Raw genomic sequence first — 144,179 nt, 5'->3', positions numbered from 1 at the left:
TTCAATAAATAAATCACAGTATTTCACTGTTGAAAATGTAATAAAAAGTTATATTCTATTCAATAAGAAAAATCGCTTTGAAACAATATTTGATCCGCCGCTTACCAAACATAAAGTGTGGCAAACGTTATCACATTGTCACATTGACTAGTACATGACAGTCATAGACTTGTTTTTATTTTGCTGGCTGGTATTTTAACTAACGACAAAATTGAATGAAGTGCTAAGTTTTGATGTAGATAATACACTTATACGGTTTAAATTCGTAATTTATTACATTTTTTTTTTTTTTTTTTTGCATTTTAAGAAATTTTCGTTTTTTCTTGATGTCAAAGAAAACATTTCTAGTATAAATCAACCCCCTAACTCTTTTCCATAATAACAATGATGCGCTTTAAACCATCAGAAAGAAACAACTTTTTTAACCTAACGAGGAAGGCTTAAGAAATAATGTCTTTTATGGACCAAGATATTGACAAGAAGGAAAAATTTGAAAAAAATATTACTAAATGACTTTTTTGGCAATGAAATCCATGTAATGTATTCCCTTTTCAGCATACAAAATGCACAGCGTAATTTTTTTTATGTTTAAGGACACTTAGAGAAATTATTTAATTGTATCCAAATATAGATTATGTTAAAATACCTTTAGTGACTGTTTTGTAGTGCATATACTATATATCAACCATATTGCATAACAAGGGTCGAAAATCTGAGAGGTTTTGCTACACAATAGTTTTAAAAGTGCTTTTACATTAAAAAAAAAATTACAATTGAATAATTCTTCATATCTATTATTAAAACCGGCCGGATGGGCAATATCGTAATTTTCAAAAATGATTTTACTTCATTATAACGTTTACATTCACCTGCATCGCGAACAAAAATGAGTCATCAGAAATCTTTTCTGTGCATCTTTCTTGACATAGACCAGCTGAAGGAATATTCAGAGTAAAGTTATGCGTCCGTTTGAAAGATAGATCCTGATCCAAGAAACATCCTGCAATAATTAAAGATTCATAAATATCATTAATATCTTTTTGAATCCGGATGACAAAATGATTGCAAATTTAAGTGTTTTTATTTTTATTTATTTATTTATTTATTTATTTTTTTTTGTGTGTAAAATATTCGCTGAACATTTTTGAATTCCTTAGTGAATCATTACTAATAATCTGAATGAGTAATGTAACCTTTCAATAGTATTAGAAGTCAATATATTGTACAATATATATATTTCATAATATATCATTTTCATTTGAAGGGATTTTACCACATTGAATTAAATATGGTATGAAAACTTGATTAAAAAAATAAATAAACAATATTTTATTAGGATGGATATATATATATATATATATATATATATATATATATATATATATATATATATATATATATATATATATATATATATATATATATTGGACAAAGTGCGATGGTCACTCCAAAGTCCCATGGTCTTCGCCAAACCCCGATGGATTGACACGCCAATTTTGTGTCGTCATGGTACTACGGCGCCAAATTGCGATGCCGCGCCATGCCAAGATATTAAATAAATACAAATAAATATTATAACCCTTATCTCTTGGATAGGTGCAGCACTAACCCTAATCGGTCGAAAAGTGTGTAAGAACTATATTCTATATATTTTTGGTTGATACGAGACTAACCCTAATCAGTCGAATGGTGTTAGATGACTAACCCTAAATCTCTCGGGTTGGTGCAAAGCTATCCAATAATCAGTCTATCAGTGTGCAAGGACTAACCCTGATCCGTCGAGTGGTGTGCAAGGATTAACCCTGATATCTCTGGTGAGTACAAGAAATAAACAAAATCAGCAAAATTGTATGAGGATGATTATTAATTATTAATTATTATTAATGATTATTGAATTGATGGCTTTTGAATGCAGGACAACGGCGTCAAGGATTGACGTTGGAATATTGTGACATCAAAAACGTTGGTTGTTTCTCTGCCCCATCGAACTTTGGCGTATCAGACCTCATAGGAAACAAGCCATCGGACTTTGGCGTGACCATCAGACTTTGGCGCCAGTACCGACCTCAAACCATCGGGGTTTGGCGCAGACCATTAGACTTTGGCGAGGCCATCGGACTTTGGCGTGACCATCGGACTTTGGAGTCTTACAAATATATATATATATATATATATATATATATATATATATATATATATATATATATATATATATGTGTGTGTGTGTGTGTGTGTGTGTGTGTGTGTGTGTGTGGGTGTGGGTGTGCGTGCGTGAAAGGTGTCAAACGGGGACGTCCCCGGTTGTCTTGGATTTAAAATAGCGCCAAATTCGAAATCAGGGATGTCTAATTACTCCAAAAAGTCGAAAAGATCCGTTTTTCAACATGTTGACAAAATGTCCCCGGTTAGTTAGGATTAAAACATGTGTGTGAGTGTGAACTTTTCACAATTACCGAAGATTGTATTTGGGGGTTACACACGTGTCCCCGTTTGTATAGTGAAAAACAAGTCACGTGACTTTTCTAAAACAAACTTTACATTGCGATCTCATTATTGCTTTTTAACCGGTATTTTTTCTGAGAGAGAGAATTTAGATATATTATTTATCCTTACTCTTGTATGAACATCAGTCCGTCCGACAAACGTTCATGTCAATGGACCACCTGGGTTACAGATGTATGATCGACTTAGCATTTATGCTTGTGACGTACACTTTTGTTACTGAATGTTTTCAGATCATACTCATTTATATACTCATTTTGCGGTTTACAGTTTGGCAATTCTGTATTCGATTGTCTTCCCTTTTTTATCTGGATTTTTTAAAATTATTTCTTTTTCGGAGAAAAGGTTAAAGATTTTGGTTGCAATTAACACACATAAGAGCGCAAAATTTGCTTTGAATTGATACATAATATAATGTTTTTACTAAAATATATTAATAAGAGTAGTCTTAATATTTACGAATAAGACACATGCACCTTTAATTTAAATACTTTAAACATTAAAGATGAATTATAGGAAATTGCTCTTTGTGAAGGTTTTCTATATAAAGGAGATGGGGGAACAAGGCGTGCAGAATGCCTATAGCGTTAGAAATTTAAAAATCATGTCAAATTTGTGAATTAAGTATAAAGGGTAAAGTTCTCATAATTGAAAGTTATGAAATTATGACAAACAAAACGTTTTTGATTACAGAAAACTATTCTATTACCAGTACTAAAAAAAGTCGTATTCCTGGGGTTCAAACCCCGGCAATAAAAATCCCGAGTATTAATATCTAATAAGACTAACACGCTAAACGCTAGGCTTTACAACTCTGGATGAATAGTTACATTTAAATCATGTTTGTGATATGAGCATTGACTAAATGGACTTGAAGTATTTCTCGGAGAGATACCAACGTTTTGTCATAAAAGTGTTTTTTCAGGTATAGCGGATCCTTGCTCCGTGTTTTCGTCAACCATAAATATATATATATATATATATATATATATATATATATATATATATATACGCAAGGTCAATGGGCAATGAGGGATCTTTTTTGTCCCAGCACCTACTGCGACACAGGACCTCTGTTAATACGGATTCATCCAAAGGATCGGTCCCAACGTCCCTCAGCGGGATTCGAACCTACGACGTAAGGAAGAATTTCTTACCTCCCCCCTCGACTCTAAAGCAAACACTCTAAAACTCTCTAACCACCATTGCGCCACGTCAGAAATTCGGAGTGAATAAGCATTATGGGATCGGAACTTTGATGTGATTGCAGGCGCAGTAAATGAAATATACTAGGTAACTTATTCTAAAGTCACCCGAATGGCCTTACGTCGCGGGTTCAAATCCCACTGCAGGACATGGAGACCAGTCCTTAGGATGAGACCACATAAACCGAGGTCCCGTGTCGCAGTATATGCTGGCACCAAAAAGATCCCTCACTGCTCAATGGCCGTGAGTGCTTAGAATAGGTCCAAATTTGCACCCCTACTCCAGTAAATGGTGGCGTCTCAATATGAATGAATTTTTTTTTCGAAAGGGACGTTATATAAACAAACAAACAGGCAAGAAAAACTATCCCCTAAAATTGATACCGATACCTTTTGGACCATCAATATGTCCATTTTATATGCTTCCGATGTCAGGAAAAAATGTTTAATTCAATTGACGCACTGATAAAAATTTGATGCCAGAAAAAGAATTGATACGTATTTCCCAATCATTCATTTTTGAAAGAATCTATGCAATGTTTAAGTGTTTAAAAGTGGAATATGCATAAAGCACTCTACCGAGAATGTTAAATTCAGGGGTTCACTCTTGGGCAAAGACTGTCATACAGTGAAAATTTAATTAATCTCAGAAAATCTTCATCACTTCTTCTGCCCATCTTGAAGAAACATGTAAACTGAACGTATGACTAGAAGGCGCTGTTTTGTATACTTTGTAATCTGACACCTGTGTAATCTGTTACACTGTTAATTTCGACCTTGAATTTCATTGCTAAGTTACTATTTTCCCTGTTCTTTACACAGTGATGTCTCCGATACCTTGTCTTGTGCAGCAAAAATTTGTGTCCGATTCCATTCAAATACAGAATCTGACTAATGTTATCTGTCCAAAGTTGTTACCGGCCTTAAATTATCATTCAGAAATCACTCGTTGTTTTCACTTGTTCCTTCATAAAAGAAAGTTTGTACATGGTTTTAATTAGTCTACTTTTCATGCCCTATCATTTTAAAGCAACCCGTAGCAATGGTTTCAAAAGGGGGCACCTCCCAAAAATTTCGACAAAGAAAAACACTAAACCGTCTAAACTCGAAAAGGGGAAGGGTGAGTGGGGATGATTGACATTTCCCTTACGTTTTGGTACAAAATTTTAAAAAGTCTTGGAATTTGCTCGATCTTACAGCAACAAAAAAGAGGGGGGTGGGCAACCTGCATCTAAATGGAGATTACTCTAGAAAAAAAATAATACTCAGAATAAAGTGAGGGAACGGGCCCCCTGCCCCCCCCCCCCCCGTTCTATGGGGTTGTTTCCAACACAGGAATGGGCTAATCTGAAAACGGAGAATACAGGTGTCCTTGTGTAGCACGCATCTTATTATATAATCACTGTTTAACATTTGTCTACCTGTCTATCTATCTGCATGCAATTATTTCCATTAGAACAACTATGTTGATCCACACGTTTCCTATTGTTCATTTGTGTTTAGTAATACCACGTCTTTACAGAGTAGTTTCTCTTTTTTGTATTTATTATATTTTGAGTGATGGACATATGGTTTGAAAGCTTACAGTCATGACCGTCTTGAAGTCTTCTGATAAATCCCTTGGCTTTTCCATAAAAATACATCGTGTTTCCGAATATTTAACACCCTAAGGTTCAGAAGAACTGTATTCCAAATTATATTTTTCTTTATATTTATTCATCAACATTAGGTCTTTGAGTCTTCATATCATAACAATACATAAGAAAGTGCTCCACCTGACAACTTCAGGACGGTTATCGTTATACTAAGCCAGTTGCACACTGCACGAATCATATACGCCTAATAGTTTATCAAAACGCTACATGGTTTGAACGCGAAGCTTACACGGATTGCACAAAGCAGTTCAACTAGAATGTTACTCGGTTTACATGAAGGTTTACATGAAGGGCTGTACTTTGTACAGAATTCTCACATGCTTTGACTTCATTCTTAATTTTTCTGTTAGGATTCTCTCGGAATTTATTGAAATTATTACAGTATAATGATTGAAGAATGAGCAGTCATTAAATCTTGCTTCACCAGTACTATATAAAGAAAGAAGAACATTAAATGTCCAGTTTTGATTACGACTTTTTTTTAAAAAAAAAGAAAAAATTCTTGAATGTAAAGATCTCATCCAAAAGTACATTTTTTATTACTATAGCCTAATTTCCGCACTAAAAATTTTCATTGTCATTCATAATTTTATCTATCGTATAGTAGTCCTTTAAGCTAAAAATTGTTTTATTCTTGAAATATAAAATGAGGTATCAATTCGAAATTATTAGTCAGCCCGCGGGCTGACTAGTTATCATACCAAGAACTTCAATTGCGCTTGCGTGTCCTGGAATTCTGGGAGGTAGACTGGTACCCTGACATTGGTTAATCTAAGTAGCGCAAGCGATTCTGGGAGATTGTCATCATTGACGTAGAGTAAGTCACTCCTGTTGATTTCGCTTAATTCGGTAAAATCAACATGGATTAAACAACGAAATCCCTATTTTAACACCATATACCAATAAAATGTAAATACAGGTTAAAACAGTAAAGGCGTTTGGTGCTGATTTCTTTGGAAAAACGTCCTATATTGGGGTTTTGTAGTTTGCATTTTCAACAGTAACTCAGGTTCGCATCTATTCATAAAACGTGTGTTCTACGCAAGAAAGCATAAAATTGTATAAATTCATTTTACTCAGAGTTTCGCGTCAGTTAAAACTCTTTTGAAAAGTATCTTAAATCTATTTTACATGTGTATTCAATTGTGCAGCATAAATATTGATTATTTCAGATTTTGAAGCTTTTCAGTTTTATTGGTTTAATTTTCGTTTTCATTTAAAGCATTTCGATCCCGATGTTAAGTATCAATTTGACCAAATATAATTTGTAAAGGCATGCAATGGATAGATCGGGAGAGACACACTGGCTTCGCCTGCTACATTCTTTTTTTAGCTCACCAGAGCTGAAAGCTCAAGTGAGCTTTTCTGATCACCCGTTATCCGTCCGTCTGTCTACCTGTCGGTCCGTCTATAAAATTTTTCACATTTTCAACTTCTTCTCAAGAACCACTGGGCCAATTTTAACCAAAGTTGGTACAAAGCATCCTTGGCTGAAGGGGAGTTGAAATTATTAAAGTGAAATGCCAAGCCCTCTTACAAGGGGAGATAATCAAGAAAAGACAAAAATAGGGTTGGGTCAATAAAAAAAATCTTCTCAAGAACCACTGGGCCAGAAAACCTGAAACTTATGTGGAAGCATTCTGGGGCAGTGTAGGTTTCTACATTGTTCAAATCATGACCCCCGGGGATAGGGTGGGCCAACAAAAGGGAATCCAAATTTGACATTGAAATATATATAAAAATAAATCTTAAAAAATCTTCTGAAGAAGAACCACTGGGCCAGAAAAGCTGAAACTTATGTGGACGCATTCTGGGGTGGTGTAAATTCTACGTTGTTAAAAACATGACCCCGGGGGCAGGGTGGGGCCACAATAGGGAATCCAAAATTTACATTGAAATATAAAGAAATAAATCTTTAAAAATCTTCTTCTGAAGAACCACTGGGCCAGAAAAGCTGCAACTTATGTGAAAGCATTCTGGGGCAGTGTAGATTCTACATTGTTCAAATCATGACCCCCGGGGGTAGGGTGGGGCCACAATAGGGAATCCAAATTTTACTTTGAAATATATAGAAATAAATCTTTAAAAACCTTCTTCTCAAGAACCACTGGGCCAGAAAAGTTGAAACTTATGTGGAAGCACTCTGGGGAAGTGTAGAATCTAATATGTTCAAATCATGACCCCCAGAGATCGGGTGGGGCCACAATAGGGAATCCAAGTTTTACATTGAAATATATAGAAAAAATCATTAAAATTCTTCTTCTCAACAACCACTTGACCAGAAAAACTTAAACTTGTGTCGAAGCATCGTGGGGTAGTGTAGAATTTTATTCAAATCATGACCCCCCAGGAGAGAGGATGGGGCCACAATAGGTATGACAAAGAGGAAAACCTGGTGAAGAATTGGAGGGCTAAAGTTACTCAGGTGAGCGTTGTGACCCATGGGTCTCTTCGTCTTTCTATCATTAAATTAAACTGTGGAAATTCAGGTTGGCAAGCATGAAAAAATTGGTAATAAATTTGTAAAAGTGTTTTATTTCATTTTCAAAATTCTACATTATTTCAAATGTCAAGTAAAACATTTAATTAGGTAAAACAAGAAAAGTCGATAGACTAAAATATAAAATAAAACGCAAAGTACAGGCTCTAAAAGCTTACATGTTTATGACGTTTATGATGTTTCATGCATGATGCCTGTGTTGTTCAGTAAATATTTATTTTTTATATTCTAAAAGTTCCAACAATATTTTGCAATTGTCATTAATTTATAATCTTAATAAGGGGGTTCCGTATGTCCTTTAACTGGGTGAAGTTTACCGAGACAATCTCTACCAGAGAGCACTTTGCAAGTTTCACTAACACCCGTTAGTGAAGTTTGCAAAGCTCCTTCTAGAAGAAAATGACAAAGGGAATAATTCAACGCTCTTTTTCCCTAAATATTAATGTAATAATAAAGTTTGAGTAAACAATTTTGTCGAGATAAGAGGGCGGATCCAGAGGGTTGGTGGTACCAGGGGGTTCAGACTTATGAAAGTCTTAAAATTAATGAAAGTTGTCAAAAAAAATTAAATAGAAAATTAATTGTAAAACTGGCTACAGAATGTTACGTATTATAGCAAAAGTAATGTAAATGGGGTCCGAGGTTAGTGTGTGGGGTTTTGGAAGCTGCCTAAAAGTCTTTGTGGCGAACCCCCTCCCCCCCCCCCCCACCCCTTTTCATAAAATTCTAGATCAGCCTGATGTGAGCGGCTACTGACTTTTAATGAAGTAATGCGTAATGCAATGTATATTTGAAAATAAATAATTAAACTTTTCTATTTTTGTATTTAATTCACAAAATAATACGAGAACCTGCATGCATGGGGTCGTTTTAACCCCAAACTCTCCGCTCCCATGCGTAAAAACTATCAAGACTTAAGGATCAACTGGCTAAATCGGCTAAAGATAATGCTGAAATCATTTTTTCTTATTCAAAATTTCGGTTTCCTAAAGCTTTAAACATTATCACTAAAAAGAAAAATCCACTGACTGACTCTCTAAGCTTTTTTTAAAAGCTAATCTTGTATTGTTTATATTGCGTTTGAATTCTGCAGTCGGGTCGGTTTTCTGAAACTTATTCTTGATTTCGTGGCAAATTAATACTCAATTGAATTAATATGAGTTTTATGTATAGTTTGCAGAGTTAATTTAATAATAATTTGTAAGTATACACTTCACCCGATCTGAACTTAATCCTGCATTTTTTTTTTTTTTTTTTTTTTTTTTTTTTTTTTTTTGAAAAGTGTGGAGTTGGGATGGGGGAGTTAACGGAGTTACAATGTTATTTGTAATCTGTTATTTTCCTGGCTAATGACGGTAAACATATCCAATCTATGCATGGGACTAGATTGAAATTCTTAAAACGTGCCTCATTAGTAGAATGTCAAATGCATGGTATATGATTTAACTTTAAATTAAAGTTGCATATCATTTCGACAGTCTGCGCCTTTCTTGGATTAGAAACAGGAAACAGAGGCACATAATCATGTCTTAGGATTATCTTATAAAAGATAATCTAGTATATGAAACTGATAATTTTCTTTTCACAAGTAAATTACTTTTTATCAAAAGCGGTAATAAATGACTCTTTTCTTTAAAATTTCTCTCTTTCTTTCTTTTTCTCGCCTTTGCTATCTTTAATTGATGCAGTTTAATTTCAAACGTTTCCTCCTTTTGGGCTAATAAGATATGTACACAACAAATGACATCTCATTTCTTAAAAGGGCCGCTAATGTTATTTCAAAAAGAAAACATTCGGGAGATTGGTTTCTGTAATAAATGATTCCTTATTGTGTCGAATATTGATTTAGCAATGTGCGATCATATTGCCAGATATAAATTCTCAAATGTCGGACATGGAAATATAGTTGACAGTCACGCATCATGTTTAGCTAATAAAAGCTGAAATTGTTTTTATTATTTTTTTTCTTACCTGTACAGTCATTTATTAACAAAAAAATCGTTCTTACATAATTCAGAGTTTTTTAAAGTTGTTAGAAGAAGTAGTAAAATTATTATACCTCATTATAACTGTTCTATACAACGCGTTAACTGATTGGTCCAATACAGTCACTTGACAGGGTCATAAAACATCATATTTCCCTGTCGCCGTTATGCTAAACCACATCGAAAACATCGTACATTTTTCCCCTTTGCAATACGTATCGTTCGTTAAACTAAAAATTCCGAGAGTTGCAAAATTAATAATATTAGAAAGGGTTCATCTGCCAAACAGTGACGAAATTAGCAATTATCTTCTTTCCAATAAAGGTGTTTTGAAAAAGGGGAAAAAAGATACGGAAGACAATTGACTTTTTTAAAAGTGAATTAGAAAGTGGAGCCTAAATTGAATGTTATTTACAAAGGGAAATACGAAAATTTATCCAGCCAACAAAATCCATTTCCCCCGGGGAAACCATCGGGGAATGATTTAATCTTCATATTTCGCAGACGATCATGCACTAAAAATATAATGCATGTTAAAACTTCATGGTTTGTAATTTTTTGAGATAGCAGCTTAAATATACAGAGAAATAAATCAAGAAACTCTTTTGTGCGCAATTGATATGTACTTTTTTTTTGTCAATTTTGGTCAAGTGGGGGGGGGGGGGGGGGGACTATACTTCTCTATTCCAATTTCCTCTGGCAGATCAACGAGCTACAAATCAGCAACTGCAAAGTTGTACGTAAATTCTCGACTCTTTTTTTTTCGCTTAACAGGTGCGCTTATTTTTCATCTTTTCAGTAAAGCCGATTTATTTATTGTCTTTGTTGAGCTTGCGATTGATGTTCATTTGGTTGATGATTTTGAAAATTCTTATAACGTTTTAAGTGAAACCCCACCCCTGACCATATGTTAGTTACAACTAATACTTTTTCTATCAAAAGACGTCGTCATTTAACGGAAGTAAATAATTTCTTTCCAGTCTAATCTATATATTTTTCTTTTGTTTCATACATATATTTTTAAGAATAAGTATACTATTGTCGATGTATTTATTGTTTTTCTTTAATATTGAGATATGCTCTTGGAGGTAAAGTCGGTTGGGTGGGGGTTCCTGTATCCCTGTATCAGTAACTGTATTTTATTCCTAAACAAAATTCAAGCTCAATTTCAAGCTTTCATTGGAACAAATTAAACAAAATAGAATCAAAAGTAATTGGTATCAGAGAAAAAAACGTTCATTATTTTTTCATTTTTTTAAAAAAAGTACTTCGTATTTTGAAATTCACCAGCACTTTCGCGCAGTTGCTTTATGATTTCCAAGATCAAGAAATTGCAATTTTATTATTCATACTCACAATGTCCCCTATTGTATTGTGTTTATTTATACACAAATGTCCCCTACTGTTTTTTGATAATTTTTACTCAAATTTCCTCCACTGGTTTCAGAATAATTTATAAACACGTCCCTTCTTGAATTATGATCAGGTACACGTACATGTCCGTTATGATTCGCAATGATTTATAAAAAAAAAAATTCTATTGTATTGTAATGATTTATGCAGGAATGTCCCCTTTTGTATTGTGATTTTTAATACCCACAATGTCCCCTATTGTATTGTGATTTTTTATATACAAATGTCCCCTATTGTATTGCGATTTTTTATACACATATATTTGTCCCCTATTGTATTGTGATTTTTTATACACAAATGTCCCCTATTGTATTGTGATTTTTTATACACATATATATGTCCCCTATTGTATTGTGATTTTTTATACACATATGTCCCCTATTGTATTGTGATTTTTTATACACATATATATGTCCCCTATTGTATTGTGGTTTTTATACCCAAATGCCCCCCCCCCCCCATTGTATTGTGATAATTCAAACACACAGTTCCCCGATTGTATTGTTTTGATTAAGGCATTTTTTTTTTATTGTTTTCTAAGATTAATACACAAATGTTTTCTGTTGTTTTGTTATAAATTACAAAGATCTCCCTACAGAATCGGGATAATTTATCCACAAATGTCCCTATAGCTTACTTATCTGCTTTATCCATTTGTTCTCTAGTTTACTGCTATACTTACATGTAATACAAAATATTCCCTACTGTTTTGCGATAATTCTTAACAATAATTCCTCTACAGTAACTGTATTGTACAAATGTAATACAAATGTATACATGTGTATAATCCCTTATTGTATTGTAATAACACACAAAATGTCCCCCGTAAATGTATCCTGATAATTCAAATATACATTTCCCCGATTGTATTATGATAAACGTTCCACTCTTGGTTATATTTAGGGCACGAGTTTCCTACTGTATGGGAGATACAGGGTGGGTCTCAAGACGAGGGCGAGAGCTCGAGCCGCACCCCGCCATTTGTCTCCAATACAGTAGGAAACGTATTCCAAATGATTTGTGTCATGACCTTTCTTATGAACTCACTTATTTACATGCGTATTTTGGTCTCAACCAATCAAATGATTTTGCAGAAAATTGGTTTAGTACCCCATTTTCAGCAGTCGCAACTGAAATGCCGAGTGAACGGGAAGTGCAGGAATCTTCAATTTAAATAATTATAATTATTAGATGTGTCATCCTCGCAAGCCAGGGGTCCTGAGTCAACACGTTGCCGTTGGTCCCCTGGCATATTTCATTCAATATTCATCAGGTCGAGACCACTAGATTTTCTGACGTCAGCATAAATTGGCATGTAAATTAGCTATCTGTTTACTTTACCCACTGATGAATGAGTCGCAGTGCATTATGGGCTACTACAAGTACTCAGCTGTGTTGAAAATAAATGGCAATTTGAGTTGGCCCTTGGAAATTCATTTTCAATTCTTTTTTGAGATTTATGAAAGAAATGTTGAAAATGATGTATAATCTTTCATTCCTATGCTCACATTTACAAAAATTGCTTTGTGAAGCCTTATATCAACTTGTAATACATCGGCCTAAACCATTGTTCAGAGACGTATAGGTGCTATCGTGTCGATAATGCATTGAGTTTGTTTGTTTTTTCACGTGATATACATGTACATAGTTTTAACCAGCAGTACAAGTGCGCAATTATTATTTAACCCCTCTATATCATCAAAATGTTCTTTTGTACATGCAAGCGTCAAAGCGTTTGAACGGTAATTGAAGTAACTATTAATCATCTAAAACAACTCCAATATTAAATGTGAGCACGGAGCAATATCTTTGGAATATAATCTTTCAATTTCGGTCTTCTAAATTAAAAAAGAAGCTCTGTGGTTTTTCCGGTGACGAAGTAAACATTATGCAGTAAACCGACGAAAACCACGTGTCGCTATTGAATCGTAAACACGTAGTAGACTGTCATGCTTTGGAACTCTTTCAATTGATTGGAGAACGGCTGTGACGTAAACATCGTCATGTGTTGAAAAATTGCCTTCCATATAAGGTAGTGTACCCGACCTGTTCGTGGGCTTGCTTCTCTCATTGAGAAGCACCAATCAAATTAAAGCTTTCATAAATAGTTAGATAAGGCTTCAGTTGACACCTCAAATGCACGTGTTTCAAGTTGTTTATCATAGATTGGCTTAATGTGATTGGTTGAGAGATAAGAAAAACAATCAAGATCTGTAATTTTTCCGAAGGATGTCGCTACAGTCAGTCCACAAATATTGAATGAAATATGCCAGGGGTCCAACGGCAACGTGTTGACTCAGGACCCCTGGTTTGGGAGGATGTAAATATGTATGATAAAAAAAAAAGAAGAAAAAAAGCAAAACTAAAAAAAGAAAACAAACTGAGAACAACTAGTTTTAATGCTACAGTAAAGAACCCTGTCCATAATTTGTGCTTTCTAACAGTAAAATATATGAAATACCACTGAATACAGGGGACGGACCTTTTATTTTACTGCGTTTTTCTTTTATTTTTATGCTATACGAAAATAAACCTTGTACAAAATTTTCGCTTTGTAATAGTAAGATATCTGAAATACAGAGGGCGGACCTTTTATTATACTGCGTTTTAAGGTCTGCCTTGCCTCTTTCTCTTATTTTTATGCTACGAAAATAAACCCTGTACAAAATTTTTGCTTTGTAATAGTAAGATATCTGAAATATAGAGGGAGGACCTTTCTTTATGCTGCGTTTTAAGGTCCGCCCTGCCACTTTCTAAAGCTTTTATGCTACTGTCGTAAATAAACCATGTCTGAAATTTTTGCTTTGTAAAATGTAGATAGTTGAAATACAGAGGACGAAACTTTTATATGGGATGGTTTAAGGTCCGCTTGCCACTTTCTATAATTTGTATGCTACGAAAATAAACCCTGTTCAACATTTGTAAGATATCTGAAAGACAGAGGGCGGACCTTTTATTATTGCTGCGTTTTAAGGTCGGCCCTGCCATTTTGACTAGTTATGTTAAGAAATCAAACCCTGTCCAAAATTATCGCTTTGTAATAGTAAGATATATGAAATAAAAAGGGCGGACCTTTTATTATACTGCGTTAAAGGTCCGCATTGCCCCTTTCTCTAGTTTTTATGCTAAAGAAAAGAACACTGTCCAAAATTTTCGCTTTCTTATCATTTATAAATATTGCCAGATAAATATTTGGCGGCAGCCAGATAAATATTTGGCGGTCGCCATATAATTTTCAGGTGGCCGCCAGATAAGTTATCTGGCGGCCGCCAGAAAAATATTTTTCTACCTGGCACCTACCGGCTTCCGTATGTTTCGAATATTACCGAATAAAATTTTGAATAATGATTATATGGATATTTTCAGTATTGGCTGGAGAAATTTCCGGAAGTACAAAGCATCTCAGGCGAGGAAAAGGGGGAGGGGGCTAAATGAGTTTAATAAGTGGAAAAACCTATGAATTAAACTTTTTTCCTCCGGATAACCGTGACTTGCCAATGTCCATAAATGACTAAAATAAATTATCAGCGCTTATTGAGAGATAAATAGTTTTCTTTCAATTGATCTGAAATTAGACTGAAACGTTATAAGAAAGAATTAAATCCAAACCATTATGGTCTTCGACAATGTATTACATGGAAAACTCCTAACATAACGCGAAATCGAATTTTATTTAAAAATACAGTTGCGTTGTTGTGACAATGTGTGAGGTGTAATTTCTTTTAAATATAAAAATGTACGTCACACCTGAAGGAGGGGTGCACAAAATGTATGCTTAAAAGAGAAAGTATCAGACCCCCCCCCCCCCCCATAATTGGTCTCTTAATTTTATGTTTGATCATGAACACATTTATCCTCTGCGGAAATCGTCATCCTGATAAATTGTATGTATTTATTCATTTAAAAATATGGACCCTAACCACACTGCAAATTCCGAATTCACTTCTTGTGGTAATACACTATTATCTGCGTAGCGGGAAAAAATATGTGTAATCAAATTTTAATTTTGTCTTAACTTAAGCAAAACTGTCAGCTATAATCAAGCAGGAATAAACACACTGGTATTATTTTTTTTTTCAAAAAATTAATCCTTCTTTTCCTAAGAATAGGTACTTATTTATCATAGAGAATATAATGACTGGCTAACGGTCAAAAACTTTTCTTCATTTGCAAGTCATGTACCATGATAAAAGTTTGTGGATTCTGGGATTGCTTTAATAAGGAAACAGTAAAGACGGAGTAAAGATGATTGCTCTGTGAGCTTGCTTTCCATTGAAGGAAGAGCGGTTTGTCTAAGAAAGTCGCATTTTCAGCAGATACATGAAGGAAGGGGGTGGGGGCTTCCTTTCGTTTATGAGAAAAGGAGTTCAGTGCCGAAATGTTCACTGGATTAAAATCATATTACAGCGATAAGTTTTATTTGCGTTATTGATGCAGTGTTTGTTCAGCAAATCTTGTGTATCTGTTTCCTGTGATAATTGTAGTGGCGGCTGGAGAGGACGATTTCTATATTAAGTTCTTCGGGTCATGTGTGCGAGGAAAGGTGCAATTGAAACTGCTCCTCCAAACTGTTCCAAAAAGGAATAAATTCCGGAACATAATTATCATTTGGGAAAAATCATCAGGACTGAAAGTATTTTAGACGAACGGCTTGATTTAATTTTTATGTGGTTTATTATATTGATTAACCCCCCCCCCTCTCTCTCTCTCTCTGGAATAGGGTTAGTATCATTTATTGTAAATATTTAAGTTTTCTCTGAAATTGTTCAATTACCGATCATAAAATCGTAGAATAAAACTTTTGAAACAGAGAAAAAAAAAACATACAAACAAACAATTAAATCTGAACTGTGTAACTTTTTTAAAGGGGATGGGGGGAGGGGACATAAAAGCCTCTAGTATTAGATGAATCTGAGTTTTCCGCCGAGATTTTATAACTATACATCGTAAAAAGGCACAATAAAATGTGACCAACAAGAAAAATATATTTAGAAATAAGCTTAAAAAAGATTAAAAAAAATAAATAAATTTTCAGAAAGACACAAAACAAAATAATTAATATCTCTCGTCTGGGTTCTCTTTTTGGGGGGTGAGGGTGGGGGGTAGTGCTAATATGTAAACCTGGATTTTCTTCTGAAATGTTAAAATCATCGATCATAAAAATATGAAGGTAATTAAAAAAAACTACATTTGTAATGCCATCTGTAGTCCAAGGAGATTTTTGTATGCAGTTTTTACACCACAAGCATGGAAATGTTAAAACAAAATAAACGGCACTGCTAAAAGCAAATAAATAAGGAGTAGAATTCCTGCTCTAGAGATATATTGTACAAACTTTCTTTAATTTTTATGTGTTTAAATCAAGATTAAAACCCTTTGCACTACCCGGACCTTTAAACATAGGCAGACCTTTTCTTATACGGGCCGGACTTTTTTTTTTTTTTTATAAAAGGCGGACCTTATATGTTATCGTATTAGCCCCCCCCCCCCCCCCCGACCTTTAAACGAGGCGGACCAATTATCCTCCATGGTACAGTAAACTCGAGTGTTTTTAACGTCCCTGTATGCCCTGCTCACGATTTGTACGGTTTCAACATAGGAACTCCCCAGCTTAATTGTTAAAAAAATATATCTACTATACTATAAACATAACATGTTTATACATGTAGTATAGTAGATATATATTTTTTAACAATTAAGCTGGGGAGTGCCTATGGGTTTCAATGGACTTTTGAGGCTTATTACTGTTCGTTATCTCAATATTTGATTTAAAATATAAAACATTCAAATACCTATAAAGACAAGAATCCTAATCAGTGATGAGAACGGTGGTAATTAATGAATAAAAGGCACAAAAGGGAGTATTTTGCATTCTTTTTTGAAAATGTCCCCGATTAGATACAATGAATCAAGTACTGGTGTGTGAATATTAATGAGTGTGAAATAGGTCCCCGTTTGTGCTGTAAAAAGTGCTTGGCTTAAAATTAAAGATATTGACATATTCTCATTATATTCGCCATCAGAGTTATAGGAGGACTAATATTTTTGGTCAAAAGTCAATGAAATAATAAAAATAAAGAAGTCCCCACTTTGACAGTCTTTAACCCCTGTCCCCGTTTGACACCTTTCACATGTATGTGTGTGGGTGTGGGTGTGTGGGTGTGCGTGTGAGGAAGGGTGTGTGTGTATGTGTGTATCAAGTACTACACTGACAATACAACTAATAAATACGTATACTTAATATTTGTATAATATTGAGGTTACCTAAAGTTCCTATCCAGTTGGAGGGTCGTCTAAAATACTTTGTCCAGTATGACTCGTTTGACTGAGTAGCTGTTATTATGGTTTCATTAATTGCTTGACATTCCTTTTGGGCTTCAAACCAAGTAAAACCATAGCCACCGAAAAAAATAGCTAGACAAGTTAAATAACAAATTATATAATTATGTATATCATAAAAATGTTAGTAATGCATTTATTTAGAAAGCGGAACTTTCTTAGATATCTGAACTTCCCCAAACACTTATCTTTTTAATTTCATTTTTAAAAAATGTAATATGAGAGAGAGAGAGAGAGAGAGATATTTTCAAACCTGTAAAAATTAACACTAAGAATGTTTGTTTATCCCATGGCTTTTCAACTGGAAACATGGTGGGATCTCGTATTTATAAAGGCTGAAATATTATTCAGTTTCACCATATATCAGGTGATGTGGCGAAAGAGTTCTGTAAGAAACATGTATGGTGTATTAACATTATTAATATGTATGAAAGCGCATTTTGTCTTTCTTTACACAGGATGAAATTTCACCATTCAGTCGACGGAATGGTAACTGAATGGCCACTGAATGGCCACTGAAAGGTCATTGAAAAGTTCCTTTCCCGTGACTTTTTCGTGGTCTTTCAGCTACCATTCAGTCGACTGAATGGCCGATACATTTCAGTGGCCTTTCAGTTATCTTTCAGTTGTATCTTTTTATTGAATAATCGGCTTATTTTTTAACTTAGAAATTTTATTTCACATTTTCTTATTATAATGGTATTAAATTAATCTATTTTTCGAATAATTTTTTTTTTAAGTGAATATAAGAAAAAAAATTCATGCCGAAAGCCGGTATCGAACCGTGAGCTCCCGTTTGATAGTCCGTGACGTTATCCATTACGCCACGGCGTCTTGTTTGTAATCATGATTTAAAATCAATAAATTTGTGGAAATCGAATTGGGACACCCAATTCACCTGTTGTATCGAGGAGCTGGGCAATGTGTATATATCTTGTATACATTTTGTATATTCTATGTTAATTGCGCGGATTTTTTGGGCTGACTTATTAATTACACATCTCCTATCGGGATGATGACAATTATCGGCGACGGGCACCTTTTTTTTCTCTTTTTTTTTCTCCAAAGAAATGATTCAAGATGGATCCTCATCTCGGAAAACGTTGTAAATTCTTAAAATGATATCCTTTAACATGTTAAATTATCGAGCTATTTTATAAATCAAGAAACAAAATTTACAATATAAAGGCTCTTCCACAAGAGGCATAAGAATTAAGAAACAAAATTTACAGCATCAAAGTTTCTTCCAGAAAAGGCATGAATAATTAATTCTGTCTAGTTCTTTCATAATCAGATATTTCCATGAAAACTAACCTACACTTTGAAAGGTAGATATAAAAATAATAAAAAACTATTTTAGAGTACAAAAAAATAAACTTTTTTCTTGTTTATTACAAGAGCATTTGGACAGAAATCTTAGATTTTTTTTTCAGAATGACTGTCTGTTTATTCATTTAACAACTTATCAAATTGAATAAGCTTGTGAAAATATAACAGATCTAGAGATTTTACAGAGAGGAAAAAAATAGGACAATTCTATTCCTTTAATTAAATTCTGATACAAATATTATTTTTCATCATTTGAATAATTTTCTTTTTGTACATCAATTTTCATGAAACAAATTAGAAATTCGAAAATAACTTTGAATTTTATGAGTCCAAAGTTGAATTGTAAACTTTAATGTTTATAAAATTATATTAAGACATAAATGTTATAGTTAATAATCACAATTTAACATTCTAGTAAGACGACTGAACATCTAATCATTACCAGTTCTACTTATCTGAATTTTTTATTCAATAAGAAAACACATTTAAAAATGTGAATAATTTTATCTTTAAAAAATCAAGGATTAACTACTGAACTAATTACTTAACTAATGAAAAGCCGATGAAAAAGTAGTTGAATTACGACTGAAAGGTCACTGAAAGACGACGGAAAGGTCACTGAAAGGCGGTTGAAACGTCACTGAAGGGCGACGGAAAGGTCACTGAAAAATGACTGAAATATGTCCGCTGAATAGTGACTGAAAGGTACCTGAATTGTGGCTGAAAGGTAACTGAAAGATTACTGAAATGTACCTGCCATTCAGTGACTGAATGGCCACTGAAAAGTCACTGAAAGTCAAATTTCAGGTTTAACTGAAAGGTCTTGTTTCTTCCTATCTTATTTAAACCACTTAGAATTTATTAAAAATAATTATATTATTAGATTTACCACGTTTGTGACAATCCATATATTAAAGTATACAGTGAAATCAATAGATTTTGTAAGGTTTAAATTTTTGTTGGATTATGGTTCGTACATACCTTTGAATTTATGTCCCTCACGAAATGTTTCAAATTTCAGTATTATATCTGTTCTCAACTACATAATAAATCTCTATAATCCAATATTTTTCCTCAACCGACAATATTTTACTCTTAAAGAAATTGATTTCTACAAAAGTGAGTAAAATGAAGATAACAAACAGTTTTCCATAGCTGAAAACTCTGCAAACAATACCAATTTGTCAACAGGAAATAAAATACGGACACCTAGAAACTCACCAGGTGGGACCAGGTGCCTAGGTTGAGATAGCATCCTTGTCGACCGATCAAACCCACAGTGGGCTGACTTTTGTTTATACCTATGCTACTTCCGTTTCTTTATCCTGAATAGATAATCCGACAAGATGATAGAGATGCAAAGTGATTCATCCCTCTTGAAATATTTTAGAGATTATGAAAACAATTTACATTAGTGTTCTGTGGCAATCTACCAGAAATTTGGCCAATTTAACGTCTTTCCAGGACTCAGAACACAAAATGCTTGCTGAAATACATCGCGAAACATGAGCAGTAAGCCTAATGTATATAAATATGTAACTATTAAGAAAGTAAGAAGACTTCTTTGTTTCTCATTAGGAATTTGGTAGAACAGTTTATTTTGCACACATTCTGTTCCTCTCACAAAACTGCATTATTTGAATAAGTTGTTAGGTAAAATTGGAGGATTTAAAAAATACATATATTGTCTATAACAAAAGCTGTAATATTGCCAGGGTTACCTGTGCATGTGCTATACTTTGATATATCAAAATTTCAAGAGAAAGGTGGTAGAAAATCTTAATTTCCTTAAAATAATTTACATGTTACTTTGAAATTCACGCAATTTTATGAAACTTGCTATTATCTATTTTATAAAGAATTTCAAATAATTTTCTGAAAACCATGCAATAACTTATTATCTTTTTTATCAGTACATTTTATTAAGAAAGTTCAACAGTGCATACATAAAATCATAATATTAAATACTAGACGTAGAGCGCTCGAAACGTGGTCATAAGGTCGTGTGTTCAAACCCCGGCCGTGACTGATCTAAGTCGAAAAAAAAAAAAAAACAATAAGCAACTGTCCCTTTGCCAAGTGCTTCGCACCTTGAAAGTTGCGGGTCTTTCAGAGGAGAGCTTAAAAACCGAGACCCCGTATGAAGGTAGACGTCGACACGATAAAAATCCCAAACTAACTGCTCAGTGGCTTTAAGTTCCGAGTAAAAGGTCTAAATTTGAAGCCCTTCACCGATATCTATATCTATATCTATATATATATATATATATATATATGGTGTCTGTCTTTATATTAGTGAAAATTCTCGAACGGGTCTAAACTCAACATGCATGTACAATCGGTCAATCAATGAGTCGTGTTATCAAACACGAATGTGTTGTGTTCGCATGTATGAGTAAATTGTACTACATTTCAGTCACCAGGAAATAAATAGTGCTAGCAAGGAAAAAAGAGTGCTGCTGTTATGTTATTGTTATAATTAAAACTATCATAACATTTCGAGTGAGCATTTCTATATTTTTAATGAAATTTGATTTTAACAAAGGATAATCAAAATTAAATGTCTATAGAAATTGTGAGTAGGGCAAACATGGACCGTTAGAAAAATCAGAGAGGGGATCAAGTACCATGGAGGAGTATGCATCCCCTGTCGACCGGTCACATCCGCCGTATGTTTTTTGTCATGGTGGAGTAAACGGAAATTGACATAGTAAATTCAGTATGAAAATAAAAACCTACCGATTTGTATGAAAAAGTTAATCAACATTCGACCTAACGACAGATTGTTTTGCAAACAAGAAAAATGGTATAGACAATAGAATTACAAAATGTTGACACGAGAAGACAGATAACTTGTATTGCAACTCGTTAGTCGGTTGCCTAAACCTTTTAAAAAAATTGCACGAAAAACATGTTTTTGCGTATAATATGAATTGTGAGACATAAACTTTAAAAAACATCATTATTGAACTTACTGTTTATATGTATGTTCTTAAGCCATTAAAGAAATATTTGATACGAAAAGCTTGAAAAAAAGAACACAAATACAATTTGTTATTGTAAAATACTGCAGGGTACTCCAAGTTCACACACCGAGAGTTAAAAAAGAATGAAATTCTATTTTGTTTTTGTTTGTTTTTTTGTTTGTTTTTGTTTGTTTGTTTGTTTGTTTTTTTATTTGTTTGTTTTTTTTTTTTGTTGTTGTTTTTTTCTTGTATTTGTATATTTGCCGATTGATCATAAAAATGAAACAAGAACAATAAAAAGTACGAAAAACATACACATGATTTTTTCCTCCAAGTTTACTACATGTAAATACCTTATTTTTTACGAGTATAAAAAGCATAAAATACATACAGTTTTCTAATATATGAAAAAGCATGGATTTGTATGAGACATCACACAGAAAGATACATTATTCGAAGAAATTATTAAGGAAAAGGCAAATAACTTGTTATTAATTTAAATTCAAGAATAAAATTTACAAAGAAAAATAGCCTTTCCTTGTTAATGGTGTGTCCTCATATTGCCACTGACTTCCACGTTTATTCGGAAAATTAAATCAGGTTTCCACGAGCAGGAAACGTTTTTAAGCACCAGTCAAGGACTTTTAATTTTGTTTATTGATTCAAGATTTAGCGATTGCAAACCTACTCATTAATAATAATCAAATTTTGATAGAAAGTTCCGTTCTTTCAGAACATTTGCAAAATATAAAAATTAAAGAGAAATACAAGATTTTTTTTATATTTGTTTGTAAAAGAGCTGTAATCGTTTGATTAAAAATGAATAAAAATAATATTGATCATTTTGAATTAATGGAAATATTTCTTGAAAATATTCAAATATTGAGAATTTACGAAGCTGCCGCTAAAGATCTATAAATAATGAAGTTTAACCTTAGATTTTAATATTTGCGTTCATTGTCAAACCGTGACTTCAGTCAATCTTAATATACTAGTTACATGTATATCATTTATTAAGAAAAACAGCATCCAATATTTCGTGTTTATCAACTTCAGACAATTTTAAAGATATATATGTGCATAGTTAATGTATCTTATAAACTGCAACATCATTAAGTTTTTTCCTGCTTTTTTTCAATATTTGTCTTGTTATTAATTATACATTTAATAATATTGTTTTACCACTTTTATTTCAGAAATGCACTAAAATATGCAATATTTGAAAAAAAAAAATGGTACATGAAAGATGAGTTACATTAAGTTCCTTCATTTATTAAAGTTCTGTTTCCCTTTTCAAGAGTCGAGGGGCAAGTTGTACATTGATGAATCATACATCATAATGTGTTTTTATGTACTGAGACAATATTTCTACTCATTCTTGATCAGAAAATGTAGTGATTTATCTTTTCATCATTAAAAATATCTATTATATAAAATTTGAGATATGTTACAATTAAATGATAAAATTACATTTGCATACACCACTTCCAAAAATCATTTTGCAACTAAGGAAGTAAAGTTGCTCTGCTTAAAGATATATCTACAGAATATGTTAGTACAATTACCAGGAAAAAGATAAAGATTATGTTTTAATATTCATTTAATATACATTGAAAATTGAAACTTGATTTTGTTCTTGTTAGAATTATAAGAATAGATTTCTTGTTTAAGTATTTACTTCCAAGAAATGTTACTTAATATGCAGTCTTAAATAGAAAAAGAAATAATAATTATAAAAAAAAATATTCTAAAAGCTTGGATTTCTTCTTGAAACAGTTCAGGCGTATTTAAGAAGAAGGAAAAGAGGATTTAAGATATAAATATATATCGTTTTAATTAATTGAAACAAATAAAACCAGCTCTATAGACAAACCTTTAGAAACGGATGAAATTTTAGAAGGAATATGTACATTGAGCAAATTATGTAAATAATTTTAATCAGTATCTGCTTAAATTAATGTCATTGTCAGCCTCTAATGGTAATACCCTGAAAAATTAAAATTGCAAATGTGAGCGTTAACTGATTTCAAAGAATTTCTTTGGTGAAGTATCTCAGTTTTCTTTCTTTATAGATTTTTTTTCTATCAAAATATGCTTATAGCAAATATGATAAAGCTGATTGTTCCAAGTACTATTTTTCTTCATTTCCATAAGAAAGGATCATGTATTCAAGCCATTAAAATTTTCTTAAATTCTTCCTTTTTGGGTACTTGCTGCAATTTATTACCTTGATAAATGATCTTATAGGCTGAAAGTGAAAAAAGTAAGTGACTATCTTTTATCTCTAAGTGTGGCAATTTGGCAGGTCACTGTGATCAGCTGTAAGTGATCATTGAAAAATAATCAAACCAAGAGAAAAGAAATAAATCAAATTGGATTTCTTCTCTTGAATTTTACTTCAAAACTCAAGGGGCCATGCTTATGTAGGTTAAGAAGATCTTATTTAAGACGTGAAGAGAGAAACGCAGCGCATGTAATATACCCTGATGGTTTGACACGCCAAAGTCCGATGGTGCGTAAAAAACAATTGACGTTTATTAATTTATAGTTCTACTGATCCAAATTGCGATGCCGCACCATGCGAAGGTCCCATGGTTTTAAATTAATACATACATGTATAAAATCATAAATAAATATATGCGAGGACCTGCCCTAATCTCTCACACAGGTTCGAGACTCTCAAAATTGTGTAACAACTATAACCTAATTGTCTTGGGTTGGTGCGAGACTAACCCTAATAAGTCGAATAATTTGCGAGGACTAATGCTCAACATCTCGGGTTGGTGCGAAGCTATCCCATTATCAGTCCAATAGTGTGAACTGACTTTCCCTTTCTCAGTCGAGTGGTGTACGAGGACTAACTCTAATATCTCTTGTAGGTGCAAAGCAATAAGCAAAATCAGTAAAAATTGTATGCAAGGACAAATACTGAATTGATGGCTTTTTGAATGCAACGGCGTCAGGGATTGACGTCGGAATATTGTGACGTCACAAACATTGATTGTTTCTCCGCACCATTGGACTTTTGCGTAGCACACCATTGCATTTCAGCCTAGCGTGTGTCATAGGAAACGAGCAATCGACCTTTGGCGTCCTTACCTTACTTGAAAGACTTATCGCATGTTTCTCCTTTAATTGAAATTAAAAGCGCTATGTTCCTTATGATCACAGTTTAAAAATGTTGTGTTTTTACTGCGGAAATACCGCTGTAAATTAAACACTATTTTAATAAAATAAAAACCCCTGAATTAAAAATCCAAGTTAATAAGATATCGATCACGTGACTGTGTGATGTCAAAGAGACAACGGTTTTATCAGGTCTTCATGTTAATCTTACTAAAATACAGTTTAGGTTTTCTGTGTGTTATGGACGACCAAATCACTGATTTTGTCCATATGAATTTGGATATCCGACCTTATATTTTATTTAAATTTAAGCAAGAGAAAAATCCCCTTTTATTTTATTTAACTTTAAGCAAGAGAAAAATCCACAAAATCTTTCAACATCTGTAAAATAGCAGCGAAGATATTAACTAATTTTATTTACAAAATTCAAATTAAAGATTATTTTATTGTTCATTTTTATTATAATATTAATTTATGCAAGTATAACTTCTTATATTTTGTAAAGGCTGACGGACTGAAAAAATAGTTTCCCCATCACAAAACATTACAAAAACCATATACCTTATAACTAGTTCATACATGTTTTTCTATAGTTATTGAAATACGTTTTGGGAATTCAAAATTTCAGCATTTGACAGCATTTATATCTCCGTTAACAATGTGCAATTCCTCATCTGTCTATCACTAAATTGCCGCCTATGACGTCAGAGCAGTATTTCGTCGAAATCCGCTTGAAATATGCATATCGCCGTATTTGCATGTCAACTCTCAAAATCGCTTTAGTATGCTTTAATATGTTTTAATATAAACAACGTTTATTAAATTCAGCATTTAAATAAACAAGGTTGTAAATAATATTTTTCATAAAATTTCGATTTGTTAAGACCATGCGATAAGTCCTTTTAATGTTCACTCAATGTAATGCAAATGAATTGATGATTATAGACAATTAATATATTAACTGCCCGAGAGGTTTAATGCTATTTGAAATTACAAATTTCAGCATGGAAAATAAAAATAATACATGCGCATAAAGAACTTACGTAACATTTCTTCTGGAACACTTTAAACTAATATGACATGTATGGATCTATGTGATTTAAATATTATGGGATTATACCCCAGGGCAATTCTTTTAACGAAATATTTGAATTATAATCTATTAAAAAGTACTATTCAATTTGTTGATGATTAACAAAAATTATATTCATAGTCAAACCGTAAGTGTATCTCTCTTTTTTTTTTAATTCCTCCTGTACGTTTGCTATACTGTGTTAGGAGCAGAAGACATTTCATCGTTTCCGACAGTACACAGACGAAAACGATAAACACAATGCTGGATTTTAATGCATTATGTTATTAATTTGTTTTAAATCGTTTATTCTTCACCTTTGAGAATTCTTATGCTATTTATGTAGATACTTCCAAGAAATCTAGCTAAAAAGTTGAATTAAAACAAAAAATAATCTATAAATATAATTTTTTTTCCGTGTTAAATCTTATCATTACAAAGCACAGATGATAGCTACATAAAAGGTCAATTTGAAATTTAAAAAAAAAAAAAAAGAAAGATTAAAACATCCTAGATTTTCAACAATAATTTTTTTTTTGGTTCAGTTGGAAAAAAACTAGAATAGGATAAAGAATATGAGTCATAAAAAGAGCTTTTTTTCCCAATTTCTTTACTTTTCAGGTCATAAATTGATAGGTTTTTTGAGGAAAAAGTTTTTTCTTAACTTATACGCAGGTGTGTTATTTTGTTTGTTTGTTTGTATGTTGTTTAACGTCCCTCTCGAGAATTTTTCACTCATATGGAGACGCCACCACTTGCCGGTGGAGAGCTGCAAATTTTGTCCTATACTCGGCACTTACGGCCATTGAGCAGTGAAAGATCTTTTTCGTGCCAGCACCTATTGCGACACGGGACCTCGGTTTATACGGTCTCATCCGAAGGACCGGTCTCCACGTCCCACAGTGGGATTCGAACCCGCGACGTAAGGATCAACTCCTTACTCCGCGACTCTAGAGCAGACGCTCTAACCACTGCGCCACGCGGGCGACTGCAGGTGTGCTAAGGAAACATTCAAATTCTGACTTTTCTTAATTAGTTATATAATGTCATGGTCATAGTAGGCGAGATGACGTCAATTTTAGAACACAAGTTTTCCTAATACTGGTATTTAGAGATGAAATTAAACTCCTGAAAATGAATAGAAACATGCAAATATTGAAAAAAAATGTTTTTATTTTGTTAGACTGTACCTGTTACTTGGATTAGAAACTCCGATCGATGACGTCATAACTGTTCAACATATAACTTGAGAATTAATTATGATCTGTAACGAGAATTTGGCAAAGACGACATGCCAAAAGATACATGGAAGGGGTTTTAGAAGCAAATACCGTGAATGTTGTGTGTGATTCATAATTCAAGACAGTCAGCTATTTACGTATTTCCCCTGTCATGGGAGACAAAATAATGCGAAAGAACAACACTAAGCCGGATACTTCAAAGCATTATATTTGTATAGATCAAAAGCTTGCAATCTATAGTACTTGGAAAGTGCTGCTAGAATCGTGAGGTAAACATGGTTTGAAGATATATCTCTGATTATATGCATATAATGCAAAACATCGGTTAAGGTAAAGTGCGAATGTGTAGAATAGTCATTTTCTCGACCGCACAGAGAGGATTCTAACAGCACTTTTTAGGCAAAACAAATGTTTTGTAGTTATATTACTCAAAGAAATTATTAAATCATGGGGTAGTCTTGTTCCGTTTACTTTTTTATTGAGGAATATTCTATAAATAACATTCACGTGATGACGTCATGGTGGTGCACTTCTTGGCCTTAGAACTCTGTTGTCTTGATGCAATAGTTAATAATAGTTTGTTTTATAGAGGGCTTTGATAATTTACCAAACTTAGATTTCTTTAAAAAGTCTAGATTTCTCGAGAATTATTTGTATGCTTCCTTAACATACCTGCGTAGTGACTATTCCATTTATACTACTGCATCTGTAGATGAAACCAATGCACTCCATAGAATATGTTAGAAACTGTGTTTCAGGACTAAGAATAATCTTAACTTTTGAAATAATTCTGAATACTCTTTTATTTGGAAATGTAAGGATGTCTAGAGACATTTGTTGTGATCAACTTTGGCCGATCAAAGTTGATTTCACCTAAGAACCCTGCAATTGTAACCATTTGGAGGCACAGTGCCCGATGGAATACTTTGTTTATACAGCACGGACAGCTTAATACATTTATCATTAAACAATATTTATACGGAGGAGATTTTTTTAAGGCAATGATTATACATTTACATTTTAGGTCACGTTTTCTCCATATGTTCAAGAGTTCAGTTCCATTCACCTACAAAACGGAAGCACAGAAATTCCTGTAAGAGAAGAGTTCACTCGTTCATCGCTGTTTTGAGTAAAATTTGCACCATAAATTACACTACAATTTTAATATTTGGAAATTACACTCTCCGATCATAATTATACAGAAATATTTGTTTCCAGTTAACCCAGAATTATCATGAGACTTCATAGGCAAGATTTAAGATAGCTGGTTCAAAATTCAGATAAAGACGATCGTGAAATCATTTACATTTTTGTTATTTAAACTAAAGGGTTTGCTTATGATTAAAACTTCTATTTCTGTCTTCTAATCCAGATTTTAAATGGATAGCATACTTTGTGTTATCAAGAATGTGACAAGTACCATCACTCGCTTGAGTGTCCCTTGACTTTTTACTTCAGTCGAAAGGGAGCCATCTGTTTCCCATGTTTTTGTACAACATTTCTACCCTTTTGTTATATTTATCTACATTGTTTAGAAAATGAAATTCTGTAGTAATTTTACAATAATATTAAATACTGAATTGAAGTCACATTAAAAAAAAATACGTGTAATTAGATTAATTAATTGCTTTTAGGAAAATATCGAGGAAACTGATTTTGGAACGAGGAAGTTAAGATTGTACTTAATGCACGTATAGTTATTTCAATCAAAAGGAAAATAATGCCATTGTCATAGTCCATGTTTTACTATTAATCAATTAATTGTAAGCAGCAATTTCTAATGCTACACATGTACCTCTCTAAAGATATCTTTATGATAGGAGAAAAAACAATCAGGATTTTTTTTCTGTTTTGAATTATATAGGTATCCAACAAAATAAACAAAATTGTATAAGTTCGATTGGTCGCACTGTCGAAAACCATTTTATAAATTTCAAAACAACTGTTTAGTTTCATATTATTTTCCTCAGTTCCCTGGTTTTAACAAAGTCAGACCTAGACAAGGTCATGAAAACAATAAAAAAAATAATAACCAAACCATTAATTAATATTAAATCCGTCAGGATTTTTTTCTGAGTAGTTAAGTCCTTCACTTATTTCATAGGTGTAAGAAAAAAATTACTCGAGTGCAACTGGTTAATATATAAAGTAAAACATCAGATTAAAGTAAAACATTAAAAACCATGCATATAGAATGCATGTATATAACATAGACGAATTTCACATTTACGAAAGTTATTTTTCTTTGCGAGGTCAATCTGGGGTCAACCGGCGTAAGACACTGTTTTCCCTCTATAACATTACCAACTTTTGGGGGATATGTCTCGCAAATTAAATCCGTTTGAATATGTTCATTATGTTTTTCATGCTGCCCCACACTGAGGCAATTCAGGAACAGCTCAAAATTGTCCGATTCCGTTTGGAGATTGAAAATATTTACAGATAAGTTACAAAGGATATAGTGACAAATAAGATTGTTATGCCGACAACGGGAGATAACTCTAAAAAATGTGAAATTCGTCTATTCTTGTAAACTGAAGAAAATAAATCTCGAACTTAATTTAAATTGAACAACCATTGTGAACGTATTGCATTAATAATACTAGTCCCCGACAAGTAAAATTTGGTTCCCATCAAAAATTGAAAATACCATAATTCTGTCAAAAAATCACTGAAGCGGAAAAAAAGACTTACTTCCTCTATGACTCATCATGGTAGACTCACATACTAAAAATCGTATATCTGCAAGCAGTTCGTAAAAAAAAAAAAGGCAGAAGCACTTAAACATTGAATCGGAACGAAATTCTAACTTGATCTGTATCCCATCAAGATACACTCACACAACAAAAGTCAGTTAAATATCTGCAAAACTTTTTTTAAAAAAAAAGTACAGAAAACCATGTGGGTCTGCTGATAGACATACAGAGGGTCAGCAAGACAGACAGACGAAGACTTAACTTGTATTCCCCTCAAATTTCACCTTTAAGGACAAAAGAAAATACAGGAGAAAATACACCTTTGCTTCCAAATTGCAATTGATTCACATGTTGGCAATGAGTTCCTTGCTTAACATGGAAATTTGATTGTGCAGAAATTGTAGTCAGGTTTCCACGAACAAGAAAATACCACTGATGAATAATTTGATTCCAAATAGTAATGGTTTCACATGTTGGCAGTGACTTCCTTGCTTAACAGGGAAATTTGATTGTGCAAAAATTTTAGTTAGGTTTCCACGAACAGGAAAATACTACTGATTACTGATGAATATTTTGATACAGATATATATATATATATATAATTTAAAGATGCGCCGATCTAATTTGGCAAAGATTGTCCAAGTTCTCTGATGTTTAGATAAACAAAGAACACTGTCGTATTCTGTAAGGAGATTACATATATCATAAGCGAGTGGCGGGCTTAATAAATATCAATGAAGTAACACTAAAACTTACTGATTGATATTGGCAAGTAAATGAATCCCTATGGTTCAGCTTTGCTTAGAAAAGATGTGTGCACTGGATACGAATAGTTTTAATCATCTTAGCTCCCAGACGTTTGTACATGTGATGCATAATAAAACTTAAAAAAAAAACAACTTTTAAATGTCCTGTTTATCCGAACACATCGTGTTAAATAAATATAGAATAACTGTTATGTAGAAAATTGATTTTAAAAGTTGGATTTCCTGTGTACTTTTTTCCAATTATTTGCTCTTGAACCGTCAAATCTACATGCATATACCACACTGTAAATATCACGTTTTGGAAGTAAGCACTTTCAATATATGATAGGTTTAAAAGCGATATTGATTTGATCGACTAAATGCGTTTGTTTAGACATAGATATATAACGTATTTAGAAAGTGAAGGGTCGTTTTGTTACAAAAATTCTTTGAATTACAATCATCCTCCCCGAAGTGGCATATTTGAACACCAATATTTTCTCGAACGGAAACAATGAAGATCATAAAACATACAGCGAAAGATAGTTCACAAGAAATAACAAACTAAGATAATCGAAATGTTGTCCTTCGTCTTGGATGGGTAATCAATTTTCTAAATGAAATGCATCCACAATACAAAGTAACCAGATACAATGATAATTTATGACTTAGTGCTCAAATTATACAGTCCTGTAGTATAATTTAGGGTACCCATTCAAGACTCTAGAATGATTAAACAGTACTAAAAATTACGTACTGATTATCACAAAGATGAAATGATATTATATTTATGTCCGAAAGATCCCGTGTTCTAATTTTTTTTTTTAAATTATATTTATATTACATTCTATTTGAAAAAATAACCGTACGTATTATCAATAACACAAATGTTTTAGATCGAAAACTATAAATAAGTATTATATCAGCAAAAAAAAAAAAATACAAACCAACGTTGGACACATTAAACGTTTTCACAAATGGGTATGATGACAAGGAAAGAATAATACAACTGGTTAAGTAATTGGCGAAATAAATAATTCCCGACGAAAGGAATTATTGGATATTCTATAATCATATTCTTCTAAAGTTATTTCTCTTATCAAAGACTCATTAGATTTTTAATCAATTTTTCAATGAATGAAAATCCGCTGCATGCATTAATCACAATCAGAAAGCTGCAAGTTTTATTTAGAAATAAATGTCGACAGTGCCACATTTAATATTTAATCATAATGTAGAAAAGAACAATAAAAAAGTCAACCTATACTCGTTTTGGTAATTTATTTTAAGATTTTTCATTTAAGATGAAGGGCCAAATTATCAGAATTTTTCCTTGCACAAACGCGTATTGTGATGGAATTCCTTTTTTTTATTGTCAAAGTAATATATGTAATAAATTGTTTTAAGAGTAAGTATTTTTCTTGAGGCATTAAAAGGCATTAAAAATTGTGTTTCCAGATTTTTTATTAAAAAAAGAAAGAAAAAAGAAAAAAAAAGAAAGAAAAAAAAAAACACGCTTCACAGTCTCTTTCGTTCGTTGTCAATTTTAACGCTATGATTTATTTCTAAAATACTTTTAGTATTTTTCTATTAATGCTTAATTTTTCAGACTTCTATTTAAATCGACAAAAGAGAAACTAAGTAAGGTTTGTTTTTGTTTATTAAATTATCTGACAGATTAGCTATGATTCAGTCTTTCTTTTGTCATTATTGAAGGAAGGGGACTAGGTTTTAGATTAAGTTCTTATGTCTCAAGAATTGGAAAACGGACAGTAATTTGTTTTCAAAAATTATAAATTGATCCAACCAAAAAGTAAATCTTATTTTCAAGAAAAATAATTCTGTTTATTAATGCTTTTCTTTATCAAGTTATTCCTTACTCTAGAAGAAAAAAAAATGAAATATCTGAATGGTATAGTTAATATAAAGCTATACAATTTACGAAAAGGAGATAGAAAGGGTAATTAGGGTTTATGTTCTCTGAATACATGTAGGATAAGTTAAAATGATTAATGTATTTCCATTATAAATGCTTTTTCATACATTTATATTAGTTTGAGATATATTAATTCTTTACAAAGAAAAAAAAAACGGTAAGTCGTAATTTTTTAAATGAATACATTACGTCAAAATAACATCTCAATAACGTGACTACATCTTTTAGTCTTGTTCAAGTATGAAATATGTATGATCTTCATTGAGTTTCTCAGAAAATTTGTTGCTAGTTTCCTGACCTGTGATATTTTCATTTAGAATGATTTGCACACGGTTATAGAGACTATCGAGTAAATATTGTTTTCTTATCTCTGTTACATCATACTCGGACCTTTCCTTTGTAATTGTACTTGCATGATGATATGTATCATCCGTGCTTGTTATTTATTCTTCATTATTTCCAAGTCGATCAACTCTGATTATATTGTTCTATATTTGATACAGCATTCTTTGTAGTATCATAGGGATGCTCATTATCATTTGTCTTTTGGATCGATTCCTTATCTCCAAGCCTATTATACGTCTCCTCCTCGGATTCATTGTAGGGATCTTCTAATTTGTCTTCCGGATTAGATGACCTGATACCCTGTTCCTGGAGTTCAATAGTAAAGTAATTGTGATTCATAATTCCTGTGGATCCTGAGAAAGCGACAGGTCCTACATGCTGTTCTTGGCTTGGATTCTGTTTATGTAAGCTGGATTGGTTTTTCCTCCTACAATAACTAAAGGCACAAGGCAAATGATCAAACCAGGATTACAAATAAGAAAGTATCGAAGTGACATTTAGTAGAAAATGCAAATAATACTGAAAGAAAATAAAATAGAAAGGAAGAAATTGGAAGTCATGATGGTTATGAGCATTTAACACATAATGATTTTTTTTTTTTTTTTTTTTTTTTTGCTGAATATTGAGAATATATAACTAAATGGAATAATGATCAATTGCTAAGTCTTCGATTAAGATCTAAGCATACTTACCGAAGATATGTGAAAACTACAGCAAGAATAACTCAACCAAGAGCAGCAGCAATTGCTATCGGTATAATTATTTGGAATGCTTCTTCATTTTTTTCTTCAATCAAAAATATCTTTTTATAGGAATTACACTTGTATAACGTTTATTATTTTCTCAATAAAATAAGGAAAAAATAAGACATTTTCTGCATATAATGTACATCTTAACCAAAATTAACCTTTTAAATCTTTTGTAGAAAAAGTTACTATTTCTGATGTTGGTGTTAACGTCGTCGTTGTTGTTGATACCCTTGCTACTGTTGCCTTTTTATGACCGTGAAAAGGAACAAGAGTAGACGTAGATAATATATCTCTTGTTTGAGATGTTTGTAATAGATCTTCAATAACATCCCCTTCACTCTGTTTAAATGCATGATAATTTTACAATATAAAATTAGTAGGTAAAGAACATAATATTGATTTATTGATCATAATTGAATCTTTTATATTACTTTACATAATCAATTATCTGTATAAAACTTCGAAATTTACGTTCTCCACGTTAAAAAAAAAAAAATTGAAAAAAATTACCTGCATACAAATTAAAGAAATGTTCTGTTTGATATTGCAATCTTTGAACGAACACCCCTTGAACATTTTATTCTCATAAGTGCACACCTGACATCCAATAAACATATTCCATTCATCTTTTCTAATTGTGGTACCTGAAAGACGAATGCATTAATGAAAATAATGTGACAAATTTATTGTTTATTATTATTTTTTATGTCCTTCTATAGGCTCAAATGGTTATCAATTCTCAACACTGGATAAACATCGACTTGTTCTAAAGCCTTCGAATGCATTGAATCGTCTAGTAAGGAAGATCAATAAAATGATTTTATAGATAAAAAAAATGTAATAGAATAATGCTTTCTATCCGTCATAGTTGTCATAGTTTTCTAACGGTTGTACGTTCTCTTCGTGATCAGGAGGCCGGGGTTCAAACCTAAGGCGTAAACAAGTACCCCTACTTATGTGTTTGGAACCTTTTAATTTTTGGTGTTCTGCAAATTTTAATATTCGAGGAGTTCGAAATAGCTCTGGAGAATTTTGTAAGACTACAGTAAGACTGTAAACGGATAAGGTAAATGATTCACGAAAGTGTTGCTAGGAAGTAACTAGCACGTGGAAGAATGGTAAACAGAAAAGTTATGTTACGTTTCATCACTGTATAATATCAGTGGAAATGTACTTTGATATCTATAGATTTCAATCAAACTTCTTCAATAAGTATTCTCTATGACATTGTTCTCTGCAAATATGTATAAAATTTCTTTTTGGACAAACATAATTTCGCAGGAACTACATTTTCTGGCGTCAGACGTTTCAATGCAAATGAGCTTATAAAAAAGCATAGTAGGTATATGTATTATTCAGAGGCAGTTCTGACTTATTTTCTCACAAATACTTAGTGCCCAAGGTATGTTATAGCCAGTACACATTATGACGTCATATGACGTCATTATGCTTACCCACTGAAGGGAATAAAACACATTAACAAAACAGCTTCGGCGCAAGGGATTATCCTATTTAATTTTACAAAAAAATGTATAATGCTAAATATAAGAGGAATATTCTATAGATTAATAAAACTGCTGCAAAAATCTTAGGCATTTTCTCATTTGATCTGAATTTGAGGAAACTTATAACGGACTGCACATTTTTACCCTGTTTCATCTTAAAACTTTACAAATAGTAATTAAACAAATGAGCTGTTGATATTTGTGCAGTAATACCAGCAATTCTTGGAATATTTTACTTCTAAATATACCTTGTTTCAGTTAAATAGAATAGAGCATACCCTTGCGCCGAAGAACTTTTGTTGATGTCCTTTAGAATCTTGTGTAGTAAAGAACAATGACGTCATAGTATGACGTCATAATGTGCACTGGCTATATCATGTCGTGGGTACCAAATATTTATTAGAAATAAGTTTTAACTTTCCCTGTTTAAGTAAGCGTCTCAGAGAAAACCATGCAAAACAGTCCACAAGCAGGGTTTATGTATTGATATCAATTTTTGTGTGCAATATAGTATTGATATACCATTAAATTTGCCACATATATTTTTGTCATTGTTGCCTTAGTTCATGACATAGAGGTATGTTACTAAAAATAGATTATATAGTCAAACTAGGAGCTTAAAATCATGGAATCTAGACATATTTGAGGAAGCCTCAACAAATTATGACTTGCATACATTTAAGTTAATTGATAGGCAAAAAATATGTTGCATAGAGTATCAGTCAGGATAGTAAACTTTATTCAGTACGTATCCAATTTAAGTACAAAAAGGTCACAAATCTTCCAAAGTTCATATTTACAAAAAAAATCAAATATTTATGATCTTTCAAAGTATTTTTAAAGAGTCTATAAACACTGCAATTTGTTTTATTGTAATAACACCTGTAAGTACAGACCATAATTAGGAAAATATAAAAAATCTATCTTTGGACTCTTTCAAATAGGGCAGATATGAGGTCACGAACAATGCTATGTTTTGACGTATTGCAAATCATAATAAAAATAGCTCATATGTAGTATATGATATTTTAACTGGAAATGTTTCAGCATGTCACTTTATAATATTTCAAAACAAACAGGACAACTTTAACACAATTTGACATAAAAGGAACTTAAATACATTTTAATGCAGAACATATATGTTGTCACGGAGAACGATATTATCTTGGTATTTTTTTTTTCTTTAAAAATTTCAAATGGCTGTTATTCATTGAATTTATTTTTACAGGAAAAAGTTTTATTTTGTAGTATTAATAAATATTCTATACAAAAAGGCAAAGTGTTTAAGAATGTTAAGAAATTTATTTTTGTCATTTAAATATAAAGAACATGTTGCCATAGAAATACCATATTCTTGGAGTTTTATCATTTTCTTTGAAAAGGACGATAATTACTTTAATCAATTCATTACTCTTCGATCAGAAAAGCATAAAAACAAGTCCAATATTTACAAATATTTAAAAGAAAACATTGGTGAAATAAAAAAATATGTAAATGTTGCCATGGAAACATCATACAATTTACTTTTTTTTTTTCAATTTTTCTGAAACAACCCTAGGCAAACTAGGCATTGAATACTCTGAGAATACTTCAAATCTTTACTTTTGCTAATACATATATAATCTGACTGAAAGGACTATTATTTGTGTTATGAAATAGAAACAAAAGAACATGTTATACTAACATAGCATGTAAGCTACCATAGAAATGTTTACCATGGTTACCAAACAAAGCAAAATATCCAGTTTTTAAATTAGAAATACATGTACATATACGCTAATATATTCATATGCTAAGTGCATTTCATGAAATGCTGGAATTGTAACCTGTATCTTTAGAAATATCTTTAACTATTAGAATAAAATTGCAGAAAATAAACTTTTCACACCTACATTTTTATCAAATAGGTTGCTATGAATACACAAAATTACGTATTTACAACATTTAACACATTTTCATAAATAGCTGATACAGTCTGGTGATGTTCTTCTGCCTTGAGATTCATGACAATTTCTTGGAGATGTTCATTATTTCTGCTTTCTGTATCTGCTAATTCAACTGAAAGACTTCTTCCCTCTCTGCCTTCGCACTTTTTCTTCTTGCTATTAATGTAAGAAGCAAACAAGTTTCTTAGCTGATTTGCTGTCAGCCACTCATGTGGCCTAAAGAGGCGACATCCATTTTCATCGGAAGCTTTTTTTAGTTCTCCACCTAAGGCTGCGTAGTTTAGGCGTTTCTCTGTCTTTTCACAGTTTTCAAAAATCTGCTTTACATACTCTTTTACATTTAGCGAGAACCTGCAGCATTTAAAAACAGATTTCAATGCCCACCCTCCTGAACTTTGGGAAGAGATATCATGACTGTGAGAGGTCTCTGTCTCACTGATGTGAGTATATTTGTCTCGAATGGCAGAACACTTCTTAACCCAGATTTTAATGTCATAATCAATCACAGTTTCCTCTGCTTTCCTGTAAAGGTGGTTTCCCAGAGCGAGATGTTTCTCGAGATTGGCAGACCTTACATACTGTTTCTGACAAGAGGGATCCGGACATGAATACAATGCATCAAACAGTTGTCTCTAATCCTGGTCCTTCTCACTGACAGCTTCATTTGTGTTGTTAGAGTTTCTTTTTCTCATACGAACTTGTCCAGTATCAACTGCATGGGACGGAAATTCTTCTAAAACCTATACCAGAAAAATCCGTAATGCATTAGTGATATTTAACTAAAAGAATAGGAATTATATTGTATATCGTAGAATTAAAAAAACAACAACGATTAAAATAATTTTTGTACATGTATATCCATACAAAAAAGTGACTATATATTTATTATATAGATTTGTAATTATAACAAATACCTGGAAACCCTTCATTTCTCACACATCAAGATGTTGATTTTTCAAGGGATTTGTCTCAATGACCCTTCCACAACCAACCTGGTATGCCTTTCTCATAATTATTGAATCCACATTAAATATGGAGTTGTTCAGAAGGCTAATCTGAGGGATTTTGGATTTTATTTTTGGTTCCTCTGCATTGTAAATGGAGACAACACAAGCTTTAGTTCCTTTCATTCCATGATTGCTTTCTAAGGCAGACAGAACATCATTTCCTTTATCCAGAAATCCGGCCACATGCATTCGACAGGAACCGGTTTTGCTGTCACAAAGATCTTTTCCATATTGTGCTTCACTGAAGTTGAACTCTTTGATGGTAATAGGAAAATAGCTGTAATTCTGACTGTTAAATGAGATGAGTGGTGTACAGTGGTAGCATCCAGCATCCAGCATTATTCGTCTTTATGAAGATCTTTTGAAGGTTTGGAAATTGCTCTGAAAAAGTTGGAAGAAGGTGTCTAATGATATGAGTAACAGAAAACCAGCCTTGATTTCCATTCTCAAGGATATGGATATAGCTGTTCAAGTCAAGATGGTCTGGCAAGGTGCTAGCTGCTGTTTCAGGGTCACTTTTCTGAGTAATTAAACAGGATATATGCCAACTAATTCCCTTTTTTCCAAAGAAATCTGTCTGTTTCTCTGTACTGGAAAGGAAGGAATTTCATGGCCCAATCCATTATCAGAAGTCCTTGGTTTAAGTCAAGGTGTTGTAAGACATTTGATCTTGCAAAGTCTTGATGGACAGTTCTGAGAAGATGAGCATTCCAGTCAATGACACAGAAAACACAATTAGAGCAAGTTTCTGAATGGTCATGGTCACAGTTACTTGAAAAGCATTTGTCTGCTGGATCACACAGGGCAAATATTGTCAATGATCACTGCATGAAGAACGTCACATGGCTCTTCGCATCAGATTTCAAATGCTGATTACAGATGTTGATCATGTCAATCAGATTCTCTTTTTTCTCTGCCTCCATTCCATATTCACCAAGTCTTGTCACAACCTTCTGTAATGACTCCATGGCATCCATTCCAAGGGCTGTGGTGTTGTCAAGTCCATGCATTGCTTTCCTTTTTGATGCTCGACAGGCTTTGAGGATTCTGTTCAATAAAGCACGGCTGAAAGTTTGGAAATCTGATTCCTTGCAATACTCTTGACAGTTTGCAATGATTCTGGTACTCACAGCATTTCTGACGACCTTTGGAATCTGTACCTTTTCTCCACGACAAATGTAATTGCATGGCACCAAAACCAAGTACCTGGGAAATGGAGGGCATAGATACATATTCAATAAAGTGTAGCAATTTTGGTCTGATCAGACGTATTCTGTATATTTTTGGTGGATTCAGCATTTGTCCTGGTCCTATCACTGAGGCATTTTTTCTAGCTGCATCAATTTTGGACTGTGTAAGAGATGGTATAAGTTGAAGAAGCTTTTGTTTTGTAAAGTTGTTTACAAACAAAGACAGGATCTGCTGTTGGGTTTTTTGTCTGCTGTGGCATGATAGGCCTCTATCAACTGTTGTGTGGCTTTGTCTATTTCTTTGCTTTCATTTTCAGATGTTTGACAGATATGGCAAGAATGCATGGTGTCTTCTTGTTCCGGGGCTATGATGGACAGAATTATCATTACAGCTTCTTTGGCCTTGCTGAAGTAATACTTCGCAGACTTTGCTGATTCAGACCAAGGTCTTGTAAGCTGGGACTTTAGAGGCTGAAACTGATTTCCTGACAACAAAATTGTCATTGTTTGAACATAGAATGTAATGTGAAAAATGAGGGGAGTAACCCTCTAGTGGAATTCACAAACAAGAGGCCCATGGGCCACATCACTCACCTGAATCAATATGGCCCCACTGTTCGTCAGCAGATTTTATTCTCCTACATATTCATATGTAAAGCTTTGATCGCCTGTTTTAGCCACACACATTTGCATTGACTGACTTATCATGGCTTTGTTGTTAATGAGAAGATTTTTAAAGATTTTTCCAATATACATTCCTATGTAAAACTTTGATCCCCCCATTGTGGCCCCACCCTACCCCCAGGGGTCATGATTTGAAAAACTTGAATCTACACTATCTAAGAATGCTTCCATATCAATGTGAGTAATTGTGGCTTTGTTATTCTTGAGAGGAAGATTTTAAAGATAACACTCCATCTATTCATATGAAAAACTTTTATTCCCCATTGTAGTGATTTTTCCTTAGATTCCAATTGTCACAGGTGGTGAAAAATCAAGTCTCAACCGGGACTCGAACCCAGGGCCTCTGGCATACCGTGCCAGCACTCTAACTAACTGAGCTATTGAAACCCGATAGATTGACTGACTTTCACACACCTGTGAACCTGGTGACACAATTTAAAACTTTCGTCCCCTATTGTGGCCCAGCCCTAGCCCCAGGGGTATTTATTTGAAGAAACTTGAATCTACACTATCTGAGGATGCTTCCATATCAATATGACGAATTATGGCTTTGTTGTTCTTGAGAAGAAGAATTTGAAAAGTATTTTTCCTATATATTCCTATGTAAAACTTTGATCCCAATTCTGGCCTCACCCTACCCCGGGGGTCATAAATTGAACAAACTTGATCCCCAAAGATGCTTTGTGACAAGTTTAGTCAAAACTGGCCCAGTGGTTCTTGAGAAGAAGTTAAAAATGTAAAAAAAAATTACAGACGGAGAGGTAGACAGATCCAGAGAAAATGTGATCTGAGAAAAGCTCACTGGAGCTTTCAGTAATCATGAATTTCTACCTTGAATTGGAACTCTGTGATAAAAAAGCTTCAGAGTTTGTTGATATAACTCAATAATAATCATCAAATTCATGTATATTTGATTTTAATATTTGATGATCTTAGTCCAACCCATGGGTTTTATCCCTGAAGCCACTGCGTGGACATGAATTTTACATTTATTTTATAGAAAGCTAGCAGTTCATAGTAAACATACAAACAATTTGCCTGCTAGATGTCCATGATAAGAAAATGTAATGATTATTTTCAATATATAACCTAGTTTAAGACCCACCCTGGAGCATGAACCCTTAACCCGTGGGAAGGGTGGGTGGGCATTAAGTTAACAATTATGGTTTCATGGATTATTATAATTTGTACCTGCACAATAGTACCTGCTAGATGTCCAAGAGTTATAAAAATTCGTAGATTGCATGCATTAAATTGCAATTAGGTGGATTTTGCTCCATCCCATAGGCCCTAAGGGGTAGGGACCTTGAAATTCACAATTTTTGTTTCCCTCATAAGAAGCATTTAGATATCTTAATTGGTTGAAATACACATTTTTCAACGAATGATGTCTGGGTTTAAACTGTTAGATACTACATACATGCATAACTCTTCTTACCTGAAAGTCTCTGCATAACTTCATTTAGTTTTTCTTTTGGTGTTTTGTTCTGTTCATACCAGTCCTGAGAAGACGGTAGGGAAAGGACACAGGAACCTGTTGCTGGAAAGCAAAATAATTACTTCCTCACCAGAGAGCAAACTGAAAGCATATAATACACAAAAAATGTGTAAATGCTACAAGAGGATGCTTCGAAATCCAACTTGATATCATTGATATGGTGGCCATTTCAAAGGGCTTCGCTTTTTGCAACGAACAAGAAAATGTAAGGTAGCTGAAAAGGGTTTATTTTGAAGAGGAACATTTGCGTACTATTAAGGGATGTGTTTTTGAGTCTAAAGTTGTCAAAACGTAGTCCCTTGACCTAGAAACTTCGTTCAAGGTCACTGCACATCCATGGACCAGTGGCATTGACCAGTGGTACTCTGTGAGTGAAGTATGAGCCACATTCGACCAAGGGGAGAGAAGATATGCTCCGGACAAGGATTTTTCATATAATTCTGCTATGACCTTAACCTTAGATCTAGAAACATGGTTCAAGGTCACTGCACACCCTTTACCCAAAGACACTCTGTGGGTGAAGTATGAGCCAAATTGGGCCAAGGAGAGAGAAGATATGCTCCGGACAAGAGATCTCAGACGGACGGACAGACTGATCACTATAGGGCGCCCGCAGATCGGGGCCCTAATTATGAATAATCATTGCTTTGCTATTCTTGTCAAGATTTTAAGATGTGGCCCCATCCTACCCCTGGGGGTCATGATGTGAACAAATTTGAATCTTTTCTACCTGAGGATGCTTCCATATCAATACAACTAATAATGGCTTTGCTGTTCTTGAAACGAAAATTTTGGAAGATCTTTCCCTACATATTCCTTATGTAGAATAATCCATTTCAGTATACCAATTCCAATGTATTTGTATTATAGTATTTAAAATTCACTTAGAGTATGTGGTATCTGTATAACCTTCAGTTAAAAGTATTGTGCAATGAGCACAAAACATGATCAAAGGGCTATTTCTCAATATTCAGAATTGGAAACATAAGATACATTATAACCATTGAATTAACAATTTAATACAATCTGACTTATTGAGGCATTATAGAGTTAAGTAACCACTATGATCATGTTGATGGCTCTTTTTTTTTACATTTGTAAGAAATTATTCTATTTTGATTTAAGTGTACATACAGTCTTTATTGTGAATTCAAATGCCATTTCTTCTTTTTCAACAACTGGCTTATTGACCAAGAAGGACTGTAGACATTCACCTAATAATATGAAGCAAATTCATTCAGTTTCATGACATTTATGCTATAATTTTACTTCATAAGTGGTTTTATTTCAAAGAGATAGAATGATAAATGGATCAGTGGACCGATTACTGTGTAATATCAGCTTCTAAATTTGCTAGAAATATTTTCCTATATGATTTAAACAAAGGATCTTCAATATTTAAAAGTAAATTTTCATTGGAATACAATTGGATGTTCAAAATAAAGTCATGTACTTAGAAAATAATTTCAGGTAAAAATGGCAAGAATGATGATAACACAATAGTCACATACATTATCAAAGTTAAAAAAAAATCAAAAATATTATACTTTGAATTTTTTATTGTGTGCATTTGCCTCTATGGAGAGTCCTACAAATTTGTTCACACCAATCTGAAAGTAAAATAATGTGATCTTCTAAACAAATACTTCCTTTTTTAATAAAAAAAGTTAAATTTGTCAGGGATGACACAAGTTGCATGTGCAATAATGTACTACACTGAAATGGACTATTGCATAACATATAACATGCAGCACTGGAGTTTCAGAATTTCATGAATTTTACAACAAATGTACAAGTACTTTTCACCTAAGAAAGGATTTTGTCTTATATGTAATAAAATTATTAAGCAAGTTGCAATGTCCTTGCTTATTCTCATTTTTTTTCTCAAAATTTCAACATTTTGAATCTGAAAATTGCTTACATGTATCCTTTTGCATACTAGCTAGCTAATGTATACTTAACAAATATTATAATTACCAAGTTCTTCCACAAACTGTACATTGTAAGAGGGAGAAACATTCTTCTTATGCTCCATTAAACACCTCTTGCAAATTGCTACAAGACAAGTAATTGAAATAAATAATGCACATTTTGTCAAAGTACAAGTACATTGTAATGGAACTTATTTATGGCATATACACATCATTATCGAATTCATTTTCTTTAAATTTCCTATGATTAATAATATATTGAGTAAATACACAAATTATAAATAATAGTGATCACCTGTTGTACTTAAACTGTTTTGAGATATAATATATTTTTTTCTATAGCTTTCTGTGAATGCCTTAATTTAGGTTACACACAAAAATTAAATGCAGATTTTCAATAATAGGCCTAAATGACCTCCTCTTTTTCATTTTTTTAAATTATGATAGTTTGTGTAAGTTTCAAATAGGATCCTAACAGACCATGTAAGTTTTTCTACTTGCATGCAGTGACCTGTTTGCATTTCTCAAATTACTCCATGCATACATATGCTCTTTAAACTTAACTTGAATTAATATTTAAATCTATTCTACTGGAATAAATGTTTCTTTCATACACATAACTCAATGCAACTTTTTTAAATATCATTTTATTGAAAATTTGATAACTGCTAACTAGGTTCATAATAATTACAACCAACCCGACCCTACTGGTAATATTTGCCTTGTATTTAACCAGAGCTCTTTACACATTGTTGGACTGGTCCCTCTGTCTGCTTTCATCTTTCCCTGATGACCAGGATAGGAACGGGTTCTCTCGGGTCTTTTCCATCGTGCCCCCAACTCTTCACGGTGCTTTATACATATTCTCATTGAAAGAACGGTTTTATCAACCGAGAAATTCACACTTCGATATACTATTAATATATACTCAGGACATACGTGAGCATCATTGAAGATAATTATCTAACAAGTATATATGACCAGAAAATATATTTTAAAATTAAGTTAAAATTTCAGAAGCATTTTAAGGTCTCGATGTCTAAAATATGAATAGATTCAAGAAAAACCTAGAATATGATTATTTCATATATGTATAGATCAATGTTTTATCAATTGTGCAGTAAACTTTGAGACTCCAAAGATGGATTTTCTTTCAGTTTCCATTTAGGTCTTCTACTTCTATAATCATGTGAAATAGAAAAGATGGAAGAGTTTACAGGTATATTTATACCTTACTCAATGTTAGCATTTTCTTTAATATCTGGCAGTGGTATCGATATGCCAGTTTTCTAAATTCTGCCTGATCTTTATAAAAGCAATACTATCAATTCAACTTTGTTTTACTGAAAATATAAGGCATAGATAACTTTTATATAAATAAAAAGTTTGTGTGAACTGTTCTCTTATTTTTGTATTTTGGTACCCAAAATGTATCGTTTTTGGTATCTTTTTTTTACAATTTTCAAAAGATATTTGGGTCAATATTTAAAGTAAGTCGAAGCTAAAAATAGAACAACATTGAGGGGCAATTGAATTCAAAATTTGGACTTTCATGGGAGGTTCTTCCAGTTTTACACCAGTTTTAAAATATCTGAGATGTAAGCTCGTGGACCATTTTTGCCATTTTGCATGGTTTTCTCTGAGACGCTCACTTAATAGGTATTATCCTTAGGCATTATAATTAGTTTGTTTTTTTTTTTTTGCATAGAGATGCCTATACCTAGCCGTAACTCAGTTGCGAAACTAACAAATCAGATGAATGGGTCGAATTACTTTAGGGATTACTACGAATACTATAGGAATTTTACGTTTGAAAAGACCAACTATACTCGCAATCCCCCCCCCCCCAAAAAAAAAAAAAAAAAAAAACAAACAAACAAACAAACAAACAAACCAAAAAAAAAACAACAAACAAACAAACAAGCAAAAAAAAAACAAAAAAGAAAACAAAAAAAAAAACCTATGATCTTTTTCATGCATGTCACAGATAAAAAAACAACATGTCTATCATTATCTATTATTTCCATGCACACAAGTACTCTGAAATTGATATTAAAGATGCTGGAGTTCCCCATTGACAACAGTTATGTAGTCTTCGAAGACCAAGTATCCCAACAAACTGTTGGAATTTCGATGGGAGTTAATTGTGGTCCTTTATTAGCCGACCTGTTTTTATATTCCTATGAAAAGAATTTATTCAAAAACTTCTACAAGTGAAGAAGAAAACACTTGCCATGGTCTTCAACTCGACATTCAGATATTTCGACGGCATACTTAACAGTAGTTATTTCCATTTATATGTCGACTCGATTTATCCCAGTGAACACGAAATAAAAGAAACCATAGAGTCTGACACATCTGCTTCATATTTGGATGTTTTACTGACTATATACGACAAAAAAACCTATCAACTAAATTGTATGACAAAGAAATGACATTTTCCCATCGTCAATTTTCTTTATTTTTGTAGTAACTGTAATATTCCGCTATCACCTGCATATGGTGTTTATGTCTCCAAACTTATTCGCTACTCAAGAACATGCTCTGAGTACAATCAGTTTTGAAACCGAGGCAGGCTACTCACACAGATGTTGATGTTACAGGGATTTCAAACAACTCGTTTAAAGTCAGCATTGGTCGTTATAATGACCTTATTAGCTAATATAACCTATCACTGACTCGTATTTTGGCTCAGTTGTTTCATACCAATGGTTAAATCTTTGTTTTGTAATACTAAATTCGACTATGGATTCTTTCGTCTACTTGTTCAATACATAGGGCTCACAGCGGGTGTGAACGGTCAACAGAGGGTGCCTTGGCACCTGATTCCATCTCTCGAATTTCCAGGGGTCCATATCTATTCCTTGTTCACAGATTTGTATAGTTTAAAGTTTTGAGAGATTGATCACTGTTCGTTATCTCCATCATTTTTCATTACAAACAATTGTTTGGGTTTTTTTTTGTTCGTTGTTTAAAACCCTTCTCAAGAATTTTTCACTCATATGGAGATGAAACCACTTGCCGGTGGAGGGCTACAAATTTAGACTTATACTCAGCACTCAATGCCATTCAGCAGTGAGGGATATTTTTCGTGCTAAACCTACTGCGACACGGTACCTCGGTTTATACGGTCTCATGCAAAGGACCGGTCTGCACGTCCCGCAGTTGGATTCGAACCTGCGACGTAAGGATCAACTCCTTACTCTGCGACTTTAGAGCAGAGACTCTAACCACTGCGCCACGCGGGAGGCACAAACAATTGTTAAAGAAAGTTAACATAGAATTCTAGATTTCTCAAACCATTTCGTACGGGGATTTACGTCTGTATATCGGTGAATATAAATGTCTGGTGAATTCACTGGGCAAAGTCAAAAGACACACAAGTGCACACGCATCATAATGTTTAAAGAAACCTAGCCATTCAATAAATGCTTATGCTACTTCTTCTTCTTATTCCAAAGCGTCGGTTCTTTTTCCAAAATATTCTGAACGTGGCACAGGATATCTTTTATGTACAATTTAAAACTGAATTTCTAGTCAACAATTAGTGACAACAAATACTAAATACAAACACACTGACTTCTTATTGAGAGCAAGTTCAGTCTTAGTCCAGTCTGATCAAAGTCTTACTTTTACAAAAGGAATATATAGTGGAAAAGTGAGACTGAGATCAAAAGTGAGTTCGTCTAAGTTTTATGGCCCTAGGCCTGGAGCCTGGACATCTTTTTTTTTTAGTTTCTAATCCTTGTACTTAAAAAAAAGCAATAAAATTGTTTTCATTTTTTGGAAAATTTCATTTAATATCGCATCGTGGATTGACCTGATCCACATGTTCGAAGTAAAAATGTAAACATGTAGTAGGTCATTATACTTGGCTATTCATTCAAAGATTGGACTTTTGTTCGTGGTAAAATCCCCTGTGCGCAATAATAACAATAGACATAAGGTAAGCAAGAATTTGTCATTGTAGGAGTTATTACACATTTAATAAGGCGACTTTGGAAAAATAGTCCTACTGAGCTCCAATTCTTGCCGTAAATTATCATAAAGGAAATATTGAATAGCATGTGATTTTTAGAACCCCTTTCCTTTTTAAAAATGATGAAATTCTACCAGAAAGGTCTTTAAGCAAATATTGTTATGATATTAGAGAAAACAGACTATAGCAATTGCCATTTTACTGCCATGTTTTTTAAATAAAACGTTTGAATGGATCAACCAAACTATTTCTTTAAATTACTAGTTACATGTATTTATATACATTTAAAAGTAGAATGCTTCTGATAGAATTTTTCCACCAGTACAATTGTGCGAAAGCCGGATAGGCTCATTTTTGACAAGATAAAAAAAATAATTAACTCGTTATAACGAGATAGTTATCTCGTTATAACGAGTTAGTTATCTCGTTATAACGAGTTAATATCTCGTTATAACGAGTTAGTTATCTCGTTATAACGAGTTAGTATCTCGTTATAACGAGTTAGTTATCTCGTTATAACGAGTTAGTATCTCGTTATAACGAGATAATTATCTCGTTATAACGAGTTAGTATCTTGTTATAACGAGTTAGTTATCTCGTTATAACGAGATAATTATCTCGTTAAAACGAGATAATTATCTCGTTATAACGATATAATTATCTCGTTATAACGAGTTAGTTATGTCGTTATAACGAAACAGTTTTCTTGTTATTTTGAGACTTAAAAGCAATATAGGAATAAAAATGGCTGCAGTTTTAAATGCCATTGAATTTTTAGCAAGTAATTATCAGTCAAATTTAACTTGAACAATTGATAAATGGTTGAAAATTCAATTTGCTCTGGGGTTTACTTATGATTAAATCTTGAACTATCTCGCTGTCAATAATCATAGCAACTCTAAGGCGAACACATTTACAAATTTTTGTGAACTCCTCCTCAAATTGTTGCATTAGGACGCGAAATAATATTGCCAAACATACTTGCTTCAAACTTTGGCAATTTATTTATGATGATTATTTCTGATGAATGACACTATTTCGATATGTTTTGGACGACTTATACACTTTCATATATCAATTTCTATACCTCTAAATTAAATATCAGAGACAATTTAAGTGCAACATATCGTTTATGCAACATATAATATATAGATTACAGTGTTATACATATGTTACTTCTGAGATTCAGAAATGTTTTGAAGACGGGGGATGGTGAGGCATCAGCAGTTAGATCATAGGCGTAGTAATAGAGGGGCTAATGTCCACATCACCACTTTTTAAAAGGGGGCGGTCAAGAGTATCTTTGTGCCCCTTCCTCCATATTTTTTTTTACCTGAGTAAATATCTCCCGAAAATAATGGCGAATACTCGTAGTTGGAATATCAAATCTATTTTTTTTCTTGTCAAATATTTTACTTGGTTTACCCCCCCCCCCCTTGAACTTTGGGACTTAGCTTATGCATATTGTCCACGATAATGAGGAATGGTGAAGCAAAAATGATATTACATCCTTTTAAGTAATAAGACGTTAAATCTGATCTGCTGATATTGACATTTTATTTAATATTCTGTCATGATTCAGTGTTTATATTTTTTGCGGGGGGGGGGGGGGGGTCCAAGTTGTGGAGATTCACGGAGACCTATTTGAGATTCACGTCTATTTGGCGGATCCTATATGTTTACCACATAGTGTCAGAACGTCAAACCAGAGTTTACAAAACAAAAAAAAAGTTTACAGAGTTTACAAAGCCAGTTCACTTTTATAATCTTTTTACTTAGGATTGATCAACGAATAGGCCTAATACTACATATGTACATTTATATTATTAATACAACATTGAAGCAACGTCGTTAATTATTTTCCTCATCACAATATTTATTATGTATACTTTACAAGCATATAATTTTTATTTCAAAAAGAGATTGATGATTTTTTTTTTTTGGGGGGGGGGGGGAGGGGGTAATAAATAGAGGATATTCAATGTTTTATAGTTGATATTGAATTTATTTCACGAGTGGGACAGGAATTTTTTTTTATATTTTCTTGAGTGCGAAGCACGAGTGAAAATATAAAAAATCCTGTCTCAACATACAATATACATCTTCGCAAAATTTATGCTTGAAATACACCTTAAGTATTGCTTATCATATTGTAAACTTTAGATATTAAACTTTCATTCTATACCCTAAAAGGATCACATGTCAACTGTTTTTACTAATGCTGGCCTTCACCTTTTATCGTGGCTTCCGTAGAATAAAGAGCTCCAAAAGTTTTTTTTAATTCTACCACATTGATAAGAACGCAAAAATTACATATTGTAATTTAAGATTCCATGCCAAATTGGTAAATTAAAATGTTTCTTTCTTTTAATAAACAGAAGAAATATATAAATCATTAAGTGATAAGTACAGTATTAGTTCTTGATATTCATCATATTTATTATTGAGGGGAAGGAGGGATTGATGATAAAAACAACGTGAATTTAGTTTTTTGTCAGACATTGAATTTTGATCTTGCCCCTTTAAGACGATAAAATTGAACTGGTATTCCTTGTTAACAGGCAAGGGATTATCAAAATATGATCGTTAAAGCCTAACAAATGGTTTCATATCCACATGATTTATTCGGAATATTTAAAATAATGGGATTATTTCTATGCATTTTTTATTGCGACAAATATTACGCAAACATTATTATAATTTTAACAAATTGAAGAAAGCTTGAACAGGGCAGTTAAATCAGCCAGAGTATATCATTTTTTTTCTGATCTCCTTGTACAAGTTGACAAAATTTTGATGTTATATACATTCCATTTGAAGATGACACTAATTCTATTTTGCACTTTTAAGGTATAACACAACAACATGAGGCGGTCACAAGTTTCCGTATATTTGTCTTCGGTCTTTCCAATAAACAATACTAATCAAAGGCATAACACAAAAAACTAGTATGCTGTTCCATAAAATCTTTATCACGCACACTTCAAACAAATTTGATCGACTTGCTTCTGTATATTTCCTATAAATAATGGTCTATTCTTATTTAGATATCAATTTTTATCTCGTTATAACGAGATAATTAACTCGTTATAACGAGATACTAACTCGTTATAACGAGATAACTAACTCGTTATAACGAGATAACTAACTCGTTATAACGAGATAACTAACTCGTTATAACGAGATAACTAACTCGTTATAACGAGATAACTAACTCGTTATAACGAGATAACTAACTCGTTATAACCAGATACTAACTCGTTATAACCAGATACTAACTCGTTATAACGAGATAACTAACTCGTTATAACGAGATAACTAACTCGTTATAACGAGATAACTATCTCGTTATAACGAGATAATTTTCTCGTTATAACGAGATAACTAACTCGTTATAAAGAGATAACTAACTCGTTATAACGAGATACTAACTCGTTATAACGAGACAATTAACTCGTTGTAACGAGATAACTAATTCGTTATAACGAGATATTAACTCGTTATAACGAGATACTAACGCGTTATTACGAGATATTAACTCGTTATTACGAGATAATTATCTCGTTATAACGAGTTAAATAATTTTTTTGTCTTGTCAAAAATGAGCCTATCCGGCTTTCGTACAATTGCAATGTAGGTGTAAGATAAAAAAAAAAAGATGTACGGAAATTCATACAAAATAAAGAAAATAAAATTAGATCACGACTTAACACAAGCCACCCTCAAATAAGAATATTCCCCTTCAACACGTTCTATTGCCGTGATAATGTTGAAACCAGGCTAATGTTATCAACTACTTTTTTATACATTTTTTGGGAATTTCCTTTCAACCATTAAAACCGTAGCTGTTTATCTATATATGTATTCAACATGCAGTTGGTAGAGATTGTTTAAGGAAGGGTTGAAGCTCTTCTGTATATTATGTTATTCTTATACTCTGCAAGGAAAATTCATTCGAAACTCGGAACGCAAAAAGGACGACTCAGAGTTAAATATTAAGATAAAAACAAAGACAGCATTGTTGTTTCGAAAGCAATCCATACAGAAAATCATATCTTTTGTCACCATAAGTGAAGAATTGCTTCAATACATCTGTTGTGAGCAACAATAAAACTGCCTTATTGTACAATCTAATATTACATAATGATTGTTTAAACTCGCATAGACAGGAAACAAATCATTTCCAGTGCTTATTAAACGCCTATTGCAAGATAATGTATTTTTCCATTTGCAAAGGATAATTTCATACAGAGGTAAATAAAACGTGTCTGTGAGGAGAATCTCACTCATTGCAAATTTCTTCCATCAATGGCAAATTCAACCCCTCATCAGAAAAAAAAAAACTCCAATGTATACTTCATTTGCGATACAAAGCCAGCCTCTTTCCGTAACATCTGTTCCTGTCATATAGCAGGTTCTGTTACTGTCGTTTAGAAATACACCCCTTTTAAATAAGACGAGGAAGGCATCGACTTGCAAATCTGCATTGACATTGACCAATTTCCAAAAGTGTTTGACCCTTTTAGTAACTACTATAGTGAACGTATAATAACTGGAGTCCCTTGAGTTCAGAGGAAAAACTAATAATGAAGAAAAAAAATTATATATAACATCATTATTTGGTTTATTTTTGTCGCTTTCATAATTCACCAAAAACAATTGGCATACTGGCTGATAGGTTTGAGAACAATTTTCCTGAAAGTGAAATTCATAATTTCCTGCTGCTGAGCACTGAATTGCAACACAAAAATTACCAAGTGAAGTCGGTTTTCTTTCATCCCTGGCTCCTATAAAATGTGAAAGCAAAGACTTGAGTTTGAATAGTGTGTAAAAATTGAGATATTCCTAACAGTATTTATTCTAAATTATTGATTAAATCTAAGCTCATGTACCTGATACCGGTATGTACAAAGAGTAGGTTCCGTTGTCTCCACGCTCGTCAAAATAAGGTTTTTCAATCCGTTCACAGGGGATATAACACAGAGCATTACACAAAAAGATACTGAGCTTCCTTTGGGACGTTGCTGTAAACATCTACACATGTTGCCCTTAATGTTTTGTATTACTTGCATTATGAAAAATACTGTGCCATTAACAAAGAAAAAAAAAGAAGAAGAAATAATTAAGATTAATTTAGAAGAAATTATTCCGAATTGATATTTTTTCTGTTTTTCTTCCCAACTTTTTCCTTATATAATGTATTGAACAGAAATCTGCCATATTAAATACAATATGGCCGCTATGCAAATTAGCAAAATGTACACCATTTCTCCATGTGATGTTTCCTTGAATTGGTTCTGTATAAAAAAAAATAATTACAATGGACAGCTAGCTAATAACAAGGAAGTTTGTTCTATAATAGCATATATTAATTTATAGAACAGATGCGCTTATTTTATGAGGAAAACTTGTTTCTGCTATGTGAGTGTGGTTAGCTATTAAATATATTAGACTGGGGTCGGGATATCTCAAATTTTTCCTGTTACACATGTAGTATGGCCTTTTATCTCTGTTCTTTAATAATATATAAACTTGAATCATTTCTTTTCATATGCCCTAGATGTCGTGGGGATGATATCATGATATTTTACTGTCTATATGTTAGCTTGTATTTATCATTTACTAAACTTTTGTAATACAATTCTGAATTTCCTCGATGAAACAAACCCATTTACAATCATCCGTACTATAAACTTAGGAGATCCTGAAGCAGACTCACCTAAATGTTACCTAGGCATCATTCTTTGACTTTATTTTAAAATATGGTATATGCACAACCTCATAATTACTCCTTAACACCACTTCATGTGCTAGTGTAAACTTTATGCACTGCCTCTCGAAAACGGCGCAAATCCGTGCGGTACGGTATGTTTTGCTCGTGGTATTATTCGCATCTATCAACTGAGTAGTATAAAACAGACGCATAAACGGACAAGCAAGTACTAGTGTTTTACTGTTCAACCAGATATGGAGCCATCAGAGCCCGTCAGAATGGTAATCTACCCTCAGCGAAATCACGTGATAAGCGCAGCACTAATTATCATTCAAGAACAGGGGCGAGATTAAGCAGACGCGTTTACCGAGACAAGGAAGGTAAATATGGTTTTTTTTTCTTCTTTTTATATTAGAACCCGTGGTGGCCTAGGGAATTTGCCTTGGTGGCTTATAGTATTGCCAGGTGGCAAAAAAAAAAAAAAAAAAAAAAAAAAAAAAAAGGTAATATGTTAAAATTTTGTTGGATACATTGTCACGGCCAGGAACACGTTAAGTTCCCAGACAGTACCGTTGTCAGAAACCTTTAAAGTTAAGCACTGAAACTGGTTCGTTGTCATGAACATACAGGTGAGATTATGATAAAATCCGTCCGGTGTCATGACTTGAGAAGACAGGCTGTAAGAAGTTTTTCATTTTTCCAAGTTAAATTATCTATAATTATGTCTGAAATTTCAATGGGAAACAGGGCTGACACCCTGTGTGGTGCTGTATGAATTTCAGCCGTTAAAAGCAAGTAATAAAAGAAGAGTTTGCGTTGGCGACATTAACTCTGTTGAAATCACTTATGGATTTGATTCGTTTTCCTACTGAGATGTTATAGTTTTCGTAAACAGAATATAATATACACACCAATTGGTGCAGACAGTGTCAAGACACGTTGTAAGCCCTTACAGAAAAAATGAGAACAAATCAAAACTGAAAATTTTGATTTATTTCAATTTTTGTCCGTTGTCATGACAAGATACGAAAATTCAGTCCGTTGTCATCGGTCCGTTGTCGCTACTACATTGTATACATTACGATCTTATATTGTTTTAGGTATCGTTAAGCATGCCATTAAAAAGAGGGGTGTGACGGTACATATTGTCGTTTTGTGCATATTGTCGTCGGCGACAAAATGTACCTACCATGACTGCACATATCGTAGTCCATCGATAAATATTGTCGACGGCGACAATGTGTACCGAGACGAGCCTTTTTTTCCTCCTGCGTAATGGAAGACAAACTGTACAGTCAAGCATCGGCGCGTTTTGTCGTCGGTGACAATATGTACTGTGACCATTGGCACATTTTGTCGCCGATATATTGTGTTGAATATTTACTAAGGTCGTGAAAAGAGAGAGGGAGAGAGATTGACACACATACACAGAGAGAATACTGAGGGAGAAATGGTGTTGCTGAGAAAATTGTGTCCAGCATTGATTTCCATGACTATTATATGTCAGAATACCGTAATTCTTGAGATATCTGAAAAAAAAAATCAGTCTATTCTTTTTTTCTCGTTATACATACATGGATATGAGATTGAAAGTTATTTGTTCAGTAGAAATGTTATCTGGAATTCATTTTTTTTGCTTAATTCTCATACGAGTGCCGATATAATTGGTGTAGGAGTTTACATATTTTAGCTCACCTGAACTGATAGCTCTAGTGAGCTTTTCTGATCACATTTCTTGTGTCGTCCGTTTGTCTGTCAGTAAACTTTTCACATTTTCAGCTTTTTTTCAGGAACTACTGACCAATTTCAATTTCAACCAAACTTACCAGAAAGCAAACGTGGATAAAGGGAGTCAAGTTTGTTCAAATTAATAGTCATGACCTCTTTCAAGAAAGTACATGTATAGTTAAGAATTAGTGAAAATTTAGATGTTACTAATTATTAGTTAATTAGTGAAAATTTAGTAACATCTTTATATAATTTTCTCAAGAACCATTGTGTCAGAAAAGTTGAAACGTATGTAAAAGCTTTATTATAAAGTGTAGATTCATTTTTATTCAGATCATGTCTGGGAAAGGGTGAGGCTATAATAGGTGATCAAAGTTTTAATAGAATATTTAAGAATAATTCTTTCAAAATTTTCTTCTCAAGAACTTCTGGATCAGAAGAGATGATACTTTTGTGAAAGTACACACATGAAGTGTACTTTTAATTTTTTTAGATTCTGACACGAAAAAGATCCCACACTTTTTAATGGCCCTGAGTTCCGAAAATAGGTCTAAATTTATGGCCCTCCACCGGCAAGTGGGATATTAAAACAACAAACAAACAAACAAAAACAAAATCAATTTTGTTCAGATCATGACCCCCATAGGTAGGGTGGGGCCACAATTGGTGATAAAAGTTTTCCGTTGGAACATAGGGTATACAAAAACTTTTAAAATCTTCTCAAGAATCAAAGGCGGATCTAGCACCGGCGCACCCCACCCCCTCCCCGATCCCACCCTGCCCCCTCCGTTTGATTTTTCATTTTCTTTGCTTTTGTAAATTCTGGTTTTTTTAACCTGTATATACTCTCAATTTTGTCCACAGGTAAAATTTCATGATTAAATAATATACTTTACTTATACAGTAACACTTCTTCAAACACAAACGATTTTTTTTTTGGCTTGTCAAAAAAAAACTGAACCGCACCCCCCCCCCCCTTTCCCCGTTTTGAAATTTTTGGATCAAATATTGAGAACAGCAGTAGGCCCGTGATTAACGATGTTTATATGGAAGCATCCTCAAGTAGTGTAGATTCAAATTTCTTTTATTCATGAGCCCCGGGCCTAGGTTGGGGTCACAAAGGGCGATCAAAGTTTTACACAGGAATAAATAGGAAAATTCTTTAAACTTTTTCGTCTCAACAACAGCAAAGCAATGATTAGTCATATCTACATTATCATGCATTGTCGACATGTACTAATGGACGACAATATGCTCAGTGAGTGTATGTACACATTGTCGCCGGCGACAATCTGAACAGGACGACAAAACGTACCGTCAGAATCACGTTGCATGAATAGCATACGAGATACGTCAATGTGATTTACACACCAATTACATTTTCAAATCCACCAAAAACAAGAGGCCCATGGGCCACATCGCTCACCTGAGCACTTTGGATCGGAAAGAGAAGAAATCAGTTCGGTATTCAAAAGTTTAAATATTAAAGTGCGGGAGGGAGGGGGGGTATGATTTGCATGAACAAACTTGAATCTACACCAACAAAAGATGCTTTTGAACTAATATGACTTATAATGGCTTTGTTTTCTAAAGAAGAAATTTTTATTAATATATCCTTTCTAGCCCTTTGTTTAACTATGATCCCTTGTTTGGCCCCTCTGTGGGATAATGATTTGAACAAATTTGAATCTACATTACCTGAGGATGCTTTTATTTTATGATGACCAATCACGTTTCTGCTGTTCTTGAGAATAAGATTTTTAATGATTTCCCCTATGTATTCCTATGTTAAACTTTGATTTGAATAAATTTGAATCTAAACTACCTGAGGACGCTTCCATAAATATGACCAATAATGGCTTTGCTGTTCTTGAGAAGAAGATTTTTAATGATTTCCCCTATGTATTCCTATGTTAAACTTTGATTTGAATAAATTTGAATCTACACTACCTGAGGATGCTTCCATAAATATGACCAATAATGGCTTTGCTGTTCTTGAGAAGAAGATTTTTAAAGATTTTTCCTATATTATCCTACGTAAAATTTTGATAGCCCACTGTGGCCCCATCCTACCCCCAGAGTCATGATTTGAACAAACATTACCTGAGGATGCTTCCACATAAGTTTCATATTATCGGCCGTTGTCTTGTCCGATTTTTTTTTCGTCGGCCGACCAATTTTATGCATGTCAGTCGGGTCAAGTTATTTTTTTTATTTATTATTATTATTTTTTTTTTTGCGTCTGTGGCCGATTCAATTGAAGCACTCATTGAATAGTCCGTCCACCAACTTTCGATCATAGGCCGACCATCGGCATACAGTTTTTAAAGTCGGTCGTCAGTCGGTCGACATTTAGGAATTGAGTTTTCGTACAACTGCCGGCCGAAGATGAAAATCAAACTGCGGCCTGGCGAACGATGATCGGGCGACGTTTGGCCAACATATAAATATTTTTACTTTTAAAGATATCGGTGTTCCTAGGAATTAATGTGACTACTCTGCGTCGCCCGATACTAGTGTCGGCCGATCATGTTTTTTCAGCCGAGGATACGAAAATAATTTGGTCGCCCGACTATCGGCATGTGACCGAAGCATAACATTTTAATTTTGTTATACTGATGATATACAAGGAATTGTATATGTTTGCATAGTAGCTAGGATGCAGGTTCCTAAGAGAAAGTAATAAGCTAATTAGGATAATAATACTTATTTAATGGTAATAACATGAATAAATATTAATGTATATATGTATAAATATATATATATATATATATGGTTGTGCCATTTAGGAGACCGCTCATATTTATATATTGGCATTAAGTAGCCTCGTAGAATAAGTGGACCAAAACCGGTCGCCTTAACATTTTGACCCTCTCTGAACAGAAAATTAATGACTTTTTAATATTAAATTGACAATAGTTAATTTTAGTTTAGTATATTTTTGTCCCTTAAATACAAAAAATATGCCAAAATTTTATGATTATAGAAATTTTTAAATTTAAATTTCAAGCAACGTATATATTGGTATTATTATATATCGTCATTATGTAGACCAGCTAAAACTTGCAAAATTAAATAAGATCTGCTATATATGTCTTATTTCTCCTAGTATTTAGTTTTAGATATTGTTCTCCCACTAATTTTGGGTATGTATAATTTGCTAAATAGAATAAAATTTTTTACGAGAAAATGAGCTTTAGAGTTTCGTGTTCATCAACTTCAAGGTTTTCGTGCGCAATGCCTTCCGAAAATTTTCGGAAATCCTCGGTATCCTTTACGACCTTCGGAGAAATAGGAGTCAGACAAAATTTTGGTAAGTAATAACAAATTATGATTTTTTAAAAATACTTATTCATGATACATTGACTATATATTATGCACCCAATATCTTGCGGTTAACGTCTGGTATTCATTCATTGATAAAGACTTACGTATACTTATTAGCATGGAGGAAATTCGAATTGTAGTTTCAACAGATCGTTTGTTTGTTTTGAACATATTTTATTGACATAAGCAAATGGATCGGAAACAAGTTCTTACAACTTACTTGTTCCTAACAATTGATTACATGTACTTGAACAAAATAATTGTAATCTCTGCTTATTCATAGATATATACTGAATAGCATAATATTAGGCTGGTGGTATCGTTCTTGCGGAGATAAATTAAATATTCGATAATTTACCTGAAATACTAACTCTAATTTCCTATTATATGTGGGGTAGGGTTGGGTTGGAAATGGGAGTAAGGTGTTTCTAGGTTCAAACTTTTTTCACAGCCTAATCCAACCAGCCTTTCCTGAACAATTTTAATAGTAAAAGATTAATTGGGGGAGGGGAGGACCCCCCCCCCCCTCCAACCACGATATCACATCTCTGATGTCTATGGCAGCGGATACATACATGCATATATGTACATACAAATTTATGTATCTGACAGCATCCCCCTTAGATTTCTTGTACATAAAACATAAAGTTGATTTGGACAAGCCCAATATAGCAACAATTTTGAAATATCTTCAAAAATAAAGAGGAATTAAGGGCTACAAACTGCTAAAAAATTCAAAGGGACCAGATTAATATTTTTGATCGGGTTAGAAGTGGGGTTTGGGTGCAGGATGTGTGGAAATATTTTGTGGTGTATATTCCATATAGGCAAAAAGGCTGTAGGCTACACATAATTTTTTTAAGGATAGAAATTTGGTTGAAAAGGGGGGAGAAAAGTTGATGATAAATGTTATCTATTAATTTCATTTTGTTGCAAATGCCAAAAAAAGAAGCATTTTTGACAATGCGCATTTTTGTACCCATACTTACAGTCTAACTTTCTGTTTAATGACAAAAATATTCCTATAACTGGAAATAAAAATTAAGCCAAAATTCAAGTATTATATTAGGTCTGCATCAGCCTCCTTGCTTACCCATTATTTGCGCATCAAGTTAACTCTGTGACATCACACTAGCCGACACATTACATGTAGTAGAAAGTAATAATATTATTATACACCAATGATATTCTAAACAATCTATTACACTGTACCTTTTGGCATGAATGGAGGATTAATTAACAGGTTATATCAGAGATGAGCATATCAGTTAATAGTTATATGTATTACACTTTCCATGATTGAGTAACAAAAGATATACTGTATAATTCTTGCAATATTTTTTCTATAATAGTAGACTCAGTTAACATCACCACGGTTAAAGAGTTTCGATCTACAGCACTGCTGATTTAATTTCTCAGATTTTATTAGAGATCTGCAAGTACCTTTACATGTCACTTAATTAGTACATGTATCTCAAATATAATTGGGCAAATGAGAATTTTGTCTTTAACAACTTAAATGACTCAAAAATGTATTGCATGTTCAAGATGTTCAGGGTAAATTATTTCCTTTTTCATGAATTTATTCTAATTTTATGGGAGAATATATTTATAATTATGAAAGTACTAGTAAATCAGTCTACACATAAGTAAAAATTACCTCAACTATTTGAATTACTTTGCAGAATTTATTGCATTGTCTTTATTACTTAGCAATCATGTAAAACTTTATTTCATGGCCGTAGGAACGGGGGGGGGGGGTTGCCCCCAATAATTTTGCCGAAATATAGAATACTAAAGAAAACATAGCTACTATATGCTTGTGCCCCCTCAATAAAAACGCCTGATGACCTTTTTTTTTTTAAGCTTGTCAAGGAATTTTTTGTTGTTAGTGCCCCCCAAAGAAAATGCATGGCTGTCCCCCCTCCCCCAAACTGAAATTGCTTCTTAGTTCTTACGGGCCTGTATTTATTGATTTTTTTTAATGTTTCATTTATTTATAAACCTATTGAGTGTTTCATTTTGAAAAGAAATATTAGAAGATGATCATAATTTCAGAAAGAAGTTGAAATTAAATAATAAAAGAGACCCTAAAAAAAATTGCTTGCTGTCATTGTCAAGCTTGAACAAGTCCTGATTCATATGAAACAGATCCTGATCAATTTAAGCATTTTTTTTTTAACATATAATGAAAAAAAAATACTGTTTATCTTATGCAGTTGCCATGGAGAAATTAACTTGCTTATACTCTCAATTTAGTTATAAAACCATATAACAAGCAATAATTTTTTTTTATTTTAATAAAATTGTTATGCAGAGTCTACATATATTACTTGTATATCTACATATGTAGATTAGAAACTTTCGGTCGGGTTCAGTTTAATTTTGATCGGGTTAGTTAATACATTGTTGAGTCTTTTGATCAGCATGGACATGGTTTACCGTTTCAGGCGTTTGATGGTATGATAATATTTTTACAGTTTCAATTTCTAAACTTTCCAGGAAAGTTTAATTCCTGCATTTTGTACAATGGCTATATATATGCCGTATATTTTCCCATGAATTTTTTTTTTGAAATTATATTTTTAAAATTCTGACAAGATTTCTGAGGAAATTTTTAACTGCCTAGGGTGAGATTTATGACAGTCTGAGACATTTTAAACCAAGTCTCTGAATAAATTAGATTTTGTTGACTTGTTTGCATTTATGCATTTATTTTTATTATAGTGTGTTCGGTATCACATAACATGCGAGAATACCTTCTCCGGTATGTTGGAGAGAAGATTAGCAAGAAAAATCGCGTGAGAAAATGAGAAGTTGACAGAAAAAGATTTTTTTCATTATCGAAAGGGACATGTACAACATCCATAATGGTAAGAAAAGATAATTATTTATAGTCATATTTATTTGTTTCTATAATGTTTCTTTCGATAACTTTTCACTCATATTGAAAAGCCAGCACTTGTGAACCTCTGTACTCAGGACCCTTGAGCAATGAGTAATTTTGTTCATGCCAGCACCTACTACAACATGGGACCTCAGTTTCATTTGAACACCGGTCTCCACATCCTGCAGTGGGATTCGAACCTGTGATGTTAGGATCAACTCCTTTATCTGTGACTCTAAAGCAAACACTTAAACCACTGCGCCATGCAAGCAGCTAGTCATACATGTACATGTATTCCTTATGATGTGAGCTAGCATTATGAAAATTACATGTGCTGTAGATCATAGGTTGCTACATAGTTCTTTGTATGTTGCGCTAAAAAAATATGGTGTTCATCAATGATTCATTTTGGTGTGCATCCTGCGTAAATTATGCACAAATTTTGCTCAGGACGCATTATTTTAGTAAATGTGCATCCCAATGGACGCAATAAATTTATAGAAGAACGTGTATTATTTGGTATAATCTGATTTTAAACTTGACCGATTGCATCATATCCATGTACTACTAAGCGATATGCATGAACAATTTTAACAGGTATATATAAGGTTGCCAACAACAGGTCAGATTTCACAATTGCAGCCAATTAACCAGCAATTATCAGAAAATATTTGAAAGTTAGATAACATAGTTCGATTATCACTGATTATGTCTATACTGTGGAACATTTCTGAAGCGAATATTTTACCTTTGTAAAAGCTATACATGTAACCTGTATCATTTTTTTTGTTTTTTTTTTTCCTTACAAGCTAAGAAGTTTAAAATTTAATCATTTTTATTTCTGACTGTTTTTTCATTTCTTCTTAAAATTTCTTTGCTTCATTCTGCTTCTGTGCATTTTATGACTGATACATTACAATGTGTGAGATCGTATGTACGATCTAAAAATAGAACCGAAGTGCACAGTTGACAATATATTATATTTATGACACAAAATCATGTAGTCTTACTTGGACAATTGATAGTAAAATTATAAAACTACTCACAGCAACAATAAAGCATTTGCTCTTTCGTGAAATAACTTTTTATATTTCACCAGAATTTCCTCTGTAATCAGTCAGGGGTGAGACTGAAATCCGTCATTTTTGAAAAATGATGGATAATCGTCATATTTACTAAGTACGTATTTTCGTCATTTTTGTCAATATGACTTACTATCGTCATATTTTCTTTTTCAACTTAATTCTTCTATCCTGGTTACATAAAAGCGAAATTTGAATTCACCGCTGAAAGAAGAGTGTTTACACAAGTTTCATTTCATCCGGGTCACTAATTACTGCCGACCACGTGCGTTAGAACATCAACATGGAAGGTGAAAGTTATTATTTAGCGGTAAAATGTCGAATTTTGGTAGAACTAATTCGCCATTTTTACATGGCTTTTAGCCCTATAAAAACATATAGTACACCGTCTGGAAGAATACGTACTTGTAGAGAAAAGTCTCGACAAAAAGTTAAAGCCATAAAAAAGTAGTGCGCCCCGTAAAACAAGCGAGATATTTCAGTGCGACCAGACCCTCCATTTTGAAAAAAGACGGAATATCGTCATTTTCGTCTTCTTTCCTATTTAATGCAAATAAATTGACAAATAACTCTTCCACTCTTATTTTTGCTTGGGAAATTTATACTGTCAACATAACCAGTATTGTAGTCAACTGTATTAGAGAAATGAAGTTCGTTTACGATGTTTTTTGTCCTTTTTTCGGTTGGTGGATCTAACATTTTTCAAAGAGAGGTAACTCGGTATTCTATAAACACTCTAAATTTTTATGACTTTTTTCGTCATTTTCTTAAATATGACGAGTTTAAGTCATAATAAAAATTTTATTTTATGGCTTAAAATCGTCATTTTAAAAATGACGGATTTCAGTCTCACCCCTGACTGGTAATATCTAATATATGACCCTTGGATTTGGATGCTCTGATTTTGTCATGGGACTCATTGTTGTCATTAAGGGGGGTCCTTTGGACCCATGATAACCATTTTCAAAATGAATCACTGGTTCATAGGTCTGGGACTAAAAGTTTATGAGGACATAATATCTTAATATCACCCACCCATTATCATCTGATCAGCATGATCAGTACTATTAAGCAGGAAAACAAATATTTGAAGAGACATACTGTAAAAATAATTTTGTAAGATCTTGGAAAACATGTAATTTTGGAAGTAGATTGACATATAAGTATATAATTTTTTTTGTGGATAACAGTTGATTAGGATAGGTGGTCACTGGTGTGATTTTGACCCATTATCTGATTATTTTTCATACTTAAGTTTTGTTCGAGTATATGTCAGTGTTTGTTATGCTACAACGTTTTCTGGGTAATTTTCTCTATGGAATACCTTTTTACAAGATTTCTTCTTTTTTTTTGGAATTATTTATTGAATTTGCAAAATACATGTGTTCGACTTACAAGATATATGTGTTGGGTTATTTCTAGTTAGAACAATCTAACTTTGTCTCAGAACAAGCCCTCGATCACCACATATACTAGTATCAGATGCATTAGAATTATTGGGACATTAGAAAATGTCCCATATACTAGCAATGTAGCATATTGGAAAGGATCTGCTCAGAAATGATTTTGAAGAATACCAGAAAAATTGCACTGAAAATAACTATCAAATTAATCATAACAAACCTTTTTGAGATTTTATATGCCTTTTAACCTAAAAAAATAATCCATAGAAATAAGAAAATTCAACTCATTTTCTCAACCATTTTTCCTCGCTTCAAAGGACAAGGTATGGTAACGGCTGAATTTGGCCCCTTATTTGATGTAAAAATCAGAACATAGTTAAGAACTAAAAATGATGCTTGTTTTAAAACCAGCACTAATTTTGATTCAAAGCTTACACGGAGACCAGAAGAGGGTGCAGAAGTAGGACAATTTCCTGAATTTTCTCAATTCTATTGGAATATCCTCAAATTTGAGATACTTTTCACTTCGGGAAACATAGAGCACAAGCTTGCCTATCTGAGATTTTTATACATAAGATGCATCTGATACTAGTATATGAAATATATAAATTTGGTAGATAGGCAAGCTTGTGCTCTATGTTTTCTGAAACAAAATGGGCTGTAAAATCGATGAAAATTTGCATAAAATGAGAAAATTCGGAAATTGACATATTTTCTGATCTTCCTGTGACCTGTATGTATCACATAACTTAGAACCAATACTCATTTTCTGGCAGGGGTGACAACAGGTTTCTATTGATAAACTGTTGTATCATTCTAAACAACACCCCAAACCAGGGGCCAAAAAGGGGTCTTAGCCTATCTTGTCCTTTACATGCCATGTTGAATTCGGAACTCTCTGGATTGTTCATAGAAAATGCAGTCAGTTCGAGTTATCGAACTTGCTTATTTTGATAAATTGCCAATACACGGAACGAATTCTATCTTTAAACCAGGTCCATAGGACAATATCATTTTAATGATTAGAACATTCTAATCTAGGTTATTGAGATCACAGCAACAATATATAAACAAAATTAAAATTGAAATTATAATTCGCATCATCTCTTTTAAAAAAGAAAATATAAATTCATATTATTTTGTAAAACCAAAAAATATTGGTTTAAATATACTGACAATAAAAAAAAGGAGACAATAATTCTCAAATTATGAATAACTTTAAAACATTGAGTGCACCTACAAGCACAGATCCCATGATTTGTAATATAATGCACACACAGGCATGTAAACTGAAGTAAATCAAACATACAGATTTTCACTGATTAGCTAATATACATGTAGAACTAGTTTCAACTAAATACTCGTACAAATACAAAAGAAAAAAATAATTATTTTCCAAGCAAATAAAATGAAGAAATTAAAAGTTTTTGATTTTATTTTGATTTAAAAATTATCAAAGAATATTTAAGTCGAACTTCATGAAAAAGAAAAGCTGGAATCAAAATATTTGTATCAATTTAAATGTCATGCTTGATAAATTTTGGAAATACTGACAGATACACCCTTGCATAACACATATACATGACTAAAATTGTAAATTTTTAGAGACTTTGGATATGCATGGTGTCAAACTTTGTCTCATTTTAATATAAAATGAAAAAATTATAACCGATTAAAGATATTGTGATCTGTATTGTAGCATAAATATTGTGATACCTAATATAGTATATTAGATATAGAATAGTAGACGAAAGTGTATTATCCCAGCCCTTTATATTTGCAGTGCAGTATAAAACAGTTCAATTATATAATAATGAAGTCAAGAGAATATGGACATGATTATATGTAAATTAATAGATTTTTGTTTTCATTTTTGCAGGTGTGTCTGATGGAATTTGTCATTTCATTAATAAATAATGCTGATAAAGATGCAAACTTAGCAATTGTGCCTAAAAAGTGACAGCTTTGACAAGGAAATATATCCATATATAACAGTTACTGGTACTGTCTGAATGCAGTGAAAGGATCCAGATGAACAGATGAAGAGATTAAGTACAATGTACATCAATTACTTGGATGAAGAGAATCTGCAACATGGGGTAAGGTATATTTGCTGCTTTATTAGTTATAAACTGTAAATAAATTGTTAGCAGAAAATAGACACAAAAGCTTTAATTAAAGCAAATCAGGGGTAAATACTAACTTTTAAAGCATGCAGATACTCAGTGATAGACTGATAGTTTGATAGTATCATAAAAACCAAAAGAACTTCAGTGACTTTGAATTCCTGATAGCCCTAGCTGTTAATGAACTAGTTGCCCATTACAGCCTTTGGCTGCTTATGGAGTCATGACGTGATTGTTGGGGGAGGAGGAAATGAATTCCCAGTGGAGATGGGTATGAAGGTTAAAAATAGGGCCACAAAGAACCAGGTTATGGTGAGGCAGACTTGCCTTCTTACATTTTATTGTAATTATTTAACCCTTCACTCTTTATGAGTGAAATAATTCTCGAATGGGACATAAAACAACACTCAATCAATCGGTCACACTTCACTCGCTGTTCACAGCACTTGTTGCTCTGTACTGGGCACTACTGGCTCACTTAAGCAGGTTAAGTTCAGTTTGGTGTTTACTAGTCATTCCAATGATAAATAAGTCTGAAGAACATTTTTTGTGAGTCGACTGCACAGCAGTGCAACACCTAGGGATCAATTTACCTGGCATCTGTCTGTCTGTCCATCTGTCACACCTTATATCTCAAGAATTGTAAGAGGTTTAATTGTTTTTGATATTTGGTTAATATTTTGCGTGGCACTCTGACTTTTTTTAAAAACCATGGTTGCCAATCTTGTGACCCTTGAACTTACCTTTGACCTACTTATAAAAAAGTTTAAAGTGCCAATATTCAGCATATTTTTGATAATTTAAAAGAGGTAAGTCTATGCTATTAATAGCATGTGCACAATTAATCATAAATTATAATGAAAAATACAAGCATTATAGTTCACTTGACTTTGACCTTTGTTTTACTTTTCAAAAAATATTTTGAATGGTTAATTTAACTTAAATGTTTTGATTTTCTAGAAGTAGTGTTTTGGTAATTAGCATTGATGAGCTGATGACACTCTACTTTGAAACTTTTTGATATCCAGTTATCACACACAAACTAAAACTTAAATCCTTTGAAAACAAATCGGGATCAGTATACCACAATGGGTGGTAATGTAGACTGACAATTGCAGCAAAGACAGCCTGAAATCTCTTTAGAAAAAAACTGTTGAAAAGATTATTGACCATTATATGGTGACGTCTCTATTTAGTGAAAAATTCTTAAACAGGATATAAAACGACATACAATTAAACAATCCAACTACTGAGTGAGCTTTCTAGCTTGTGAACTACCAATTACAGGTAAACTTTGGTATCTCGACATCGCATATGTCGACAACCTGGGATATGTCGACATCCTTCCGCGGTCCCGGCAGTATTTACTATATAAATGATTTGCAAAAACTCTGATATGTCAACCTCGTTAATGTCGACAACCCGGGTTATCTCGACGTATATTTACAGTCCCAAGAGCAAATGTCGACATCGGCAATTTTCTGCTCTACTGAACCTAACTGTTTGTCAGATAGGGTCGCTCGTCACGCACGGACGACTCTGGGTATCCCGACGTCGTAAAAGTTTCACACCTTTCACACCCATGTTTTGACTGCACGCTGCCTAATTAATTTTATTGACTGTGTTTGTAGGTGAATCCAAAGCCCCTTCGGCGTCTTTGAGAAGTTAATTGAGCTTGGGTAATATCATTACTAAATCTACACGATTCTGCGTAAATGTACAGAATGTTATTTATATCGAAACATAACATAACTTTTAAATTTGAAAAAGATAACTAAATTACAATGAATAAAAAACACACTGAAAATTTCAAACTAAGGAATTAAAAAAGTGTTTTAATGATATTTGTAGTTAAAATGTATTCAACAGGAAACAATCATATTAACGACACGATTGACCGAATCAGCTGTAATTCGTGCATCTGTAACATCACTACGTTAGTTTAGATACACAAATCTCTTTAAAAAAATTAATTTTAATGTATATTTTTCCAGAATAGAATAAGAAAAAAAATAATCCGCATTTAATTTTTTTTTACCGTATATTGGATGTTGACTTTATACGGTTCGAAGTTTATAGAGTGCATTTCGTATCCTGTTCTGACGAAAAGGCAACTTACACGCGAATGCAGCTCAATGCTGTAACTTTGTGCTGAAATTTTGTGAATTTAGAAAGATTTCGATAAAGATCACGTTTCATAAACAAGATTTTTAAAATAACTTCTTAGATTTTTAATAAAAATAGAGGGAATTCTGAAATATGTTGAGCTACAGTCTATATTAAAGTCATGTACATATGATAAACTTGGCTGTTTTGCTATGCAATGAAATCTTGGACATCAAGTCTCAACTCTGATATCTCGACACCTCGGATATCTCGACATTTTCCGATGGTCCCGTCGATGTCGAGATAACAAAGTTTACCTGTATGTCCAATTGGAAGTAATATTTGAATGTTTTAAAATGTGATTGTACATTGTAGGAAATAATGTTCCTATAGAAAAGTCAAAGAATGTATACATGTGAGATTCTGAAGTAGCCGTACATGATGAGTAGGAATTTGAAGTGAATTATGGGAAAAGGTATGTAATCCATTAGTTTGCTTTAAAGTTAGTGATTTTAAATCTGAACACACTGTGTAAAAGGAATTTTTCTGCCATATTCCTTTATTCACGCTATATTGTAGGGCCCCTATATAGACCACTCACTTAGTCACTGTTCAGTGTAATCTGTTGTCACCTGTCTGTATAGACAGACTGACGTATGCTACATAGCTCTGGGTAGCGACAAAAAATTACTGTGTACTTCTTTCACGGCAGGAGAGAAAGATGCCAATGAAACTTACAACAGTCGCACAGGTCAGTGCAGTATACAAACATACACAAGTACACGTAACTGCAATAAAATAAATAAACAAAGGCAATGCAAGATAACCAGCTGAGCATGTGTCACCATTCCACTCTGATACCTGTGACAATAAAGCAGTCAGGTGTAACAAATGCGAAGAGTATACCCTGGTGCTGATATAGTAGATGATATATAATCGAATATGGTGTATGCCTATTTATGAGATGTGTTCAGCTTTAATTGATTGTTTTTCTCTGACTATATGTACCGTAGGTCATAGTCATTTATGGTATATACAGTGGCGCCATGTTTATCCGAACACTTCACCTTCCAGATGCTATTTTTTGGGAATAGATTTTTTCCATGTCATTCTGTCTCATTAATCCAGAAATTCGTGTTCCACATCCGAACGGTCGATTTCTACTACAAAACGTAATAGTTCATTGAAAAATGACTCGTTTATCCGGACGGTAATTTTTCAAGAAATGACTTTTTCATACTTATCTTCAGGGGTTGAAATTTTCCTGGAAATCCCACTAGTCCAGGGGCTACTGATTAGGAAAAAATTACTAGCCCAAATAAGAAACAGTTCAAAATTAATCAATATTATTTTTAACAAACTTAAGCCAAAGAGGCGTCCGGATAAACAAGGCACCACTGTATATATCTATAATACATGCATATAAATGCACTTGCTATTAACAGTGAGTACAGTAAAATTTTCCCATTAAGTATATTAATTTTTTCTATGTGGTTTACTTTATGCCCAATTATCAGCAGTTTCCATAATTGCCATATTTAAGTATAAGAACTAGGTTGCTATAGCAGACAAAAGGTAAATATAAAAAATCTAAAGTGCAAGGTACTTTATCACTGATTGAATGTTAATTAGGGCCTGCATGAAATGTTAAAGCTATATAGGATTCACATTGTCCATCTTTATGTCTTTCAGCCAGCAATTAACACTTCAGTTGTGACACAATAAACAAGTTTTAGTTTATGCAATGTAATACTATACAGGGTATTGATGCATACAGTAAATGAGATCATTAGAATGGTGTATTTATATACTGTATATACTTGATATCAACAATTTTTCTCAGTGGTCTACTTTATGCCCAATTATAAGTGGTCTCCTCAATGGCCATATTTAAGTATAACATATGTATAAGTACAGGTTGCTATAGCAGAGAAAGGTAAATATAAAAATCTAAGTGCAAGGTACTTTATCACTGATTGAATGTTAATTAGGGCCTGCATGAAATGATAAAGCTCTATAGGATTCACATATTGTCCATCTTTATGTCTTTCAGTCCAGCAACACTTCAGTTGTGACACAATAAATAAGTTTTAATTTGATATGCAGTATAAAATAATACAGGGTATTGATGCATATAATGAATAAGATCATTAGAATGGTATATTTATATACTGTATATACTTGATATCAAGGGTTAATTCAATTTACTCAATTTTTCTCACTGGTCTACTTTATGCCTAATTATAAGTGGTCTCCTCAATGGCCATATTTAGGTACATGTATAAGTACAGGTTACCATTGAAGATAAAAGGCATATACAAAACTCTAAAGACCATGATACTTTGATACTGACTGAATGCTGATCTGGACCCTTGAAAAGCACTTAGTCTTATTTATATGACAATGTGTGGTTTGATATAAGTTAACTGAATTACCTAGGTAACCATGGTAACATATTTCTATCTGTTTTTGGATGTTTTTTGCATAAGCAAGGGCTTGGGTCATGCATAAACTTTTCACATTTTTCAACTTCTTCTCAAGAACTACTGGACAAGTTTAAACCAAACTTGTCACAAAGTATCTTTAGAATAAGGATGGCAATGATTAACTGGTTTATTAACTATTAAGAAAGATCATAACCAGTTAAAATTTTCATAACCAGTTTTGTAACCAGTTACAATTTACATACTAACCACTTAGTAGATACAATAGCTGCAACGTTATTGTTGACAACTTACACGAACGATCACGTTAGACGAACGATTCCGCACGATTCACACACGATAAAATCTGTTACACGAACGATCCTTCACACACACGATTCTACACGTTACACGATCTTACACGATTGCTAACGGAAACGCACGATTCTTCACGCAAAATAGTTCAAATTCTTTAGGAATGGATATTTTCAAAAAGAAATAAGGCTTAATACTTATTTTAGATTTCAAATAATGATTGATTTTATTTCATCGACTTTGAAAAATGAAAAAAAAAAATAGAAATGGATATTTCTGGAACTAAATACATGCAAGATTTATGAATTATTTTAGATTACAAAAAATTATTTATGTAATTCTCTGACTTTAGAAAACTGATTTTTTTTTTGTTCTATCAGAAGATGTACATGTAGGTGGACCGTGAGTTTTGATTGAATTGGATTTCATAATATGCAGAAAGGGATAAGTTTGAAAAAAATGGCATGAAAATGAATTAAATTATAAGTTATATCCACATTTCAATTTGTGAATCTCTAAAATCAACAATTATTTTACAAATCATTTATTTGCAGAAATTAAAAAAAATAATCAAAAGTAACCTCCAGAGATAACACTGATAAACGAAACCCCGAGAATCATGTCGTGTAAATGTACATTCACCGACTAAATACTTATGTAAGCATTGAGAATTATTTATTTGTAAAAATGTTTATTTTTGATCTATTGATTTTAAAAATATCTTGACCATAATTAGCAATAAATATAATTAACATCAGAGAAAAAATCAAAAATCTAAGTACGGTTTATCAGAAAAAAAATCATGCTATTTGATGAGAACACAATATTGTACGACTTACTATATTGTTTATTTCCAAGCGATAATTAGTTCATTCTGTTTTCAGTTATGTAAATCGTGCTTCATTTCTTTTTAATTTGGAATAAAAAAAAAAAAAAAAACAGACAAGTGAAATGCTTGTATAACAAAAACATTCCAATAAAAACTTACAAAACAAAATTTACACATTTCTTAATGCACAATCACGCACGATTAAAACCGCAAACGATTGAGTCTGATACACGCACGATCTCGCACTTTACACGAACGATCACGCATGTTACACGAACGATTCTACATGATTCTTTTGTCAACAATAACGTTGCAGCCACTGTAGTAGGGATGGCAATCGAATACAGAATTGCAAATCGGTTAACCGCAAAATGTTCCGACCAATTAACCGGTTAATCGTATCAAACTACACAATGTCATTTTCTTGACTTTTTTCAAGTACCTCTATTCCTATGCACAAGAAGTCTTTAAAAAAGTTGTTAGAGGTCAAAATCATTCTATTTGTCTTTCTTGATCATAAAACTATGCGCATATTTTTTTTCAATAGACAAGAAAAAATTCAGAAAACCATGAACCATGCCTGAGATATCGTGGATAATTTTCATGAGCGGATGTCACACAAGTTCATTCTTCATTATCACCATAATCAAAACTAAGTCTAAATTGTATCACTTAAGGGGAAGAAGGACCTTGAGCTGAAAAAATACTTGTCATTCAATTTTTTTCATATTTTGTATATTTCTAATTTAGTATGTCCCACATATCTTAAAGCAGTTATATCAGTAGGTTTCTGACCTTATTTTAGAGATATTGATTGACAAATACTATGCCCTGCAGTATCTAAGTGGAGTTTTAATTCTTCATGTTTCCGGGCCCAATACTCTGTCCACAATGGGATTTTTTAAGCATATATAAAAAATATGCAAGTGGACATGTATCTCTTAAAATATTTCAGAGTATGAATAGGTTTAAAATTCGAAAAAGCAATTTTATCCTGTCACACCGCATCTGGATAGGGAAAATTACGTACTTTTTGAGACAACTTAAGCAACAAAAAAAACGTAATTTACAAAAAATTCTATCATTCAATATTTTTAAATTTATGTTGAAATGCAAGTCCTTCAAATTATTGGTTAACTGTAAAAATTTTGAATGGTGAAGCTGACCTCAATATTGCACAGGACATCATTACAGAGGACATAAGCATGACAAAAACGTGTCATTTTACATTTCTTGAGTACGGGAAAAACCAACTATGACATCACACGTAAGCTAAATAAGCAAAATAAGATATGCCTACATAAGATTTCTGTCATCAGCCATGCAATCATAATTTTTATGTTCCCCGTTTCTCAAAATATTTCATCACATACTGATTATGACCTGATTTTACATAATAATACCGCCCCTGTATTCACCGAGTATGATCTTGCTGTACTAATAGATCATGTATGACGTCACCGACTTGTTGGACGCGCGGTTTAGGGAAACAGAAGAGTGGATCAATCTTTTTCATAATTTGTTAATGTTTACATGAATGTTAAAACTTTTTACTTTTTTATATAAGATGGCAATTTAAGTTAAAAAAAAAATGTCAAAAAATTATACAAGAACTGATGCTTTACACGTTTTGGACTTATATAAACGGAGATTATGACGTAGATAAAAAGAGTCATGTGACCATGTGTCCTTCATCCCCTTAATTTACAATGTTTGTATTATAATCTAGTGTGATAGATAACTGCAAAAGATACACACACACCAATTCATGGTGCTCAACGGTGATTATTATCATTAAAGAATTAGAGGACAGTCTGGGTAACGACATGATGTTTTAACAGTAATTAACATATCTCAGACTGACCAATTACCCCGCAATTTTAATCTGGAGAGCCATAATGACCTCCCAATCAGCCTAAATAAATAAATGAAAACGCTAAATTAAATGTTTAGGTAGGAATTTCTATTTTGAAAATGAATTTTAGTACATTGCCTTCAGTTTTACATATATTATAATATTTTTACAACTAATCGATTGCAGATTTTCTAATCGATTGCCATCGTTCCAACCGAGTAATCAGTTAACCGGTTAGAAATTGCCATCCCTAGTAGATAGTTTTTGTCAATGAGTATTTGTATTTACTTTTTCAATAATATTTTCATTTTTTGAAATAAAACTTGTAACATGTTTCAAACTGAAATGTGACAATCAAGCAGTTACCATATCTTGCCGAATATAATATGCATTGGTTTAAATATGCACCCCCTTTTTCAGCCTGATAACTTGGGGAAAATTGCAGCTCTGTTGTAAAGATTATTTGCTACAAAATCTTATTTCGTACAGGGCAGAAGTTATTTAAACATTAAGATTTTAACAGACTTGAAATTTCTTTGACAATAACTTAAAGATAAGTCACTTGACATATGTGTTGTAATCAACACACACCCAAAGCTTAAAAAGATGAAGAACGAAGGTTATAAATCGACCTCTCAAATATGAAACAGGGCTCTCAATTGTCTATAATTGGGGCCGTTCAAGGGCCCCACTCCCAATTCAAAAAAAGGTGCCTTTTTTCCCAATAAATGTGTTAATTTTCCCCAATAGTAATTTCTCCCAAAAATTAACGAAAATATAGCTGGATATATACCGGTAATAACTTAACTTGCTATTCATATTCCTCTGTTTTATAAAACAAATTTAGTTGATAACGAAGACCGGAAACCCAATATATATGATTTTAAAGTACGTATAATGGTTATTCCAAAATTTCCTAAAAGGTCTTTATTTTCCCAATCTTCCCAAAAAGCAGTGTGAAAATGAAAACAATTATATGTACAGCAAATAAGAAGTGCCCTATCTTGTCAAAAATGTGATTGGAATAGATAGACCATTTCTTTATCCAGGTGAATATCATTACCGCTACATTTTCAAAATGGTAATTATTTACCGCTACATACTCATTACTGCTGCAAAAAATGTACACATTACCACTACATTTAAAAGTTTACATTACGAATACATTGCCTCTTTCATTAGCCAATGGATTATGCATGTACAGATTGATACAAAGTACATGTACAACATTTCCAAGCATAAGACCTTTTTCCACTGCTCACCATGGGAGACGAAAGTAGGGCTTAACAGGGTGGCTTTTTCCCACTTTTTTATTAGTCCCCTACCGGTGAAACCAGAGGGAATTATAGGTTTCCTCTGAGTCTGTCCATCTGTCTGTCTGTCCCTCTTTCAGTCTGTCCCATTTGTTTTCCGCACTTTTTTCTAAACCCTTGCAGATATTGAGCTGAGTTTTGGTATGTAAGTGTATCTTGATGAGTTACAGTTCAAGTTTGCATTTTGTTATGCTTCTGAATCAATGATTTTTAATGGAATTGTGGCAATTCAATTTTTAGTGGGAACCAGATTACACTTGCCAGTAGGGGACTAGTATTGCTAATGCAATACTCTCAAAATGCTTGTTTAATCTTAATTATAGTAGGTATTTAAGTATTCAAGTACAATACTGTACATATAAATGCTTGTTCAAAATAAAGTTTTTCTCGTAATTTCAGCCCAATGCAACAGAAACTAAAAATTCAAGAACCTATTGGTAATTAATCTGATGTTTTTTAAGTAGATTGATCGAAAGTACATGCAATATAATTTATACTATATAAAGGTGCAGTGTTTAATTGATTTGTTACAAAAAAGAGCTGCAATGACCATATCACCAATGCTTATGTAGTGGTAAATATTTTTAATATTTAATAAGTTCCACATTTTTTTTTCACAGTGAAATGGTAAAAAAGAAACTGCTAGCGCTACTGTGCAGACTACCATCAATCAACATGATCAACAAAATCAAGTAATCCTTCTGAGTAAGTGACCTGTAGTATTATCTGTTTTCACCTAGGCCAATATGAGAAGGATGAAAGTTATTATACTCAATACACAAGTTTGGAGATTGTAGCTCTTCAACAAGAGAAACACAAAAAGAAGCCATATCCGCATGAAAGTGGCAGAGATTGTTGATAAAGTATACACAATCATGATTAAATAAATGTCAAAATGATGGCTTAATTAGGGCCTTTTAAAATGTAATTAATATTAAAGAAAGATTATACGTGCATATTATGTCAAGAAATGATGATTTTGGTGATCATATTGAGCTATACTTTAGTAATACAGGTTTTTGGATGCTTGAGTCTCTGATTGACAATATATATGTAGTTTTTGGAGACCAGGTCTTCCAATAATCTGTCAGAATTCCCATGGGTACTAATTGCAACCTGTTGTTAGGCTAGCAGGCTCTTTTTATATTCATAAGAAGCAGAATTTATTCAAAATCTTACACATGAGAAGAAGAAAACACTTACTGTGGTCTTGAACTCGACAGTGAGATATATCGATGATATATTATCAATTAACAATAGTTATTTCCATTCATATGTCAACTATATATATTATACCCCAGTGAGCTTGAAATAAAAGATACCACAGAGTCTGACACATCTGTTTCATGTTTGGATATTATTTATTTCCATCCCTAATTAAAATTTTATAAATTGATTATGTACATGTAATATTAAATGCATGTTTCTTGGAAAGTAATGTTTTAAGTGTTTCCTTACTACTATTAAGGATTTTCATGGTATATCAGATTCTTGTTTATTATCCTTTTCTAAGTGTTACTTTTCTCTAAGCAGTAAACAGGCAGTTGTATCACCAATGATAGGTGGAGACACATATCAAGTTACCTACAGTTACAGCCAAGGTTTAATGAAGAATCATCTGGAGTCTGGCAGTGAGAGTGACAGTCGGCAGTGGATACTCACTCCTCTAAGGCACCTGATCCCACCTCGGATGTTTTTGAGGTAGAGGTTGCACTGCTGAAATCATAATTTGAATGGACTCTTTCACGGAGGTAGGAAACGTCTGTTGGATGGGGGCAGTGTACTATTGAATGCAATGCATGATCGATCATTGTGGAATTTATAAGGACTGATAAGAAAGAAATCCTAGAGAAATATCTTGCTAAACATGTGCTGAACCAGCCTAATAAATTTTTGAGAGGAGCTAATCCTGTATGTTGCATTTTTTACGATACTTTTTACTAAGTGGACTTTTCTTATTAAATTCTAAATGAAAATCGTTACTTTTGAAAGTTGATAAAATACTCTAAACTTTCCTTACTTGACAAATCTACTATTTGGAGTTCAACTCTTGGCAATACATTGTAGTTTCGGCATAATGATTGTTTGAATCATTCCATTGTCACCACTGTAATGTTATGCCCCAGAAATCTTGTGAGATTTAGAGCTTCCTCGACTCCCATGCTAATTAAAGAGCGGTTGTAAGTTAGATAATTGCGAGATACTCGCAATACTACATACGTATTGCAAAATACTGGTACTTTTAATTCAATTCACATGTGCTCACCTTTAAAATGCATTCACAATTCTTTATAAAGTTGGTGACATTATGTATGAAAATATAAAGTCTAGTTACATGTTTAAAGTATGCTTGTGGTACATGTATGCATTTTTTTTTCTTGAACAGTAAAGGAAGGGATGAGAGAGTTCATTGAGTGCCATAAACTTTCATTTGTATGTTATTTTTTAGAGATGGAGTAGTACACAAGCACAATTTTTTAAAGAAAGAAAAGTCAATGGAATGAAAGCCAAAGAAAAGGTGAAGTGAATTGTCACTCATTATATTTTAAATTTAATGTGGACATGGTCATTATTTTAGTTATGTCATAACCTTCTTATCAATTTTAAGCAGTGCAGACAGATGCATTTCTTATTGCTTTGAATAGAATAAATTATCAAAAAAGTTTGTATATGTTTTTTGATATAGAATTTATATTAAAAAAAAAATTATCAATTACTGCTGTTTTGAATTTCAGTACACTAGAAATTTTTCTGCCCTGCCATGAATATGGCTGGGGCATATAGAGTTTGTCATGTCCGTCTTCCGTCCTTTCAACCTTCTGTCTGTCCTTCCATTCCGCTTTGCTTTTAGCTCAGTTCAAAACTAAGTTTCAAAGAAACTATTCAAGATATTTTTATCAATCTTAATATGCTGATACATATTGATAAGAGGTATTCAATTTCATCAACGTACCTTGACCTTTCCTTTAACTTTGACCTCACTTTTCTTAAATTAGTGTTTAGCTCAGTTTTAAAGAAACCATTCAAGATAGTGTAATCAAACTTCATATGCTGATACATACTGAATCAACATTTTTTAACCTTGACCTTTCCTTTGACCTTGACCGTACTTATCTTAGATAAGTGTTTAGCTCAGTTTTAAAGAAACCATTCAGGATAGCGTAATCAAACTTCATTTGCTGATACATACTGATGAGAGCTATTCAACTGCATCAACATTTTTTGATCTTGATTTTTCCTTTGACCTTCACCTCACTTTTTCTAAATTAGTGTCAAACTTCATATTCTGATACAGACTGATGTAAGGTATTTGACTGTATCAACATTTTTGACCTTGACATTTCATTTGACCTTGACTTCATTTTTTTTGAAATGGTGATTAGCTCAGTGTTAAATTAACGGTTTCCATTCAAAATATTTTTATCAAACTTATTTTGCTTATGTGTATTAGTGAGAACTATTCAACTGCATCAAAAATGTATGACCTTGAACTTTCCTGTGACCTGGACCTCACTTTTCTTAAATTTGCATTTTGCTTAGTTTTAAAGAAACCATTAAATATAATTTTATGTGAGCTTATGCACTTAACAGAATTTGGTGGGAATTTATCATCTATATCCAACTTTTTCGATTTCAATGTTAAAGAAACTATTTTAAGATATTCTCATCAAATTTCATACACTAAAAATATTTTTATGTTGCATTACTAATATGCCCACATGGTGCAGTGGTTAAAGCTCTAGAGTTGCGGAGTATGGAGTTGATCCTTATGTCGCTGGTTCGAATCCCACTGTGGGACGTGGAGACCTTATAAACCGAGGTCCCATGTCACAGTAGGTGCTGGCATAAAAAGATCCCTCACTGCTTAATGGCCCTTAGTGCCGAGTATAGGTCAAAATTTGCAGCTCTCCACCGGCAAGTGGTGGCGTCTCCATATGAGTGAAAAATTCTCGAGAGGGATGTTAAACAATAAACAAGCAAATAAAAATTAATATACCCTCAGCGGGGCATTCATGTCCTATGGACATATTTCTAGTTTTGCCCTCTTTTACATTTGTCCATGGATATACTTTTTATTTTTGCTCTGTAAACAACAACAAAAACATTATACCATATAATATGCACAAAATTATATGCTAGGAATGTATTGTGAAAGATGCATTTCAGCTGACAAATGTAGCATCTTTAAGCCAGCTTTTTAAAAAATTTTCTGAATGACTTTCAGGTACTTCTTTTATATTTGCAACTCATTTATAGGGATGTATTAGTATGGTAGCCTGTCTGCCAACACCTTGTAGATGAGATTCTAGCACATATTGTGTGAAATGGTTCTCTTAATTGACATGAGAAGGTCACTATTTTTTTTCCAGATAAGAATAACTTGTATGTCTTGTAATAACATTATTTAATATATCCCTTTCATAGCACACATGTTCGTTTCAAAGAGAAGAAAACAATTATAATTTTTCAAGGTCAATAATCTCATGGATGAAATGCAAACTGTACTATTTGAAATAGGTGGTATAGGTATTTCAGAGTCTGTATTACAGCTTGCCAGTTTATTGTTGGAGGGAATATTCTCATCAAATAAACTATGTAAAGATTTGCTTTTTAATGCAAAGTATTTTTATAAGTAATAACTTCATTTCAACTTACAATGAACAGTTAATCAATGCATCTCACTTTGTATCTAATGCATTTTTAGAACACAAATTTGTGGTTTAAAACATCTTGTAATAGTTTAATAATGCTATTTATTTTTTTTAATTGACAAGAAATGAAAATGTAATGATTATTTCAAAATAGTGTTTTATTCCTCTTATGTATATTTATAGATATGTAAAAGATTGTTATTTTTATTGATGTTATTTTTGTGTACAAAATACTAGTTATTTATTACTTTATACAAAACTAATGTTGTGAAGATTGATAATAATAGAAGTCCTTATGCATATATTGAACAGTATACAAATGTCACCAATGTAATACACATTTACAAATAAAATGAAATTTTACATGACTTGCACATATTTGCATTATTTGTTACAGTTATAACAAATCTAATTCATTGTATTTATTGTTTCCAATTTTTATTGTCTATTCAAACATGGAAAAATTATATGTGTAATGATGTTAAAGACACAAGAATATGAATTAAAATAAGACTGTATGAACTACCTTTAGATTTATGAATTCAGTAGACAGTGACTGTGACAAATGTGTATTTAGGATAGAGATCTTAGACATGAGAAGAAAAGGGGTTGTTTTACAAACTTTTTTTTGCATGGGGAAATATTGACATTTTTATACAACAACAAATGAAGTTACTGGAATTGTGAAGTCTACGTATCTTCTGTGAGTAGACATCTTTTGAAACAAAGGTAGCTTGGGGCCAGAAATATTCTAGACCCAGTAGTAATGGTCTTTTGCACAAGGTCATAGTCACTGTATATCAAAGTATTAAATACTTACCAATAATTGTTTGTAACCTCAGAGTATGATCCTAACACAGGTTAATACAGGTCAAGGCCATAGGGTTTAGAAATGTAATAAATATTCAGATAAACACATAATTCTGTTTGTTTATTTGTTTGTTATACATCCTTTAAGAATTTTTCACTAGTATTGAGACACCACAACTTGCTGGTTGAGGGCTGCAAATATAGACCTGTACTTTTGAGCAGTGAGAGGTCTTTTCTTGTCCCAGCATATACTGCAACAAGGGAATTTGGTTTCATTGGAAGAACCGGTTTCCATGTCCTTCAGTGGGATTTGTACCTATGACTTAAGGAACAAGTCCTAACTCCACTACTCTAGAGCAAATGCTCTGACCACTGCGCCAAGCGGGCAATCACATTATTGTTATACTAGATGTAAATCAAGGCAAAGGGATAATTGTGACTTGGGGATGTATAACAACCCTGCATCAAGTTCAATTTTTGACCACTATAAAATAACTTCCAAAGATTATATTATCCTAGGGTTCATTATGCTCAGAGTATATGACATAAATTGGATATATAAAATTCTAAAATACAATTTTTTTTTTTAGAAAAGTACAAGGTTATAGTTTCAAGAGGTCATATCTAGCATGTACAGGTGATTGTGGCTTAGATGATGATTCTATACCATAAGTCATCATGTGACTACGACGTTTTAAATCAATGTGTTTCTTTGGTGGTGGATGAAATATTTTCTTAACAATTACTATCGGTCATTTACTATATTTCCATAAGATTCAGGACATGAAAATTTGTCTACGAATAGACATCACCCTATTAGTTCCTTCTAGTTAAAATAAGGAATCATCATACTGGGTTTTAAAGTGCCTAATATTTTACTTAAGATAAATGCAAATTGACCAATAAATACTGGTATGAGAAGTACATTTATGCATGTGTAGTTTTTTATTTAAATAATTAGAAAAAAGAAAATGGTCTACATAATCACGTATATATATATATTCTGGTCTCCTTTATGCATTATATATACTTGGTCTACTTTAACCCTTCGGGATCCTCATAAAATATATACATGTCTACCTTAAACCTCCAATGTATTTACAAAATATTAAGGAGACCAGTAATGTCGTATATTTTTCAGGAAGCAACATTTAGGGCTGAGGGGGTAAAATTTTCATTATTGAAGCCTATTAGAATAAATTTGGGTGAAAGTGTGAATCAGAATGTCTCAAATAAAAGAAATGAAAAATGTCTACTTAATGCCTCAAAATAAGTGCGGTCTACTTTATGCCAAAGTCCACCTTATATATATATATATATATATATATATATATATATATATATATATATATATATATATATATATAGAAGATATACATTATAACATATGGGGTTTTCCTTCAGGATGAAAATGTCGAAGACGAAGAGGAAGCAGAGGAAGGGATAAAACCAAAGAAAAAGAAGAAAACCAATGACATAGAGGAGGATCTGCAAGGCCTAAAACAAAATGTACGCCTCATTGCTTCGCAGAACAAACCAAGCGAAGCTCTTCTGCTTCTTATTTTAGAAGAATTAGCTGCAAAAGCTAAATCCTTGAATCACGAGGATGCAGTTACGTTTGAGGAACTGGCAAGACAGGCGACAAGAAACCAAGGAAAAATTAATATCATGTCACTGTGTAACCGTATTAGGTGGTAAAGCGTCTGATATTATAACTAAGGCCCTGTCGAAATGCATGAAAGAGAAAGAACAGGAGAACGACGAAACCCAGCAGAATAAAACGAAGCAGGAATGGCAGTCCCCCTTAGCAAATGTATATCAGTATCAACCGAATCCTTTGCCGTTCTTTTACCCAACATACGATTACCTCTACGCCTACAATGGAATGCGCCAGAATAGACCATCCAATGGGCGGAGACAGCAATCTACTATTACCTCACCCAGACAGCTTGGACCGTGTCTGTTCTGTGATGGAATGGGGCACCTGATAAAGGACTGCGCAAAACTGAAAGCTATGAAACAACAGAAATAAAGTGTACAATTCCGTTGAATTAAACATGAGTTGCTTAACAACACTTGGTAAATGAGCGAAACTTATTCAATTTATTTCAGAAAACATGTTAAGTACTTATTTACAAGAAGTTTGGCAGAGCTTACAGTTCGGTAGCAAGTGACTTTTAATATCAGCTATCTGTTTTTGACTTAGTTAGGCCAAATTAAGTATGGTTTTACTTTGCTTGAACTTGTACTGGATTAGTATAGTGTTTATGTGTATTAACTTTTGTTTCAATAAACTACATAAATGATGGAATCCAAATAAAGGAAAATAAAGACTGGCTACCTGATAAACATGTATATCATTATTTGGAAGGTTCCTATGATCAATCCGGAGACACTAATTCTCTAGTGAGTGAATCACGCGGACTGTGACTTGGCCGGGGCCTTGTTTCCTCCGAACTTGTCCTAATGGTTCATGCTGAATTCTGTGTCGTACCTACTTTCAGAATGTAATGGTTGAATTAAGGTCGACTGGACAGCTGCCTGCATGGGAACAGACTATTGAATTTGACGCAGCAGCGATAGTAAGACAGGTACGGCATGATCCCGTATGGATAACTTCTGTGGGAAACATGCCTCAAGACACAGTTTTTCCTTCCGCAGAAGATGTAGCTCGTGTTGGATGCCCCGTTCACTTGAACTCACAACTACCTATACGAGATCTCGAGTAATTTGTAGCTGGTCAGTTACATAATTATCTTGATAATTGGCAGACAATTTTAGAAGCAAATGATACAAATGACAAATTACATATAGAAAATTGGATTCGAAATAAAATCGACGTCAGCGATTTTTTCCAACATTTTAAAGGGAATTTTAAGGGATATGCGTATGATTCAGGTTTCCTAATTAAGCGACATTTTATTAATGCCCATGCGTGTAAAAACTTTATTGATTTTATCAAGAGAGATTAAGAAATGGTTCACTGTGCTTGTTAGAGAAACTCGGAGAATATGAAATGCCGCAGGTTATTATGCCCCTCCTTGTAGAACCTACATGTACAAAACCCCGCCTTTGTCATGACGAACGTTATCTTAATCTGTGGATGAAAGACACACCCCTCAAGCTGGAAACTCTTAAAGATGTTCATCGCGTGGTTGGTTTAAATGCTAACATGATATGTTGTGAGGAAAAATCAGGATATGATCATGTTTCTCTAGCTTACGCATCTCAGACTTTTTTTTGGATTACAGTTTGGAGGATGGTTGTTTACATATACTACCCTTCCCTTTGGGTGGAAGACATCTCCATTTATTTATCAGACAATTGGAATGCAAATCACAACATATCTTAGGCGTTTGAGCATTGATAACATTCAATATATTGACGACCGTCTTGTTATTTCTTTGCCTTCTTATCGTGTTCAAGACAAGGCCAGAGGCCCCATGAACAAGTCTACATCATTCTTCAGATCCTTACAAGACTCGGATATACTCTGGCACTAAAAAAGTGCCAGCTAAACCCGTCAACTAGCGTCAAATATTTGGGGTTTGTTATTGATTCAGCGAGACAAGCATATATCTTGCCAACGGAGAAGAAAGAAAAATTCAAAATTTTAGGAGAAAGTATTCTCCTCTTACAAATAACTGATCTAACCACACTCCAGAGATTTGCAGGGAAATGCATTTTAATGCATGTATGAATGTATATAATGAATGTATACTCGCGAAATAAATAGAGCAATTTCCCTTTGCCAAAAAAAAAAAAAAAAAAAATAGTAAATTTATCTAAATTTCACAAGAACTGCGTGAGGAAATAGAACATTGGAGATTTCTTGACAAGTGGCAGGGTCACGTAAAAGACCAGAGTGTCACTTTAAGTGAAAGCATTAAGACCAGAGTGTCACTATCAACTTCACCTTGCTACAGATGCTTCCTCCTACCGTTATGGCGTATCCCTGTTGTCGGGAGAAAACAAAGGAACCTCGTTTGGTGATTATTGGCGCAAGGATGACACTAGGCCCATCCATCTTAAGGAAGAAGAAGCGGTTTTGAAAGCATTACTGTCTCTCGGAGCGGAAATTCGGGACCATCGTGTGGATCTCCTTACTGACAACCAAGCGGTCAAGTTTGCGTGGCAAAATCAAGGAGGTAAAGACAGGCATTTGAATAAAATTATGAAACAAATTTTTCAACTAGTATTTGGAAAGAATATCGATTTGCAAATGCAGTATATACCATCTGTGATAAATCCGGCTGATCAACCGTCCAGGGATGTTGACATGATGGAAACAACTCTAAGTGGTCCTCCTTCACACAAGGTGGAGAGCATTTTTGGTCCTCATTCCGTTGATCTGATGCCTTCCGAGTCCAATGTGCATCATTCTATTGAGGGTGTTCCCTTAAAAGACTTTTCTAAATACAAAACACCGTCGTCATCGGGAGTAAATGTCTTTGCTCAAGATCTATCTCTGGAACGTAACCCATATGTCTTTCCCCCATTTGCATTGATATTCCCTGTTTTGAAACACTTACATGAGCAAAAGGTTAAGAAATGTAGATTTATTGCACCAATATTTAGCCCTATTCCCGTTTGGCAACGGTTTCTGAACCAAAATTGTGTGAGCTCATTAACTATTGGTGAAAAGGGTGAGCGGGGCATCCTATGCTTCCCGAGTAAGAAAGGATATATTGTGGACAATAATGGATTAAAATGGAAACTAGTGGCATACCGTTTATCATTTGACTAAACACTGAAAAATTTTTCTTTACAGAATGCTGGAGGCATTGATATTATCGACTTGACTTTCATCGATGAAAGGATAAATGAACTGAATCAGAAAATGATGAACTCTACCGCGTATAAGAAATGTACAAGACTGCGTGAGAAATTAGAATTATTTCTTTCTAAACTTCCACATCGACCTAAAATTCGGAACGTGACCCCAACAGATTTGCGTCGTTTCCTTGTGTGGTGCGACGTATCATGTAAAACGCAAGTACATTCATTTGACTGCAAATTCATAGGTAACATCGGAGAACAGCCATGCGCTTGTAGAAAAGGCTTATCATCGAATACTCTTGCAGGCCTGATTACAAATTTGAAAAATATTATAACGTCCGAGGGTAAAAGTGCATCATGGGACGAAGCGACTCAGGAAGGCAATGCGGCATGTTCAATGCTTATAAAACAGCACTTGAAAATTGTGAAAGAAGAGAAAGCAAAGGCCAGAGTTCTACCCAAGCAAGCCAAACCTATGTTTATTCGGAAATTAATTTCTATTGCGGCTTACAGAATCGCCTCGACTCATTTGATTGTCTGTTAACTCTCCGGGAAAAAAATATACCCTGCTTAGACACCAAGCGATGTTCAAGCTACAATTTTTTCCGGGTGATAGAGCCTCCGATATGTCGAATTTTCTGACTCAAGATGTAAAATCTTTATCCGATAATTCGAGATTTATGATAAGGTATACTTTAGGGAAAGCATTAAGGGGAGGTGATGGGAAGACAAACACTTTTGTGATAAAGAGATTTTCAGACAGTCTAACGTGCCCAATTGCTAGTTTAGAAAGCTACCTTTCAGGATCGAGATCTTTAGGAATTGATTTGGAAACTGGTTACCTGTTCCGGACTGTCACAGAAAATGGCATTGTGGTGAATACACCTCTTTCTTACTCATCCATCTATGAAAGGCTTAAAACTTACCTTAGAATTTTGGCTTAGATGAAGGAGAAACTCCGCACAGTCTACGAGCAGGATGTGCAGTGACACTAGCATTATCAGATGCTGATTGTCAACAATTAAAGTCTCATGTCGGATGGTCTGACTCAAAAACAGCAGACTACTATAGCAGGGCAACGAGAATAAGAGATGCTACTGAAACGGCTTCTACTTTAGCGGAAGCGTCCAGGATCCACAAGGCGGAAACTACTTTCAGTGACAACTGTGAGTTTTCACAACTACGACCTATTCTGTGATCCTATATATCGAATCAGATCACTTTTGTGTTCTTCTTTTTAAGAGTGTAGGGAAGAAGAGGTATACGGTTATTGTTTTGTGAACAATAAACAATTTGTTGCAAGGGACTCGACTTGTGTTACTTAATACAATCCCAGTACTAAGCAAGGAGCTGCAGTATTCAGAGTGATTATGCTGAGGATATGTATTTACCCTCAGCGAAATCACGTGATAAGCGCAGCACTAATTATCATTCAAGAAGAGGGGCGAATCTTAAGTATACGAATAATACGAGACGGGTATACATTCTCAATTGCGTTAATTCTAAGGATTTCCCTGCCCTCCCGCCCTATTTGCTAATCAAAACTTTGTGACTGCATCTCCACCAGACTTTTGTTATTTAATACAATCCCAGTACTAAGCAAGGAGCTGCAGTTTTCAGAGTGATTATGCTGTGGATATGTATTATCTTATTATTACATACTGTGCTATCGATTTAAGGTTTGGGAAGTCTGAGGCCATTTTATACCCGGTGCTTTTGGGTCCCTATCACTTTTCTTGGGTATACTTTCATTGGGTAAAGTTTCCTTAAGTTAAATACTCATCAAAAACTTCTTCATGTCACTGTGTTTATATTTGCCCACATTAAGATAAATTTATAATTGTTTAACTATTTTTTAATTCTAATAAATTTATATAGAAAATATTCAATATTTCCTTATTGGGTAAATTTCAGAAATAAGAGACCCACAGATAATATCTGTAATGTAACCCATCAAGCGAGTAAAAGAATATTTAAAAATAACAGCTATACAGAAATGTTACATTCATAATATACAAAGTAGTTGTATTTATGTTTTTATTTTATGCAGTGTACAGCTGAGGTCTTGTAATGGACTCGAGTATAATTGTCGTCTATTCCATTCACTACTTCATTATTTTATCTAGAATCAGAAATAGACGCAGTATGGTCATAAGTACTCTCCTCTAACTGTTGTTGTTTTCCTTCAAAACGGAGTTTATAGCCTCCGTACGCGTATTCCTGCTCTGCAACAACTGTAGCATGGTCATAAAAGTTCTCTGGTTTGTGTGTCCTTGTCTCAATATCTCTCAGATGGTCATATACTCTATCAAAAGACTCCTGATAGTTATCATAAAAGTTTTCCTGAATTTTTGCATGATACATGTCCAGGGCATGAGCTTCATTTGCATAAAAATTTTCATTGAGATTCGCAAGATTTGGTGCCGTCTTCTTGTTCTCTTGATTTGACCTCCGGCTTTAAAACACGCAAAAAGTATTAATCACAAATTATAAAGCGTTCTAATTTGTAAACCTTGGTGCAACAATTTATTTCCGATATGTGAAGTGTTTGCTCTGAACAAAATACATACATGGTGTTAAAAAAACTAAAAATTGGTACAAACCGTTTATAGCAAACCATTCCCATTACTAAACAGCCGAAAAGAATGACTGCGACCAAGGATAAAGGAATGATGGTACGGAAATTTATATTTGAATCTAATTCAAAAAAAAAAAAAAAAAAAAAAAAAAAAAAAATGAGGCGTGTATTGCATTTATATATTACATTAAACAAAAGGTTGCAGTTGTCTTTTGCAGCCTAAATATAATAATTTTCAAATAGGAAGTAAAAGTAATTGACAAACAAATAGATCAGAGACTGTATATGGCAGCTTACATGTCATTCTATTTTGAGGTATTTCAATACCCGATTCCTGGAGGAAAAAAAAAAGACTTTATCAAATGATATAATAAATTAATAAAACCATGACTAAATGTAGTTCACGTTAAACTGACACACACTGCATACTAATGTTTAGTTAAACTTTAGTTAAAATCATATGTTGCTCATAACTAAAAATGTATCTAAAAATTTTAAAAAAATGGAAGAAAAAAAAGGAACATACATTTTCATCAAAGTTTTGTTCGTGTGTTTGCATTGAAATGTAAAAGTAAGTTAATTATGGTTTCATATTAATAAGGAAAGCATAAATTCAAAATAAATGTTCTGAAATACAATTTTTATCATTTGCAATACCTTTTCACAAATTAGATAATTCAGCTTTTTGAAACAATCAATATATTCACAGCCAGTCTGGTTACATTTCTGACACTGATAAAACGTTTCTCTTTCATCGATATCAACAGCAACACCTGTCGGAAATTGAATGGAAATTGTCTCTATAGAACAACTAATAAATAATAAAACATATGTTTTAAATATTATTCACACAATATACATTTTCTGATGAAATGATATCAGCCATAATAGTTTTGCGTAATGAATATTTCGGCAATGCTGATTTTTTTGTTTCAATTCCCCACTCTAATATCACAAACAAGTCTTAAAAGTCAAAATACAAATATATTTGAACCTCTATGCAAAAAGATGAATAAATAAATAATTCTAAATTCAAAAGATGACAAAAACTGATAACGGTACTAGTGGTAAATACGAAAGAAAAGCCCGCTGTTTTTGTTATCAGAAAGTTTTGGTTCAAATCTCCTTCCCGGCGCGCGTCAAACTTTAAACGTTATACATAGATTAAATCATATCTTTCGCAAAAAAAAAAAAAAAACAAAAAAAAAAAACAAAAAACAAACAAACAAACAAACAAAACAACAACAACAACAACAAAAAAACAAAAACAAACAAACAAACCAAAAACAATACAAAACGAAACAAAAAACCAAAATACAAACCATATATTCCTTTTAACAGTAGGCGTTGGCAAGTTAAAAAAAATTGCGCAATTGTCTTCAGTGCCGAGTAAAAGCTATTCACAGTTTGCGTACGTTTAGTACGAGTGAAAAGATTCTTTAATATGAAAATAAAATGGAAAATCCATTAAAATGAAACAACAAAACCTAGTTGCATAAAAAGTATCTATGGGACACAGGCAATCATATTCTAAAATAAAATTTAGCTACAGATAAATGTGAAATGAGTAATAGAAATGTTTTTAAAACCCCAATTTTGCCTCCTGAATAAAGATGAAAAAAAAAACCGTACTGCATATCTACAGGACACCACCAATATTAATCATATTCCAACAACTGCTTAGATGTGAAAGGTAAGTAAACAAACAAAGATTAAACTCATACATCCAGTACACAAACAAGTTTGTAAACAGGGAAAAAAAAAAAAAAAAACGGACCTTGGTGGAATCAGACACCCAGGAAGAGCAAGTATCCCCTGTCGACCGGGCAAACGTGCCGTGAGTCCTATGTATTGTTTAAAAATTTATCGTACTAAGAGCACGCTTTGCGTATCAAATCAGTTGGGAGACACATCGATGAAATGAGAACAAAAGGAAGGTTTTGGCAGATGATTGTGAGAGTCGGACGAATGAACGGACTGAGATTAAAACAAAATACCTGAACTTTCTTTAAAGTTAAAGAAAAGTTCCTATATATTTATACCCGCACTTTCAAAAGAATGTTCGGGTTATATTGTTGTTACCCTGATCCGTCCGTCCGTCTGTCACACTTTCTTTTTCCTTAAACTCTTCTTTTATATTCGGAATTTTTATCTTCACCTTGAGGGTCAAATAAGGGTCGAAAATGATATTTTTTTTATACAAAAAGCCCGTGGTTCCCAGAACTCCTCTTACATTTTACACACCAGCCTAATCATCTTTGGAAGATAATTGGTGGTGTCCTGTAGATGTGCAATAAGGCTTCAGAATTTTCATTTTCACCCTGGGGGTCACATGGGGATCGAAAAATGACGTTTTTTAAATACAAAAAGACCCTGGTTCCCAGAACTCCTCTTACAGTTAATGCAGTAGCCTAATCGTGTTTGGAAGATGATTGGTGGTGTCCTGTAGATGTACAATAGAGTTTCCCTATGCATTCCCTTGTAAAACTTTGATCGTCTCTTTTGGCCTCACCCTACTTCTAGGGGTCATGATTTGGACAAAATGAATTTACACAACGTAATGAAGCTTGTACATATAAGTTTAAAGTTTTCTGACTCGGTAGTTTTTGAGGAGAATTTTTTTTTGAAAATTTTCAGTCATTCTTATCCCTTCTTAAAGTGGGATTGACCCTTTCTTTGAACAAACTTTAATCTTCTTTACCCAAGGATACTTCGAGGCAGTTTTGTTTAAATTAGTCCAGCAGTTCTTGAGAAGGAGACGATATTGTAAAAACTGTACGACAAAGACAACAACGATGACAGAGATTTTGATCAGAAAAGCTTACTTGAGTCTTTAGCTCAGGTGAGCTAAGTCTGAAGGAGGGTTATGGTGGGGTTAGGGATGACCCTGGAGTACTTGCCCAAGAAAATAATCAATACATGGCCCTTCCTAAATTTTGGGATGCGCAGGATAAGTATATATGTTGGATAACTTTTCCATGAAATTTGGTACTGAGGAAAGGGTGGGACAATAGTCGATTTATGAATCGACACGAGGGAAAAAAAGCAACATACACAATATACATGTAACATAATTTACATGAGAAATTAACTCTTTGATTTATCGATTTTATAACACCTCTAGTGTGTTTCTTGTTATTTTAATTAAGATAATGAATGGTGATTTATTCCTGCCTAGTCCAATTTTGTACAGGTCCATGTATGGTAATTATAACTTAGTCTCTGAGGGGTATGTCTACCCACCTGAAACAAGTCAGGTTAGGATCCATCTGAGTAGTTTTCAAATATAATTTAGTTCCTTTTTGCGTACTCAAAATTATGAAGACAGTCATGTATTTTGTAATAGATTAAGGCCTTAAAAATCACTAGACACTTGTAGTTATTTTTTACTTGGATGGGAGGAAAATGATCAAGAAATGTATTTACAGAGTTTTGTTATAAACTTGACCACCAACCTAAAACTAAAAAAACTTGATATTTGATCCAGGTAGAGACAAGGGGAGAAGAAGTAAAACCTGGACGAGGATTACACACAAAGAGTTTTCTGACTTTGTCCTTTCATCTATAAAAATTAAAAAGAACATAAGCCATGTTATTTTTTTTTTTTTTGGCAGAGATTTTTTGACCTTGATCTTTCATCTAGAAAATTGGTTCAAAGTCAACGCACACCCTCTACCCAAGATCACTCTATGAATAATGTATGAGCCCAGAATAGGTCAGGGGAGAGAAAATATGCTCTCTGGACAAGGCTTTCACATAAGTAGGTATTTTTGTCCTTGACTGTTGCTTGAGAAAATTAGTTCAAGATCCTTTAATACCCTAAACGCATGGCTACTCTATTGTTCAAGTTTAAGCCAGGTAAGATCAAGGGGAGATAAGACAAACTCTGAACAATAATTTCTTATGCAAAGAGATTTTCTAACCATGACCTTTCAGCTTGAATCATCTAAAAAGGCTTAAGGTCACTGTATACCATTTACCAAATGACACTCTATTCATGAAGTTAAGTCCAACTAAGCAAAGGGGAGAGAAAGTTTGCTCAAAACAAGGAGTTTTTTTTATCTTGACCTTTGCTTAGAAAATTTGTTCAAGGTTCCTGTTTACCCCTCTATCCATGAGTGAAGTTTGGGCCAGATAGGGTCAAGAGGAGGAAGAAATATACACCAGGCAAAGATTTTTAATCAAGTTTTGAAAAAAAAGGTGGGGCTGACCTCAAAGCAATACCTACATTAACAACTAAATTGGTCCTGATAAAAATGCAAGAATACATAATTTTAAGAACCATCTCTAGAAGTCTAAATTTATGGCACTTTTTTAGTTAGCTATAGATCGAACTGTCGTTTGATATGAAAACTACATTGTATGACAATATTTGTTTATTCAGGTATTCTCAAAATTAAAATTGTTGGAAACTTTATTTGAGTGAATTTTCCCCCATTTAAGTAAGCAAAAAATACAGCTGGTAATTTATATTAATCAAGGAAATTGTGTCTGTGAAACTTGAAATTAAATTTGTCAATAATTTGACAAAACAAACATTACAAATATATTGTAAGGATTGAATTTAATGGCTACCAAAGTTATTGTTTTCAATTGTTTTTGAGGTATTTTGACCGTTTACAGTTTTAGTGAGAATGGATGAACTCCAGGGGTTATGACCTTTATACTGGTAAATGTGTCATGACACAGGGATGAAAACAAGATTTTATATATATAAATATATATATATATATATATATATATATATATATATATATATATATATATATATATATATATATATATATATATATATATATATATATATATTGTATTTCTGGTTTTCAGTAAAGCTTAAATATTTGAGATATTAGACCATTTCCAGTTTCAGCAGGTGGGAATGACCTTCAGGGGTCATGACTTATGTAACATTTTATGTTTTATGACACAAGATTATACATTTGGTTTAAGGATTTCATTTGAGATACATACCTCTATTCACTCTCCTATGAAGAGTTATCTTTCTTTCCACCCTCAGACATACAGTGAATGTATGACCTGTAACTAATGGTAGAGCATGACTTTCTGTTGTCAGCTAGTCAGTCCATAAATCCATTTAAATCCATTCAAAACATGATAGTTTCTAATAAACACCCCTAAATAGCTTGCCAATATGAAATAATTCAATCATAAACACCACGTGGAAATCAAAGAGCATGGTAAAACTAGTACCACTTCTGTAATTTGGGAAGGGTGCTTGTAATTTTGGAAGGTTGCAAAAACGTCATCTAGAATTTTTTTCAAAGAGGGTCGAGGTAAATATGATGGGAAAACAAATGTACATGTATTCGGAATGTATATTTGGGCGAAGTCAATTTGGGTTACCCAGGTTGGTTTAGAAAGTATTTCCCCCATCCCAACCCCCATTATATACCATTTCTTAAAAACTGTATTGGCATCTAAAATTTTCAATTGTATCAAAATTGTCACATACTGAAGTTTTATTTTCTGTTTTGCAACAACATGAGCAGATTCGTCCACTTCCAAGCATAAACTTTTTTTTCCCAGAAAAAACATTCCTTCAAAAAGAATCTTTCTTAAAGAGCTCTTAAACAGACTGGTAAACATAGAGTTTATTATTGAAATACAGTGTAGTAACACAAGAGGCCTATTGACCACATGCTCACCTGTGTATTTTTCCCTCGATTTAATGCATGAATATACCGGGTATTTTATGTAGGTAAAAAGTATAGAATAACTATTGTGTATTCTCCATCACTCAAGTAGAAGTAAGAGTTTAGAGACAAACACTTGTGTGCGGGTTTACTGTCTTATGACAGCATCTATTTTTTTAACAGGTATGCTAAAAATAAGGTTAATAAGAATAATACAGTTATGCATAATTCTAACCTATATCACAAAATTGTTCTTACCGATATTCTTACAATAATTTCTACACATGCCAACCCAATATTTTCTTTGACTTATCCACCACAACCTCTCTTTCACTCTTTCTCTCCCCCGTTCTCTCTCTCTCTCTCATCGCCCGCATGGCGCAGTGGTTAGAGCTTTTGCTCTACAATCGGGAGGGAAAAGTTGATCCTTACATCAGAGATTCGAATCCCACTGCGGGAAGTGGAGACCGGTCCTTTAACTGTGGTCCCATGTCGTAGTAGATTCTGTCAGGAAATAAGATCCCTCACTGCTCAATATGGCCCTGAGTGCCGAGTATAGGTCTTAATTTGTCGCCCTCCGCCAGGAAGTGGTGGCATCTCCATATGAGTGAAAAATTCTCGAGAGGGTCGTTAAACAACAAATCTCTCTCTCTCCCTCTCTCTCTCTCTCTCTCGTATTTTTTCCTACATTTGACTAAAAATGTTTATTTCTCAAGTGAATGATAAAACGAAAAATCTAAATCCTTCTGTATGCTTGCTTACAAAAGTTAAAAATAATATACATTAATCAGTAATTAAGGAAAATATACATTGTATTCATTAGCATGCTCACCTCGATCATATCCAGTATACATTTCTTTTGCGATGCTTAGCCAGGATAGCCCTCTCTGTGTCCCATGCAGTTGTTTACAGGCCATCGTTGCATCAGTTAGGGAGACGTTTCCAATCAAGTAAGACGGAGGGGACCGGGTTTTACAAATCTGCATTGATGATATCCAGTTCGTTTTTATCTCTGGGGTAATTTATGTATTAATGTATTAGTATTCATGTATTGGTGTTTCACAAAATAAAGTTTAAATGAAAAAAGGAATAAATAATAATAATAAAAACGGGTATATTTTAATCTGAGACTAACCACAATAGGTAAAACGTTTTTGAAAGATCGGAAATACAGTTATCAAGATATTAGTGCTGCATGTTCTTATTTCATATAACTAGAAATCTTTGTTTTACGAAATCATAAATTCAATTTAAGAATTTAAAGGAAAAGCATTTTGCATATTTTTGGAATTCGATTTCTTTTCAACCTATTTTTTTTTTTATAAATTGAAATGGTGTGATTAGTACAAAGGTAACCTTGAGTGTATCCCATTTCACTTAAAATGTTAATAATGCTTCTAATGCTTTAACCTGCATTGCAATACTTTTGAAATGTCAATAGATTCTGATGTAATGTCGAATACTGAAATCAAGTCATTTGCATTGAGCTTCACAAAGAAAATTCAAATATAAAGTGATCATCCAAAATTGTCACATATACTCCTGTTGCAACCACTGTTGAAATAACGTTTACTATAGAAATAATTATTTTAATAGTGGTTGAAAGTTTATTTCAAAACCAAACACAGGTTGCAACCACTAATGAAATAACGTTACTATTGAAACATATATTTCAATAGAAGTTTAGAATGCTTTTCAAAACCTAAACCAGGTTTCAAGCACTATTGAAACAATGTACACTATTGAAATAAAGATTTCAATTATAGTGATTGAAATAATGATTTCAATAGTGATTGAAATAACGATTTCAAGAGTGATTGGGAAAACTAAGTATAAGTGTTATAACATTAGGGGTTGTTATTTCGATAGTGGTTACACGTATAAAACCGCTATTGAAATAATTTTTTCAGTAGTTTTCGTTGTTTCAATAGTGGGTACATTGTTGCAACCATTATTTCAATAACGACCATTATTGAAAAAAAAAATATTTCAATAGTAGATATTATTTCAATAGCGGACATATTAATGCAACCACTTTTGAAATAACGATCACTAATGAAATACCCTAGGTAATTATTTCAATAGCGGACATTATTTCAATAGCTGTTTTATACGTGTGACCACTATTAAAATAACACCCACTATTGTAATAATGCTTATTCCTTCCCTTTAAGTTTTGATTTTTAATGTATTAACGAGTAGATGTTGGATTATTCATATTTGTAGTGTAGGCAAACCCATCAATATAAGCGAGAATTTAGTTTTATTCTTTTTATTAAAAATAACAATATCTTCATCAGAAAGTGTGTACACATAGATATCAGTCTTCTTTCTTCTTTTTAATGTAGATATTCTAATTTCTACAACAATCTGTATTTATGATCCTTTCCTTTCCAAATTAATGACAAAAATGAACCTTATATAACAAAATTACTTAAAACTTGCATATATTGATTGATTGTCTTTTGGTTTTCACCGAGTCGGCCAGATTTAGCGGAAGCTTGCATATAAAATATAAAATTACTTTGTTTGAATTTAAGGTAAGTCAGTTAAATCAAAGATGTCCGTGTATTAATGGTAATTTCTAGAAAAGAAAGGAAAATATAAATTTACAAATCATATTTTAAACTCAGAAGATGAATTTATTATGTTGGAAAACGTAAGGAACAATTCATTTTCATTCTTATATTTCATCCTTATATATTTCTTTTCAGTAGTGGGGTTATTTCAATAAGGCTTGCAAGATGGTTTTGGTATTAAAATCATTGTCAGTAACTATCAAAATAATTATTTCAATCACTATTGAAATCATTTCTTCAATCACTATTAAAATCTTTATTTTAATTGTGAACATTATTTCAATAGTGGTTGCAACTTGGTTTAGGTTGTGAAATGCATTCAAAATCTCCTTTGAAACCATTGTTTCAATGGTGAATCTATTTCTTCAGTGATTGCAACCTGCGTTTGGTTTTGAAATGCACTCTCAAACAAAATTGAATTAATTATTTCAATAGTAAACGTTATTTCAATAGTGGTTACAACCTGTGTTTGGTTTTGAAATGCACTCTCAACCACTATTGAAATAATTATTTCAATAGTGGTCGATATTTCAATAGTGGTTGCAACATTCCTCCTTCTGATGAGGAACTAAACTCTTTTTTTATTTTCTTTGAATGTTATGTGAACGCACTGATAAATTTGACTTCGTAGAGCTTACCTCCGGTGATTACAATAAAGCAGAAGTTTCCAAGTATTCATGAAAATAACGTCATGCTTCAGAATATAAGAATATATATTTTATCGGAAAGTTACTTCCTGTCCATTAGGGGGGAGGTAAAACTTTAAATCCGATATTTCTTCGTCAGAACTTAACTATTTCTTTTCTCGTCTACATCCATTGTAGAAAAAAAAAATAAGATATAGGAAGAGGGAATTACTCTCTACCAAAATGTTTCATTAATTATTCATCGATTTTTTTTTTCTCAATGAATAAATTCGAGAAAAAAATAAATTCATCAACGAAAGATGAAAACGATTATTTTGCATTCCTTTATAAATGTTCCATATTGTTTATTACTTCATTTAAGCTAGCATATGGGAATGACACTAAACACATATTTTCAGATTTTCTTGATAAATACCTGTCTCGTAGTTCAAATTACTGTAGATGTTGATGCGGTTGCCTCCGCCGCAGATTTGACTGTTGTCCCAATGACATGTCATATTACATTCTCCTTCAGGCTTTCTGATAAAGGATGTAAAAAAGTTCCCACAGAAACATTCTCCACCATACTATAAATAAAAGAAATCTTACAATTCTTATTGGAAATAGGTATTTCCCTTCACTGAAAAATGTATCATTACTCAAGTGAACAAAAAATGCGAACCTCAACTCCGTAGAATTGGTAATCTGTACAATACGTCCTACAGAATTCTACAGTCAAATAAAAGGAATGTGTAAAGTTTCCTGATAAGGTTCGCTTTGGTTGGTCTTGAAAGCATCCTAGGTACCCTATAGAAGACAGGAGTAAATAGAAAGTTCATATGGATTAGTTACGCAATTCTAAGACTTCAATGGCTGAAATTTTCATGTACACGAAACATCATAATTCATTTGAAAAACATGACAGAGTTTTATAGAATAGCTGAATATTTGATCGTAAATGATATCGGTTCTACATTAAAAGTTGAGGCAAAATTTATTCTTTAAATGGATGTTTCAAATATTATCTTGAGATTTGTCTCAGTGCAATAGCATCTTCTTCATTTTTAAATAACGACAATATTAATAATTGAGTTTTGTTTTCATATTTTTGTTTTGTGTTCAGTCTCATATATAGACGGCTAGGCGAAGCAAACCAGATTTTGAGATTGATCAACATTCTTTATTTTGAGTATCTGGTTGGCATTTACGAGTATACATTTGCAAATTGGCAAGAATAAAAAACAACATTTCCGTATCGCAGATATATGCTAGTATGTTGTTTTTATTTCACTACCAATTATTGGAAGATAAAATGTGAAGTAGAGGAAATTTAAGAGCATACAGTAAATCATATACAGTACCAATTTTGATGCACAAGATGCGAATTTCGACAAATTATGTCTCTTCAGTGATGCTTATGCCGAAACGTTGGAAATCCAAAATATTTAAGGTATTCAATGTATAACTTGCAATGTTGAAGAATTAAAAAATACTATATTTTCTCATTTACAATTTGGAGGCATTAATTCCAAAGTTACATGAAGTTCTGACCATACATATTTGAAAAATGTCGGATTTTCAATTCATATCTTTGCTTTTGGAAACAGTAAAGTGGGTGTTATACCATAACTAAACTAGTTTAGTTTAATTTCCGAATTAACATGCCGTACTCAATGCTTAGTGTGCATTTCTTATAAAGACATCAATGTCTATTTTTTTTAATTATAAAAAAAGAGTGGGCTAAAAACAACTTTGATTATGATATGTTTAACAATGTCCTTGACCTTTTAACCTTGAGAAAAAATTACAATTACATGAACAATTCTGAGAGAAGAAAAATCTTATAATCTTGTCCTTATATATAAGCTGAAAAAAAATATATTATGTTCCTCATATATACAGAGTAAATCAAAGTTCAAGAAAATGAAATCAATTTATAAATATCTTTTTCGATATCCCCTCCCCATCTCATTTTTTTCTCTAAAAAAAATATATACTTTTTTTTTTACTTAAAAAAATGCTCACTCCAGAGTCAGATGTGTGTCCCCTATCTAAATACAAAAATAAAAGAAATAATTTAGTCCTAAAACTTTTCCTTGCTTTTTGCTTTTTTTTTTTTTTTTTTTTTTTTTTTTTTTTAATTTTCTCTGTTACTTTTATGTTATGAACCTCAAATTGAGATAGAAAGTTTGCACATGGGGATCACAACCTATGCCTATCCAACAAGAAACATCTGTTTTGCCCATGGTTACACACTCAAAATAATGTTTACTTTTATTTTAGAGAAAACTGGAATCATTTTGAATTGCGGGGAAAGGTCGATAACTCGTAAGACTCAAACAGCGTTACGACAAGTCATCGGCAAATGCCGGCATTTTTACCGGAAGTTCCCTAGGCCTATTATGCATCGAAATCCTTAAATAAAGATTTTGAAGAACTGAAAAAAAGTGCCAAGGACTGGAGCCAAAGACGTCGAAGGATTAGAGCTTTGCATGATGGAGATGATCCTTAATTTTGAAATAAATTTCTAAATTTTACCACAGCAATTAAATAAATATCCGTATTTTCAAGCTAGTACGGAACAGTTAGCTACTGGACTGTAGAGACCCTCGGGAACTAACAGTCCACCAGCAGAGACCTCGACCCATGCATATGGAACGCCATAGCTGCCTGAAGGTCATTTTCATTTTATATGAGGTGGTATAACCTTTATGTGAAGTGGTTAAGTCATTATATATAGTGGTAAAATCATTATATTCAATGAAAACTTTATTATATGCAGTGGTTTTATCATTATATACAGTGATAAAATCATTATATACAGTGACAAAATCATTATATTCATTGATAACTTTATTATATGCAGTTGTTTTATCATTATATTCAGTGGCAATGTCATTATATGTAGTGGTTAATTAATGTAATGAAGTGATAATATCGATATATTATGTTGTAAAATCATTATATGCAGTGGTTTTTCCATTATATACATTACTGAAATCTTTCTGTGATGTGATGAATTCAATATATACAGTACAAACATAATTTGTGTGATAAAGCAATCATTACATTATATGAAACCCACTGCATGTGGAGTGCCAAGTTAATTTCATTCAGTGCGACACCTTTACATGAAGTGAAAAATCTATTATGTGCAGTACTAACATCATTATTTTATATAGTAAAATTATTATATATATTCCTAAAATCATACTTTGCAGTGGTAACATCTTTATATGAGGTGGTTAATTAATTATATGATGTTGTTAATTTGTTATATGATGTGGTCAATTCTTTATATGCATTAGTCGTTTCCTGTTATGCAGTGGTAACTTCTTTATCATCATCTAAACTGGTCCTCTTGCAAAAACATTTTTAAAAAATGCGCGGAGTTCCAGTTTAAAGAGTGTTTGAAAATAGGAAACCCGGGCCGTGGCAAATTAAAAGCCAGGACTATTTGAGATTTTTCAAATTTCTGATTTAAAATTTCCAGACTCTTTTTTTTAGGCTAATGTGTTTTCGCTGTAAAAATTGTATTTAAATACTTGGTATTTTAGATTTTCTTGACGATTTTTGGTTTCAAGTAAAATTGGTAGGCAGTTTCAATTTTCTGATTTCATATTTTATCTATTGTGCTATAAGTACTTAGTATTTTAGATTTTTTTTTTTTTTTTTTTTTTTTTTTTTTTTTTTGGCGATTGTTGATTTCCATGTTGGTAAAATGGGTAGACTGGGTTGGCGATATTTTATGTGTGTGTGTTTTTTTTGACATATTTGATAAAAATCTAATAAACTTAAAAATTATTCCGATGTTAAAAACTGTATTTTAACTAAAAAAAAAATATTTATTTTTGATAGTTATTTCTTTATTTGAAAATGGTATTTTTATGCAAAATACACATCAATCTGATTAAAATACAGATCTCTTCATAGCGCAAAGCGCTTTGCGCTATGAAGAGATCTGTATTTTAATCAGATTGAATACACATTTTCATTAAAAAAAGGATTATTAAACCAGATCCGATCATCCGGGAAGAACCTGGTGCAAAACACCATAAATCATTTCTAATTTCATAATATGCAAATGTGCACTGGTACATGTATCTATATGTTAGTAGATGGAAGGAAACTGGATTACGTTAAATATGTAATTTGTTTAATACTTTTTTCGGGGGGGGGGGTGTTAAATTACTAATATCAACTATTTATAAGACTGTTTCTAAGACTTCAGAAAACCTTAAATCACATTGAAATGCTTAAAATAAAAATTGCTGCATGAAAACATTTCATTTTCAAGTTTCATCTTTGCCGTCGCCAACGTGGCACGGTGATCAGAGTGTCTGCTCTAAGAGACGCGGAATAAAGAGTCAATCCTTACATCACGGGTTCGATTCCGACAGTGGGACGTTGAGACCGGTCCTTCGTAAGAGACCGCATAAAGCCATAAACCGAGGTCCCGTGCTACAGTAGGTGTTGGAACGAAAAAAATCCCTCACTGCTCAATGGCCGTAATTGCCAAGTATAGGACAAAATTTGCAGCTCTCCACTGGCAAATTGTGGCGTCTCCATATGAGTGAAAAATTCTCGAGAGGGACGTTAAACAGCAAACAAACAACCAAATTAAAACCATTTTAGCCTTTTTGAATAAAATGATAAAATTAAGAGTTATCCTTCAAGGCTGAGGATCGGATATCCTTAAACCAAGCAACTTACGCGTGATTAAAGTTTGACACAAGGCTTTGCATTAATAGTCCTATAATTACATGTATATGTGATAATACTTTAATTAATTTATATTTTATCAAATGACATGAAGATAATGAACAAGTATTTCGGATTTTTTTATGTTTGACTTCCGGGAGATCAAATCCGATTTTAATGAACCATTGGCGTCGGAAGGAAATTGATAGTCGGGTGGCTAATTGAAATAGAAAAAAAAATCAAACCTGAAAAAAAACTTGACAAGCAAAAAAAAAAAAGAAAGGAAAATTGTTCTCTCTCCAAACCCGAAAATCCTATTTCGGAGGGGGGGGGGGGTCGAACATCTTTCAGTACCAAATTCTTTTAAACACTACCAATTACCCTTCTTTCACTACAATGAATCGTGCCTGTAGAAAGTGGGGAGGGGGGGGGGCTAGACCTACGCCCGAATTTTCAATGCCTATATTATGTCTACCTTTGTAAAAAAAAAAAGGGGGGGGGTAATAGCCCCCCCCCCCCCCGGTTCCGACGCCTATGTGAACCGGTTTTTCTTAAACGTGTCATTTCACTCAAAAGATGCCTTTCAAAGAATGAATAATTTTTAACATCAGAATAATTTAAAAGTTTATTAGCTTTCTGTCAAATATGGCAAAAAAAAAAAATAAATAAAAAACAAACAAACAAACAAACAAAAAACAAAAAACAAACAAAACACGTAAAATGTCTACTTGATTGCCTACCCGATTTACCAACCTCACGGGCGGATTCAGAGAGGGCCTATGGGACCCCCCTCCCCCCTTGTGTCCAAAATATACACAAGATTTAATAAATCTATTGTTTTTTGGTTTGGCTGTGGGCTACCTACCCCGACCAAAAACTTGTCGGGCCCCCTTTTCAAGATTCCCGGACCCACCACTGAACTTGGAAATCAACAATCGCCAAGAAAATCTAAATTACTAAGTATTTTAAAATTAAATGCAATTTTTACAGCGAATACACATTAACCTATAAAAATGAGTCTTAAAATTTCAGCACAGTTGATCAAATCAGGAAGCTGTATAATAGAATCAGAAATTAGAAAAATCTCGAATAGCCCCGGCTTTTAATTTGCCACGGCCCGGGTTTCCTATTTTCAAACACTCTTTAAACTGGAACTCCGCGCATTTTTTTAAATAAAAGGACCAGTTTAGATGATGATAAAGAAGTTACCACTGCATAACATGAAACGACTAATGCATATAAAGATTTGATCACATCATATAATAAATTAACAACATCATATAATTAATTAACCACCTCATATAAAGATGTTACCACTGCAAAGCATGATTTAAGGAAAATATATAATAATTTTACTATATAATATAATGATGTTAGTACTGCACATAATAGATTTTTCACTTCATGTAAAGGTGTCGCACTGAATGAAATTAACTTGGCACTCCACATGCAGTGGGTTTCATATAATGTAACGATTGCTTTATCACACAAATTATGTTTGTACTGTATATATTGAATTCATCACATCACAGAAAGATTTCAGTAATGTATATAATAGAAAAACCACTGCATATAATGATTTTACAACATAATATATCGATATTATCACTTCATTACATTATTTAACCACTACATATAATGACATTGCCACTGAATATAATGATAAAACCACTGCATACAATAAAGTTATCAATGAAAATAATGATTTTATCACTGTATATAATGATAAAACCACTGCATATAATAAAGTTTTCAATGAATATAATGATTTTATCACTGTATATAATGATAAAACCACTGCATATAATAAAGTTTTCATTGAATATAATGATTTTACCACTATATATAATGACTTCACCACTTCACATAAAGGTTATCCCACCTCATATAATATGAAAATGACCTTCAGGCAGCTATGGCGTTCCATACATGCAGGCCGGAGTAATAATGTAAATTATATACTGTACCAATTTTGATGCAACAGATGCGCATTTCGGCACATTAAGTCTCTTCAGTGATGCTCATGCCGAAACGTTGGAAATCAAAAATATTTAAATAAAAAAAGACGTTGAAGAGCTGAAAAAAGTGCCGAAGACTGGAGCCAAATACGTCGAAGGATCAGAGCTATGCATGAGGAAGATGTAAAACATACAGTAAAACTTCCTCCCAGGGAAGTCCCTTTGATGTGAAATATCAATTTCTTATCACCGAAATTTGTGTGCATATATATATATATACATATATATATATATATATATATATATATATAGAGAGAGAGAGAGAGAGAGAGAGAGAGAGAGAGAGAGAGAGAGAGGATTATGTGCTCAAACGTAACCTTTGTAACCTTTAATTCTTTAATTCCAATATTTAACGTTTCATGCTTATTTTTAAGTCATGAAAATGAAATATACCTTTATAGACGCAGGCTCCAAAGTATGACTCTGAACAATTAGAAGAATTTGAAAACTTCTTCACTGCACCACAGTTTACTGCAAGACAAGCTGTTCTTCTTTTAACGTTGTCGTCTTCTATAAAAATCGAAAGAAATATTATTTTGTACATTTGTAAAATTGTTATTTGAGAACAAAACATTTCTGCTCACAGGATCCTAGGGCTCAAGTGATCATGAGCTTTTTCGATCGAAGTTTGTCAGACGTTTGTATGTCGTCTGTAAACTTTTCACATTTTTTACTTATTCTCAAGAACAACCAGGCCAATTTCAAACAAACTTTTCACAAAGCATCTTCGAGTGAGTGGACAATCTGATATCGTTCAAATGAAGGGTCACTTTTTCTTTCAAGAGAAGATTATTAAATATTATTGAAAATTTAATGGTATTTTTTGAAAAAAAAACTTTTCAATAACCACTATAGGCAAGAAAGTATGCTTAAAGAAAGCTTAAATACATAGTTTAGCATCATGACAAATCATGAGAATCGGGTCTAGGCAGGAGACACAATTGGAATAAGTCCGAAAAATCTGAAAAAAATATTCCTTTCAAGAAAAGCCATGATAAGTCATATTAATATGAAAACATCCTCAGTTTGTGAAAATTTAAGTTTGTTCAATCATGACCTCTGGGGGAAGACTTGGGCCACAATGGACGATCAGAGTTTCATACAGGAATACATTGTATAATGAAAGAATCTTTTAAACTCCTGAAGAACAGAAAACATTATAATATCATAGTCATAAGTTCATGTACGCATCCTAAGGTTGTGAATATCCAAGCTTTGTTAAGATTCTGACACTAAAAAAGATTAAAATTTACAAGGAATTTATAGGATTTTTTTAAAGTCTTTTACTCGAGAGTAATTAAGCAATTGTTAGTTATATTTATTTTGAAATATCCTCGGGTATTGCATATTTACATTTGATATGGTAAGTCCAAAATATGTGAACAAAGTTTTACCTAGGAATATGAAGGGTAAAAATCTGCTGATGGAGAACACTAGGACCATAGTAACTCAGGTGAGCAATTTGGCCCATGGGTCTCTTACCTGTTTGGTCGTTTCTTAGTTTGTTTCTTTAACGTTCCTTCTAGAATTTTTCACTCATATATATTGAGACGGACCACTTGCCGGTGGAGGGCTGCACATTTAGACCTGTACTCGGCTTTTACACCATTCAGTCAACTGAAATGTCACTGAAAGGTCTGGAAAGGTCACTGAAAACCAGATCTCTACCTTTCAGTAGACTTGAAGTCACCTTTCAGATAACTGAATGGCAGAGCTTCATCCTGTAAAGAATCAATTCCTTACTCTGCGACTCTATAGCAAAAACTCAAAACACTGCGCCATGCGGTGACGTTCTTGTCAAAAGCTCGTTACAAGGATGCTAAATACAAATTAAGAATTCGTCTAAATTAAGTTGGACGTAATTGAAAATGCAAATTATTAAAGATATCTTACGTGTCATAGTGATTCAATGTGTAGTCAACCTTATGTTTGTTGCAAAGCATAGTAACAGTAACCATAGAAACAAACTTTACAAATATTTTGTTAATGAACTTTATGCAGAGGAAAACGTCTAATCCGAGACCTGTGGAATTCACTGTGAATTCCGACCTTTCTTGTCATTCTCATTTTACTATTTTCCATGCTTTATACACTGTGTTTTTCGACAACTTGTCTATTCCGAGACAAAATTTGTCTCCGACTGCAAGTCGGTTTAGATAGATTTCACTCTATTAACCTAAGAAAGGGGGGGGGGGTTGCATTAATGAAAATTTTACTAATTAAAAATTGAGCATAATCTCACGCAAAGAAATAGTAAAAGATGGTGTATATTTTTTAAAAAAATTAATGTTAAAAAATTAACAAATATACAAATTCATGTAGTGTAAAGATTGTTAGATGGAAGGGAAAGAAATTAAGTTGAAGTACCTGAAGTATATAGAGTATAAGCATTTGGTCCTCCACATTCTAAAAATTTAATGCCCCCTTCATCTCCAACATCATAACATAAACTATTGCATTGATTTGATGGAATAGTCTCCGCAAAAACGGGGCCTTCAAAGCAGACACATTCTTTTAGCTTAAAAATTTGAGAAAACAAGAGAGTTTATTAAAGTAAGGCAATGACCTTTCTCCTTATATGTAATATAAAACTGAAAACAAATTAAATATTATTGCAGAAAAAGCTGTTCTATACATTTCTTTGTGAAAGTCTCAAATGATTCCGGGACACATGCAGTTTAATTAACTAGACTGAAGCTAGCAGCCAATAACAGCAGCCATTAAGCCCGTAGAAGCTAGCAGCCACTAAGGAAATTCATCAAAGGACTGAGAGTACTCTGACGCAATACTGTTTAATGCCTCATTTTCGACAATTTATAATTAATAATTAGATAATTAATGCAACACTTAATTATTAATTAATAATTCAAACACTTGGAGGCAGTTAAGCTCACCTGCATAAGGAAAATTATGCGGTTTCACAACAAACAAACAAACAAAAAGAAGGAAATGTCACCATCTTTGACCGCTTAAGAATAAAACAGCATTGGAAATACGTTAAGTACTTCCGGGAGAATCTCTTTTAGGCTCTTTTACGGGTCTCAGGAACATAATGGTGCCAAAAGGCTAACCTGAAATTTGCTTACTCCTAATATTTACATTGATAAGGGTTTGAAGGTAATTTAATCTATTTTAAGTTATGATCCTTGAAGTGTGCTTCGAGCAATTACTGGCTCAAGGTAAAAGGGTCCACAGGGCTATTATATACGGCCATAAAATTTAGGCTGAAGTGGTACCACCAAGTGGTGCCAAGGGCGGGTTACATATTTCAAGCAGCTATTATACCCCTTATCTTATAAGTGTGCTTTAAATCATTACAAGATAGAAGATTTCTAGGACTATCTTTCCCACAATCGGTTTGAGGCTGTAACGGCACCACCAAGTGGTGCCAACGGTGGGGAACATCTTTAATGCTTTCATTTTTCAACCATCATTGACCACTAGAACAAACTAACACTAAACTGGAAAAAACTTAAGGGCCTTAGGGAGTATCCTTTGTCAACTTTTTGACAGGTTCCAATGACTATAAAAGGCCAGTTAGGTAACCTGAACTTTGTTGTTTTTCACTTTGTCTATTGATATACGGATTAAAAGTCAGATGTTATACCCCTTATCTTTGAAGTGTGCTTCAAATCATTACTGGGGCAAGGTAGAGGGCCCCTAGGACTATCATTTCCCGCTATCAGAATGATGCTGTAGTGGTATCACCTAGTGGTGCCATGGGTGGGGCACGTATTTCAAGCATTCATTTTGAAAGCATCTTTGGCTACTAGAACAAAGTAACACTAGTGAAAGGTTAAGGACCTTAGGGAGAATCACTTGCCAGGTTTTTGAAGGGTCCCGGGGAAGAAAAAGGGTCAGTAAGCTAACCTGAACTTTGTTGTTTTTCACATTGTGTTTTAATATACGGGTTAAAGGTCAGCTATTATACCCTTTATCTTTGAAGTGTGCTTCAAATCATTACTGGGGCAAGGTAGAGGGCCCCTAGGACTATCATTTCCCGCTATCAGAATGTTGCTGTAGTGATACCACCAAATGGGTGGGGCACGTATTTCAAGCATTCATTTTGAAAGCATCTTTGGCTACTAGAACAAAGTAACACTAGTGAAAGGTTAAGGACCTTAGGGAGAACCACTTGCCAGGTTTCCGAAGGGTCCTGTTGAAGAAAAAGGGCCAGTAAGCTAACCTGAACTTTGTTGTTTTTCACTTTTTGTTTTAAAATACGGGTTAAGGGACAGCGATTACACCCCTTATCTTTGAAGTGTGCTTCAAATCATTACTGGGGCAAGGTAGAGGGCCCCTAGGACTATCATTTCCCGCTATCAGAATGGGGCTGTAGTGGTACTACCTAGTGGTGCCATGGGAGGGGCACGTATTTCAATCATTCATTTTGAATGATTCTTTGCCTACTAGAACAAAGTAACACTAGTGAAAGGTTAAGGACCTTAGGGAGAACCACTTGCCAGGTTTTCGAAGGGTCCTGTTGAAGAAAAAGTGCCAGTTAGCTAACCTGAACTTTGTTGTTTTTCACTTTGTGTTTTAAAATACGGGTTAAGGGACACCGATTACACCCCATCTTTGAAGTGTGCTTCAAATCATTACTGGGGCAAGGTAGAGGGCCCCTAGTACTATCATTTCCTGCTATCAGAATGTTGCTGTAGTGGTACCACCTAGTGGTGCCATGGGAGGGGCACGTATTTCAATCATTCATTTTGAATGCATCTTTGCCTACTAGAACAAAGTAACACTAGTGAAAGGTTAAGGACCTTAGGGAGAACCACTTGCCAGGTTTTGGAAGTGTCCCTGGGAAAAGAAGGGGCCAGTTAGCTAACCTGAACTTCGTTGTTTTTCACTTTGTGTTTTAATGTACGGGTAAAAAGGTCAGCAATTATCACCCTTATCTTTGAAGTGTGCTTCAAATCACTACTGGGGCAAGGTAGAGGGCCCCTAGGACTATCATTTCCTGCTATCAGAATGTTGCTGTAGTGGTACCACCAAGTGGTGCCATGGGTGGGGCACGTATTTCTAGCATTCATTTTGAATGCATCTTTGGCTACTAGAACAAAGTAACACTAGTGAAAGGTTAAGGACCTTAGGGAGAACCTCTTGCCAGGTTTTCGAAGGGTCCTGTTGAAGAAAAAGGGCCAGTAAGCTAACCTGAACTTTGTTGTTTTTCACTTTATGTTTTAATATACGGATAAAGGTCAGCTATTATACCCCTTATCTTTGAAGTGTGCTTCAAATCATTACTAGGGCAAGGTAGAGGTCCCCTAGGACTATCATTTCCCGCTATCAGAATGTTGCTGTAGTGGTACCACCAAGTGGTGCCATAGGTGGGGGACATATTTCAAGCATTCATTTTGAAAGCATCTTTGGCTACTAGAACAAAGTAACACTAGTGAAAGGTTAAGGACCTTAGGGAGAACCACTTGCCAGGTTTTTGAAGGGTCCCTGGGAAAGGAAGGGGCCAGTAAGGTAACCTGAACTTTGTTGTTTTTCACTTTGTGTTTTAACTTCTGGTTAAAGGTCAGCTATTATACCCCTTATCTTTGAAGTGTGCTTCAAATCATTACTGGGGCAAGGTAGGGGGCCCCTAGGACTATCATTTCCCGCTATCAAAATGGGGCTGTAGTGGTACCACCAAGTGGTGCCAAGGGCGGGGGACATTTTTCAAGCATTCATTTTGAAAGCATCTTTGGCTACTAGAACAAAGTAACACTAGTGAAAGGTTAAGGACCTTAGGGAGAACCACTTGCCAGGTTTTTGAAGGGTGCCTGGGAAGAAAAAAGGTCAGTAAGCTAACCTGAACTTTGTTGTTTTTACACTTCAAAGGTAAGGGAGGTAGTAGTTTTTTTTAACTTCATCTCACAATGCAATGTAAAAGAACGTTTGGTTTAGTCTACTGGTCCCTTCCAAGGCTAGAGAGCTGGAGATCCCTCAAAAAGTTGACAAGATATACTAAATAAGAATACCTACCCATAGCAGTGCTATTTTAAATGTTATCCAAAGAAGCCAAAGAAAAAAAATGCTAACAATTTGGTCCCAAACGTTAACGTTAAAAACTACTTAATGGTACCCCTTCAACCCAAATGTGACAGTGGGAAACGAGAGCCCTATTTTGCCTCAGTCATGGTTGAATGCACTATTCAAAGGCAAGGTTGATAATAGCTGATAATAACTCTTTCAAACAATAGAGTGTCCTTGGGTAGAGTTTATGCAGTGACCTTGAATCAATTTTCTAGATGAAAGATCAAAGTCATAAAATAGCTTTGCATAAGAAAAATTTGTTCAGAGTATGTCTTCTCTCCCCTTGGCCTTACCTGGCTCAAACTTTACTCATAGAGTACCCTTGGACGGAGGGTGTTCAATGCCATTTTTTTCAAACAAAGGTCAAGGTAAAGAAAACCTCATTGTGTATAATCCTTGTTCAGAGCATATTTTCACCCCGCTTGGCTCTTTTGCGTTCATACTTTATACATAGAGTCCTCTCGGTAAGAGGGTTTGCGGTGAGATTGATTCATTTTCTTGATGAAAGGTGAAGGTCAGAAAATCTCTTTGCATCAACATATACTTGTCTAGAGCAAACGTTCTTTCTTATTTTAATAGATGAAAGGTCAAAGTAAACTCTTTTTGTACAATCCTTGTCCAGGGTTTATTTTTTCTCCCGTTTGCCCTACCTGGATCAAACATTTATTTTCTAGGATGGTGGTCAAGTTTATAGAAAACCTCTGCAAATGAATTTCTTGATCATTTTTCCTCCCATCCAGGTCACAAAGAAAACTACAACTGAGTTCATGGCTTAAATCCATTACAAAATACAGCTTTATATTGAGTATTTTGTTAAGCAAGTGTTGCACCACCCCCCCCCCCCCCACCACCACCACCAACACCAGCCTTTATTTTTAGTTCATTTGATCTGACGGATCAAATAAGCTTTCAATTCTGATTAAAATCTCTGTTGTTGTTGTTGTCTTTGACGTAAAATTTTTACAATATTATCTTCTCAAGAACTGCTGGACCAGTGAAAATAAAATCGGCTAAATGTTTCCTTGGGTAAAGGGGATTTAAGTTTGTTCAAATAAGGGTAAAGCTCATTTTAAGGAGATATAAGATGACTGAAAATTTCAAAAGTCTTATTCTCAAGAACCACTGAGTCAGAAGAGTTTAATTTTTTTGAAAGCTTCATAACATAGTGTAGATTTAATTTGTCCACACATGACCCCCAGGGATAGAGTGGGGCCACAAGAGGCAATTAAAGTTTTACATTGGAACATATAAGAAATAAAAACTTTTCAAGACCCACTTGGCAAGAGCAATGGAAACTTATTGTGATAGCTTCATTACATAGTGTGGAATCAAAATTGTTCTTACAAAGCACTACTCCTCCTACCGTTTTATCTAATTTGAATGAGACTGTACAAGTAGATTATATTAAGATACATAATTCTGTTTATCTTCTTTAAAGAGATTTAGTTGAACAATGTTGTCATGGTTAGTAAGGTATATACAGCCAAACCTCATTATCTCAAACTATATGGGACCACTATTAAAGTTTGAGATATCCGATGAATCGATATAACCTTGAATTTATACATGTTCTAGGTGGATTCATGAATCCCTATTTGACCCCCAGGGTGAAAATGAAAATTCCGAAACATTATTGCACATCTACAGGACACCACCAACCATCTTCCATAAGATGATTAGGCTACTGTGTACAGGAGGCCCAGGGGCCACATCGCTTACCTGAGCACTGTGGCTAGGAAAAAGCAAAAATCAGTTTAGTATTGAAAAGCTTAAATGCATAAGTGGTCCCAAACTACCCCTAAAAGGGAGTGGGGGTATGATTTGAACAAGATAAGATCTACACTATCTCAAGATGCTTACATAATTTTTTGACTAAATGTGACTTTTTTCTCTACAAGTTTTAACTTTTATTGTGGCCCCACCCTACCCCTGGAGGTCATGATTTGAATAAACTTGAATCTACACCTGAGGATGTTTCCATATAAATATGACCAATTATAGCTTTGCTGTTCTTGAGAAGAAGATTTTTGAAGATTTTTCCTATATATTCCTATGTAAAACTTTGATTGTCCATTGTGGCCCCACCCTACCCCAGGGGGTAATGATTTGGACAAACTTGAATCTACACTATCTGACAATAATTCCACATGAGTTTCATCTTTCCTGGCCCATTGGTTCTTGAGAAGAAGATTTTTCAATAATGCCATTAATTTTTTGCTATTTTGTAATTATTTCTCTAATTATCCCTTCATTTGAACAAACTTGAATCCCCTTCACTCAAGGATACTTTGTGCCAAGTTTGATTGAAATTGGTCAAGTACTTCTGGAGAAGATGAAAATGTGAAAAGTTTAAGACAACGCCAAGGACAACGACGACAGACAACGGACAAATTTCGATCAGAAGAGCTAAAAATGTAAGAGGGGTTCTGGGAACCAGGGGCTTTTTGCATAAAAACGTCATTTTTCGACCCCGTATGACCCTAAGGGTGAAAATGAAAATTCCAAAACCTTATTGGACAGCTACGGGACACCATCAACCATCTTCCATAAGATGATGAGGCTACTGTGTAAAATGTAAGAGGAGTTCTAGGAACCAGGAATTTTTTTGCATTTTTGACCTCCATTTGACCCCAGGGTCATGAAAATTCAGTAACATTAATGCTCATATACAGGACACCACCAATCATGTTCCAAAAGATGATTAGGATACTATTTTAAATGTAAGAGGAGTTCTGGGAACGAATAAATGAAAATATGAAGATAGAATGAAATATGAAGATAAAACGGTATTCTATCTCAAAAGTCCAATGGAACGATACAAATTTGAAGCAGAGGAAACTCGGACCTGAAAAATTAGAGATGGGATCAGGTGCCATGGAGGAGTAAGCATCCCCTGCCGACCGGTCACATCCGTCGTGTGCTCCTTGTCATGATCGGGAAACAAAAACCAGATAAATCCGTAGACAGTTCAGTGTATATATAATGGCATAACAATTAGTATGAGAAAAGTCAGTCCACATTTGACTCAATGATAGGTTGTATGTGCTGACAAGGTCATTATATCATTACTTGCGAAAAGATGACTTCAAATGATACTGTTGATACCCTTGTTTCGTCAACTTGTTTGTTAGTATCTTGCCTCGTTTTAGAAATTGTTCATACGTAGAGCATGCTCTTGCGTATCGGATCAACTGAGAGACATAAACAACATATGTAGGTGATAAGGGTAAAATTGAAAATTTCAAAGCCTTATTGGAAACCTACAGGACACCGCCTATCATATTCCAAAAGACTGATTGGTTACTGCTTAAAATATAAGAGGAGTTTGAGGAAGAAGAAAATGTGACAGACGGACGGAATAGGGTAACAACATTACAAGAAAACTTTACAGGGCCTGGATATCGAATATCTGAAAACTAATCCTCCATTGTGTTCATGTTCTTCTTCACCCTATAACTATAGTCCTGCTGGACACGTTATTACTGGTGACGTTAATAAAGTTAATAATGAGGACCTTAGATCATTAATTTTAAAAGGTCCTAAATATAGGGAACCCCGATCCTTCAACTGGCGTCGAAATTTCTTAAATATTATGGATTCTGAAGTAGAGGATTACGCCAGGCGATGGGCCAGATATGAAAAAGAAGACCTTGACACTTTGTCAGAATGGATTAAATGTATCAGATGTATGTTAAAATCGCGCATTAAAAGATTGAGAACCATATGAGAACCATCTATCCTTCTGTATTCAATAATCCAGAAGTGAAAAAAGAAATAGATTATATGATCAGTACGTACTGGTCCCTGGTGACAACTCAGGTAACAACATTGTCTTTGTTTGTAAGGTTCATTATATCAAATGTATTTTAGAGGAACTTGGATTTGATTCTACAAGTGGTAATCCAAATTATACTCATAGTTCCCTTTCTAAAGAAGAAATTCTTCAAAATCATTTATGTCAGTTTTGAATATTTTTAATATTGCAAACAACCATGATGAATTTGAATTACCATATCTATATTGGATTCCGAAACTTCATAAAAATCCTTACAAACAAAGATACATAACGGGTTCCAGTAAAAGTTCTACCAAGCCTCTTTCTTTACTCCTCACTAAGATATTAACAGTAGTGAAGGAGAAAGAGTTCTGTACAACAATATATTCGAGAAGTGATGTAAATCAGATGTGGATACTTAAAAATTCTAAGGAACTTTATGAAAATTTGAAATCACAAAAATTTACCAAAATCATCAGCTTAAAAACTTACGACTTTTGAACTTTATACACAATCTTTTCCCACGATAAAGTAAGCTGTATGCTTTCGAATATAAGTCAATGATTGAAACAATATATTTTGTCAAAGAGAATTAATATTCTCTATGTTGCGAGCTTACAGCTATTAGCTCGTCTTATTTTGTTGTAAAAGATGGAATTGCCATGGGTACCAATTGCGCCCCGTTATAAGCAGACCTTTTTTTATATTCATATGAAGCAGAATTTGTTCAAAATCGTATACATGAAAAGAAGAGAACACTTATGGAGGGTAATCGTGTTAAAAAATCCAGACTTGTAAGTTTGTAAATCCAAACTTGTAAGTTTGTAAATTCAAACTTTTAATCGTATCAGTTTCATAGTCTACATATATAAGTAGGTAATTCTGACATCCTAGCATGTAGTTCCGAACATACAACTGTGTTGACTTTGAGTTTATACTATGAATGTGTGTATTTTTGATGTTGTAAACTTTGTTTTCCGGAATTTATATTTCCGCGCCCTGAATAAAACACAAAGACAATTGACAAGTCTACAGATGTAAAGTCTACGTGATTGTCGATTGTAGTACAATTTATCATTGAGTCAAATACTGACTGACGTTTTTCATACTTATTGTTAGGCCATTATTTACACACTGAATTGTCGACGGATTTTTCCGTTATTTCCCGATCATGACAAGGAGCACACGGCGGGTGTGACCTGTCTGCAGGGGATGCTCACTCCTCCATGGCACCTTATCACACCTCTGATGTTTTGGAGGTCCGTGTTTGCTCTGCTTCTATTTTGTAATGTTTAATGGACTTTTGAGTTTGAATACTGTTCGTTATTTCCATATATTTCATTTAGAAAGTGCGGGTATAAAAAATGAATTTTATTTAGTATTCGATTGTTTCCTAGTGTACAGTCTCATAAATCCAATATGGAAGTGCAAATTATAGAAATTTTAAATGTCATAAGATTTGATCAAATTCGCTGTGCAAATGCTTCAATATTTTGTGTGACTACCAAGCGCTGATACAACAACATGACAATGCCTCAGAGAACTCCGAATAAGAGTTCTAATCATTTGCAATGGGATCTTGCTCAGTTCTTCACAGAGAGCATTTTCCAATTTCTGTACATTTGTTGGAGGCACATCAGTCGTACACATCGCTGAAGAACATCCCACGTTTGTTCTACTGGGTTTAAGTGTGGCAAACATGAAGATCATTGCATTTGTTCAATTGTTTCATTAGAAATATATTGTTCAACAACTCGAGCCCTGTTTGGTATTGCGTTATTATCCATGAGATCAAAATCTTGACCAATACTAGTAGCAGCTGTATAAGGACAAACAATGTTGTGAAAAATCTTATCCTGTATATAAGACCAGTTAACGGATCATTCCGAATGAAAAACTGTTCCGTAATCTATCGGAACATAACCCACTCCAAACCATGACAGAAAGCGGTTATGCTTAGCAACACAATAGTTATGGTACTGTTAATTCTTTTGGCGCCGCACACAGAGACGACCATCATGGAAGCCCACACAAAACTTGGATTCATCTGTGAACAGAATCGGTCTCGTTATCGCCAATGTTCATGGTTATTGCTAACTCAAGACAAGCATTGCGAGGTATTACAGTCAAACATGGACGGATATGCTGTCTTGTAAACATGCAAATTTGCTGCAGGTATCCTATTTCTTAACGTCTGAGTGGGTTTTTGCAACCCATGAACATTCCTATACTTCCTATTCAAGATTTCGGCAGACATGAACCGATGCGTTTTGGCAAGAGCAAATTTCTCACTGCTGACGGGCTGTCGTACTTTTTGGCATGTCACTAAAGTCTTTGTTGCAACCCCCCCCCCCTCCTGCGTTCTGGGACCTTTCCCTTTACCTGCTTGATACGCTTTGACTGACGTTTAACTGTCGATTCAGTTGACTTTGAGCATACCCAATAGCAACATACCTTTGGCACAACCCTTGTGTACATCCATATGTCGCCTCTGCGGTATGTTGTCATTAATTAAGCTCAGCAATTGTCAAATTTCAAAGTCTAAAGTAATTTTTAGCTCAACTGAACTGAAAGATCAAGTGAGCTTTTCGGATCACCAGTTGTCCGTCGTCCGTCTGTCTGTCCGTCCGTCCGTCTGTAAACTTTTCACATTTCCAACTTCTTCTCAAGAACCACTGGGCCAGTTTTAGCCAAACTTGGTACAAAGCATCCTTTGGTGAGGAGGAGTTTAAATTGATAATATGAAGGACCAAGTCCCCTTCAAAGGGGAGATAATCAAGTAAAGACAAAACTTGGGTGGGTGATTAAAGAATCTTCTTCTCAAGAACCACTGGGCCAGAAAAGCTGAAAGCTATGTGGAAGCATTCTGGGGTAGTGTAAATTCTAAGTTGTTCAAATAATGACCCCCGGGGGTAGGGCTGGGCCACAATAGGGAATCCAAGTTTTACATTGAAATATGTAGTAAAAATCTTTAAAAATCTTCTCAAAAACCACTGGGCCAGAAAAGCTGAAACTTACGTGGAAGCATCCTGGGGTAGTGTAGATTCTAATTGTTCAAATCATGATCCCTGGGGGTAGGGCGGGGCCACAATAAGTACTACAGGGGGTGGGGGGATCAGGTAAAAAAACAGCAAAGCCAAAGTTACTCAGGTGAGCGTTGTGGCCCATGGGCTTCTTTTTGAAATTATAGTCTTACACAAACTTTCTTTACCTTGACCTTTGCCAGCTGTTTCTCATTTTGGGAGGGGGATATTGTAAATGTAAACTCGGTAATCGAACTTGTGCAAATAAAAAGCATAATGTACGACAGCCACATAAATATTATTCTTAAAACAAAACTCTTGTATAAAAAAAAATTAAGACTTAATTCCATGATCCTTTGCTTTTTTGTTGAGTATAAATTATTTTTTTTTTATTTTTGTTGATCAATTACAGTATTTACAGTGATTAATTATCATAACTGAATAAACAAAAGAAACTAACTTCTCTCTGTTTACTCATAAGATCAATGGTACCCTGCTCAGAACCAGAACGCTTGATCCATTGGACCAGTTTCAGAATTTTGGAAAGGTCACCCTTCCTTGTTTCTTTTCTTAACAATGCACTTAGTTTGTCAGCTTAATACACAGGAACAGAGAAGAAGATTTTCAAAGAATTGAAGCAATTTCACTATAAATGTATGACCAATGAAGCCCCACCCTAGCAAAATGACCATGACCAAGAGGCCTTAATTCAAAATTTTGGAAGAGGCACACTTGCTTATCATTTCTATGTATTTAGTTTGTCTCCTAAATATACAGCTGAGAGAAGAAGACTTTAAAGAATATCACTTTACCTATATGATCTACATGTATAAAGCCCAATTTTTACATCAAAACTCCAAATCTAAGGACCATGAATTTCACAGTTTGCTTTTGAGGTACCATTGCTTATTGGAATTCATACAATAAGCAAGCATTTAACGAATAAGTTGATTATATAAGGATATAAAGAATCTCGTTTATACACAATATTTTGCAAATTCTATAGTTGAAACAATGGCTATGATTGCAACTACAGTCTCTCGTTAAGTCCATTACTTTTACACTGAATTGTCTACTGAATTCTCCAGTTTCCCAATAATGACAAAGAGCAAACAACGGATTTGAACGGACGACAGGGGATGCTCACTCATTTAAGGTAACTGGTCCCTCCTCTGTTTTCAGAGGTCCTTGTGGCTCCTTTGTATTGTTTGCTTTGACTGTTCGTAATTCTCATATCTTATAAATCCTAAAAGTCTGACTGCTTGATGTCTAGGAGTAAATAAGCCTTTTAAAAGTTACATTAAATTTGATAGTTTGAACCCCACCGCTCAGGTTCCAACAAATTTGATGTCGATATCGACAATATAACATCGATATTGTAATGCTATCGATCCTGATCATTACTATGGAATTGGAAATACTGGATAAATATTAATCTTAGTTTTATTTCGACACCGTTGATATCGACAATATCATCGATATCGATACAGATCTGTACAGTTTATTTCCAAATTGAAGAAGAAACATATTTATTGAACGTCGCAAGTATGATGTCGATGTGCATTCATTATTTGGCATAGGTATCTAAATAAATAAGGATGACAAATAAAGGGCAAGGAGTTGTTTTTTCAGGAGGTTTGGGTTAAGGTAAGGTTTTGGGTAAGGGTGAACGTTGGTAAAAATATTATGGTTTGCAGAATCATAATTTAATATCGGTACGATTTCGACATTAGGGCAAACTTAATAATCAGAAAGAACGTACTCATAACTGTAGCATAAAGAAATGCATCAACAAGAATGATGTCGAAAATGATTTGATATCCATACGATATCGTCGATATCGACAATATCGATAGCAAGTACAATCTTCCTAAATTTAAATTATTTAAACAAAGACATACATACACAATGGCAAGGACAGCAGTTTGAAATACTTGAGCAAACATGAATCGACATCGAAATGATATCGACGATATCGACACTACAGGAGGAACTTCAGAAAATGATAGTATTCAGGTACCATAACATTGAGGGAGGTAACCAACATCCATTGAATAATCATGATTGAATATCAATGCGATATCGTGGATACGTACAGTAAGAAAAGCTTTGTAAATATTGAATATTGTAACATACGAACAAGAAAAAAGAAATATTGTAGCAAACTATGAAAAAATAATCTGTCGATATCGTAACTACATCTTGTCTTGGACATAACTCGGCTCAAAAGAGCCAGGAACATGAAATTCACAACTTTCCTCTCCTTTTATCACACATGCTATATATCAAAATTGATTAAAATATATATAAAGGTCACATAGAAAAAGCTGAATATGTTTAAATATAACATACGACGGACGACAAATGACAACAAATGAAACATACAGCAATAAGTCATCTGAGTAAATGAACAACCTCATCTCCAAATGTAATGTTAAAATGATGACATGGTTCGGATGAGATAATTGCCTCAAAGACAAGGCGCACTTCCTATGATCCCTTTCCTTTGCCTAGTGTTGGTTTGTTACATTATTCAAAGATGGCGGAGGAAAAAAAAACGCTTGAAACAACCCACTTGGTGGAACCCCTACAGTTCCAACTTAAAAGCGAAAATGATAAGCCCCCCCCCCCATTCTGCCACAAAAGTACTTTCATGCACACTTCAAAGATAACGGGGTGATAGACGAATCTTAAATTTTCTTGAAAAATGAACAAGAAAAAAAAGAAGAAAAGTTTCTATCAGAATATTGGCAATGTCCAGTCTTAAAGACCCTCCAAAAACTGAAAAGGAATACTTCCTATGATCCCTTATCCTTCCCTTGTGTTGGTTTGTTATGGTGTTCAAATATTGCAAAAAATAAATACTTCAAAAAGGGATTTCAACCAAAGCACAATTAGGTGGTTCACATAAAGTCCTAATCTGAGATCGGCAATTGATAGCCCGATACGCCACCTACTATGCCCTACTAACGGTATGATGCATATCCACTTCCAAAAAAAGGCTTATAATGACTGATCTTTATCCGTGTTTCAATATTCAATGTAAATAAACGACAAAGTTGAACTGGCCCCCATCAGGACCAAGAGAACCCGATAAAATTTTTCAATGATTCTCAACCAGTATTAGTCTCTTTCATGGACCTGAGGTGATTTGAAAATGAAAGTTTGAAATATGCCCCCACCCATGGCACCACTTGGTGGTACCACTACAGCCCCATTCTGAAAGCGGGAAATGATAGTCCTAGGGGCCCTCTACCTTGCCTTAGTAATGATTTGAAGCACACTTCAAAGATAAGGGGTATAATAGCTGACCTTTATCCGTATATTAAAACACAAAGTGAAAAACAACAAAGTTCAGGTTAGCTAACTGGCCCCTTCCTTCCCCAGGGATCCTTCAAAAACTTGGCAATTGGTTCTCCTTAATGTCCTTAACCTTTCACTAGTGTTACTTTGTTCTAGAAGCCAAAGATGCTTTCAAAATGAATGCTTGAAATACGTCCACCACCCTTGGCACCACTTGGTGGTACCACTACAGCCCCATTTTGATAGCGGGAAATGATAGTCCTAGGGGCCCTCTACCTTGCCCCACTAATGATTTGAAGCACACTTCAAAGATAAGGGGTATAAAAACTGATCTTTAACCTGTATAATAAAAAACAGAGAAAAACAACATAGTTCAGGTTAGCTAACTGGCCTCTTCCTTTCCCAGGGACATTTCAAAAATAGCCAAGTGATTCTCTCTAAGGTCCTTAACCTTTCACTAGTGTTACTTTGTTCTAGTAACCAAAGATGCTTTCAAAATGAATGCTTGAAATACGTCCCCCACCTATGGCACCACTTGGTGGTACCACTACAGCCCCATTCTGATAGCGGGAAATGATAGTCCTAGGGGCCCCCTACCTTGCCTTAGTAATGATTTGAAGCACACTTCAAAGATTAGGGGGTATAATAGCTGACCTTTAAGTTGTATATTAAAACACAAAGTGAAAAACAACAAAGTTCAGGTTAGCTTACTGACCCTTTTTCTTCCCCGGGACCCTTCAAAAACATGGCAAGTGGTTCTCCCTAAGGTCCTTACCCTTTCACTAGTGTTACTTTGTTCTAGTAGCCAAAGATGCTTTCAAAATGAATGCTTGAAATACGTCCCCCACCCTTGGCACCACTTGGTGGTACCACTACAGCCCCATTTTGATAGCGGGAAATGATAGTCCTAGGGGCCCTCTACCTTGCCCCACTAATGATTTGAAGCACACTTCAAAGATAAGGGGTATAAAAACTGATCTTTAACCTGTATAATAAAAAACAGAGAAAAACAACATAGTTCAGGTTAGCTAACTGGCCTCTTCCTTTCCCAGGGACATTTCAAAAACAGCCAAGTGGTTCTCTCTAAGGTCCTTAACCTTTCACTAGTGTTACTTTGTTCTAGTAGCCAAAGATGCTTTCAAAATGAATGCTTGAAATACGTCCCCCACCTATGGCACCACTTGGTGGTACCACTACAGCCCCATTCTGATAGCGGGAAATGATAGTCCTAGGGGCCCCCTACCTTGCCTTAGTAATGATTTGAAGCACACTTCAAAGATTAGGGGGTATAATAGCTGACCTTTAAGTTGTATATTAAAACACAAAGTGAAAAACAACAAAGTTCAGGTTAGCTTACTGACCCTTTTTCTTCCCCGGGACCCTTCAAAAACATGGCAAGTGGTTCTCCCTAAGGTCCTTACCCTTTCACTAGTGTTACTTTGTTCTAGTAGCCAAAGATGCTTTCAAAATGAATGCTTGAAATACGTCCCCCACCCTTGGCACCACTTGGTGGTACCACTACAGCCCCATTTTGATAGCGGAAAATGATAGTCCTAGGGGCCCTCTACCTTGCCCCACTAATGATTTGAAGCACACTTCAAAGATAAGGGGTATAAAAACTGATCTTTAACCTGTATAATAAAAAAACAGAGAAAAACAACATAGTTCAGGTTAGCTAACTGGCCTCTTCCTTTCCCAGGGACATTTCAAAAACAGCCAAGTGGTTCTCTCTAAGGTCCTTAACCTTTCACTAGTGTTACTTTGTTCTAGTAGCCAAAGATGCTTTCAAAATGAATGCTTGAAATACGTCCCCCACCTATGGCACCACTTGGTGGTACCACTACAGCCCCATTCTGATAGCGGGAAATGATAGTCCTAGGGGCCCTCTACCTTGCCTTAGTAATGATTTGAAGCACACTTCAAAGATTAGGGGGTATAATAGCTGACCTTTAAGTTGTATATTAAAACACAAAGTGAAAAACAACAAAGTTCAGGTTAGCTTACTGACCCTTTTTCTTCCCCGGGACCCTTCAAAAACATGGCAAGTGGTTCTCCCTAAGGTCCTTACCCTTTCACTAGTGTTACATTGTTCTAGTAGCCAAAGATGCTTTCAAAATGAATGCTTGAAATACGTCCCCCACCCTTGGCACCACTTGGTGGTACCACTACAGCCCCATTTTGATAGCGGGAAATGATAGTCCTAGGGGCCCTCTACCTTGCCCCACTAATGATTAGAAGCACACTTCAAAGATAAGGGGAATAACATCTGACTTTTAATCCATATATCAATAGACAAAGTGAAATACAACAAAGTTCAGGTTACCTAACTGGCCTTTTCTTTTCTAGTCATTGAAACCTGTCAAAAAGTTGACAAGTGATACTCCCTAAGGCCCCTAGCTTTTTTCCAGTTTAGTGTTAGTTTGTTCTAGTGGTCAATGATGGTTGAAAAATGAAAGCTTGAAATATGTTCCCCACCGTTGGCACCACTTGGTGGTGCCACTACAGCCTCATACCGATTGCGGGAAATGATAGTCCTAGAAATCTATCTTGCTACAGTAATGATTTAAAGCACACCACTCTTATAAGATAAGAGGTATGAGAGCTGCTTGAAATATGTAACCCACCCTTGGCACCACTTGGTGGTACCACTTCAGCCTAATTTTCATGGCCGTATATAATAGCCCTGTTGACCCTTTACTTTGTGCCAGTAATTGTTCGAAGCACATTTCAAGGATAATAACTTAAAATAGATCAAATTACCTTCAAACCCTTATCAATGTAAATATTAGGAGTAAGCAAATTTCAGGTTAGCGTTTTGGCACCATCATGTTCCTGAGACCCGTAAAAGAGCTTAAAAAGGATTCTCCCGGAAGTACTTAACCTATTTCCAATGTTGGTTTGTTCTTAAGCTGTCAAAGATGGTGACATTTTCTCTTTTTTTTTTTGGTTTGTTTGTTTGTTTTGAAACCGCATAATTTTCCTTATGCAGGTGAGCTTAACTGCCTCCAAGTGTTTGAATTATTAAATAATTAAGTGTCGCATTAATTATCTAATTATTAATTATAATATTATGTCGAAAATGAGGCATTAAACAGTATTGCGTCAGAGTACTCTCAGTCCTTTGATGAATTTCCTTATTGGCTGCTAGCTTCTGCGGGCTTAATGGCTGCTGTTATTGGCTGCTAGCTTCAGTCTAGTGTTTAATTAAAGTAGTAGATGTATAGATGCACTGTGTATATCCATGACTTAAAATGCATAAAGGATACCTGAATTCCAAAATGAGTCAAATTTACAGATGCACATATCTCTCGACAGAAACCTGCTGATGTAAAGTTGAAATAAAAGTTGTAAGTTCTATGTTCATTGACGACTTTTGAATCGTAGCACCCTTAAAAGAGGAAAAGTCATCATTATGATTGACAATAAAATGTGTCCCCTCCCATGTTCTTTATTTTACAACAAGTATTTTTGAGAAAATAAGAGCTTCAAGGCTAACGACAAATACCTAAAAGTTTTATCCAGGGTGAATATCGCCGATAAAAACCAGTCCAGTGCTGGAAAGAGTTCAAAGTTACATCATTGGTTTTCAGGGTATCATTAGTATGGCTGCAATGTTGTTGAGCTTCAAACCAGTTCCATGAGTCTTTTGTGGAGACAGTAATATCAACTAGATATATAAAATTTACGATGTAATAAAATATATCCTTTTTCTAGAATGTTTAATAAGCTTTCAAATAATTACATATTCATTCATTTTCCTACCAAATTAAAGAAATGGGTCATTTTGTTTAAAAACTGTTCAAATATCACGAATGCAATAAAATCTCTTCAGATAGATTTTCTTGGGGGATAATAATTAAATGAAGCTTCTTAAGAGCAGAATCAACTAAACGGCACTTTGTTTGTGACTTAATCAGTGGAACTTTCACTTCATCTTAGAGGGCGTTGACTATCCTTTTTTGTGATATGCAAAACTACATATGGCATTAAAAATAGAAGGAAAAAATATACGTTTACAATGTATATGCTATAATTTGTTTTATTTTACTCGAATGTTAAGAATTAAAAGTTCAATAGATAAAATAGTAAACAAATACTTCTTAATAAGTGATACCAGAGAATAGATTTGAGTAATTTTAGTAATTACGTCTATGAAGCAGTGTTTAATGTTGTGAAACTTGTCGAAAGAGCATTCGAAATTAACATTTTTTTAAACATTGCTTGTTTCCAGTCTACTTGAGGAGTTCTAGAATCGTGTACTTGGTGCTGACAAAAATTGGAAATTTTGACAAATGTTTTGGTTTAATTCTATGTTTCAGTCTTCATATATAAGTAAAAGATAAATGAATACGTACTAAGTTAGGATATGTTGGTACATTAAACCATTTGTCATGTTATTAGCTTAAGAATAAATGATTAATAATTTTCTTTTCGAACAATTCATAATCAACAGTTTTTTCTTGAGATTTTTTTTTTTTGAATTTGATCGGGCAACAACAATAATGCTTCTAATAAATTTGGTTTTATTGTTGATTTAAGTATTTATAACTGGTTAGGGATTTTCGTACTACATGTGTTACTTTGAATGTTCAATTTACAGCATCTTCTTGTTCATACAAATCACGTGACGACTGGCATTGCATGCGACAAAAAATAACATTTGTTGTATATACTCTGCTGTTTAAGAATTCAAACGTATTCTTTTTTATTCTATTTCACTCAATTTCGCGGGAATGTAACATCATGCGATCTTGACTCATCACAATCCACACTGGAGACAGTGATGAACACGGAATTGAAAGGCTTTTTTTCTTCAGATTATGATCGTTGCTTGACAAATTAAAATATGCATATTTTACTTTTATTTCTTACCGGGTCTTCATTTTTATCACTGGGACGTAAAACAACATACAATTAATCAATCAATCAATCATTTTTATCACTTAGTATACATTATTCAATGAATGGCCAACATAATTCTATTGTGTTAATGTACGTATTACCCTAGAATAAATTGATTTTAACTCTGTTAATAATATTCGCCGGTATATGGCTGAAATAGTGCCGATTCGGCGTAAAACCTCAATCAATCAATCATAATAAAAATGACTTGGATTTTTTCATCATTGACGTGCAAAGAATTTAATTTTCTTTAAAAAGCTACAATGTACTTTTTTTTCCAATTTGAAGACAATGCTTTGATTTTCAAGTTTTTTTCTATATGTGATGGATATATAATCAATGCTCAATAAAGAATTGTTATCGCAAATGATATTGAATTAATCAAAAAAGTTTACAAACCATTGCATATTATGAAAGAAAACCACACAAGAACAATCCTTTTATCTCGTGTCTTCATTTACAACACTTTTTCTTCTCTAAAATTAACACAGGTTAAACCGAGTTGTACAGACAGTGTACTATTAGTACAAACATAAATGTTTTAAACAAGGAAGTCGAAACAAATATGCGACTTTAAGAAAAAAAATGTAAATAATAATGAGTCAGTTTAGTTAATAATCTTCCGTTATTTAAGCAGTAATTTGTTACTAAAAATCAATTGGTAAACTGTGCTATGATACAAATTGTAAGTTTGATATATATATATAAAACAAATTAACCCATCTACAAAATATATATATCTTTAAAAAAATTAATGTACAAGTTGTTTATGCGAAAAATAATAGACACATTTGCATGGATTACACGTCAAAATGATTTACAAATAAAGGTTTACTTTCGATATAAATCATAATATAAGCTACCATTTAAAATCAAAATAACTAAATTGAATATTCTTATCAAGAAATATTATTTTAATCAATATAAAAGGCTTTTGAGACTACAAAAGCCTATGAAATATAGACAACAATTAGTATGCTTAATACATCGGGTTTTTATTGAAAACAGAGTCTTTCTCACCCCTCTGATATGATCTGATTAATCGGCAATGTTGATGCATCCACAAAAGGAAATAAATTTAGTTGTTTAAGTATCCCTGAAGAAATAGTAGCATAGATATATGAATCTGTTTTTGAGTATAAAACTTCCTGTTGTAATAAAAAAAAAAGATCTCAACTATGCATTTTAGCCTCGCCTGCATCATAGGCTCATGTTGCATGTAGTAGTACTGATTGTATCTTCCCAAGTCAAGGTTTTCTGATTCACTCCGCTCCATAAAAATCCTTTACCCAATAAACTGACTTTTACCGAGTTTTACTTTCGCGCCATATAATTGTACGTTTTGAAACCTATTGACTCTGCTATTGGCAGAGTAAGTGAATTCACTAAAGAATGTGACAATATTGGAAGTCGGTAATAAATTCAGCAAAACTTTAACTCCAAAGCTGAGACAAACCTTTATAACTGTTTTTTATAGTGGTAAAGATGTTTTCGTTGGGACTAAAAATTGCGTGTTTTCTTAGGCAAATGGAAAGGCAATAACAGCTAAAAAAAAATCTAGCCTCCATGTATTTTCGTGAGAGTCAAAAATATCTTCCCATCAACAGTGACAGAGCCACAGATATTCAAATAAAGGCGTTCGCATTTTCATGAAGATATGATTTATGTTTGATCAAAAAACTAATAAACTCCTATTTTGGTGAACTCATACTACATATAGTGACTCAAAAATTTACTCTTCAGAATGTGCTACGGTATCAAAGCAAATTTAGCATTTCCACGATATATAGATTAAAAATGTCGAAGACTCATTTCTTTTAGTCTTATTTTAAACACAACGAAGATTTTGTTTTAGATCAAAGAAAATAGAAATCAGTTTCTATTTTTTCAGAAGGAAGAAAACGCAGCTAGGTTAAGGACTCCCATGTTTACGTCAGCCTATGCAGAGGTTCGGGAAAGCTATTATGACGTCACGTTAAAACAATACAAATGAATTTCGATGAATAAATACTATATGTTCTTTTTAAAACACACTCAAATACTTTCGTTCCTTAAAAATATTATAAACATGAATGGATGTGCAACTTATCTTGCAAAATAGCACTGTGAGTATGTAGAATGAAAGGCAGCTTGATTTTGCTGTACTTCCTGAGATAACGTCATTTCTTAGTTTGGCACGCAGTTTCTCTGTACTTGAGGCGTGGATCAAGGTATTATCGTAGTTTGAAAAAATAAAAATAAATTTGACAAAAGCTTAATTGGGCCAAAATGAAGACATATTCCAAAATATATTAATCCACATTTTATTGTCAAACTAAATTGATAATGTGTAGGCTTTATATATAGCCGTAGGGAGCACATTTGTACAGTAACTTGCTAGAATGAGTGGTCCAGCCCTTCAAAAATATCAAAAGTTCAACGATATCCGCTTCACTATAAATTCTGAATTTTTGAACACGTGTAGCTATTATTCCTACTATTCTCAAAAGTGCTGGGAGTTGGTGGTGCATTGTTTATTTATTCCGTAATGTAACATTATTTCAGTGTGTATTACATCTATGTCTGGAGTTAATAGAAAGACGGCTAAATTTTACACAATTCCCGAGTATGAGGAAGTTGCTCCCAGCACTTTTCTTGTTAAAAAATTTGTCTCAAACAAAACAGAATAAATTTTATAGCGGAAAGATACTCGTATATCGTTGAACTTTGACGATCTTTGTAGCAGTAAATATATGTTCTAAATTTAAACTTGTCACGTGACAAACAGCTGATGTAGGCGATGTCACTTTGGCCGACATCAGCAGAGACCCGATATATACAAGTGCAAACACCACAATACACATTCATCAAAACTGTTGCTGTTCAAAAAACATTAAAATTGTATTCATTTTCTCTAAATATATAAAGGCGTATTTTTCATGGACGTCCTTAACCTAGCTGCGAATGCTTTCAACATATTTTTTTTATTAATTTTATGACACATAGAGGTACTTTTCTCTTGTTTTGTACTTAGTTTTAAGAGATTCACCTTTTGAGATTTATGTTTTTATAATTTATTCGCTCATTCTTCAATTCAAAACATCAAGAGCATGCTCAACGTACGAACAATTTCTAAAACGAGGCTAGCTATTGACAAACAAGTTGATGAAACAAGGATATTAGCAGTCTCGCTTAAAGTCATCATTTCGCAAGATCAGTGGTCGACACAATGACTTGTTAGCAAATACAATATATCATTAAGTCGAATACTGACTGACATTTTTCATACTAATTGCTAGGCCACTATTTAAACACTGAATTGTCGACGGATTTTCCCGTTTGCACGATCATGACAATGAGCATACGACGGGTGTGACCGGCCGTCCATAGGGGATGCTTACTCCTCCATGGCACCTGATCCCACCTCTGATTTTTTTCAGAGGTTCGTGTTTGCATTGCTCCTGATTTGTATTGTTTCAAGGGAATTTATTGATTACTGTTCGTTATCTCCATATTTTATCAAATAATTGAAACCTGACAATGCAATACATATTCAGGAAATTAAAACAACCATTTTACTGTTGAAAAATGTAAATATTACAGGAGGGCTTTTCCTGACGCCATATAAATGTTGATATAGTTAGTTAAATGAGACTTGCAATTCATTTTTGGGTATTATTCAGTTTAACAAGTTATATTAGTTTTTATTTCAAATTCGTGTGATTTTCTTATAATGGTATTTGAGGAATCTGTAGATTAACTGTTTGCTTGTTTTTCAATAAAATAGCAAAGACAGGAAAGGTTGATTCTTATTAATTCTTATAAATATAAATTTACAATGCCTTAATGTCATGTTAGTCGACAGAACGATTTCATCAAGATCAGCGCTGAATTTCATTCTCTTGCTGGTGAACAGGCTGTAACCCTGTGATGCTTGTTGCTCAGTATATTTATTCTAATATGAATAGTGAAGAGATGAACTATTCCATACTGGCTGACACAGTGACAAGTATAAAAGGTGCCAGTCTGTAGAGTCTCTAAGGGCCACAATCTCTGACAGAACGGTTAGTGCCTCTCAGATTCTCCCTTCGGGACATCAATAATATATCATATATACAGTCAGTAAATATCCAATTTTGGTACAAAACAAACCAAATCTTTACTACAATTATAGATTGTAAAGTTTCAATCACATGTATTTGTCAATTCCTTTTTTGGGTGCCTTATGTTCCATTTCCAAATGCTCTACTTAGTATTGTAAAATTCGTGGCAATTTCATAAGTAAGTTGTTTTATAGCAACTTCAATGGAACAAATTTTTATACAAAGACTGGAAAAACTTGATTTCAAAAACTACGAATGATGACTGTGGAATTAAATGTACTCTGTGTGGACTAATTTAAATTGGCGAAACAAAGTGTTCCCTTAATTAGAAAATGAGGAAGCATAGGTTTGAAATAGGTAATGAGGGCCAAATATATCTTTAAAATCATTTCAATTCGCCTGACCTTTCTTTGTTTTCAATGACGGTTAAAATGGTAAAATAAATTATACTGTACCATCCAACTTATAGTCCAACTATAGATACTCAGTTCCCTACAAGACTAGACGATCAGAAAACTAGGCACCGTATTTCCGTATGGTTGGAACCACATTTATGTTTTTATTAAAGTTATCACAACACGTATATCAATACTTGGTTTTTTGTTATGAATACTACCGATATGTTTGATTACTGTTTTATAGAATACTTAAAGAATACCTATTCTACAGGTATTCTAATAAAACACACACGCTTTATTGTACGTAAAAGTTAACGCCATTCGAAGACTCAATGCAATCAGACGTTTTTTGCCCACACACCCTCACATTAATAACCATTTGTTTTATTGATTGTATGTTTTTTGTCATTGTAGATATATGAGTTTCGAAGAAAAAAATAAAAAAAATTGTATATTTTCTAATATAGATCTGCACTTGCGATAGCACTTCTGAACTTACCTATATGTGTTTTTATTATATTTTTAATATAAATTATTGATGTTCGTTTGAATCGAAAATAATAAGAGCATAAATAATGTAGAGAATCTTTCAAGCCAACAATGTACATTGTACCAGTGTGGCTGTGATATCACCTTTTCAGACTTTTTAACAATACATCAATATGTTGGTAAAGTCATAGATCATACAATGCACTAAAATGCACGATGTCTCATTTGATGCACTTTTACCTTACGTTAACACAGTGGGGAAGGGGGGGGGGGCTCTTGCGATTTCAATCAAAAGCTTAAAATGGCGTCAAATATGAGGTTAATTATTAAGTGTTAAAAGACGAGCGATACGATCACGATGTATTTTTTTCAGAAGACAAAAATGGGATAAGAGGCTTCGATTACGGTTTCTTTATGATTACAAGGAAGTCGTTATATCCTTAATTATCTCTGCATTTACATTAACAGCCCCTTCAATTAAAAAACAGAAAGATTGTCCCTTAATATTCATTAATTTCATATGGAAATATTATCCGTGTTCATTCAACAGCATTTATTTTCTGATTTTTTCCCCGTCACAGTTAGCTATATAACATTAAGATTAACGATCTATCTTATGATTAAGCATATACATATTATTTTGTTCTCCTTTAATCATAAAAAATAAACATGTTTTACAACATAGTTTTTAGGTCACTGATCAAAGAAGAAGAACTCTAAACACATGTGAGATGCATTCCTCCTGTTATTTTTTCCTCGAATACACAGATAAATTTACAGTCAAATCTGGTGAACTAAAGATCTGCAAACTATTATACATACAAAGTAATCATCAAAAGTGAAAAGAATTGTTTACTCATAATATCTGAATTCATAAGTGTTATTGCAGAATCATGGCATTGTTTTCGTCCCAAGTCTACCTTATTGTATTTCAATTGATAGTGCTTTCGCTTCGTGATTGGAAGGGTGTTGGTTCAAACCCAGGCCGCAAATCGATAAAAATATATAGCAACTGTACCTTCGCCAAGCGCTTGCTCAGCAATTTGAAGTGAAATTCGCAGGTCTTTCGGAAGCAATCTTAATTATTAAAAAAAAAAAACTTTATCAGGCGTTCGCACGATAAAGATCCCTCCCTGCCTAAATGCCCTGAGTGCCGAGTTATTGTTTAAATTTGAAGACCTTAAGCTGTATACTAGAACTGTCCAAAAGGGACAAATATTTTAGAGAGGGTGCCAAATCACTATACTAGTATTTGATGGATCTCATGGAGAAGTGTTCACAATTTGTTTGAACAATTAGAGTATAAAAATTTACTCAGTCTGGTAATTTCTCATTATATTTTTTTAATGAATGAAACTAAGGCACAACCTAATAAAACATCAATACTTTTTTGTATTAATCAATAACATATTTTATTACATTGAAAAAATAAATAACAATTTTCTGTTGGAAGTATCGGTGCATTATTTACCATTTTTTTCTACAGTATATATAGGTCAAGATCATGACACATCCTCAGGTCAAAAGAAATCTTTGTGTGAAGTGGAAACTCCCAACATCCCAACATTATTCTTCATAAGAAAGATACAGACCGGACATAAATTATGAACTTTTTCTGTCAGTGACATTGGACTTACCCAAATGACCTTGGGACAAGATCATGACACACCCTCATGTCATAAGCAATCTTTGTGTAAAATGGAAACTCATCAAGTTTATCCATAAGAAAGATATGGACCGACACAAAATATGAACTTTTTCTTTCAGTGACCTTGAACTGCCCAATTTACCTTGGTTCAAGGTCATGTCACACCCTCAGGTCATGAACATTCTTTGTGTGAAGTAGTAGATTCTAATGTTCCTCCGTAAGAAAGATGTTGACCAGACACGTTTGCACAGACAGACGGACGGACGGACGGACAGACGGACAAGGTGATTCCTATATAGCCCCCCAAACTTCGTTTGCGGGAGGGGGGTGTATAATAATGACGTTTCTATATAAGTTCAAAAATGCTGAATGTAACGGAAACAACATATAATGAATCAATCAATGGCCCCTCTTACAGACGTTATGAGAATTGTGACTAACGAAGAAAAGAAAGAAGAAATTTTTAAGATTAATTTGGGACCAGTTAAATGAAGAAAATTTTCCCCCAAAAATTAAACGATTATAGATTTTTAATGAGAAAGTATTTAAATTGAAAAACATGAGCACTTTTCAAGGCTTAAATGAACCATAGTCTTTTAAAATGGCACTGTGAATCTCTACAAAATGATTTTGTGTGTTTGATGATTAAATGATTGAACACTAGTAACATTCTTAATGGTAAAAAAACGTTTAGTCTTACATTCAACCATATTCCACGTTGGTCTACAATTTTGAAATAAATTTCTAAATTTTACCACAGCAATTAAATATATATCCGTATTTTCAAGCTAGTACCGAAGTAATAGGTTAATGGGCTGTAGAGACCCTCGGGGACTAACAGTCCATCAGCAGAGGCCTCGACCAAGGGGTCATAATATAAATCATATACGGTACCAATTTTGATGCACCAGATGCGCATTTCGACAAATTATGTCTCTTCAGTGATGCTCAAGCCGAAACGTTGGAAATCCAAACTATTTATATAAAGAACACTTGGAAGAGCTGAAAAAAAGATGCCAAATACGTGGAATGATCAACGTGGATCAACCGTTTTATGCAACATTTCATTGTATGCCTTATATATGTAAACGATTAACGTGAATTTTATGCTTTGTAAAAATAGACGATGCTTGCTGCAAACGGTTTAAGGATGATAAAATTGTTGAAATACCCCCTTCAAAATTATTTGTAAGTAGTTGTCATGGAAGTACGAAAATGCTATTAAAATATTTTACCCTAACCAAATGCAATATCATATATAACATATTGTGTTATCAAGCCTTAAAAATAATTAATTAATTAAAAATAATTAAGTATATATATATATATATATATATATATATATATATATATATATATATATATATATATATATATATATATATATATATATATATATATATATATGTATATATATATATATATATATATATATATATATATATATATATATATATATAGATATAGATATAGATATATATATATATAGTTTACATATACATGGCATACAATCAAATGTTGTATAAAACGGTTGACCCACGTGGTTCTAACTCATTTTTTTTTTTATCAAATAATACAGAAATGCATGTGAGAACTAGTTCTGAGAATTATAAACAGTACTGCAGATATCCAGTTAATTAAATATCTTTAGAGCAAATTAAATTGATAGTGTGGTTTACAAAAAATATTTGTTTAAAATGTAATGCATTCAAGGTTTTTTTTACTTTACATATATAAAGTCTTTAATTAGAGAAAGAGAAATGCCTTTATAACATGATTATCATTGATATAACCAAGGTGATTCTCCAGTAATGATATTTTTCACCGTAACTTTACATGTTTGCCATTCGATATGATTAAGAGCCCCCCCCCCCCCCCCCCCCCTAAATCGGTTACTTAGTCAGTATTTCCAGTATAATTTAATTGACATTTAAAAAGAAGTTAATGTGTTTTGTATCACAAGAATTTCAGTCTAAAAACAAACATGCATCTAAACAAAGACAATAGTAGTTCAAAATATACATGTGCCGGCGGTGATCTTTTAAATTGGCAGGGAGCATGTTTCAAATTCAAGCGGCTTAATCATTCCAAGTGTGGCGCAGTAGGTGGAGCGTCTGCTCTAGAGTCGCGGAGTAAGAAGCTTACGTCGCGGGTTTGAATACACTACGGGACCTGGAGACCGGTACTTCGATTGAGACCGTATAAACCGAGGTCCCGTGTCGCAGTAGGTGTAGGCACGAAAAAGTTCCCTTACTGCTCAATGGTATGAGTGCCGAGTATAGGTATAAATTTGCAGCCCTCCACCGGCAAGTGGTGGCGTCTCCATATGAGTGAAAAATTCTCGAAAGGGATATTAAACAACAAACAAACAAAACTTCATTGTATGTTTCATTGATGGAAGATCAAAAGCAACTGCTCAAGAAATCTATACACATGACTTGCTTTGCGGCGTTAAAGTATTGATAAATACATAAACATGTAAGAACATATGATTACATGTACATGTTTTCTTATTCTTATTATGATATTTCTCAAAATAGAATTTTTGTTGCAGTTCAAAGTACATTTTTGGCTTTTTATACGTATCAGCCTGTATATGAATGATTGGGCAATGATTTTTTTTTTTATTCAAATGGAGGTAGCAAATTATTATACTATTGTTGTATCTTTCTTTCTATCTTTCTGATGTCTCCATTAAAAGAAACTTAATAAACTTTTAAACGGCCTGTTTATTCAACTCACTTGTGCTATACCAATAAAAAAAAAAAAAAAAATATGCGGATGTATTTTTTACCTCGATTTCCTGTGAGTTTTTTTTTTTAATTATTTGCTTTATAAACCTACATTTACTACACTGTAAAAACCATGTTTAGGATGTAAATATTTTCGAATTCAATATTTGCTATAGTTTTAAAAAAGCATTTGATATTGATTTGACCGACTTAACACTTTTCTCTAGACTTAGATATGTAACGTATTTAGAAAGTTAAGGAGCTTCTTTGAAATTCATTCATATTCCCGAAATAATATATTTGAACACCTATGTTTTCTCGAACGGAAATAAAGAAGATTAGGAAAATACAGGTAAAGACAGTTGTGAAAAATAACTATGATAAGTATTTGTTTCAATGTAGTCCTTCGTCTCGGTTGATTGCATGAAATCTTTAAATATTCTGAAAGCATCAACAAAATATAATTAGGAGGTAAAATTATACAATGACAATTTATAATTTACTACTGAAAGGTCTGTCCTGTATCATAGTTTATGGTTCACAATCAACATAACATCTTGAAATTCTGCAGTAATCATACAATACTAAAATTTACGCTCGGATGATCGCAATAATGAAATAATATTATATCTAATGGCCCTAAATGACGTTTGTTTTGAATTTCATTAAATAATGTTCCAATTACCAATAACAAAAATTAGATTCAAATGGAAAAAAAAAATGTTTCAAGTATGAAAAGAGACTTTTTTAAATTCAATTATATACATAAACATTTAATGAAGAAAATTTTATACAGGAGTAGAAATGGAATAATCCAATATTATAACATAAGATTACAAATATGATACAGATGTACTAAAGGGTGTAAAGAAAGTTCGTTCTGTTTGTAAATTTTGAAAAATAAATTGATAAAAGCCATTCTTTTATTTTAAACTTTGTAAAACTACTATAGAATATGTCTCATCATATCAGCAGTTATCCTTCCATTTTTGCACTGTCTAGTGTTACTATAGAGTGTTGTAAACATTTATGTATATTACGTTATCAAATAAAATGACGAGTTCGGTGAAAAAGCAGAGTCGTGTACAAGTGTCGATACTGTCAACGAACGAGCTCAAGCTTTGGCTTTATTAGAAGCAGGATAAAGTGTGAAGGATGTGACTAAAGAACTTTGTAAAAGTTAGCGATGGGTAACAATGTGGAGACAAAGGCGAGAGCAAAATAAACAGCTAAACGATCAACGGAGATCTGACCGACTGTCGAAGATAGCAGACGTAGTAAAGAGAAAAGTGGAGAACATAAAATAGAAAAGAGGAAAATCAACAAGAAAATGCATCAAGGAACCCAAGAACTCGGGTTTTAACGTGAGTGATGTAACTGTATTTAATTATTTGCGAAAGGTAAAAAAATGGAAAGCATTTAAAGGATCAAGAAATCAACTACTGTCAAAGACACAACGACAGAAGAGATTTGAATTTGCTCGTGATCACAAGCATTTGACGGCTGAAGACTGGGAGAAGTACATCTTTAGTGACGAATCTACAAAATATGTGTTTCATGTTCCGAATCTATAGGACGATGTTGTGTGGGGGTTCCAGCCAGATGAGGCACCCGACGCTAGCTGCATGAAGTCAAGCACCAAAGTCATGATATGGGGCGGGGGGGGGGGGGCGATGGGAGTTCATGGTTTGTCCAAGCTACATATGGTTCCACCCATGCAAATTATTATGTAAATAAAATTCTTAAAAACTTACTTAAACCTGCACTGAATCGATATAAAAACAATGGCAGGATTGATTAACAAAAGTTGGTTCAATATCCGGGACACGCTACGCTTGTTGAAGATGGGGCGACGCCTTACACTGCCCTCGTAACACTGAATTGGTGTAAAAATAAAGCAGGTATGTTGAGACATTGCCCAGATCATTTTTTGGCGAATGTAGACTTTTTTTCGTAAAATGTAAGTTTGATTAATCGAAAAAGCCATAGATAAAACAATTACAATCATTATCCATTGTAGACGTCATTGAGTCTTTGGCTAAAAGAAGCAGGTCATCACGTGACGTCTATAAATAGAAAAATTGAAAAGCTCAACACTACCCTGGGAATAATTCATTTCTCTTTGTAAAAATAACTATGTTATAGCATCGCTGGGTCATGAAAAGTGCTGCTAGAATCCCACTCTCCCGACACAGAATAAAATATTCCGAGTTTTGCATGAAACCTTACCAAAATTTTTACATTTTGTACATACGATCAAGGAATTGTCATCACACGATTCTAACAGCACTTTCCGAGTACTTTAGAATACAAGCTTTCGATACAAACAATTAAAACATAAACTAACTGTTACCGTTTTTGGGTGGTATAAAAAGCTTAGTATTTGTCATGGGGGTTAAATACCAAACCCATGACGTCATAACTATTTATCAAATATTTGCCGAGTGAAAATTAAACGTGACGAGAATTCATGTAAACAAATATATGAAATGGGAGTTTTAAAGCATATGCCGTGAATGTCATGTGTGATTCATAAAGCTTTAGGGATTAAGAATCAGGTACGCTGATTTATACTTATCACGTTTTCTTATAATGAACACAGACAGTGCTTTGAAATCCCGATCAGCCTTTCCTCTGTCGTTCTAACAACAAAGATGCAAAAGTTCAACACTACGCCGCATACTTTGAAACAAAACTTTTGTTTGTATCGAAAGTTTGTATTCTATAGTACTTGGAAAGTGCTGTAAGAATCGTGTGGGTAACATGAATTGATGACAATTCCTTGTTTGTATCTACAAAATGTGAAAATTTTGGTAAGGTTTCATGCGAAGCTTTAGAGTATTTTTGTTTTGTTTCGGGAGAGTAGGATTCCAGCAGCACTTTTCATAATCCAGTGATATTTTTATTTTTAATTATTTTTTACAAAAAAAAAAAAAAAAAAAAAAAAAAAAAAAAAGAAATTTTCCCCGGGGTAGTTCTGAACTTTTCACTTTTTCGTTAAAGCAGTTTTTCTATTCATAGAGGTCACATGATGACGTCGTAGTGAAGTGCTTCTTTCAGCCTAAGACTCAATGACGTCTATACAAAGGATAATAATAGTAAATGTTTTATCTATGGCTTTTCCGATTTATCCATGTTACATTTTCAAACAAAAAAAAAAAAATCTAAATTCGCCGAAAAATGATCTGGGTACTGACTTAATATACCTGCGTATATTTATATCTGAAAACAGTAAAGCAATGTCAGAATATCAGATTGTTAATCTATCTGTCAAAACAAAGGTGTCTCTCTTTATTTTTTTTCTTTCTTAAATAAAAAAAAAATACTCAACTAATAACAATATTCTACAGAATGCGAACTTTTGATATCTCTCTTGAAGAAAAATAATTTTATTTATTTCTGCCCAATTTTATTTACATTTCTCATAACTAACAAAGACGAAATGGTATATCTAAATGATGTCAATATTAAAAAAATTTAATACTTTAATAATAAAAATATTTTACACAGTAAGAACATTCGATACCACATTTGAAGAAAAATACTTATTGTATATTTGAGCTTTCCTTTATTCTTATTTTTCGTTACTTTTGAATAAAGTTGAAGAGAGATATCTAAATGATGTACTAAATATAAAGACATACAATTTGCAGAAGGAGATATGAAACATAACCAGGTCATTAATACCCTCTGTATACTTGTATGCGTAGGATAATCTAAAAAGACTAATAATTTTCCGTTATTCATTTGATAATACTACGTGTTTCATTCAAGAATAGTTTGAGATGTGTTTATTCTTCATAAATGAAAGAATAAAAACTGTTGAATTGAAATTAAAAGCATACATGATGTCTAGCGTAATAACATCTTCTAGTCCTGTTCAAGTATGAAATATGTATGATCTTCATTCATTTTCTCAGAAAGGCTGCTGATAGTGTCCTGTTCAGTGTCATTTTCATTTGGAATGATTTCAACATGATTATAGGGACTGCCGAGTATATACTGTTTCCTTACATCTGTGACGTCATACTCGGATCTTTCCTTTATTATTGTCAATGCATGATGATATGTATCATCTGCATTTGTATTACATCTTTCCTCTCCGAGTCGATCATACGTCTCTTCAGTGCTCTGATTATTTTGTTCTTTCTTTGCTATGGCGTTCTTAGTAGTATCATATTTATATTCCACATCATCTGTATTTTTCCTGGATTGTTTGTCCCTGATGTGATCATATATTTCTTCTTTAGCTTCAGTGTACGGACTTTCTATTTTGTTGTCAAGACTTGATGATTTGATGACCTGATCCTGGAGTTCTATGGTAAAATAAGCGTAATTCATAAGTCCTGTAGCACGGGAACCTTCACTTTTTTCTTTTCTTGCTTTCTGGTTTTGTCTCTTGGTTTTGATTTTCTTCTTACAATAACTAGGAACATAAGACAAAAGATACAGGATATGCTGATGTGCTTAGGAGACAATTTAGCACACATTTGAATTTAAAAAAAAAAAACTAAAGTCGAGTACAAAATTCATGACATGATACTTATCAGCGTGTCCCTAACAAAAGAATTTTATGGAAAATAATTGCTTACTATTTTTATACCCGCACTTTCTAAAGAAAGTTCGGGTATATTGTTGTTACTCATGTCTGTCCGTCCGTCCGTCTGTCACACTCTTCTTTCTCAAACTCCTCTTACATTTTACACAGTAGCCTAATCATCTTTTGGGAGGTGGTTGGTGGTGTCCTGTAGATGTGCTGTAAGGTTTCGGAATTTTCATTTTCACCCTTGGGGTCAAATGGGGGTCGAAAAATGACGTTTTTATGCAAAAAGTCCCTGGTTCCCTGAACTCCTCTTACATTTTACACAGTAGCCTAATCATCTTTTGGGAGATGTTTGGTGGTGTCATGTAGATGTGCAGTAAGGTTTCGGAATTTTCATTTTCACCCTTGGGGTCAAATGGGGGTCGAAAAATGACGTTTTTTATGCAAAAAGCCCCTGGTTCCCCGAACTCCTCTTACATTTTACACAGTAGCCTAATCATCTTTTGGGAGATGTTTGGTGGTGTCATGTAGATGTGCAGTAAGGTTTCGGAATTTTCATTCTCACCCTTGGGGTCAAATGGGGGTCGAAAAATGACGTTTTTTATGCAAAAAGCCCCTGGTTCCGTGAACTCCTCTTACATTTTACACAGTAGCCTAATCATCTTTTGGGAGATGTTTGGTGGTGTCATGTAGATGTGCAGTAAGGTTTCGGAATTTTCATTTTCACCCTTGGGGTCAAATGGGGGTCGAAAAATGACGGTTTTTTACGAGGGGTGATCAAAAAGTTCGCGAACTATCTCTATATTTACAAAACCACAATTCAGATCAGAATGAAATTTGGCAAACAAATAGTCATACACATGTTCTATAAATAACATATGTTAAATAATGTTTTGCTCCGTGTTTGTGACATCACAATGTGAAAATGACGTCAATATGTAGGTCACTTGTGACAAAAAATGGTTGACTCAGTCGTACTCAAGCAACGAACGGCTGTAAAGTTTAACGTATATCTTGGAAATTCCTTTGCAGTAGAATATGATAATTTGTACAAGGTTTATGAAGACAAAAGACTCACCAGAAGTTCAATCATTAATTGGATTGATTGTTTAAGTAAAGACAGGGAGATGGTTAAAAATGATGTTTGTTCTGTTGCCCAGCGAAAGCAAGCCGGGCAAAAGATGTGTCTTTAGTTGAGCAATTTTTTATGAAACATCGTCAAATAACAATTAGAAAAATGGTTGTATATCTAAACAATAACATAATTATTAAATCTCTAAAATATCGTTTACTTTAGACTTTAGACATATGAGATATGATAAAAAGAAGGCGCCCATACTTTATCCACATTGGAAAAACGACTCTCCCGAGACAGAGGACTCGGGCTGTGATGGGTCACCATACTAATTGTGGGGAGGGATATCCTTATCCACCCATCCTATTGCCGAGATTTGGCCATTTCTGACAGATGGACTGTTTTTGTTATAAAAAATAACTTGCATGGTAAGAAATATAAGACTCGGAAAGATCGTTTTGCTTCTCTGAACAGACTGCTTAGGAGCATGTCACGTGACTGCCTGGATCACGTGATTCGCGCATGGGCAGAACAATAGCAGATGTGCATTAAAATCGGAGAGGACTACTTTAAAAAATAATAAACACTGAAACTTCATTCTATTTCTTTTAAAGAAGTTATTCAATTAGTTCGCGAACTTTTTGATCACCCCTCGTATACAGCTAGAAATATGTCCATAGGACATGAATGCCCTGCCGAGGGTTTAATAGAAATGCAACATGAAAATTTGTATTAGTGTATGTAATTTGATGAGAATATCTTGCATACTTTCTTTAAAATTGAAACTGAAATCTAACAAGTTGGATATAGATGATAAATTCTCACCAAATTATGTATAAGTGCTTACGCTTACAAAAATATATCTTAAATGGTTTCTTTAAAATTAAGCAAAATGCAAATTTAAGAAAAGTGAGGTCAAGGTCACAGGAAAGTTAAAAGTCAAACATTTTTGATGCAGTTGAATAGTTCTCACAAATACGTATCAGCATATTAAGTTTGATAAAAATATTTTGAATGGTTTATTTCAAACTGAGCTAAACACTAAATTTAAAATAAATGAAGTAAAGGTCAAAGGAAAGTTCAAGGGCAAAAAATATTGATGCAGTTGAATAGCTTGCATCAGTATGTATCAGCGTATGGATTTTGACACAAATTTAAGAAAAGTGGGGTCAAGGTCAGAGGAAAGGTCAAGGTAAAAAAATATTGATGCAGTTGAATAGCTCTCATGAGTATGTATCAGCATATGAAGTTTGATAAAAATATCTTGAATGATTTCATTAAAACTGACCTAAACACTGATTTAAGAAGAGTGAGGTCAAGGTCAAAGGAAAGGTCAAGGTCAAAAAAATGTTGATTCAGTTGAATAGCTAACATCAGTATGTATCAATGTAAGAAGTTTAATTACACTATTTTGAATGGTATCTTTAAAACTGAGCTAAACACTAATTTAAGAAGAGTGAGGTCAAGGTCAAAAATATGTTGATTCAGTTGAATAGCTAACATCAGTATGTATCAACGTAAGAAGTTTAATTACACTATCTTGAATGGTATCTTTAAAACTGAGCTAACACTAATTTAAGAAAAGTGAGGTCAAGGTAAAAGGAAAGGTCAAGGTCAAAAAATGATGATGCAGTTACATAGCTCTTAGCAATATCTATGAGCATATGAAGTTTGATAAAAATATCTTTGATAGTTTCTTTGAAACTGAGCTTTGAACAGAGCTAAACGCAAAGCGTGATGGAAAGACAGACGGAAGGATGAAAGGATGGAAGACGGACATGACAAACACTATATGCATTGGCCATATTCATGCTTGGGCATAAAAACAAGGTAAAAAATTTTGTTTGCATGCATCCTTTCTCCATACCACCTCTCCATGTTCCAAGATTGAAGTTTTAATGTCAAAAGGTTCTTAGTTATGGTTTGGAGGTGTTTTTCTCAATTTGACCTTGAATGAAGAAAGGAGTCAAGGTCAACATTTTAGTGCAGTGCATCTTTTGTAAATGTCTTTTTTCTATGTTACAAATTTGAAGTTCTAATGTGAAAGGGTTCTCAGGTTATAGCCTGGACTATATTTTTATGTAAAGATTGACCTTGACCTTATCAAAAGGTCAAGGTAAAAAGAGTTTGGTGGCCTCAACCCCAAATTCATACCACCTCTCCATGTTTCAAGTTTGAAGTCTTAATATCAAAGGGTTGTCAAGTTAAGGCTCGGACAAAATTTGATTGAAGAAGAAAACTGACAAAAACAATATGTAGACTAGTAAAGTCTACTTGTTGCATCAAACCTGTAGGAGGAGTAGTTTTGAAAGAACAAATTTGTTTCTACATTATGTAATGAAACTTTTACATAAGATTCAACTTTTCTTGCCTAGTGATTCTTGAGAGGGAATTTTTTTCTTATACAGTAAAGCATACTTATAGCAAAACAAGATTATAATGAATTGACACTTACACGAAGCAATTTTCATTCCCCGTTACTTTAAAATATATTGTAAACTTAATGGATATAAACAATTACACTTATAACAAAGCAAAATCGTCCATCCCAGGCACTTTGTTGTAAGCGTGTTTTACTGTACATTCCCATGTTTACAAAACTTTGATCCCCTATTGTGGCCGCACCCTACCCCTGAAGGTCATGATTTAGACAAAGTTGAATCTACACTAAGTAATGAAGTTTCACATAATTTTAAACTTTTCTGGCCCAGTGGTTCTTCAGAAGAAGATTTTTGAAATAACATTAAATTTTCACTCATTCTTATCTCCCCTTAAAAGAAGGTTTGGCACTTCATTTGAACAATTGTTTTACACAAGAAGGAATATTTTGCATGAGAAATAAAACTCTTTGTGTTTCTAAATATTTCATCACACCTCTAGTGTGTTTCTTCTTATTTCAACTAAGATGATGATTTAATTATGACTTCAATTTTATTCAGGCCTTTGTATGATAATTATACCCTGAGGGGTATGTTTACCTGTCTTCAACAAGTCAGGTGATTGTTCACAGTGAGTACTTTTCAAGCATAATTGATCAAGTTCATTTTTGCCTACTGAAAATACTGATCTTGAGCAAATTAATAAGAGTTCCAAGTGAAATTTGTAACAAACCACGTTAAAAGACTTCTGGTTTTGTCCTTTTGTAATTATTAAAAAAAATTGTCTTATAATTCCACTTTAATTTTGACTCAGTAGATGTTAGAGAGAGAGAGAGAGATTACTCCAGGTATATAGCCCCATGCAAAATATACATGTGTATATATATCTGTGATAGCAAATTCTCAGGAGACAATTTTTGAAATGCAATTTTCCTCCATGCATTGTTTTCAGAAAACTCAAAGCTGAAAATTTAAAATTTATACCCATGTCAACATAGTGCAACTTTTATCTATATTGATAAAAATGTACATTAAAGAAAAGTATGATTAAATAGCTAAATCAAAGTGTTTTGAATAGCAAAACCAAGCTATACCAGTAAAGCTAATTCAACTACAGAGCTTAATCAATTTTAAGAGATTGTGCAAGACCTGTTTTAATTCTTAATCATTCTTGAAATATTTATATCACCATTCCTGATTCAAGGAAGAGCTAGGCATATGACCTAAAAAAAGTCCATGATCTATTGATTTAATAAAGACACATATATGTTGTGAGAAGATCAGTAAATAATGATGACAAGTGGGAAACGACCGGGTTAATATTCACAAATTTTAGGAGTTTTCAACATTTAAGACCATGCAGACAAAACTCCTTCCCCTTTTCTCCCTTCCCAGCCCCAGGCTCATTTATTTATACAAATTATTTATAACTTGTTTTGGTATAAAATGAATTGTGAATAATACAAAAATGTATATGTACACAAAGTATAATGGTGGGTCTCTGAATGATTTTCATTTTCTAATTCTAGGAGGGTGGACTGACCCTAGGGGGTCCTGAATAAAATGTCAAGCAGATTATCACTAACACACTTTTGACGCAGATCATATTGTGATCATTTCCAGTTTCAGGATGAGGATGACTTCAAGGGGTCATAACCTTTATACCATTTAATGCATAATGACTCGAGGGACAATATTATATATGGTTAAGGGGAGAGTTTTCAACCATTTTCAAGATACAATGTATATGATCATTTGTTTCAAGTTTTAGGGGTTGGGAATGACCTCTGGGAGGTCATGACCCCATATATCCTATTTAGTGTGTTTTAATACAAAGATGACTTAGGGGCTTTTGCTTTAATGAAAGCTATTTTATTGTTTCCGGTTCCAAAGATCAAGTGGAATGACCCCAGGGACTTGCCTCATTGTATAATTTGTGTAATTGTGGCATTCCAATGATCTTTGACCCTTTTCCAACTATAGGCCCTTAACCATTTTCACTTCCGATTATTTTACCCCGTTCTAGTGGTGCAGTGGTTAGAAAGTCTGCTCTAGAGTCGTGGAGTAAGGAGTTGATCCTTAAGTCGCGGGTTCGAATCCACTGCGGGACGTGGAGACCAGTGTCGACCATAGGTTAAAATTTGCAGCCCTCCACCGGCAAGTGATGGCGTCTCCATATGAATGAAAAATTCTCGAGAAGGACGTTGAACAACAAACAAACCCCGTTCTATACTAAATGTTTAAAATAATATATTCATAACACAGTACTTACCGCCTGTTATAGGTACTGTTAACTTGATAGAATAATAAATCCATATAAAACACACACTAAATATTAATAATCCCAGTGGTAATAATGATGTACATACACCATGTGCAAAACAATAATGATAACGGTAAAAGTAGTGCTCGCAGTGTGACGTAATTCCACGCACGAGTCTAGAAATTTTCCAAAAAGGTGTAGCCTACATTTGTAAAATTTATATTATGATTCATAAGTTTGTGTTATCTATTCTAAATATGACAGGAAAACGGGTGAATCGTGGGTGAGGATGATTTTTAACAAAGTTGATTGGGTCAAGATTTGGTAAAGGGGTTCTCCGAGTCCTACCCAAATATTGATAAAAATTTGCACAAGTTGGCATTTATTTTTTCTGTTCATCAAAAAAGCTATGCACTAAAATAATAATATTTGTTGTTTTGACAATAAATTCAACAAGTTCCAATTATGGGTAGAAAATTAACCCCCCCCTTT

General features: G+C 33.5%; 2 protein-coding genes, 1 long non-coding RNA gene and 1 pseudogene across 3 annotated transcripts; 1 reads left to right on the top strand and 3 right to left on the bottom strand.

Moving 5' to 3' along the window:
- Positions 1 to 39,084: 39,084 nt before the first annotated feature.
- On the bottom strand, positions 39,085 to 39,840 carry LOC133195145 (uncharacterized; annotated as a pseudogene).
- A 21,265-nt stretch (positions 39,841 to 61,105) lies between these two features.
- Positions 61,106 to 77,344, top strand: LOC133194659 (uncharacterized). The gene is made up of 5 exons (XR_009722154.1): positions 61,106 to 61,186; positions 65,565 to 65,784; positions 68,293 to 68,392; positions 75,273 to 75,357; positions 77,102 to 77,344. It is a non-coding gene; the product is annotated as an uncharacterized LOC133194659 (long non-coding RNA).
- Positions 77,345 to 87,011: 9,667 nt separating this feature from the next.
- On the bottom strand, positions 87,012 to 124,536 carry LOC133195144 (uncharacterized). Its single transcript, XM_061331009.1, has 12 exons — positions 124,479 to 124,536; positions 122,683 to 122,844; positions 122,444 to 122,565; positions 105,417 to 105,567; positions 103,443 to 103,559; positions 97,013 to 97,137; positions 96,767 to 96,917; positions 93,958 to 94,137; positions 88,129 to 88,244; positions 87,769 to 87,805; positions 87,497 to 87,590; positions 87,012 to 87,348 (listed from the first exon to the last, which is right to left on the bottom strand). The coding sequence occupies exons 1-12, from the start codon at positions 124,534 to 124,536 to the stop codon at positions 87,012 to 87,014; spliced, it is 1,650 nt and encodes a 549-aa protein (XP_061186993.1).
- A 12,741-nt stretch (positions 124,537 to 137,277) lies between these two features.
- LOC133195143 (uncharacterized) lies at positions 137,278 to 140,924 on the bottom strand. The gene is made up of 2 exons (XM_061331008.1): positions 140,914 to 140,924; positions 137,278 to 137,854 (listed from the first exon to the last, which is right to left on the bottom strand). Exons 1-2 carry the CDS (start codon positions 140,922 to 140,924, stop codon positions 137,299 to 137,301), a joined length of 567 nt encoding a protein of 188 aa, XP_061186992.1. The 3' UTR covers positions 137,278 to 137,298.
- Between the last annotated feature and the right edge of the window lie 3,255 nt (positions 140,925 to 144,179).

The sequence above is a fragment of the Saccostrea echinata genome, unplaced genomic scaffold, assembly GCF_033153115.1.
Source record: "Saccostrea echinata isolate AGI-Se365-2 ecotype Australia unplaced genomic scaffold, CSIRO_AGI_Sech_v1 ptg000029l, whole genome shotgun sequence".
Taxonomy (NCBI): Eukaryota; Metazoa; Mollusca; class Bivalvia; order Ostreida; family Ostreidae; genus Saccostrea; species Saccostrea echinata.
Note: the sequence above shows the minus strand (reverse complement) of the source record. Positions and strands in the feature narration are given on the sequence as shown.

What these genes read in the sequence shown, in the direction of transcription:
- LOC133195144 (XM_061331009.1), bottom strand. Translation starts at nt 124,536, where the DNA reads ATGAAGACACGAGATAAAAGGATTGTTCTTGTGTGGTTTTCTTTCATA. An exon ending in TTCTTTCATAATATGCAATG is followed by an intron (nt 122,845 to 124,478) that starts GTTTGTAAACTT and finishes TTATATATCTAG; the next exon opens with TTGATATTACTGTCTCCACA. An exon ending in GGAATGGTTTGCTATAAACG is followed by an intron (nt 87,349 to 87,496) that starts GTTTGTACCAAT and finishes CGTGTTTTAAAG; the next exon opens with CCGGAGGTCAAATCAAGAGA.